The sequence below is a fragment of the Heterodontus francisci genome, chromosome 2 (assembly GCF_036365525.1).
Source record: "Heterodontus francisci isolate sHetFra1 chromosome 2, sHetFra1.hap1, whole genome shotgun sequence".
Classification (NCBI taxonomy): Eukaryota; Metazoa; Chordata; class Chondrichthyes; order Heterodontiformes; family Heterodontidae; genus Heterodontus; species Heterodontus francisci.
Genome location: NC_090372.1, coordinates 12,617,132 through 12,761,310, shown reverse-complemented (window position 1 = coordinate 12,761,310; position 144,179 = coordinate 12,617,132). Strand labels below are relative to the sequence as shown.

General features: G+C 41.8%; 3 protein-coding genes across 16 annotated transcripts in view; 2 read left to right on the top strand and 1 right to left on the bottom strand.

Moving 5' to 3' along the window:
• The window catches only part of rreb1a (ras responsive element binding protein 1a), a 262,748-nt gene extending 251,724 nt beyond the window's left edge, over positions 1-11,024 (top strand). For all 11 annotated transcript variants that reach the window (XM_068054447.1, XM_068054446.1, XM_068054448.1 and 8 more), the window contains one exon: positions 8,683-11,024. In XM_068054447.1, coding sequence (XP_067910548.1) covers positions 8,683-9,236 — 554 coding nt within the window. In that variant the 3' untranslated portion in view covers positions 9,237-11,024. The remainder of the gene's footprint in view (positions 1-8,682) is intronic.
• A 31,881-nt stretch (positions 11,025-42,905) lies between these two features.
• Positions 42,906-65,191, bottom strand: ssr1 (signal sequence receptor, alpha). 2 transcript variants are annotated; one of them, XM_068054442.1, is made up of 9 exons: positions 65,029-65,191; positions 57,430-57,548; positions 56,653-56,779; positions 54,137-54,264; positions 52,938-53,072; positions 52,766-52,842; positions 49,444-49,522; positions 48,239-48,332; positions 42,906-44,575 (listed from the first exon to the last, which is right to left on the bottom strand). In XM_068054442.1, the coding sequence occupies exons 1-9, from the start codon at positions 65,099-65,101 to the stop codon at positions 44,511-44,513; spliced, it is 897 nt and encodes a 298-aa protein (XP_067910543.1). In that variant the 5' UTR covers positions 65,102-65,191; the 3' UTR covers positions 42,906-44,510. The 2 variants fall into 2 exon arrangements, with proteins under 2 accessions (XP_067910543.1, XP_067910544.1); XM_068054443.1 differs by having other exon boundaries at positions 56,668-56,779; positions 65,029-65,190.
• A 252-nt stretch (positions 65,192-65,443) lies between these two features.
• nphp3 (nephronophthisis 3) lies at positions 65,444-142,178 on the top strand. 3 transcript variants are annotated; one of them, XM_068054435.1, is made up of 30 exons: positions 65,444-65,998; positions 70,825-71,196; positions 71,743-71,868; positions 76,244-76,394; positions 78,724-78,876; positions 80,130-80,263; positions 81,231-81,391; positions 88,846-89,002; positions 95,456-95,530; positions 95,700-95,879; positions 97,555-97,658; positions 98,323-98,437; positions 99,352-99,495; positions 100,547-100,644; positions 107,437-107,539; positions 116,226-116,308; positions 118,774-118,912; positions 120,166-120,330; positions 121,234-121,334; positions 121,866-121,988; positions 126,046-126,235; positions 128,654-128,895; positions 130,247-130,322; positions 132,438-132,565; positions 134,900-135,140; positions 136,985-137,110; positions 138,398-138,513; positions 139,750-139,926; positions 140,012-140,093; positions 141,793-142,178. In XM_068054435.1, exons 2-29 carry the CDS (start codon positions 70,876-70,878, stop codon positions 140,043-140,045), a joined length of 3,963 nt encoding a protein of 1,320 aa, XP_067910536.1. In that variant the 5' UTR covers positions 65,444-65,998; positions 70,825-70,875; the 3' UTR covers positions 140,046-140,093; positions 141,793-142,178. The 3 variants fall into 3 exon arrangements, with proteins under 3 accessions (XP_067910536.1, XP_067910535.1, XP_067910537.1); XM_068054434.1 differs by having other exon boundaries at positions 140,012-142,178; XM_068054436.1 differs by lacking the exon at positions 140,012-140,093 and having other exon boundaries at positions 65,445-65,998.
• The last annotated feature ends 2,001 nt before the right edge of the window (positions 142,179-144,179 follow it).

Below are 144,179 nucleotides of genomic sequence, written 5' to 3'. Positions count from 1 at the left end.
TCTTAATGTACTGATAAAACATCTTTGGGTTTTCCTTGATTTTACTTGCCAATATTTTTTCATGTTCTCTCTTTGCTTCCCAGTTTCCTTTTTTACTTCACCACAGCACTTCCTGTACTCCTCTAGGCTTTCTAAAGCGTTAAGTTTTTTGTGACTGTCGTAAGCTTTCTTTTTCTACTTTATCTTACCCTGTAAGCATCTAGATAACTAGGGGGCTCTAGATTTGGCAGTACACACTTTTTCCTTGTGAGGACATGTCTACACTTAGCCCGTAGAATCTCGCTTTTGAATGCCTCCCACTGGTTTGCCACTGATTTTCCTTCAAGTAACTTTATCCAGTCCACCTTTGCCAGATCACCTCTCAGCTTCATAAAATTTGTCTTCCCCCAATTTAGAACCTTTACTCCTGTTCTATCTTTGTCCTTTTCCATAATAATGCTAAATCTAACTTTATTATGGTCACTATCTCCAAAACGGTCACGCACTGCTACTTCACCCACTGCTACTTCACCCACTTGCCTGGCTTCATTTCCTAAGACTAAATCTAGAATTGCGCTCCCTCTCGTTGGGCTTGTTACGTGCTGGCTAAAAAAGTTCTCTTGAATGCAGTTCAAGAATTTTGTCCCCTCTGTGCCCTTCACACTGTTTGTATCCCAGTTGATATTGGGGTTGTTGAAATCCTCAACTATTATTGCCCTATAGTTTTTGCACTCAGAAATTTGCCTACATATTTGTTCTTCTATCTCCCTCTCACTATTTGGGGGTCTATAATACACACCTAGTAATGTGGCTGCCCCTTTTTTATTTCTGAGCTCAACCCATATGGCCTCATTTGATGATTCATTTAGAATACCATCCCTCCTCACAGCTGTAACTGATTCTTTAACCAATAATGCTGCACCCCCTTCTTTTTTATCCTCCTCTCTATCCTGCCTGAAAACTCTATATCCATGCATGTTGAGTTGTCATTTTTGCCTCTCTTTAAGCTAAGTTTCCGTTATAGCAGTGATATCAAGCTCCATCTGTGCCCTTTATTTACTATACTCCTTGCATTAAATAAATACCTTTTAACACTGCCAAATTCCTGTGCTGCATATTTTTTTAACTTTTGCTTCTTCCAGAGTCACTGCCTCATTTTCTGCCTCCCGTTCCCTGCTCTGAATTTGTCCTATCTGAAACTGCCCTTCGGTTCCCACCCCCCTGCCTATCTAGTTTAAACCATCCCCAACAGCACTAGCAAACTTTCCTGCAAGGATATTTGTCCTAGTCCTGTTCAGGTGTAGACCATCTGGCTCATACAGGTCCACCTTCCCCAGAACTGGTCCCAATGCTCCAGAAATCTGAAGGCCTCCCTCCTGCACCATCTCTCCAGCCACGCATTCATCTGGTATATTTTCTTATTTCTATACTTGCACGTGGTCTTGAGAGTAATCTGGAGATTACTACCTTTGAGGTGCTGCTTGCTAATCCCTTTCCTAACTCCCTAAACTCAGCCTGCAGGACCTCATCCCTTTTTCTTCCCATATTGTTGGTACCAATGTGGTCCACGACCTCTGGCTGTGCACCCTCACCCTCCAGAATGCTCTGTAGCCGCTTGATGATATCCATGACCCTTGCACCAGGGAGGCAACATACCATCCTGGAATCACATCTGCGACCACAGAAACGCCTGTCTGTTCCCTAAACTATAGAATCCCCTACTGTCATAGAATGATTAAGCATTGAAGGAGGCCATTCAGCTCATCATGTCTGTGCCAGCTCTTTGAAATAACTATCCAATTAGTCCTGCTCTCATGCTCTTACGCCATATCATGTATTTATCCAATTCTGTTTTGAAAGTTAGTATTGAATCGTCTTCCATCACCCTTTTAGGCAGCGCATTCCAGATCACAACAACTCGTTGCATAACTGTCATTTAAGAGCAGTTATGTTGTCACAATAAAAGATTGTTTAGAAGCCTACATACACAGCCTAGTACACCACACAGTGACAGAACATCCTTGCAAAAGTAGGTCAGTAATTGTTTTGTCGATTCATGTAAAGTTACATCACAAGATGTGATGAGTGGATGATCTGTGCTGAGGCTTGCTCGTCAGATATACCCTCTACTGTAATTCCACTTTCCAGCCCGTTGCCTTTTATGGAAATACAGAATCTAGGAGGTGCACCGTGAGTTGACAGACTCAACTCTTCTGGAGCAGAGTGGGGGAGAGGAGTGGCCAGTAGATGAAGCAAGCCTGCTGCTGACACTAAGGCTGCTGTTAACTGTGGGACTGCTGTGGTTCAGTGAATTGAACAAATCCCTCACACACTCTCACCACCTATTTTTCCACTATGGTGCAGTTTTCCTTTTCTGCCATAAACACAGTAAGAGGGAGGGAATTTGCAACCCGGAATGTCTGGCAAAAAAGGAGGAGCCTCATTGTAACAAATAGTGACCAAAGGTTGAAGCAGAATGAAAGGGAACTTCAATCTTGACGGTCCTCCAACCAAGTCAGACCAACATTTGGTTCAGAGCCGCAGGAGATAGACAAATTAGGTTTAATGTCTAATGTGCCGGAGCAAATGGTCCTGGGCTAATTTTCACTTCACTTCATTTGAAGCTGGGAAAATGAAAACGAGATGTCCTTCTTTCCTTATTGGCCCAAATGTTCCATGCAGCTAGAGAGCTTTTCAGGGGGTTAGGGGTTGTCGAGATTGTTTTCTTCTCTGGGTCGTTGGTTGTTTGCTAAATGTATGTCCCAAAACATTGAAACGTTTTGCAATCAGTATGAACACTCCCTCTGCCTCAAAGATCAAGATGGAGGTCAGTGGTGGTTCCCCCACTGGTGTCCTGACCATGTCAATGTGGCGGGGTTGTGTGGGGGGGCGGGGGCACAGAGAGAGACGGGAGATGCTGAGCAAGCACTACGTATTTCCCCTGCCGGAAGAGAGGAGAAATCAAACAAGTGAGTCACTGCCCCTGCAATCATGTGTGCATGGGGCCGATCTTTACTTGGGCAAATCAACGTCAACAGTAATGCCATCAAAATAGGGTCAGTGGACTTGCTGCCCTATTAACTCCTGCTAGCAGGGTCTTTAATGGGGCCTTCCTTTGAGTAGCTGGAGCTCCTGCCTGTTTGGGGCTGACTGTCGCCATGGAAATAAGGCCCCGGCCTAGAGGTGGCTCAAATCGCCTGCCAACAGCAATAGGTGGGTGGCCAGCGTGTTGTGCCAGTCAAATACACCTTCCCCACCCACCCCACCAAAAAAAATTAATATTTACCCCCACAGTCTCTTCCTTTCCAAAGTGGCTACAGTGATTTTTCATTTCATAAATGAGTTTTTAATCTGTCTTCATGGGCATTTCTGTCTGTCATCACTTTAGTTTGGTTACTCTTGACAAAGTATAGTCTGGCCAATTGGGGCGTTAGCATTTGCAGTGAAGTAAGGTGTCTTCACTGCTCTGATGTTGTCACTTGAATGTAAGGAGATACATGAGGGGGGGGGGGGTTTAAACGGGTCCAGTGGAAGTTCTGCCAATGTACGCAAGGAACACGGAACATCAGGACTCGGATTTCCCCAGATATACAACGGATAATTTTACGCATTTGAATTCATGCTTTGCCCACTCGGACCACAAGTCTGGAATTCCAGCCCCCCCCCCCATAGTCTTTCATCCATTTATTTTAGTGGGTGGAAAATCATGAGGCCCCAACTCGTACCAAGTCCTGTTCAGTTATCTCCCTTGTGCTCGCTGACCTACATTGCCTCCTGGTTAAGCAATGCCTCGAATTTAAAAATTCTCATCCTTGTTTTCAAATCCCTCACCCTTCCCTATCTCTGTAATCTCCTCCAGCCCCACATTTCCTCCCAGATATCTGCGCTCCTCTAATTCTGGCCTCTTGAGCATCCCTGATTTTAATGGTTCCACCATTGGTGGCCGTGCCTTCAGTTGCCTTGGGCCCTAAACTCTGGAATTCCCTCCTTACACCTCTCCGCCTCGCTTTCCTCCTTTAAGACACTCCATGAAACCTACTTCTTTGACCAAGCTTATGGTCACCTGATCTAATATCGCCTTACGCGTCTCGGTGTCATATTTTGTTTTATAATGCTCCTATGAAGCATCTTGGGATATTTCATTAGGTAAAAGGCGCTATATAAATACAAATTGTTGTTGATGACGGGTCACAAATTCATGGCATTAGCCCTTGCAGTCCTAATTCGTGTGCTGGTTATCAGGCAGACAGCCTTGGTTTAAGCTGCAATTGGATCAAAGGCTTGAGACAGGTTTCTGATGGGTTGGACATTCAGCTCTGTCTTCACGCCCGGCTGCTTAAAGCTGGTCTCTTCAGCTAGAAGTCTGTCAGTTCCGTTAGTTCACCTTTCACTGCTCAGATGGAAGTGACTGGAAGGCACAGTGAAGTGTGTCTTTGTCATGTGGAAGTCAAAGAGTTTTACAGCACAGAAAGAGGCCCTTTGGCCCAACGCGCCTGCGCCGACCATCAAGCACCCGTCCTAACTAATCCCATTTCCCCGCACTTGGCCGTAGCCTTGTACGTTATGGCGTTTCAAGTGCTCATCTAGATACTTGAATGTCGTGAGGGTTCCTGCCTCTACCATCCCTTCAGGCAGTGTGTTCCAGATTCCAACCACCCTCTGGGTGAAAAAAATTCCTCTTCAAACCCCCTCTAATCCTCCTGCCCCTTAACTTAAATCTATGCCCCCTAGTTATTGACCTCTCCGCCAAGGGAAAAAGTTTCTTCCTATCTATCCTATCAATGCCCCTCATAATTTTGTTTTGTTTTGTTCATTAAGGATGCAAGTTGTTTGAAGTAGTGCAAAGGAAAAGTGAAATTATTTTTGGGCTTTGAAAGAGACACGGGGTGGGGGAGGAGGGGGAATGATGTGTTACAATCCAGTAAAATCTCCGTGCTTATTGCCTTTTCTGTTTAATTTCAGCTCTTAATGAGTTGATTCTGATCTTATAGTTGGAGTGATACTGTTTTGTCAGAAGAGAGTTGAAGCTGAATTTTATGGGGCCTGCAAAAGTTGGAAAGGAGGTTGGAGGGTGTAAAATGGCGAGGGAAGGCGGGGGTTAGGGGGTGGCAGGTGAAGTATCCATCTACGTCTCACTGCCATGGGATTCTGCCAGCGACGGGGAAGGTGGAGGATGGTCGCCCTGCTCAGAAGTCAATTGTGCATGTTAAGTGGTCTGCCACCCCCCCACCCCCCCACCAACCCCTCGCCTCTGTCCCGGCAGCCATTTCATGGCCCAATCGCGCTCTTCAAAGTTTCCAAATTTGGTGCAGATTAAAGGCGGGAAAATGCGGGGACGTCTGGTCGCAATCGCTCCGTCAGGTGGCGGCAGACTTTGACCGGCGGTGATGCCACCCCCTCGCGCGGGCCTGACAGGCTCTGGCGACCCCCGACCCCACCTTTTGGAATAAGGAAGTGAATAAATAATTGAAAAAGAAAAAAAACGTCAAGGGTGTGGAAGGGAGGGGAAAGAGGACCACACAGATACTTCTTTCAAAAGAGATGGCCCAGGGATGATGGGCCAAAGGGTCAGTTTCACCGCTGGCGGTCATGCCATCAACCACCTTGTTCCTACATTAAGAAATCCCCCCCGCCCCCCCTTCCAAACTGCTTCACCTCTCCACCAGCCTCTCCTCCTTTAGGACCCTCGCTAAGACCTGCCTTTTGGGTCTGAACTTTCAAATTTCTGTCACTCCTTCCAATATCTCCTTTGGCTTGGAAACCATTTTTCTGAATGCGCTCCTGGGAAGCACCAAGCAATTTTTTTCTACATTAAAGGTGCTGTATAAGTGTGTGTCATGCCTATGTTCTAACACACTGTTCCCTCATGCCATTCAAAAATAAGGAGGCCTAGTCAAGAGGCTGATGTCCCACCCTGTAGTCTTTTTAGACTTTATATGAGCAATATGCGAGCCATTGTGATTGGTGGAAAAACACCTCCAGCTGACTGTATAGCTCAGTCCGTGATTCTGTTTTGTGGCTGTGAACATTAAGAGTTTTGGGACAGAGACACAAGAAGAGGTTTTTTTTAGTGTAGCACTTTTCACAAGCAAGTTAATCAGCAACTTGTGGCAACTCGCAGTTCTCAGGGTACCTTGTCCTCACCACAAGTTGCTGGCTAATTTGCACATTAATAACAGCGCCTCATCATTCAGACGCTGTTATTTTGGCCCAGTATTCATTAGAATTCAGTAATAGTCACCAGTGTTTCTACTGCAGACCACCGCCTCCGAAATGGCTGCTTCATGAAGAAAGCAAGGAGTGTATTATTGGAACATTTTTATAATATATCTTGCTAGAGTACTTGCTGTGTGCATTTTACATTATACAGTAAATTTCTGGACTGCACACTGCTGGGTTGGAGCCTCACCTACTGGGAGCACATATTGGGAAACTGTGAAAGCACAGCCCATACTTTTCCCTTCATTAACATTAATGGACAAGAAAAAACTATGTGCTGCACATGTGATTTCCTGCTGGTGTACTCCCAGGAGCCCATTGAGGAAAACTTTAGCCATACTTGCCTATAGAGTGTGTTATTATTGCCAGTTGTTAAATGTAATCCATAAGTACAGTTCCATGTGCAGAAGTAACTATTATTCAGGCCTCCAGACAATGAGGGCAGAATTTTGTGTTTTGGGTCGGGACCCCAAATTCAGAGTCAGATGGAGGCCTGGGACCCCACACTGTGTTGGGAACAGTCACCTAGCAGTAATTTTGCCTGAGTTGGCCAATCAAATTGGACACTCACTGTCCAATTAAGATGGTGGGCAGGCTCTTGAAGCTGGAGGGCCAATAGGAGGCCCTCCAGCACAGAAGGAGCTGCACTTTGCCATTGCAGGTAAGGGGGAGAGAGGGAGCCTCCATCTTGAGGTGCCCTCTCAGCAACTTTACAAAATATTCCATTTAAAAAAATGGCACAGCTGCCAGGCCACCATCATGGAGGGAAGCCCCATCCCCCATAGGACAGCCTCCGGCTACAGCTGTAACCAGGTAGGCAGGGAGGTGCTCACTGCTGGGTGTCTGGATGGCTGATCCCCTGGTCCGCCACCGGAGGCCGCCTCCAGGCAGCTGGCCTGTTCCCAACGCTGTGGACGCCCACAGGCCAACTGGAAAATTCCAGTTCATCTCTGATAATTGGCCTTTAACTTACCTTAATTGGCTACAGTCTGTGACCCGGGGGGGGTGCGGGATGGTGCTGGAAAACCAGCATGCCGGCCAGTGGCATGAAATTACGCATCTGCCTCCATTCTCGCCTCTGTATCCGGCTGAAAATTCTGCCCTGACTGTCAATAGGATGTTTGATCCCTGCAGTGCATCGCAGCTGCAGCCGATCCCCCTCTTCCATCCCATTCACACATGCTCACTTTCCAGCAGGGCTAATGGAATGAAGAGCAGGGGTGAGAGCCCGGGCTGACTTTTTTTAAAAATTCCTCTCCTGAGCCCAAGAGTGCTGACCCAATTATACTGACCCAGCACGGACAGGGCACAAACCTTGAACCTTCCGTTTTTGTACGGCTCGGATAGGCACTCCCTTAACAACTGAGCCATTTGAGGAGCTCTAACATTAAATCTTTAAATATATTGTGTTGAAGAGTTTCCTTCACTTCTAACATTGCTGATGAGTAGATGCTGCCAGTCAGCTGTAATCCATTCTAGTACCACATTAAAGGAGAATGTCAAATTCCCATTAATAGTCCCCCATGTGTTGATAAGGTTCTTGTATAAGAGCATGATTCTTTTTAACAATGTATTTTCATTGACTGTGTGAGTTACTAGATTAGTAACAGAGGGCTGTTTTTCCTCCACCCCTCTCTCTAAGTGCCTCATAACCAGAGGGTAGAGATTTAGGGTAAGAGGTAGGAGGTTTAGAGGGGAAATGCTTTCACCTAGAGGGTGGTGGAGATCTGGAACTCACTGCCTGAAAGGGTGGTAGAGGCAGAAACCCTCATAACATTTAAAAAGTACCTGGATATGCACAAAGTGCCATAACCTACAAGGCTATGGACCAAGAGTTGGAGAGTGGGATAGGCTGGATGGCTCCTTGTTGGCCGGTGTGGACATGATGGGCCGAAAGGCCTCCTTCTGAGCTGTAAATTTCTATGATTCTATTCTGTGTCCACCTGGCACTTCATTCAGAGGACTGCCTTACTAATGTCATGAGCTTACTGTGTGAGGGGACACGAGCTTCTGCCATTCTCTGGCACATGGTGTTAGTCTGTCAATGAAAACCCTCAAAAAGTTAAAGGGCAGGATTTTCCCTGTGGGCTTCAGGACCCTGTCATCGGGCTCAAATGGGGTCAGAAGCCCACACCGTGTGGGGAAACAGCCACTCGTCTGTGACTTTCCCTGAATTGGCCAATTAATGGCCTGGACGCTGGGTGGGCTCTCAAAGCTGGAGGGCCAACAGGAGGCCCTGCAGCTTGGAAGCAGCAGCCTACCATGGTAGCTGAGTGAGGGAGAGGGCGGTGGGGACCTGGACGCCGACTGCAAAGTCCCAGTCGGCCTCTGACAATAAGCCTTAATAGGCAGGTGGCACGAAATTCCGCGCCCGCCCCCATCGGGAGCTAAAAATCCAGTCCAAAGAGTGTTTTGCTACTTGTAACCATTGCCATAAGGTCACATTGGCTCAAAAAGTAAACGTTCCCATTGTTTTTATTTCAGGTGAGCGGCCCTACAAATGCTTGACCTGCGAGAGGACCTTCACCTTGAAGCATAGCCTCGTCCGACATCAGCGTATACACCAGAAAGGAGTCAAAGTGACCAAGAGACAGCGAGGCGAAAATGACGATGACTTGTCCAAGGGCGACGATGACAGCGAGAGCGAGGCTGACCAAATGGGATATGACCAGCTCTCGGACAACGAAAGCGAGACCGTCACCAGTCTCAGCCTCAGTAACGACTCCCCTCCGCCGCTGAGCCTGGCGGGGAGCCCTTTGACTGCCACAGCGAGCCAGTCTCCCATCCTGACAGGAAACAAAGCGGCAGACTCGGAGAACAACCTCCATCTGCCGGCTGCTGTTAATGGCGTGCGGCAAGGAACCTTCCTCATTCAGGGAAATGACCAAGAATCCATAAAAAGCTCGGAAAAGGTGCTTGCGGATTCCACGGGCTCCTCGGACATCATCCAAAACCTGCTGGGGATACGCAGTGGGTCGCCAATGAATCACGTCCTCAGCTCGGTGGAGTCTGCTCCGCGCCTGCTGGGAGTGGAGTAACGTAATTTAAAAGGAATAGGGTTTTGTTGCTTGCAAGCTGTGCCACAGTACTTTTGAATCGGACCCGCTTATATCCTCAAAGCACCAAGCAGGGCAAGGCTACTGCTGTGAATTATTCTAGTCCGTCTGCGTGCAGGCAGATTTTCTGGTTGGCTCTGGTGCTATGGAAAGCCTTAAGAAACACTGGACTAAGAGGAATCCAGTGCAATTCAACAAACTGCATATTGTATCTTCCAAGTGCCTTACGACATAGTTGCTGTGCATGTCACAGTTCTGTTCAAAAGTGCTCGAAAATCCTTTCAGAATAAATACATTACAGCATTATAACAACAAGAGCTAGCCTTTTTGAGAACAATCTTGGGAGAATCGAATTCCTTTGTGATGTGTTTTATTGTAAAGCTGATTTTAAAACAAAAATAAAATAAATAACACATAATGATGGGGCATCTTAATGCACTTGGTAGGCAGTGCTTGAACTCAAAATGAGGAACTACTGTACTAAGTCTTCCATAAAGGCCTTACAGTGATCAATCACACTGACAATCTTTGGGCAAGTTGTTCATCCATAATGTAACAAATATAGGGGCAAAATAGCAATTATAGCTTTTTTTTGTTTCTTTTGCAAAACAGATATGATTTTGTTCTTCATTTATGGGCGTGCGCAACAGTACAGTTCTTTTTTTTTTGTAATTTGGTCTTTTAAGATGTATTTTGATTAAGGTGGAATTTGTTGGCTACTGTCTGTGAAAAGCCAAGATGGCTTTCGCAAGAGCCCCCAACATTTTTATTGCGCATTGGGTTGTTTTGGCTAGAAACAAGAAAATGGGACTAAGAGGGTAAAGTTAATTAGGAGACAAGTTTTTTTTTTGTTCAAATCTTATATCAGTATGAAATTCAGTACAAAAAAAATTGCGATTTGTTTTTACAATTCTGCTCTGTATGGTTTAACATCCAGTATCCTGCAAGAGCAACCATTAATCAACTATATAATGCAGAACTGTAGCAAGGAAAAGTCTCCCAGCGTTAAGCCGGGCAATGTACTAGCAATAATCACTATTGATTTAAAGCTTTATTTAGTATTTGTCTGTACCAGCAATAGTAGTTTATATGGCCTTGCCACATTTTATTGATACTTCTATTAGTTTGTTTTGATGTCTGACTGAGGCGAATCTGTTTCACTTTCTTTTCAAAAACTGTGAAAAGGAGAAATTCATTTTGTGCTGAATTATGGGTGAATCTTAGATTAGATTGCATGTGTAACTAATTTGTCTATCAGTTATTTGTAATTCTGACTGTCTCTCAGGGCTTTTCATAAAGAAATTGCATCTACTAAATCCCTTACTAGTTCCAAAATTTCTTCCACTTTAAGGACTTGAAGCTGAGACGATTGAATCACTACATGAAGCACTTGACTGTGAAAGAAAACCTATAATTGGTTTACAGCTTGTTCAAAAAAGAAAAACAGTACTTTTCACTGCACCACGATTAAAAAGCTTTTTATTATCAGAGGTTTAGTGAATTATTGTCTATTTTCAAGAAGGAAAAACTTTAATGGGGGAAAATAAAAGGAAAAAAAAATGTAATGCATTAATCCAGAAAACATTGTTTAAAAATCCAGAATCCATATTTTTTTTTGTAAAGGGAACCTTTACTGCTGCTAAATGTTATGTATACATCTGGTTTATGCCACATGAACAGAGAATCACAGAGTTTTGGTACTTACTTCCAATGCAAAATTTAAAGCTGTTCTGTATCAAACCATCTAAGCAATAAAAATGTTATACTTGAGTTTTTTTTTTTGCTTTATCATTCTATTTGTTGCCTTTAGAAAGAAACAGAAATCGCTTTCACCTGCACTCACCCCTCACCTACCTTCCTGCTCTGATGCACAACCATGGTATAGTAACAGACCCATCCTAGTTGTGTGAGTAACTGAGATGGATTACTGCTTTTTAGCTAGCACAGTCAGAGTAAAGTTTATGGGCTAGAAATTTGTACCGAATGGTGACATAAAACAGGCGCTATGAGATCAGTCACCCATCTGATATTTAATTCCATTTTTTAATTGTACAGTAATTGAGTATTGAATTGTACCAGGTGGTGGGCATTAACTGGGGATTCACTTGTGCTCCTATTGATAGGAGCAGCTGAAAATGTGGTTGTTGGATTAGGAAATGCATGTTTGTAATATGTCTCTCTGTAAATAAAAACTTCTAAGTGTGAAGATTGGCTCCAGTTCTATCCTTCACCACCTGGCTTTCTGAAGTAGAACATCATTGGTTGCAATGGAACTGAATATCAGACGTTGCATACAATGGGCCAGCTGATTCAATACTGTGCTTTGTGCCACCACCCGGGATGAATTTCTAGCCCGAATTGTCCCTGCGTTCTGTCACAGACTTGGACCTGTGTAATGCAATGTGTTCAGACAGTTGCCACATGAACCACATGTTTCATTTTGTTGCACTTAGTTGGATCCTAGATGCATGGCACTGAATTAGTTAATGTGGATTTGGAGCTTCATAATATTCGTGTGGGAATAATGGACAGTCCTGCACCGGTGCAGGAGGCCCTTAGGCAGCTAGGGCCCCTCCAGGTCTCAGGCACCCAGAGGACAACCACCGAAGTCATCCCAGGCAAAGGGGCAGCCTGATCAGCAGCCTGCCTCCAGTCCAGCTGCTAGCGCAGAGGTTATACCGCGAAGGAGCATCCGCAAACATATGAAAAAGACACCTTGACACACATGGGTATTTATGGGTGAGACAGATATGTCATGTTTACCTTAATTAGATGTGTTTTTCTGCAAATCAGCAGCCTTTATTGTTTGAAAACCACATTCCACCATTGAGTGATTGTGACTCCTACAATCCCATCATAAGCCTTACAAGCATTGCCAATGTGACCACTGACATCATTAATATGCCAATGAGCATGATGTTTAATTGCACAAATGATGTCACATGGGCACTGGCTCAGTTTGTTGCTGCCATTCATGCTGGAGAGACAGATAGTGTGGAGGTGGAGGACTTCAGGCTACAAGCACGTTAGCAAGCATTTTATTTAAATTCATGGATAGTGAAAATGCGACATTATTAGTCTCTGCCTTGCCTCCATTGCCTTCTGTTCACCATGTCTGGCCTCCATCACTGTACTCTGATCTTCCATGCGTGCTTGTCTTTGTGTGCCCTCTGTGTCCTCTTCATCGGAGGATGTCTCAAGCTCTCATATTCATATTGCAAGCCCTCCCCCCTCTGTCGTGCGAGGTGTAGAATACAGCAGACCACAATAATGCGCGCAACCCTGTTATGTGCACACTGAAGGGCTCCACCAGATCTATCGAGGCAGCAGAAACATATCTTCGGCATATCAGTGGCCTGCTCGATGGTCACTTGGGTGGAGCCGTGGCAGGTGTTGTAATGCTCTTCCGGGTCATTGCTGGGGCTCCTTACTGGCATCAGAAGCCGTGTCCTCAATGGGTATCCCTTATCCCCAAGAATCCGCCTTGAAGGTGAGTGGGAGGAGTGAAAAGCAGTGGCACCTGGCACTGGTGAAATATGTACAAGTCATGGCAGCTTCCCGGGAAGTGGACACACACTTTCTGTGGTCACATACGAGTTGGACAATAATTGAATGAAACCCCTTCCTGTTTATGAAGGCAGCTGGTTGGTCCGTGGGAACCTTGATGGCCACATACGTGCAGTCGATCACACCTTGGAGCTGTGGGACTCCCACAGTGGACCCAAATCCAATGGCCCTCTCAGCCTGACTCTCAGGGTCTGTCCTGTAGCGCACATACTCGCCGGCCCTCCTGACCACAGCATTGGTCACCTTGATGCAGCAGTACACTGCAGATTGAGAGACCCCCACACATGTGGATCCCGGGAATGATCCAGAGGCATAAAAGTTGAGGGCCATGGTAATTTTGAGGACCATAGGCATAGGGTGACTACCAAAACCCATTGGTCGCAAATCATTGTTGATTGCCTCTCTGGAGAGCTGCAGTCTTCTCTGGCAGTTTCACTCAGACATCTGCAGGTACGTCAGCTGAGTTCTATAGACTCGCTGGCGTATCTGGACTCTGCCTTGGTGGCTGTTGCTGCTCGCATCTGGGAGATTTCTGTTCAGCTGTAGCTGCCTCCTGGGCCCGCCTCTGATGGAGACACCTCAGCACAGCAAGGGGATCCAGGAAAACAGGGTGAATCAGACCCATCTCTATCCTCCTTGGACCTTCGGCTTCCTTCAAAAGGTAAAGTTCACCTCTCTGGGCAAAGATTTGCGTTAATTTTGGTGTTGCAGGATTCCAGTATGGATTGATGTTGGTCTCTCAAGTTTTCAAAAAGTGCGAGCCATCATGGCCGTACCAAAACCATTTAAGTACCCTGTAGTGGACCCCCGACAAAACGCCTACACAGTTGCTGCGTTCGCCCCCTTGCCTCAATATCCAATTGCAGAGCTCCCCACCTCCCCTCGCACACACAATGCATCTGCGGATTGAGTTTAGCGGCAATGCCCGCTGTAAAAACCACTTCCCCTAGATGACAACGGTTAACTTACCCAACCTCTGGAGGCACCGAGGACTCTCGCCAGCTTTTCAAAGATGGGAAAGTGAAGGCACGTGAATGCCTCACGTCAGGCACAAGATTGCGAACGTCTGGTAGGATTGTGGTGAATTCGATACTAATGCATGCAAAACAGTATGTAACAGATTTAAATTATGATCCTGTCACATTGTGGCGGAAGTGCTGTCACAGAACTTCGCTGCCTCCGAGAAAATCGGGAACCAGCATTACAGCGTCGGGTTCTGTGATGGACAACTCTGCACAGATTCTCCAGCCCGCGCACCCACCCCTCCCCCCCCCCCCCCCCCCCCCCACCAAAAAACCTGCCTTCTAACAGACCATCAAATCCAGCCCATTATAGTCTTTAAGCAAGTGAAAGGTGGGGGAGGGTGGGAAAAAGAACAAAAGGGAAGCTCTGTGATAGGGTAGAAGGCAGGAGAGATTAAATGACAAAACATTTGGTGGTGCAGGGCCAAAGGGAGGGGTAATGGGACAAGTAAAAGAACAAAAGCTGTATCTGGAGGAAGTGTGAATGGCAGAATGATGAACAGCTGCCATCTGAAAGCAAAAACAAGAGAAAAATTAGAATAAAACCAAAACCAGCAAAGAAAAAGCAAACCAAATGGGGGCAGAGATAATGGTCTGAAATTGTTGAACGCAATGTTGAGTCCAGAAGGCTGTAAAGTGCCTAATGGAAAGATGAGGTACTGTTCCTCAAAAATAATAATAAATATATATATGTTTAATTGTACAATCATTTTTATGCATAAAAACACTTGTGTTACAGGACATCCATGGGATTTTTATTGCACTGGAGGGAGCCTCAGAAGCCAAAAAGTTGAGAACCTCTGAGCTAAATGCACATGAGGTGATTGTCCAGAGAATATGAGTAGAGCTGTGACCTTCTCCACAGGCAGAGCAAATCTGGTGACAGAGGGAACCTTCGGGTCATCTACCATTCGGCATATTTCAGTCATTGCCTCCCTAGTGATCCTCTTATCACCCTTCAGTTACATGGATCAATTGGAGAAGCTGGGCCTGTCCTCCTTGAAAGAAGAGAAGGTTGAAAGGAGATAAGATGGAGGTGTTGAAAATCATGAGCGGTCTGGACAGAGTATGTCGGGCGAAACTGTTCCCATTAGCTGAAGGGTCGAGAACCAGAGGACACCGATTTAAGGTGATTGGCAAAAGAACCAAAAGCGACATGAGGAAATACTTTCTTACGGAGCAAATGGTTTGGACCTGGAATGCACCGAGAGTGTGGTGGAGGCAGATTCAATCGTGACTTTTGAAGAGAAATTGGATAATTATCTGAAGAGAAAAGATTTATAGGGCTACGGGGAAAAGGCAGTAGGAGTGGGACTAGATGAGTTGTTCTTGCAGCGAACCGGCAGAGACACGATGGGACGAATGTACTCCTTCTGTGCTGTTACCATCCTATGGTTCTACAATGCTGCTCCCTTAATCCCATATATGACATTTGAGCCCTGTAACTAGCTTCACTTCCAGGAATCCTGCACGTTTGTGACCATTTCCTTCTTTAGAAAAGCAAAGTGATATCTTTATTTCACCATGGCCTTGCAAAGTCTCCACTTGTTTAGCACAACCCACATTATACTGTGTGAGTAAAATATAGTTACATAGCTGTCTTTCTGCAGTAGGGTTATCTTAAAAATCGGGTTTTGTTCACCCCCTCTCTTGAAAGCCTGGATTCATATAGACACCAGCTGCTCTCTAGTACCTAAGCCAAGCGACCACTTTTTTACATGAATCCACATGAGTGTGGACAAGCCATTCAACCTCAAGAAGCTCTGAATATGAGGGGCGTGAAAGCTGAGCTCAATCCTGCCCTCACCCGACATCCACACTTTTCCCACAGGAATCACTCGGCTGTAATCAGGAATAGGAACCTTGGCTGATCCAGATTAGGGAATTGCGGGAACAGTGTTAAAATTTGCTGCTAACACCAAATCATGGGATACAAGAAATAGTGACAAGGATTGTAAAGGACTGCAGAAGGACCTAAGTAGAGGAAGATGGAGGTCACATAGGTATTAGATAGAGTTCAATAGAGAAAAAGTAAGAGGGAGGAAACAAAACTAAAGAAAGAAAATAGCTTAAATTGTAAGATTTTAAGTGGAGTAGAGGAACGGAGAGAGCTTGCTACACAGGTCACCTAAGGTAATAGTGAAAGTAGATAAGGCCATAATTGGTTGTAAAAACAAGGCAGTAATGTAAAGGTTGTACAAGACATTGGGATTGCGGTTGGAGTACAGTTTTGGGCAACCTATTAAAAAGACAATAAAAGAGGTGCAGTTATAGATTCACTTGGTTGTTACCAGGGTTACAGTTATAAGAGACAACTTAAAAAGTTTGGCCTTTTTTAACTGAAGGTGAACATGTTAAGAGTTGATTTGGTGCAGGTCTTCAAAACAATGAAGCATATAGTGATAGTAATTCCACTGGTTGGTGCAATGATAACAGGAGGGCCTAGATTTATGATCACAACAAACATTAAGTGGAGATTTAAAATTTAATTCTTTACCTGGAAGACAGGTTGCATACCAAAGGAGCTGCTTCAACCATGGAAAGGAGAGCTGTTTGTTAAATATCTGGCCACATTCATTTTGCTTCATTAAAATTAAGCATAAACACTGACACAGCCCCGTGGGCAGAATGACCTGTTGCTGTGATGTAAATGTGTAGTGAGTGTAAACAGAGCATTAATGATAATCACTGCTCCCATTTTTCAGACAGGAGAGTCAGTAATAGTTCTGCTGCTGCTATTTACACCTCCTCTAGACCCATCATCTGTTTCATTATATGTCCCATCACCAGCACCCCACTTTTGCCTTGTGCCATTCATCCCATTTGTCATTTAATCTCTCCTGCCTTCCAACCCTATCACAGACCTTTCCTTTTGTTCTTTCCTCCCCTCTTTTCCTTCCTGAAAACCTATTACATCCCGTAACTTTTTCCAGTTCTGGCAAAAGGTCATCCACCTGAAACATTAACTCTGTTTCTCTCTCCACAAACATCGCCAGGCCTGCTGAGTGTTTCCAGCACATTTCTGTTTTTATTTCCAATTTCCAGCAACTGCAGTATTTTGCTTTTGTATTAATAGATAGATGTTCTCTGTGACATATTTATTAACCTAAATATTAGCTAAATAATACCCAATCTTTATTTTTCGTGTTATTCGCATTAGTTAATTAGAGGATTACAAACCATTACCAGCCATATTTACACCATAATTTGGCGTGCAGGTAGATTACTGTGAGAGAACAGGCAAGGAATTTGATTGTGGGGTAAAATTACAATCAATATATTTCCCTTCTAAACCTACAAGTAACTTCAGCCATAAGCAGAATGTCAGATAACAACTGAAAATGTTGGAAATGCAAAGCTGGTCAGTTAGAATCAAAAAAGGCAACAAAAAACATTTTGGGTGCAGACCCTTCAGATTTCCACAATGACAGTTTTTATTTCAGACTCCCAGCTGTTAGTCCTTTTAATCACAGCAGATGATTGGAAGAGGTTTACCCACCATAGGAAACTGACGTCAATCTCTCTGGAAATTCGCCTCGGACATGGTCCCAATTAAGAAATTCACTCTACATGTAGAGTACAGCTGTACTGCACACAGTGGGCTGAATTTTATGGACCCCCGAGGAACAGGAACGGAGGTGGGGAGGGAGGGGGCCCATAAAATTGCGTGGGAAGACATAGAGGATGGAGCGCCTTTTGCTTTCCTGACACCTTGGCATTTTAGTCTGGGGTGGGGAAAGCTATCGGTGGGGAAGACCAAAGACGGCCTTCCTGCCCAGAGGCCAATTAAGGTCCTTAAGTGACCAATTAAGTGGGGAGGTCGCTCAGTAAAACAAGTCCCTGGCGCTGGGCAGTTAATTGCCTGACGCCATTAAATAGAGCCAAGGAAGTGTCCAAAGGGCCGAGGTGGGCTTCCCCTTGCTTTCGGGCCTGCTGTCGGGACCTCCGCCAGCTCCATAAAATTCAGCCCGTAGAGTCATTACGGCACAGAAAGAGGCCATTTGGTCCATCGAGTCCCTGCTGCCTCTCTGTAGAGCAATCCATTGATTTGGGTGGTGTGAGACTGTTCTCTTGAATCTGTTTGGTGGTACCATTCCTGCATTTTGCTGTTGGACAAATAATAAAGAATAAAAGGAAAGACTTGTATTTATACAGCACCATTCATAATCTCAGGAGGTCCCAAAGTGCTTTCACAGTCACTGAAATGCAGCCAATGTAGGAAACACCAATGTGTGCACAGCAAGCTCCCACAAACAGCAAATTACCGGACAAGTTATGTTTCAGCAATTTTGGCTGAGGTATTGGCTAGAACTCCCCTCCTCTTCTTTGAAATAGTACTACAGGAACTTTTATGTCCTTCTGAGAGAGCAGCTTAACATCTCATTCAAATGCCAGTACCTCTGACAGTACAGCATTCCCTCAGTATTGTAAGTGGAGTGTAAGCCTGAAAAACAGTCTCACTTTTGTAACAATACGCACAGAATAAATACTGTCCTGTGAAATTCTATGATGCAGTGAATGGAAATGCCTTTACAGACAGGAAACAAATGACGTGGTGCAGCATGTTTGAGATGTTTGAGATGCACCGGAGTGTCAGCCTCGATTTGCGTGCTGGAGTCGTGGAATGGGACTTGAACCCACAACATTCTAACTCAGATGCAAGAGTCACAAAACTGACAGCACGTACAAAATAATGTTGATATCTTTACAAAGTGGACAATAACCTAGTATGTCTGAAGAGAAAAGAAAAAAAATTAATATAATTTAAATGTTAAAGCAATTAATTGGAAGTGAGGTATATTCTGTCACTTGTAAGAAATGGACTAGAAGAAGGTTACTCAAGGGAAAAGAAAGCCATTTCCTCCTTTCCAAGTGCTTGATTTGTGGCAGAAAAGCTTGGCAGTCAGTGCGATGTTCCCCAGTCGGTCTTGGAATCTGGAAATCTCTGCATCTAAAAATAGACACTGATGAAGGTAGTATTCACACACAACATTGGGCTGGTTTGCTGGTCAGGCGATGCTACTTTCAGCACTCTGCAGTCCCAGAGTAGGATTTCTAAACAACGTCCCAGAACTGCAGTTCTGTGAAAAGCAGCATCTGCAGCAAAGAAACAGGCCATTCGGCCCATCTATGCCAGTGTTTCTGCTTCACACATTTTTTTTTTTATTTCCAAAATATACTTTATTCATAAAAATCTGTAAAAATTACATTGCCAAACAGTTTCCAAACAGCACCAAAAAATACAAACATTGCAAGGGAGATCAGTTTCCTTCAATACTGTCATGAGTTTCTTCCCAACCCTTCCGTTTCACAATTGTCATGTCAATTACAGTTTTACATTTACAGCAATTGAGAATATTAACGATACTGTTCGAGGGGTTTCCCATGGATCCAGCCCCTCAGTCCAGCTTGGTGGGGGAACCTTACACTGTGGTCTTTCCCCATTGAGCCTTTGCTGCGGCTGCCCCAAGCTTTAGTGCGTCCCTCAGCACGTAGTCCTGGACCTTGGAATGTGCCAGTCTGCAACATTCGGTGGTGGACAACTCTTTGCGCTGGAAGACCAGCAAGTTTTGGGCAGACCAAAGGGCGTCTTTCACCGAATTGATAGTCCTCCAGCAGCAGTTGATGTTTGTCTCGGTGTGCGTCCCTGGGAACAGCCCGTAGAGCACAGACTCCTGTGTTACAGAGCTGCTTGGGATGAACCTTGACAAAAACCACTGCATCTCTTTCCACACCTGCTTTGCAAAGGCACATTCCAGGAGGAGGTGGGCAACCGTCTCTTCCCCACCACAGCCAACGCGGGGGCACTGTGCGGAGGGGGCGAGACTTCGGGTGTGCATGAAGGATCTGACGGGGAGGGCCCTTCTCACCACCAGCCAAGCTACGTCTTGGTGCTTGTTTGAAAGTTCTGGTGATGAGGCATTCCGCCAAATGACTTTGACGGTCTGCTCGGGGAACCATCCGACAGGATCCACCGTTTCCTTTTCCCGTAGGGCCTTGAGGACATTCCGTGCAGACCACTGCCTGATGGACCGGTGGTCAAAGGTGTTTTCCCGCAGAAACTGCTCCACGAAGGATAGGTGGTACGGCACCGCCCAACTGCACGGAGCGTTCCGCGGCAATGTGACCAGGCCCATCCTTCGCAACACCGGGGACAGATAGAACCTCAGCACGTAGTGACACTTGGAGTTTGCGTACTGGGGATCTACACACAGCTTGATGCAGCCGCACACGAAGGTGGTCATCAGGATGAGGGCCGCGTTGGGTACATTTTTCCCGCCCTTGTCCAGAGATTTGAACATCGTGTTTCTGCTTCACACATGCCTCCTCCCACTGTACTTCATCAAACCCCATCAACACATTGTCGCACTTCTCTCTTCCTCCTGTCTCCTTAACTACATTTAAGTATGATTGTGAACCTGTGAATCATTCTTTAGCTGTACAGCAAGCTAAAACAAACTGCCCTGGAGGGTCATGTCTGTACAACTGTAAACAATAAATCTGGCTCATTAGGATTCTCATCCCTCCTTAAACAGCCACCTCTGTAGAAAGGCTAGAGGGACCAGATACCAGGGAATTACTGTTGCCCATTGTTAGGTTATGCATTGTGCAATCAAGCAGACACATTTTAATTAATTGTAATAACCCTTTGGATTGATTTGCTAGGATCTCTGTACCAATTTATAATTTAAAAACATATATCATAGGTCTCAATCATCAGGTGATATTTTATGTTGATTTGTTCCGTCCCATTCTTGGCTTCCCTTTAAGCCCAGTGTCCCGCTTTCCTGCACTGCATTTCCGAGCGCCTTACTGGAACCCAGCAGTTGTATTATTTCTCTCTTTGGAGATGAATTCATCTCCTCACTAGTCTTGTTAAAATGCCCACATACAGATTCACACATATGCAACATGCATACATTTATACAGCTTCTCATCTATAGACAGTACACAAAACTATAACACATCCTGTATTCCAGTTCCACAATAGAGGCTTGCATTTATTTTGCAGCAAATCACCGCCCTCAAATAGTATTTCACACTGAATGAATTACTTTGACATGCAGTGACTGCTGTTTTCTAGGCAACCTTGGCAACTGTTTGTATAGAGCAAGGTCCTTAAACAGCACTGAGCTGTCTTTGGTGGGGAGAATGCTAGACAAACACAGGGAGAACTCTACTCTTCAAATAGCGATCTCTAATGCTCACAGGAAAATGCCAACATTTCCCTCTCTGTGAAGGCATGGGTTAGAATTTGCTGTCACATAACAGTGAGGCTAATGGCGCCATTACAGCAACTTCAGGTGAGGGGCAGAAGTGAGGCTAAATGCAAATACTCAAAAGCTGCTGTCTTCTTAGCTTTGCGAATACTGCATTGTGTTGTCCTTTGCACCATTGAAGTGCATTGAATGGTGTGAAGCTGCTGCAATTACATGGGAGAGATGGACTAAACTCGCCACAGGAAGTTAAGTCATGTCATTTCAAGACTAAACACCCTTTTACAATACGTTAAGTGCAGCACTGTGTCCCTGTTCACTCATGTGACTGGTCAAAATTGATGACCAATGCTTGGGAGCCAACAGTGTAAGTGTTTAACTCACACATGTTCTGTAGAAATAAGATTATTCTTTTTTTTTTAATTTACAAAATATACTTTATTCATAAAAATCTGTGAAAAATACATTGCAAAACAGTTTCAAAACAGCACCAAAAAATACAAACATTGCAAGGGAGATCAGTTTCCTTCAATACAATCATGAGTTGCTTCACAACCCTTCCATTTCACATTTGTCATGCCACAGTGGCGCAGTGGTTAACACCGCAACCACACAGCTCCAGCGACCCGGGTTCAATTCTGGGTACTGCCTGTGTGGAGTTTGCAAGTTGTGTCTGCATGGGTTTCCTCCAGGTGCTCCGGTTTCCTCCCACAGCCAAAAGACTTGCAGGTCGATTGGTAAATTGGCCATTATAAATTGCCCCGAGTATAGGTAGGTGATAGGGGAATATAGGGACAGGTGAGGATGTGGTAGGAATATGGGATTAGTGTAGGATTAGTATAAATGGGTGGTTAATGGTCGGCACAGACTCAGTGGGCCGAAGGGCCTGTTTCAGTGCTGTGTCTCTAAATCAAAAATCTAAATCAAATGAAAATTTTCCCGATACAGTTCGAGGGGTTTCTCATGGATCCAGCCTCTCAGTTCAGCTTGGTGGGGGGACCTTACACTGTGGTCTTTCCCCATTGAGCCTTTGCTGCGGCTGCCCCAAGCTTTAGTGCGTCCCTCAGCACGTAGTCCTGGACCTTGGAATGTGCCAGTCTGCAACATTCGGTGGTGGACAACTCTTTGCGCTGGAAGACCAGCAAGTTTTGGGCAGACCAAAGGGCGTCTTTCACCGAATTGATAGTCCTCCAGCAGCAGTTGATGTTTGTCTCAGTGTGCGTCCCTGGGAACAGCCCGTAGAGCACAGACTCCTGTGTTACCGAGCTGCTTGGGATGAACCTCGACAAAAACCACTGCATCTCTTTCCACAACTGCTTTGCAAAGACACATTCCAGGAGGAGGTGGGCAACCGTCTCTTCCCCACCACAGCCAACGCGGGGGCATTGCGTGGAGGGGGCGAGACTTCGGGCATGCAGGAAGGATCTGACGGGGAGGGCCTTTCTCACCACCAGCCAAGCTACATCTTGATGCTTGTTTGAAAGTTCTGGTGATGAGGCATTCCGCCAAATGACTTTGACGGTCTGCTCGGGGAACCATCCGACAGGATCCCTCGTCTCCTTTTCCCATAGGGCCTTGAGGACATTCCGTGCAGACCACTGCCTGATGGACCGGTGGTCAAAGGTGTTTTCCCGCAGAAACTGCTCCACGAAGGATAGGTGGTACGGCACGGTCCAACTGCATGGAGCGTTCCGTGGCAATGTGACCAGGCCCATCCTTCGCAACACCGGGGACAGATAGAACCTCAGCACGTAGTGACACTTGGAGTTTGCGTACTGGAGGTCTACACACAGCTTGATGCAGCCGCACACGAAGGTGGTCATCAGGATGAGGGCCACGTTGGGTTCATTCTTCCTGCCCTTATCCAGAGATTTGAACATCGTGTCCCTCTGGACCCGGTCCATTTTAGATCCCCAGATGAAGCAGAAAATGGCTCGGGTGACCGCCACAGCGCAGGAGTGGGGTATGGGCCAGACCTGCACCACGTACAGCAACAACGTGAGTGCCTCGCACCTGATGACCAGGTTCTTACCCACAATGGAGAGAGATCGCTGCCCCCACATGCTCAACTTTTGTTGTACCTTGGCTACTCGCTCCTCCCAGGTTTTGGTGCACGCCCCAGCCCTTCCGAACCATATCGCCAGCACCTTCAGGTAGTCTGACCTGACGGTGAAGGGGACAAAGGATTGGTCAACCCAGTTCCCAAAGAACATGGCCTCGCTCTTGCCGTGGTTAACTTTGGCTCCCGAGGCCAGTTCAAACTGGTCGCAGATGCACACAGACAGCGGATCCGAGCAGAAGACGGCGACGTTATCCATGTACAGGGAGGCAGGGAGGTAGATTATTCCCTCTAATTTTCACCCCGATCACCCTGTTTACAGGTCCATGGGTTCCGACATGCCTTTAGCATAATGCCTCAAGTGGCTACTCTTCATTGTGAAACTGGACAATGAACGTTGGCAGGATATTTGAAGATGGATGGAGGGGAAAAAGGAGCAGAGGAAGAGAAACCACAGCCAAACTGTTCTCACTTGCCATCCAGCAAAAATCCTGGTTACTTTGAAGGGGTGCTGAGACTAGTTGTAGTGATCCCACTGCCATCTCAGCTGTGATTAGTTAATTCAACACAGCATGGGAATTGAACCAGCAACCCTCCGGAGCACTCAGCAGGGAGCTCTTGTACAGAAACCATTTCTTAAGATTATGGTGCTCTATAAATGGAGGGATTAGCAACTCCCACTAAATTAAAGCCACAAAGATTTTACATAATATCAATACAGTGAGTGAACCCTAACCATATAAACATCATCTACAGCTGCCAAACTTTCTGCTTATACCACACAGGAGGTTTCATACTATTCATCATAATACATACTATAGGGCTCACAAGCCTCTGTGTTTAAAAAAGGGTCTCCTGCTTTCAGCCCTAATCGGCATGTTTGAACATAACAATTATATCCTCGGGTTAAGCCTCCAAATTACAGCAGTCTGCTGCAGAGTTGGCCACTGTCCTCCCAAAGAAAATTGTTCCGCTCAATTTAAGATCTCCAATGTGCTGTTGAACACATACCATTGCTCCTCTGCTCCTCATAAGTAATACTGCCTTTTCACTCTTTGTAGCCAACCCATCACAATCCAGCCCCTGAATAGGCATTAGACTAAAAAGCTCCTTAAATAGCATACAGAATAATTGATGGGACAAAAAGAATGGGGTTTGGTAGGAGTAGGAAATACAGCCCTACACATGGTCTTTCATTAATTCAGAACTTGTAGATACAGGTATTGGCAAAGGAAAAATCAGGGTTTGATGTGGGTCTGTAATTCATCTCAGCCACTCATTATTTTATAGTACACATTAGAATGTGTCTACATTGGGAGAACTTAACTTTTGTGTTGAAAGTTAAAACCCCAGCTTGGCTGCAGGAAAGATATCTACAGCTACCAGTCACCAGGAACCTGTGTGTGTGCCAGTTCTATAAATATGTAAAAATACAGCTGCCAAACCAGCAACAGCTCATTTCAAATACGGAGATCTGATCGGCTGGAAGGTTATAAACTCTGTTACGAGTGCACAGGACAACAATCTTGCTTATACTGTGTCTTTATTGAACTGCCTCATGATGGCTGCCTGCAGTGAGCGCCTCATGGCAGAAGTCACATGACTATGGCAAGCCAGGAGGCACATTAGTACAGTATTGCATTTCTATCCCAAACAGACTCTCAGTTGAGAATAATTACTATCAGAATGGTTTAAAGTATTAGCCGGAATGGGGGATGGGTGGCTTTCTACACTGCATTCGGTCAAATGAGGTTTAGGGACGGGAACGTAAAACAGTTTCAGGCATGTTTGGACAGCGCTGATGAGTCAGTTGTTTATTGGTCATTGCCAAGCTGGTGACAGGGCTTGCAAATTAAACATGTTAAATTTGAGACTCATTCTTCAAAACTCTTGGCTTAGGCCCAATATGGCAAGAAAGTAGATGTGGCGGCACCATACTAGTTCAAATAAATCATCTCATTTAAACCAGCACTGTCCATTTCACTTCTCATCTAAGGTGAGCAAGCACAATGACCCCAGTGTTCAACTGAAGGTGGCTTCCATTCTATGTGTTGGGGATGGGTTGGGGCTTGGCTGGGGGAAGGTGGTTGTGTGGAGTGAAATTGCGTGAGGGAAATGATCTCCCGTCAATGACTGAACTTTGAGAAGACTGAACATGGTGATTGCCGAGATTGTGACTTTGCCACAACAAAATCATATCCCTTTCTTTTATCTCAGCTCATCTGCTGCTGAAACCCTCATTCATGCCTTTGTTTCCTCTAGACTTGACAATTCAAATGCACTCCTGTTTGGTCTACCACATTCTAGTCTCTGCAAACTTGAGGTCATCCAAACTCTGCTGCCCATGTCTTAACTCGCACCAAGTCCCGTTCCCCCATCACCTCTGTGCTCACTGACCTTCATTGGCTCTCGGTCAAACAAGGTCTTGATTTTAACATTCTCATCCTCATTTTCAAATCCCTCCATGGCCTCGCCCCTCCCTAATCTCCTCCAGCACCACAGCCCTCCAAGATATCTGCACTCCTCTAATTCTGGCCTCTTGTGCACCCTTGATTTTAATTGCTCCACCATTGGTGGCCGCGCCTTCAGTTGCCTAGGCCCCAAGTTCTGGAATACCCTCCCTATGCCTCTCCGCCTCTCTACCTTGCTTTCCTCCTTTAAGACACTCCTTAAAATCTACTTCCTGACCAAGCTTTTGGCCATCTGACCTAATATCTCCTTATGTGGTTCGGTGTCATACTTTGCTTTATAATGCTCCTGTGAAGCACCTTGGGATGTTTTATTACGTTAAAGGTGAGAGACCAAGGCTAAGGGAGTAAACCCTAACAGAAAATCCGGAGCGGAACCCCGTAGGCGGTCATGTGTCACCTTTGGCATGTTTCCGGCAGTTCCTGCATCCATACTGGTGCCAAATGTCGTGTCCTGCACTCCTTTGGACCCCACCAGAAAGGCCGAGAGGGGGGTTTTGACGACTGGGCAACTCTCAACCTCCATAAATTTGCCCAGGCATGCGCCATGGAGAGGTCACTCCATAGTTGCCTCACTGCGACTGCACGGACCACTGACCACCTCCAGGCGCGTATCCATTGTCTCTCGAGATAAGGAGGCCCAAAAGAAAGAAAGAAAGAAGAATAAATATAAGTTGTTGTTGTTCTTCACATGTATAGCAAGTGTGGCAGAACATCCATGAGGATGATTCCTCAGGGGACCTCATTGCTTCTGAGGGTGCAACCAGGAACTAGTGCAGAAATCCCAACATTGGTGGATCCACTTGACAGTTAGTTGACCTTTCACCTGGTGACTCAGAGCTCACAAGTGAGCACGGACAGACGCTGGTGACAAGGACAGCTGTGAACAGTCCACATCCTGGGTGCGCACAATCTTCTCCAAGCTCTGCTCAGCTGGACACAGCTGCTGAATCCCAGGGGCTATTGTTGAGAAGGGAGAATGATAGAGGTGCATCAGAAACTTTGCCAGCTAACAACAGACATGCCACACACACGCTGTCCACAATAGTGGAGAGGATGGAGGAATCCAACTCGATCAGTAGTGGAGCAGGGAATCCGCCTCTGGGGAACTTCAAGATAGACTCTCAAATCAGTCCACGCAGGCAATGACCTTGGTCGTGCAGACGTTGAATGCCAACCTGTCTGCTGCCTTGAACAGGATGACAAATAACTTATAACACATCACTGATCTACCCCAAACTGGTTCGCAGCAGAGTGGTACGAGTGATGTGGCACTGGCCCAGGAGAGGGAGGATGGTGGAAGCGGACATGGAAGTGTGACCTCCGCTCTAAGTGCTCCCACAGTACCCGACGCACTGCCTAATCTGCTGATGGCCGAGTCTGCCCCTGCACAGGTATAGGTGGAGCAGTCTTTGACAGGTCCCTCAGGAGCTCCCAAACCCAGAGGGTGTCGGTCAAAAGCATCTCAACAATCAGGGCAGGGATGCGAACAGCCTGCCTCTACCTCTACTGAAGTCACACAGGATGAATCACATTGAAGCAATAAGAAGAGTAAGCTGAACAAATAGTGATTCACCAAGGGTATGCACAGGGGTGTTTGACAAAATGTTAGGTTTCCTTATTATAATAATGTCGTATAAAATTTATTGATTTGCACCACTTCCACATCTTGCCCATATTGCATCCTGAGTGCCAACTTGCCCTTCCACTGGTGGAATTTGAATTCAATTAATTAATAAAAATCTGGAATTGAAAGCCAACTTCAGTAGTGGTGCCATGAACCTAACATCGATTGTTGTAAAAGCCCATCCGGTTCACTAATGTCCTTTATGGGAAGGAAATCTGCTGTCCTTATTGGGTCTGGCCTACATGGGACTCCAGACCCACAGCAATGTGATTGACTCTTAACTGCCCTCTGAAATGGCCTAGCAAGTCACTCAGTTGTCAAGGGCAATTAGGGATGGGCAACAAATGCTGGTATTGCCAGCGATGCCCACATCCCATGAAAGAATAAAAAAACATCATGATGAATGTTAATGCACGACAGGACCTATTGAGTGGATATGCAATGGGTGGATGAGTGGGTAAGGACTGTTTGGTGAAAAGGGAGAGGCGTTTGGGGGATGTTGGTGCAGACAGAGCGCAGGATTTCATTTGTTATGTTTCCCATCTGGTGAACCTTTGCGATATTCGGGAATCCCTGGCAGTAATATAAGTGACTGGCCTGGCGATGGATACCCTATCTTCAACTTCATCCTCCTCCTCCTGTACATTCTCCTCAATTAAAAATGAGTAATGAGCCTCCACTGCAAACCTCTCACCTGTGTACGTTCTGATCACACTACACCACATTGTCGCTGCCATGGATGGTGGTGGTCTTCCTCTTCTGTGTTGTCCATCCCATCCTGATCTTGTCAATTTGAAATCCTCAAAGGCTGAAAGAAAGCTGTATCCACACAAGAAATCTCTGCCAAATGTTTGCCAGAAGGAACTGAGATACCAGCTGCAATTTATTTTATTTTAGAGATACAGCACTGAAACAGGCCCTTTGGCCCACCAAGTCTGTGCCGACCAACAACCACCCATTTATACTAATCCTACATTAATCCCATGTTCCCTACCACATCCCCACCATTTTCCTAACTACACTAGGGGCAATTTATAATGGCCAATTTATCTATCAACCTGCAAGTCTTTGGCTGTGGGAGGAAACCGGAGCATCCGGCAGAAACCCACGCAGTCGCAGGGAGAACTTGCAAACCCCGCACAGGCAGTACCCAGAACCGAACCCGGGTCGCTGGAACTGTGAGGCTGCGGTGCTAACCACTGTGCCACCCTAATAAGTAAGGTTTATTCAGCTGGGGGCAATAACAAGTTTTAAGACCCACCTGACCTGCTGCTGAAACTCGCCTCCAATTGCCTGGTAAGTTTCCTAAGCCTTGGGAAATCTGTGCTGCTCAAGTGAAATTGGGAGCCAAGTTCCTCCCATTCTACCTGAGGGTGCAGCCACAAACCAGCGCAGAAACTTGCATTTGGGTGGGTACACTTACACAGTTACAGTCATAGAGTTATACAGCACAGAAACATGCCCTCCGGCCCATCGTGTCCGTGCTGACCATCAAGCACCTATCTATTCTAATCCCATTTTCCAGCACTTGGCCCGTAGCCTTGTATGCTATGGTGTTTCAAGTGCTCATCTAAATACTTCTTAAATGTTGTGATGGTTCCTGCCTCTACCACCCCTTCAGGCAGTGTGTTCCAGATTCCAACCACCCTCTGGGTGAAAAAAGCTTTCCTCAAAACCCCTCTAAACCTCCTGTTCCTTACTTTAAATCTATGCTCCCTGGTTATTGACCTCTCCACTAAAGGAAAAAGTTTCTTGCTATCTATCCTATCAATGCCCCTCATAATTTTGTATACCTCAATCAGGTCTCCCCTTAGCCTTCTCTGCTCTAAGGAAAACAACCCTAGCCTATCCAGTCTCTCTTCATAGCTGAAATGCTCCATCCCAGGCAACACCCTGGTGAATCTCCTCTGCACCTTCTCCAGTGCAATCATATCCTTCCTATAGTGTGGTGACCAGAACTGTACACAATACTCCAGCTGTGGCCTAACTAGTGTTTTATACAACTCCATCATAACCTCCCCGCTCTTATATTCTATGCTTCGGTTCATAAAGGCAAGTATCCCACTTTGTGGGGGAATCGGGGATGGACCACGTCTGCGGGGGTGGCGTGTGCACATCTCCGAAGGGCGGGAGGGACGCATGCCCAGCATTGCCCTCATTCTGGTGGCTGCCCTTGTGTGCGGCTGTGCGGGCTGTGCATGAAACCTCGGTGCACACATGCCAAATGTCACGTGCTGAGGTTCTATCTGTCCCAGTGTTGTGAAGGATGGGTCTGGCCACATTGCAATGGAATGCGTCTTTCAATTGGACAATGCTGTACCACCTGTCCCTTGTAGAAACATTTGTGCAGAAAAACACTGTTGGCAGGTCCATCAGGCAGTGGTTCGTGCGTAAAGTCCTCGAGGCCCTGCGGGAAAAGGAGATGGTGGATCCTGTCAGATGGTTACTGGAGCAGAATGTCAAACTCATTTGACAGAATGCCTCATTGCCAGAACTTTCAAACAAGCACCAAGATGTGGCTTGGCTCGTGCTGAGAAGGGCCCTCCCTGTCAGATCCTTCCTGAACACCTGGAGCCTCAGCACCTCCACACGCCATCTTCACGCGGCTGCAATGGGGAAGAGACCATCATCCGCCTCCTTCTGGAATGTGCCTTTGTAAAGAAGGTCTAGAAAGAGATGTTTGGAATGAAAGCTACACTTTTCGGCCTATATTCACTGTTCTTGGGGAGGGTTTTAACCTCCAAAAAATGTCAAGGTTTTTGTCAAGGTTCATCTCGGGCAACTCCATAACACAGGTCCATGGCACCGTGGCTGGCTCTGCTGTTCAGAAGGGCGGGAAAAAGAGTGGAAGGGCTATAGTCATAGGGGATTCGATTGTAAGGGGAGTAGATAGGTGGTTCTGTGGTCGGAAACGAGACTCCCGAATGGTATGTTGCCTCCCAGGTGCACGGGTCAGGGATGTCTCAGATCGGCTGCAGAACATTCTAAAGGGGGAGGGTGAACAGCCAGTTGTCATTGTGCACATAGGCACTAATGATATAGGTAAAAAACGGGATGAGGTCCTACAAGCAGAGTTTAGGGAGTTAGGAGCCAAGTTAAAAAGTAGGACCTCAGAGGTAGTAATCTCAGGATTACTACCAGTGCCACGTGATAGTCAGAGTAAAAATGAAAGAATAGTCAGGATGAATGCGTGGCTTGAGAGATGGTGCAGGAAGGAGGGGTTCAGATTTTTGGGACATTGGGACCGGTTCTGGGGGAGGTGGGACTATTACAAATTGGACGGTCTACACCTGGGCCGGACTGGAACCAATGTCCTTGGAGGTGCTTTTGCTAAAGCTGTTGGGGAGGGTTTAAACTAATGTGGCAGGGGGATGGGAACCAATTGAGGTCAGTTGACAGTGAGGAGGTAGTAACAAAAGCCTGTAAGAAACTAGATAATGAAGTCAGTGTGACTAAGGGGAAGAGCAGGCAGGGAGCAGATGATGAATATAAAGGGACTGGTGGTCTGAGGTGCATTTGCTTTAATGCAAGAAGTGTAGTAGGTAAGGCAGATGAACTTAGGGCTTGGATTAGTACCTGGGAGTATGATGTTATTGCTATTACTGAGACTTGGTTGAGGGAAGGGCATGATTGGCAACTAAATATCCCAGGATATCGATGCTTCAGGCGGGATAGAGAGGGAGGTAAAAGGGGTGGAGGAGTTGCATTACTGGTCAAAGACGATATCACAGCTGTGCTGAAGGAGGGCACTATGGAGGACTCGAGCAGTGAGGCAATATGGACAGAACTCAGAAATAGGAAGGGTGCGGTAACAATGTTGGGGCTGTACTACAGGCCTCCCAACAGCGAGCGTGAGATAGAGGTACAAATATGTAAACAGATTATGGAAAGATGTAGGAGCAACAGGGTGGTGGTGATAGGAGATTTTAATTTTCCCAACATTGACTGGGATTCGCTTAATGTTAGAGGTCCAGATGGAGCAGAATTTGTAAGGAGCATCCAGGAGGGTTTTCTAGAGCAGTATGTAAATAGTCCAACTCGGGAAGGGGCCATACTGGACCTGGTGTTGGGGAATGAGCCCGGCCAGGTTGTTGAAGTTTCAGTAGGGGACTACTTTGGGAATAGTGATCACAATTCCGTAAGCTTTAAAATACTCATGGACAAAGACGAGAGTGGTCCTAAAGGAAGAGTGCTAAATTGGGGGAAGGCCAACTATACCAAAATTCGGCAGGAGCTGGGAAATGTAGATTGGGAGCAGCTGTTTGAAGGTAAATCCACATGTGATATGTGGGAGGCTTTTAAAGAGAGGTTGATTAGCGTGCAGGAGAGACATGTTCCTGTGAAAATGAGGGATAGAAATGGCAAGATTAGGGAACCATGGATGACAGGTGAAATTGTGAGACTAGCTAAGAGGAAAAAGGAAGCATACATAAGGTCTAGGCGGCTGATGTAAGACGAAGCTTTGAAAGAATATCGCGAATGTAGGACCAATCTGAAACGAGGAATTAAGAGGGCTAAAAGGGGTCATGAAATATCTTTAGCAAACAGGGTTAAGGAAAATCCCAAAGCCTTTTATTCATATATAAGGAGAAAGAGGGTATCTAGAGAAAGGATTGGCCCACTAAAGGACAAAGGAGGAATGTTATGCTTGGACTCAGAGAAAATGGGTGAGATTCTAAACGAGTACTTTGCATCGGTATTCACCGAGGAGAGGGACATGACGGATGTTGAGGTTAGGAACAGATGTTTGATTACTCTAGGTCAAGTCGGCATAAGGAGGGAGGAAGTGTTGGGTATTCTAAAGGGCATTAAGGTGGACAAGTCCCCAGGTCCGGATGGGATCTATCCCAGGTTACTGAGGGAAGTGAGAGAGGAAATAGCTGGGGCCTTAACAGATATCTTTGCAGCATCCTTAAACATGGGTGAGGTCCCGGAGGACTGGAGAATTGCTAATGTTGTCCCCTTGTTTAAGAAGGGTAGCAGGGATAATCCAGGTAATTATAGACCGGTGAGCCTGACGTCAGTGGTAGGGAAGCTGCTGGAGAAGATACTGAGGGATAGGATCTATTCCCATTTGGAAGAAAATGGGCTCATCAGTGATAGTCAACATGGTTTTGTGCAGGGAAGGTCATGTCTTACCAACTTAATAGAATTCTTTGAGGAAGTGACAAAGTTGATTGATGACGGAAGGGCTGTAGATGTCATATACATGGACTTCAGTAAGGCGTTTGATAAGGTTCCCCATGGCAGGCTGATGGAGAAAGTGAAGGCGCTTGGGGTCCAAGGTGTACTAGCTAGATGGATAAAGAACTGGCTGGGCAACAGGAGACAGAGAGTAGCAGTAGAAGGGAGTTTCTCAAAATGGAGACGTGTGACCAGTGGTGTTCCACAGGGATCCGTGCTGGGACCACTGTTGTTTGTGAAATACATTAATGATTTGGAGGAAAGTATAGGTGGACTGATTAGCAAATTTGCAGACGACACTAAGATTGGTGGAGTAGCAGATAGTGAAGGGGACTGTCAGAGAATACAGCAGAATATAGATAGATTGGAGAGTTGGGCAGAGAAATGGCAGATGGAGTTCAATCAGGGCAAATGCGAGGTGATGCATTTTGGAAGATCCAATTCAAGAGTGAACTATACAGTAAATGGAAAAGTCCTGGGGAAAATTGATGTCCAGAGAGATTTGGGTGTTCATGTCCACTGTTCCCTGAAGGTGGCAACGCAGGTAAATAGAGTGGTCAAGAAGGCATACGGCATGCTTTCCTTCATCGGACGGGGCATTGAGTACAAGAGTTGGCAGGTCATGTTACAGTTGTATAGGACTTTGGTTCGGCCACATTTGGAATACTGCGTACAGTTTTGGTCGCCACATTATCAAAAGGATGTGGATGCTTTGGAAAGGGTGCAGAGGAGGTTCACCAGGATGTTGCCTGGTATGGAGGGCGCTAGCTATGAAGAGAGGTTGAGTAGATTAGGATTATTTTCATTAGAAAGACGGAGGTTGAGGGGGGACCTGATTGAGGTGTACAAAATCATGAGAGGTATAGACAGGGTGGATAGCAAGAAGCTTTTTCCCAGAGTGGGGGTTTCAATTACTAGAGGACACGAGTTCAAAGTGAAAGGGGAAAAGTTTAGGGGGGATATGCGTGGAAAGTTCTTTACGCAGAGGGTGGTGGGCACCTGGAACACATTGCCAGCGGAGGTGGTAGATACGGGCACGATGGAGTCTTTTAAGATGTATCTAGACAGATACATGAATGGGCAGGAAGAAAAGAGATACAGAAGCTTAGAAAATAGGCGACAGGTTTAGATAGAGGATCTGGATCGGCGCAGGCTTGGAGGGCCGAAGGGCCTGTTCCTGTGCTGTAATTATCTTTGTTCTTTGTTCTTTTTTAGGACTCTGAACTCTACAGGCTATTCCCAGGGATGCACACCGAGGTATACATCAACTGCTGCTGGAGGACCATCAACATGGTGAAAGACTCTCTTTGGTCTGCCTGAAACTTTCCAGTGCAAGGAGCTGTCGACGACCGAATGTTGCAGACTGGCACATTCCACAGTCCAGGTCTACGTACTGAGGGGTGCACAAAAGCTTGGGGCAGCCGCCGCAAAGGCTCAATGGGGAAAGGCCACACTCTAAGGCCCTCCAGTCATAGTACACTGAGGGGCCGGAACCCGTGTGAAATCCCTCGGGCTGTACGCACCAGAAAACATCCGACATGAAACGATTATAAATATAACCTGTGTATGTGTAGTGAGGCACCTCGGAGTGCCACATCCCTGTATTGAAAAAAAATTTAACTGAATTGCTCTTTATGTAATGTACTTTTACAAATGTTATGAATCAAGTATATTTTTTGGAAAAAAAACTGTTAGTTGACCTTTCACCTGGTGAGCACAAACAGACACTGGTGACACAGCACAGGTGTGGAGGGTCTGCATCTGGAGGGGAGGAGGGTGTGGGGGAAGGGGGTAGCAATCCTCTCCAAGCTTTGCTTAACTGCACGCAGATGTTGAATGCCACCCAAATCTGTCTGTTAACCCCAGCTTTGGAGCTGGGAAACCCTTGCTCTAAAACAAAAGCAAAAACTTTTAACAGCCCCTCACCAACCCACTCATATCCTATACATTCTTGGAGGTTAAAACTCCTGCCCAAGAAGACTGGAAACAGGCAGAAAAGTGTAGCTTTCATTCCAAACATCACGCATGCTTTCATTCTGAAGATAATTATACTTAGCTTTGAGGGTGGTACTTGCTGTGCTCACAATGTATTGGCAGTGTTGTTTCTGCTAATGATTCCCTTTGACTGATGAGCTTCTCTTGCTGCCTATTCCTTGCGGTTAGATGAATTGCTTGGTTCCAAACTGGCAGTGGAGCCAAGTATTGCATAACTGCTTTGACATTGGGTAGGAAGTTTTTGGCCTTGGAATTCTGTGGGGGTGGGGTGGTAGTTTTCCTCACTTGCCGAAACTCCAGCAAGAAACCTGTAGCACCCACAGAGAAACAGCTGAAAGTGGCTGTTTTGCCAAGGGTTCAATCGATCTCCCACTGAGACTGGGCGAACCCTTGCAGAATTTCAGGGTCATTTATTTTTACTGTTAATTGCAGCTTGTTGATGATCGCTGTGGAAGGCCAAGTATGTCTGTTTCTTCTTCCTTCTCTTTCCCAAGTTGTCCCTTGAAGGCAGTGACCTATGCCTAACACAGCAGCACGTATCTGGTCCCTCCCCAATTTGACCATTCTTCATTTGAATGTGAGTGTTGGCCACAGGAGGAATCATAGCCTTGTATTACCTGACACACATGTGCTTACTTTCCAGCATGGTTCAAAAGAGACTGCTCAGGCACAGGAACTATGGACATTTGTACCCCTCCTTAGTCCAGGGACAATGCAGACTATCACGAGGGACAGTCTTTACAGTAGCTTGCACGCATTCAAAGACAATGCTATGCTACAAGCAGTTTTTCCAAGGGACTGAAAGTTGCATTGTGCACAGCCACCTCTAGTCGACACTCCCATTTTTAAAACAAATTAGATACACTTAACTCACATCCTATCTCCTCATGGAATTTCCCAAAGTCAGTCAAAGATATTTGCTTGCATTGTCTGATTAGCTTGCCAGAAAAGTCGATAGACATAAGGAATATTTGGTGTAGGCCTGAAGGGCAGCTTCAATTCCGAACTGCAACTGAGCTCGGTTCCATGGAATCAGATTTAATGACCGAGACCAACCAATCTTGTTTGACTCATTGATCATTTCACATTTTAATTTAAGTCAAGATCTGTTGCAAAGTTTGCCCAGCCCCTTTTAATTTCATCTATATGGGAAGATACTTAATTTAATCTATGCATACACTGGCAATAATTATTCACGGCTGGTGTGCAAGTTAGGAGAGTTGTTCCATGGACTAATTAAACCACATATGTACAGTCAACACCCAGCTCCTCCATTACTATCCCTGGTCATACCCTGTCACAATGGCAGGAGAGATTCACCAGATGGTGACACAATGGTAGTTGTGTGGACCTGGCCCTGTGACATTGACTCAGGATCCTATGAAATCTCATTGCTTCAGGGCAAATAAGGTCAAGGAAACCTCCTGCCAATTACCATTTACCAAACCACTCACCTGATGAATTACTACTCTTACAGCTGAACGCCACTTGGAGGAAGCATCAAGGGAAGCAAGGACACAGACTGTGCTCTGGGTTGGATACTTTGATGTTCACCAGGGGTAGCTCAGTAGTAACATCACTGACCAAGCCAGATGAGTTGTGAGGGACATAGCTTCAAGTATCCATTCATCATATGTAAACATAGACTACTTAACCAAGGTGCATAGCAGCTATTCTTGTCTTCACCAATCCCACAAATTTTAGCTGGAATTGCAGGGTAGAAATTAGGGTTGAAAACTGTGGTAAAGTTCTAACAAAACCTTTTTTATGGGTGCTACATACGGTTAATATATTTCCCTTTCACCTTTATCACCTGGGCTTGTTTGAATTAATTGGACAAAGGTCGCCTCTAACAGCAGCAAGGGTTTGATTTTTTTTTTTAGAGATACAGCACTGAAACAGGCCCTTCAGCCCACCGAGTCTGTGCCGACCATCAACCACCCATTTATACTAATCCTACACTAATTCCATATTCCTACCACATCCCCACCTGTCCCTATATTTCCCTACCACCTACCTATACTAGGAGCAATTTATAATGGCCAATTAACCTATCAACCAGCAAGTCTTTGGCATGTGGGAGGAAACCGGAGCACCCGGAGGAAACCCACGCAGACACAGGGAGAACTTGCAAACTCCACACAGGCAGTACCCAGAATTGAACCCGGGTCGCTGGAGCTGTGAGGCTGCGGTGCTAACCACTGCGCCACTGTGCCGCCCTAATTTGAAATGCAAGGTGAAATTACGCTGAGGGGAAACCACAGGACTGCACCTGTACATTTTCCCTACGTGTGTCCTTGACAGGTGAGGCTCCACGCCAAGACTGAGCAAGATTTGTCCTGAACTTTCTAGTGAGCAATACACTCTATCCTGGCAATTTCACTCAGTGGCCCACCATTGTGTATGACAGATGAAAGCTATGCAGAGGTGCAGTAAGGGCACCCACCCTCCTGATCAAGGATTAAGACTTGTCGCTGGCCTTGCACATGAAGTTTTATGCTGTTATCTAATCTCTAATAAATCTGAAAAGTATTACCATTCACTATTTAAAAAATAAACACCGTGAACAATTTTGCTTGCCAGAATATTATTGGACTCTTCAACGGAGGTTGGTTGCATTCCATTTAATAGCATTTCTTTCATTGCCATTGATATTAAACAGCATAAAAGTCCCCCATCATGTCCAGTCCTTGTGGTAAGCTGGGTTGAAGCAGAGGAGAAGGGGGACAAAAAGGGATAAATTGATATGGTTATGTTAAGCTGCTCTCAAGTGCCTCCAGAGAACAGATTATCTGCCTACAGATCATACTGCAGTAAATAAAAGCAAGCCAGGTGCCAAGGAGTATACAATTAATGGATGATAGAAGGCATGTTTTCCAAAAAGCTTGCGTAGATAAGATGATATAGGATTGATGATCATACTGGTTGGACAACTGGTTACAGATATGGTTATGCATCCTACAGAACACCATATTAAGACCATTGTTTTTCATCATCTTTATTCATGATTTCAATGAGGGCACTAGAGGAGCTATCTGCAAGTTTGCAGGTGACCAGCATAGGAGATATGGACCAAATCAGTAAATTGCAATACAATGTAGATAAGGGATTAGGCCCCTGTAAACGGAAGAACTTCTTTAATATAGTTAAGTGCAATGCTGTGCATTTGAAACAGGAAAGTCTTGGCATGTTTATACGATGCAGGTTACTGAACAAGACCAAGGAAGCAACATTAATGTTATTAATGGTGCACAATTAACAAGACCAGTGGGAAAACAAACTGATTTTTAAGTTATATTGCTAGGACAATACCATGTGGAACAAACTCACTAAACATAGGCTATACCAGGCTTTGGTAAAACTACACTGGAAGGATTGTGCCAGTTTTGATCTCTTCACAAGGTCTTGGAGAAGGTATGTAGAAGGGTAACCAAAATGACATCCAGTTTTAAGCTTCCTCAGTATTCAGGTTAGTATCAGGGTGTAGAGGTCATTTTCTTCACCGAAATGCAGGCTTAGAGGGGATATGATTGAGTTGTTTAAAACTGAGATTAGCTTTTGTTGACCGGTATTATTTTAGATGGAAATGCTGGCAGCATATAAAATTTCTTTTCTGTCATCGCCTTCAGTTAGCACCATGAATTAAACAAACAATCATTTGCACTGAAATCTGGCACACCCTTGCAGAGTTAAAACTCCACGGAAGGGCAACAAACCTCTGTGGAGTGGTACAGACGTCAATAGCAAAGGACTTGCACAACTTGGAAATGACCTTCAGGCACAAATTAGCTTAAAAATGAGTTACGTAGATTACATATAACATAATCTATAAACAAATTTGTTTTTTGGAATAGACTGCCATCTAGTGCAGTAAATGAAGGTCCAATTGGAATGTTTGCAATTCAACAGGAATACAAATGTATAAATGTCCAAACTAGATTTTGTTTCTAAGATTTAAAATTTCATTCAAAAATTCAAGACAGGTTAAATGTGCATTAAAATTAATTATTTGTTGTAATTTAACAGCCCAACTGAACTTGCATTTCTCATATCGATCATGAAAATCCATGTATTTTTTTCTCCATTGTGTGGTGCTCCTCTACTTTTCATTCCAAGCTTGGAGTGCACAGTAATGATTTTGTCAACTACTGCGGAGAAATGTGTTTTCATTGCACTGGAACTAACGTGCATGGATTCACAAGCACTGGTTGATCGTCAATGGCATGGGAAGGCCAAGTGTAGTCTACAGCTGGGATTAGAAGGTAGTGGAAATTTGAACCAGGGAGTCAGTCTTAGGTCAAGGTTTTCTGTGTCAGAAAGCCTTGGGTTCAAACCCTACTTGAGGAAACTTGAGCACGTAATCTAAGATGACACTTCAGTGCAGTACTAAAGGATGCATTGCTCTTAGTCAGTGGTACCCATCTTTCAGCTGAGATGTTAAACCTGCCCCACCTCTCAGGTGAAATGTAAAAGAACCCATGTCGTTTTTCAAAAACAAAAGTGGTTCTCCTGGATTAACTGGTAATTTATCTCATTGCTTTGCGCAAATTAGCTGTCAAATTTCTCTACATTACAACAGGAACAGCATTTCAACAGTACGCCACTGACTGGAAAATGCTTTGGGACACCCCCATCTATGTAAGATACTATATAAATTCAAGTTCTTTTAGGGTTGACAAATATATTTGCCCATTTTAAAGAGTCATATATATTGCCCTAAGATTTTATTTAATGTTTTTATTTTTGCTTTTGAGAAACAGAGGTGGTTGTACACAAGAGTTTCATTGTAGTATAACAGGTGAAAAACAATCTTGAAAGGTTGTGCCCTTCTGAACAGCAGCCTGAAACTTACTAAGTGCATTCACATCGCCAGTTCTCACACCAGATTATAAATAAGGCTGAGGTTGCAGTTTAATTAAGAGGACGGTTTGACTTTGTGGCCTTAAACACAAACTAGCCCTCAGACTAACTCAAACATTCATGCAGGTAGAATAATTATGCCCCAGTCATCAGTGACACATTACACCTCAAGAGCAGAATACTACGTTACATGGTATCTCATGTCCTTTTAAAACAGCACATTCCCTGAGAATGAGTAGCTCCACAGGAAATAGAATCTTATTAAACACCTGAAGGGTCACTGACCTGAAACGTTAACTCTGCTTCTCTCTCCACAGATGCTGCCAGACCCAAGTATTTCCAGCATTTCTTGTTTTTAATTTCAGATTTCCAGCATCCGCAGTATTTTGCTTTTACTTATTAAACACCTGTTGTCTTTACAACTTCATGTCATCACACTTGCTAAATTCCTTCACCCCTATCTCATTCTAAATTCTTACAATCATACTTATAACAGGCTTTGCTTGCGTACTCATCTTGAGTGCACCAGAAGTTCGCCTCAGGCCTATCAGGGATTTTGCCCATTGCAAGCAGGTGTCCAGGACATATGAAACCTGGTGGCCTCAGCGCACCACGTAGGAGGCGCGGACAAATGGGCAGGGGGTGCATGATTGAGGGGCCGCCCTGGCTTCCTCAACCACCCACAGGACATGAGACGCCCCCTTCCCCCCACGTGACCACCCTTGCCTCGGTGGGATGCGACCGATGATACCGGCGAGGCAAACCAAACTTGCCTGCAGTCCTGGCTCCATGTCCTCTGCTGGGCTGCAGTTCCAGCAGTGGACACCACTCCCGCTGGCGCTGCAGGGACTAAGAGCTGCCTCCCTCAAGCAGGTGGGAGTCCCACCTCAGAACAATTAAAGCCCTGGGACCCGTAAAATACGGGTCGGATCCCCCGGGCCGGGCGGAAGCGGTTTCGGCACTGACTTTTACATCGGTGGCCAGCTCCCGTCCGCCTGACGCAAAATCCAGCCCGCAATGTCTAGAATAAGGTTTTGAACTATATACATATGTATTTCCACAAATGAGTAAATTTAGCCATTGAATTGTATTTGTTTTATTGCCTTCATTAAAGTTTTTCATTGAGGATCTCAGTTTCTCTAAAAACCTGGATTTGGACTCCATTTTTCTACCCAGTCTGTGACTCCGAGCTGACATTGGATTGTGTAGTCTGAATATGTGATGTACACCTAATTGTTCAGGAGCTATTAGCTTATATTGAAACTTTTTTTTTAAAAAAAAAGCTAACCACACTCCAGACTTTAAAATCTTTATTCACACCCAATGCTCTGTTTGTGTTCTGTTGCATTAAGCTTTTAGTTGATCATTTAAAAAAAATTGGTACTTATTGCCTGTTAAGCTAGTGTCTGTCCTTACTGCAAGTTTTCTCAACTTAAAACAAAAAGTAGCATGCTGAAACTCCCAACTGAAGTTTTGTAATGACAGTAAGAAAGACTTGCATTTATATAGCACCTTTCACAACCTTTGGGTTATCCTAAGTGCTTTCTCGCCAATGAAAAATGTTTGAAGTGTAGGCACTGTTCTGACGTAGCAAATGCTACAACCAATTTGCACAAAGCAAGCTCCTGCACTGAAATGTGATAGTGATCAGATAATTTGGTTTCGTAAAGTTGATTTAAGGGGTAACTATTGGTCAGGACAGCAGAGATGACTACACTGTTCTTGAAAACAGTGCCATGGAATCTTTTACATCCAGCTGAGAGGGTAGATGGGACCTCAGTTCAATCTCTCACTAGAAGGACGAAGGAAGAGAACAGGATGGAGAGAATGAGAGCAGGAGGGGGAAGCTTACATCAAGCTAACAAGTTGCTCCCTACATTTTGCCTGAATTTGGCTAACAATGCAGATCATATCTGTAGTGTCTTGGTTTGCCCAGAGCTGCATTGTCACTTGAGAATAATCTGACTCATGAATCTTGCTAGAATAGCCAGAAAGGAGATGCTCTGATAGTTACTGCAGCTTGACTTCTTTCTTCTGTTCTTGTAACATCTTGATGACGGTTCCATTAATAGGCCTGTGGACCTTCTGCTTTCTGCAGCTTAGGTAGAACAGCTTATGCAGCCACTCTGCAAGAGTTCTACATCAATATTGTAAATCGTTCGAGAGATGCCATCAGGCAAATAGAGCTACTTTTCAATCCTCATAAAATTCCTCCAATTTTCAAGTAAAAGCATCACTAGTTTTATTTTTGATCCTTCATACAACTCATGGGTGCTAGCTGTCTGGATCAGAGTATCAATTTAAAAATACAGTAAACCTTTTAATAACCCATATTGTTATTTCCTTGTGATTCTAAAGCTTTAGGCAATTTTTCCTCCTCTGATAGGAAGCAACTTGTTTAAACTGTTCTTTCCTCAGTTCCAGATTCCTGCTCTCCACCATCAGTGGATCCTTCCACCCATTGGTTACATTTATTCTTCGTGACACCAGTTGGCCTTCCTCAGTACGAATCTGTTCACTTTCAAATAAGGACCTTCAAACAAGTAGAGAGCTATAACATTCGCCAAGGATATATATACACAAGTTTGTTTAGTTTTGTTTGCAGGTGGTAACGGGCCACCGTGGATTCAGTATCAATTTTATACAAAGTCCATCTCAAGCTAAAACTCAGCTACATTTGCCTGTGAGTCAGTAGATAACCAAGGATGGCCTACATGGAGATTTAACATTTTCAGCCATTATGATATTTTGACTTACTAGTTGATCAAACTTAGAAACATTTCAACACTAATGTAGAATAAAAAGGTTAAAATCCCCCAAGCATTAACAGTCAGAAGCCACAGGATAATCTACGCTGACAAAAGACTGGAAATGTATGGAGTAGATTTGTGTTTCCCATGATAACCTTCATGGTCCTCAAAGTGGTTTTGAATTAACAATCCAGTGCAATTGGAACACCTAGCTTTGGATGTATTCAAACATCAAGGCACAGGGATCTTAAAGGTAACAATGGTCCAATTTGTTTAGTGAAGTCTACTTTAATTTCAGCTATTCCTGGCATCCCATTCAGTAGGCAAGGCAACTTTACTTTCATGTAAAGGGCTGCAGTTTTAATATATTTTAAGTTGGTTGAAAGGACACAAAGCAACAAGGACAGAAAAATAGAGATGCATCAATACAGGTAGACCTTCGAAGCAAGATGATTAGCAGCTCAATGTAGATGAGGCAAAAGAATAGTTTGTGTGCAAGTTAAGAGTCATAGTATCCATTAGTAAATCTTCAAATTTACTAATGTTGTATTGCGTTCCTAAAATGGAACCAGTTTCATAGTCGATGACATTCTGCAGTCAACAGAATTACTTGCTGTGTTGAAATAGATATACCAGAACATTTTCATGCTCAGTCTAATTCCCTCCTCCCGCCCCACAGACATTACTGGCATATGATGAAGCAAGACTGAAGTGGTATGTACATTTTCATGCAATCTCCCTGGATTAGCTCCTCAGCACTAAAACTCAATTTACCACATGAAGTGAATCGTAAAAACACAGCTCACATACCTTAAGTAGAAATGAGAATCTAAAAATCAACAGTGTGAGAGATGAATTATAAACCTCCAAAAATCAAAGAAAAGTGAATGGATGAAACATCGTTATATGCAAATATCAGCATTAAATGGCTTCGCATTTTTAATTCTTCTGTGCCCTAGACAGACGGGAAAATGAAAGTTTCCAGCTGTAGATTATTTAAAATCATGATTACATCAAAAATGCTTTGCGATTTCAAAAAAAAACAAACAGCAGAGATCAGGTCACAAGGTTACAACCATAAAGAATGGGTGAATTGTAACTCACTGCATGGAAATGAAGATTAGTTACCATGACACCAATTCAAACAGCAGATACAACTTCCAGTAATAATACATGCAAGTTAATAGGCCAATTCAAAAGTTTTTTTTTTGTTGCTGGAGGAGGAACGAGGATAATACCTGTACAACCTACTGACTTGATATGCCAGGGGTGTAAATGAGGGTAATGCAAAAAAAAAAAAAAAATTACCTTTGACAAAACAAAAATAAAATGAATCTATTGAAGGCCAATGTAACATTGGAATATCGTGGGTGTTGAATTTCTCTCTGCTTGGTGAAGGTAAACTGAAAGTAAAAAATATATATATATACACACATACACATCACCCCCATTCACTCCTGTTCCCTTAAGCGAGAGTAGAAGGCAACTGAAAACAGGATTAAAAAGAGTCAAAGGAAAAAAAATAGTAACTCAGTTTGTTTACTTTAACATCTTCTCACCCCTTTTAAAAACAGCTTTTTACAGGTAATCTTTGAAGTTGTAAACATCTTAATGCCTACGCGAGTTTTTGAAACTCTGTCCAAGTATATTTTGCTGAATGGTCTCCAATCAATGAGGAAATAATCCATTTTGAAAGTTACCTTTGATTTCGCCACTCATGGCACACACAAACCAAATAAATTCATAAGTTCCAAGTTCATGTCAGAAACATACAATATTCTCATTTGGATAGTATCTGACTCGAGAAAACACACATCACAATATTTAGTTTCCTGAGAGACAGATGGCCACTCATACATTTTCACTCATTTCACTGTTCTATGATATTATAGACTTAAGTCTGTGCAATAGTTTCTTTTACCCAAACTATTAACTATACACACACTGGTTCACAGCATACACCCTAGAAGCATTCAGGAGTAGGATTAAAAAAAAAGGATGATGCAATGATTCCGTACATGTGCTGATATCATTTCAGATTTGAATCTGAAAATAGTGACATCCCAACATGTTCATATCAAATAGCTTGTGCAGGAAAAAACAAACTCAAAATTGCCCTTCTGTTCTGACATCTTAAGGGAAAGCAACAGGGCATAAGTTACCACATCAGAATTCAATTCCTTATACCCATTGCAAAAGTATACATAAGCCAAAAACAATTCTCGTAGAATCATTCACATTAAGTTGTCAAAATATTGACCAGCTGCAGTTTTTCCTTTTAAACAAAAGCTTAAAACATGTTGAAATGGTATAAAAAAAAAATCAGCAACTCTGTACAGCTAAGTACATTTTGATGAAAAGCTCTTGTCCAAAAAAAAAAATGTATTTTTAAATGGTTCTGCTGCTCAGTCCATTGATTTAATATGTTTAGATGGTATCTCTGCATTATCCCCTCTGTTGAACAAAAATGGACAGGATCAAACACTGGAGGTTAAAAACTGAGGTTACTACTCGTCAGCTCCCACAGTTCTCTTCGCTCGCTTACGGGGTGACCTCCTTGGGGAAGTTTTGTCTGTGGAGAAATGATGTTAATAATTAGAACAAACGGCTATAATTTCCAAAGAGTGGCTAGTGATCAAAATAAGTGAGATAAATATAAACCCAATTTGCAAAAATGCAATTTGTGACGGCTCAACAGGATAAACTCAATTTGGTTATTTTCCATCTATGACATTTCAAAATTTTTTTTTGATAAATTGGAGTGCAACTTTCAATTTTCTGCCTTGGTCCTCCCAGGCTATGCCAGTTTTAATAAGAGGATTGATGAATACAATCTGCTTTCTGCCTCCTGCCAATGATACTCCGAATCACAAGAAAAGAATGCAGCAGTGCAGCAATTCTTCTCTATCCTCCTAGGCCTGCAGAGCCACATCGTGGAAATCAAGAATTGAGAGGTATTTCATCAGCAGCTGATCAATGGAGAGTTTTAGGCAGAAAGACTATTTATCGAATGGGAATCAATTTCCAAATCAAAAGTCTGGAATCTCAGTCAGAGTTACCAAAAACAGTTTGAACAGTTTTTGTGAGTAACATAAAACTTTTCCATTCATTCAGCATCCCCCCATATTAAAATGGACTTCAGGTCACTGAAAGTTTCTAAATACAATTAGACAATATTTCAAAATAAACTTTTAGAAATATGACAAGTGAAAGACAAAAACCCGACTTTTATAACAACAACTTGTTAGTAGGAAATTGTCAAATGCCTACAGTCAAATGTCATGGACTTAGAACAAGCTTTTGGCTCCAGCATTTAATAGCTGGAAGATCTAGGCACATTTGATCAAAAAAAAAAATCATTCAATAGGTACAGAAATTTGACTGTCACAATTAAGGTTACAATACTGGATTGAAGTATTCAAAGATAGCATTTATTTAGTTCCATTTAGACTGGCTTTTAGTTTTGTGAAGGTTGGCCGCACTAAAAAATCAACAGAAATAAATGGAGGTAAAGGGCTCATTTTGTAACCATTGCCATGTCTAGAGACTCCACAAAACAGTCTTAAAAATTATGGCAGCCATATACTTTAAAAATTAAAACCATCCAACCCAAGGACAAAGGGGTTTTAAATATCTGTAGAATTTAATATATGATACCATATATAGTTTTGTTCAGCTTAATCTCTTTTTACTCTACAAAATTTTCCAATGCACTCATTAGAAACCTCAGCCATAAAAGACAGACTTACATTTATCGAGCGCCTTCCACAACCACCAGACGTCTCAAAATGCTTTACAGTCAGTGAAGTACATTTGAAGTGTGGTCACTGTTGTAATGTAGGAAATGCAGCAGCCAATTTGCGCACAGCAAGCTCCTACAAACAGCAATGTGATCATGACCAGATAATCTGCTTTGTGATGTTGGTTGAGGGATAATGGCCAGGACACTGGAGATAACTCCCTTGTCCCTCGTCAAAATAGTGCCATCGGTCTTTTACGTCCACCTCAGGGGTCAGATGGGGCCTTGATTTAATGCCTCATCTGAGCGATGGCACCTTCGACAGTGAAGCACTCCCTCAGGACTATACCGGAGCGTCAGCCTTGATCTTTGTGCTCAAATCCTGGAGTGGCACTTGAACTCAATGCTAGAGTCCTACCAACTGAGCCACGGCTGGCACATCAATGGCACCATCATTGGCTCTGCATGCTTTTCCCCTTAATTGTGCAATACAGAATATTTTCTACATTGTTTGCCTCCCTACTTCACAAAGTATTTGTGCCTGAAGACACTGAAAGTGGAGCCTGCACACATTAAAACAGAATCAATAACACCAATAAGTGATTTTCTAATGTGCATTTATACAAATGGCAGAGATCATGCTGAATAAAAGTATATACTGTACCACACAGAAAAGTGGCATGGCAGAAAAGTATACGACAAAAACCATTTACCTTTGATCATATCACCACCACTGGATCCCAAACCCTTTTATAATATTGTATCCAAAATTTCAACATGTACCCCACCCAAAAATCAAAACAAAAGCAGTATTCCAACCTCAATTTTGAGCTACTTTTAGTAAAATATGTGAACAATGGAAACATTTGATCTCACCTCGTCTACTCTGCACTGAAGGCACAAGAAAAGCAAAGCAAAAGATAGCAAATATATTAGAATCAATGTCTTAGAAACCATTTTTTGTTGAAATAAGAGATTCAGAAGTGCAGATTTGTACAAGAGCAGTAAGATGCAGGTTTCTCAATCAAACTTAACAGTAGAAATGCATCCACTCCAACATGCAGGAAGCTAATTTTAATGGCATTCGATTCACAATCGATCAGCGCACACCAGCAGAAAATGTCCAAAGCAGAAGTGATAGCACTATTATATTCAAACTGTTTTTTTAAAAAAGCTGCAGTTAGAGGACTGGTGGATGCACTTGGGATGCGACTGCGATACAATTCAAATTTAAGCTCTGTAAAACAGATGATGCTCTCCCTCATCATTGCACAAGATGCATGGAGTTCCTTTTCTCAGCAATATGCTGCTTTAAATGCATATATAAACTACAAGAGGGCAGTGAGAGCCAGTCTAAACCCTGAGGTTATTACTGCTTGGCAATTCAGATGGACAGTCAGCATGTACACTGGTTTATGCAAGTTTAATAATTTGCAATGTTTTAAATATCAAGCTGAGTTCTACCCATAAGATGGCCACCAACCTTTTACAAAAAAAAAGGTATTTTCAATGGTATTTATCAAAGCATGGTCAGTTATAACAAATGCTGTTTGAAAATCCATTCATTGCTAATGTTGTAGCTTGTTAAATCTTAAAGATACATGAATTAGACAAAAAAAAAGGGCAGTGCACTGATGACCTTGCACACCGTTAGTAGCAAGTCAATGAAACAATGTGCAAGAAATCTACTAATGACTGAATTTTTTTTTGCAAAGATCCTTAAAATTAAATGGTGCACATTTTTCACAAAGGGCAGTTCTACAAAAATAAAACAGGGGTAAAAGCTGCTGTGGAGTCACAACAGATTAATCTGCATTCAGCCACTAAAAGAGCTCACATTGATGCAACTAGAAGTTAAATCAGACAGAGCCAGGTACCCTTGATTAGCAGGGCCATTTGAACAAGCTGAAACACCAATTATCTGTACAAAACTCCCCCATCACTGATACAAATAGCCCACCAAAAAAAAAGCTGGTTGGTAATTCTGCAGTGCAGCTCAGGTTAAGCACCAAGGCTCCACTTGCACCCCCCACTCCCCACACAAAAAAAAACTCAGAAGGGGGATGATATATGTGCGATCTGAAACACTGTTTGCCCAAATTTCAAATTGGTGCAATCTCAGCACAGCCAAATGGTAAAACTAAACACAACTCATTTAAAGATTGTCAGCTTATGATAACATTTTTTACAAGTCACGCAGTTATATCAGTTCTCCATGCATCCAAATTCAATTCTATTCGGCAAAAGGTCTCTCATTAGATATCGCCTTCCATCAACCCAAGTGTTAAAATAAGTATTACACTTGGTCAGTGATAGGACTAGAGTCAGTCTATTATTTAGCGCTACCACCATTTTAAATTAAATTTTCAACACTGCATAAATCTAACTGCAAAACCAAACCAAACAAGGCCAGGCAAAGGAGGTTAGATGTAAATGCAACAACTGGAATTCTCTATTCCCACTTTCAGATCTTTTCTTAACCTGCAAGTTACTTACTGATTTGATTCAAGGTTTCTTGAGGAATCCAACTCATGTCGACATTATTGTGGTTAGATGTACCCATCTCTACTTTAGAAGTTGGTCGTCTTCGCTAATTAGGAAAGAAAAATATATAGGCTTAACAAAGTTTATCACGTGTTTAAAAAGACTTCTGTCGTCTATGCGGACATCTTAAGTTGGTTGATTTTACACAGGGTGAAAGCGAGGATACAACTTGAATTAGCATAGCATCTGAATGTAAATCATACCAAGCATGAGCCACTTATTTTAAAAGTGAATATTAACGCCCATTAAGATTCTGAGATTCTTCAGATCTAGTATTAAAACACTATGGCATTGTAAAGTGGCACAGAAGGTTGATACAAAGCAGTGTTTTGAAAGTACCGGGGTATAGGCTTTTCAATGTGGCCAGCTGAGACAGAGGGACGGAGTAGATGAAAAAAAAATCCAAGGCAATTGTGCCACTTCTGAATAGTGGGCTCAGCAGGAGGGTTGCGAGGGGCCTGGGTGCAATTTCACATTTATCCCAGTTAACTCAGACTAGAATAACAATTATACAGTGGGAGTGTATTTACTAGCATCTTCTGATTATTGCAGAAGGGAATCTGGATGAAGTTGTCAAGTATGCCGACTCCTACTTTATGGCCAAATTGCCAACCCCTTGCTGGATAACAGGTGAATGCCAACATTACAGAAACATTTTCTAAGTACATCAATGTTAAACTAATATGGAACAGCTTTTCATTTCAAAGACATTTGCATTAAATCTTTGCAAGTTCTAATAAAGTCAATCATAATAGGTCAACTTACTAATTTTGCTTTAAAAATTACGTTGCAGTATTACTTTGCTGCGTGATACCGATAACTTTTCCATAAAATCAAAGACAGAATTAGATTTGATACAAAAAAATTCTACATGGTCAAATTTAGTATTGAATTTTTAGGTTTTCTGTGGAAAAAGCATAGCACACCTATGCGGCAGTAACTGAAGTCACATGCCAAATACTGTAGTGTCAACATGCAAAAGATTATAATGTCATAGAACACTATTTTAAGTTTCAATACTTATCCCTCTGGAGAATAAACAAGGCTGGAGGCAAGAGTGCAGCCCAGCTTAGGTCAAACTGCAAATACCAATAAATTCATAATGGGATGGCCAAAATGAAATGCATCAGAATTTAAATCCAATGAACTTTTCATACCTTTCTGGATTCTAGGAGTTGGTGGATGCCAACTACAACAAGTAAACCAAGACCAGTCAGGAACATGTACAAGAAGATTCTAGAAATTGAAGAGTTAAATATTAAATTCTGTACTTGGATCGAATGCAGAATTTTAGTTTAGAAAAATGCATCAGTCTGATCAGAAAGAAAAAAAAATCCATACAACACAGTTTTGAGAGCTGTTTTCTACAGAAGAATCAGGAATGAAGTCCACACAGGGTGGTGGACTGGGGATCCACAATCATTGATTTTCTCATCTTACTGTTGCTCTTGCACATCTTTTATCAGTCAATAAGAGAAGCATTGACAAAGGCAGTCTATCCATAGCCAGGGGTGGGAGATTTTCAGTATACCCCACAAATAGCTTCTGTAATACTTTGGTTAAAAACACATGCTGCATTAACATGCCTACAACAGGCATATTTACATATATAATAGGTATCTACAGCTATGTATTTTATGTGTAAATAAGTTCAAACTGTGAGAAGTGTCATGCAAGTGTCACCCTCGAGTATTTTCACAGAATATAAATCAGTTTCATAAATAGTTAGGCGCCTAAACAGTGAATCGTGCACTAAAAATAGAGATTAATCTTCAAGTTAATACTTGAAGTTCCATTAGATTGGAAAATAGCCAATGTTACTCCTTTATTCAAAAAGGGGAGACAGAAAGCAGGAAATAACAGGCCAGTTAGCTTAACATCTGACATAGGGAAAATGACAGAAGCTATAATTAAAGCAGGGCACTTAGAAAATTCAAGGTAACCAAGCAGAGTCAATATGGTTTTGTGAAAGGGAAATCATGTTTAACCAATTTATTGGAGCTCTTTGAAGTAGTAACATGTGCTGTGGATGGACTGTACTTAGATTTCCAGAAGGCATTTGATAAGGTGCCACATCAAAGGTTATTGCGGTAAATAAAAGCTCATAATGTAGAGGGGTAACATATTGGCAAGGATAAAAGATTGGCTAGCTAACAGGAAACAGAGTAAGCATAAATGGGTCATTTTCTGGTTGGCAAGATGCAACGAGTGGTGCGCTACAGGGATCAGTGCTGGGACCTGAACGTTTTACAATTTATATAAATGACTTGGATGAAGGAACCAAAGGTATGGTTGCTAAATTTGCTGATGACACAAAGATAGGTAAGAAAGTAACTTGTGAAGAGGACATAAGGAGGCTACAAAAAGAGATATAGATAGGTTAAGTGAGTGGGCAAAGATCTGGCAAATGGAGTATAATGTGAGAAAATGAGAAATTATCCATTTTGGCAGGAAGAATAAAAAAGCATATTATCTAAATGGTGAGAGATTGCAGAGCTCTGAGATGCAGAGGAATTTGGGTGTCCTCGTGCATGAATTGCAAAACATTAGTATGCAGGTACGGCAAGTAATTAGGAAAGCTATTAGAATGTAATTGTTTATTGCAAGGGGAACGGAATACAAAAGCCAGGAGGTTATGCTTCAGTTGTACAGGGCATTGGTGAGATCACACTTGGAGTACTGTGTACAGCATTTCTCTCCTTATTTAAAGGAAGGATAAATGTGTTGGAAACAGTTCAGAGAAGGTTTACTAGATTAATACCTGGGATGGGCGGGTTGTCCTATTAGGAAAGGTTGGAGAGACTAGGCTTGTATCCACTAGGATTTAGAAGACTAAGAGGCGACTTAATTGAAACATACAAGATCCTGATGGGTCTTGACAGGATGGATGTGGAAAGGATGTTTCCTCTTGTGGGAGAATCCACAACTAGGGGGTCACTGTTTAAAAATAAGGGGTCGCCCAATTAAAACAGAGATGAGGAAAAATGTTTTCTCAGAGGGTCGAGAATCTTTGGAACTCTCTTCCTCAATAGGCAAGTCTTTGAATATTTTTAAGGCAGTAGTAGATAAATTCTTGATAAGCAAGGGAGTGAAAGGTTTTTGGGGGTAGGCAGGAATGTGGAATTGAGGAAACAATCAGATCAGCTATAATCTTGTTGAATGGCTGAGTAGGTTCGAGGGACCTACTCCTGCTTCTAATTTGCATGTTCATATGTAGAGACTGCATGCCTATATTATAAGCCACATTATTGAAACACATTGTGAATTATGGATAACTAATTACTGCCTGACAAGTAGCAGTAAGCTTAGATATCTGAAAGAATTATAAAGTATAAGGAAATAATCAGATGTCTGTAGAAAAAAAAAATGTGTTGACTGGTTTTAAATAACAAGTATGAATTTCATCCCTCAGTGCAGTGGGATAGACTTAATCTATAGCTTACTACTCATCAATTTCTATCGTGTAACTGGGCTAGAGCATATTTAAGATTGTCTAAACAAATTATATTATGGCAGAAGACTGGGGACAAGACTTTTAAGATTAGGTTGCGTGCAAGCTTTAAGATTAGGCAGACTTCTTCCTGTGCAGTGTATGAAATGTGATATAAAAATGTCTGGAAAAGATCAAAATGCAGTGAAACTATGGAATTATACAATACATTCCAAGCCGAATTCATTAATAGACTTCTTTGAGTAAATAAACTACAAAATATAGATATCAAATGGAAATAGACCATAGTTTCTAAAACAGTCAAGCACTTTCAAGTTGAATAGAGTGGGCATCTCCAATTATTCCATGGATTGGGATGATTTAACTGAAAACACATCTGCAGGTTGAGCATTCAGGCACATTGTTTAAAAGGCCAGTCTATACAAAGTCACACATTGTGAACAACAATTTTAGGAAAGGTATTTGCTCCCTAAAAAGAAAACAATTTTAGCTTCAAGGTAATGGTAATGTGTGAAAATGTAACTAACAAGTGTGGGTCTAATTGCAAATGGGCACAAGCAGATATGTAGCTGAGCAAAAAGGCACATACTTTCTTAGTTAGAATCAAAAAGCTATTCCATGCAAATGGAGATATCAAACATTAAACCCAGAAGGTAAACATGGATGAAGATGGGTTTGGCCCATATTAATAACTACATATTGGAAAACCTACTAGCCTCCCAAAACATTCAACTGCCTTTTAAATGGCTCCCAGGTCTTTTCCAATAACCTGCTCAAGTTGATTGCAGAAGACACTGGATTAATAAAGTTTGTTCACAAAATTGGAGCAGTGTTACAAAGCAAAAAAAGTGATAAATCCCTTCTCCAACAGTATTATTTAAACATAGTACTGTAATAATTAAAACCAATAAAAATTACAACACAAACCACTTTTAGCACTAGAAATAAAACATTCAACTTCATTCCAAAAATTCATCTACTATAATCCAGCTGCAGAAATGGGATAAATTAACCTCTTGAACACTTACGTTTCTCCATCCAACCCATCTTCCCGCTCAGTTATCGTAACGGTCTGGTTGAAAACAGCATCACGGAAGATATTGCCCTAAAACAGAACAGGAAAAGTTAACTATCCGTATAGAGCAACCAAATTATAGACAACCTCACGACGCCCAACTAGGTTGAGACAAAAGCACTTACACCGGCGTCCCTATAGTTGAGATTGATTACTAATCCAAATGGTCGGCCACCCATTGGTTCAGCAGGGATAAACGAGTACTCAAACGTAGCTTGACGCTGGGACTGCACCAATGTGTTCAGCTGTAGTGCTGTGAACTGCAAGAGAAAAGATGCACTTAGATGACTCTATTTAACTTTATTCTGTACTATGGATGAAAGGACATATTTTTGGTCAAGAGTGAATATGCACTAGGAAACTCAATGCTACAGGAGAGAATCAGCATTAGAATCACAGAATCGTTATAGTGCAGAAGGAGGCTATTCTGCCCATTGTGTTCGCATCAGCTCTCTGAAAGAGCAATTCCCTCAGTTCTATACCTCCACCTTCTCCCAGCAACCCTGCACATTCTTCCTTTTCGTATAACTGCCTAATTCCCTTTTGAATGCTTCAATTGAACCTGCCTCCACCACGTTCTCAGGCAGTGCATTCCAGATCTTAACCACTTGCTGCGCTAAAGTTTTTCCTCATGCCACTTCTGTTTCTCTTACCAAATACTTTAAATCTGCACCCTCTTGTTCTTGATCCTCACACGAGTGGGAACAGTTTCTCTCTATCTACTCTGTCCAGACCCCTCATGATTTTGAATACCTCTATGAAATCACCTCTCAGCCTTCTCTTCTCCAAGGACAACAGTCCTAACTTCTCCAATCTAACTTCATAACTGAAATTCCTCAACCCTGGAACCATTCTTGTCAATCTTTTCTGTACTTGTTCCAATGCCCTCATGTCTTTCCTAAAGTGTGGGGCCCAGTACTGGATGCAATACTCCAGCTGAGGCTGAACTTGTGTCTTATACAAGTACAACATAACTTCCTTGCTCTTGTACTCTATGTCACTATTAATAAAGCCCAGGATACTATTGCTTTATTAACTGCTCTCTCAACCTGTCCTGCCACCTTCAATGACTTATGCACATATACACCTATGTCCATCTGCAGAATTAAGAGGACAGAAAATTAAATGTTGTGCAACAAACTTAGAATACTGCTGAAATAAAGGGTTGAATGAAGTGCTATGGAACATGTTACATTCCACCTTAAACAACTACTGAAATGTACACAAGGTTACTTGACCAATCTGATTTTAAATAATTTATTTTAACAAATGTCAGATGCACTTAATTTAACACGGGCATTAAGACTTTAAAAAATATACTCACATTCTGAATGTAGAACTGATAGTCCTGAGGATAACGAAACGAGGCATCCAAAGATTCCACAACAAACTCTTCATTGCCCTTGTTGGTAAAACCAACTAAGAATTTCACAATGTTGTTAGCTGGGAAATCTAAAAGGACAGTTAAGAATGAACATTAAATAAAAATCTACACACAACACCCTTCCCTTTCTCCTCTCCAACAAATGTGAAGTGATCTCCAGTGAGGGAAGGGGCTTTAATTAATGCGGATCGGAGTCACGAATGGTGTTTTCCTTCCCATCTGTGACAGCACGGTGTACCTGATGGATTAGAATGCCAAGCAGCACTATAACAAAAATCATGTCCTTGAGGAAAGTGGATTTTCATGACACCAGGACATCCCAAAGCACTTTACAGCCAAGTACTTCAGAAGCACTTGCTTCTAATTTCCACACCTTCCTTGCCTTCACATTTCAATTCTTTTCCTCCTTTGACTTTGCTATCTCCATTTCTGGAGTGAGGCTGTCCGCCAACATCTACCATAACGCCACAGACTTCCACAGCTACCTTGGTTACACTTCCTGGAAGGATTCTATTCCATTCGCCCAGTTTCTGTCGCCATGTATCTGTTCAGACAATGCCATCTCCCATGTCAGTGCTTCTGATGCATCTTCCCTCTTACTCAACTGAGGATTCCCCTCCTCTGATGACAGTGTCCATTTCAATTTCTGCTGTTCTACCCTCACCTCTTCTCCCCAGAACGATAAGATCCATCTTGTCCTCATTTTCTAGCCCATTCAATACATCATCCTTCATCTCTAGCATAATGCCACCATAAACACATCTCCCCCATCTCTCTCCTCCCACTAGTCTGAGGGGATTGTTTTCTTCTTGTGGCATCCTGGTCCACTCTTCAATCACTTCAACACCCGCTCCCTTCTCCCTGCCCATTCCCAATCACAGAAGATGCAAGGGTTGCCCTTTCACCTCCTCCCTTATCATCCAGGGCCCCAAAGACTCCCACAAGGTAAAACAGCAATGAAAGGTCACAGACTTGAAATGTTAACACGGCTTCTCTCTCCACAGATGCTGCCAGACCTGCTGAGTATTTCCAGCACTTTGTTTTTATTTCAGATTTCCAGCATTCGCAGTATTTTACTTTTTATTAACAGCAATTTACTTGTACTTCTCTTATTTGCTGCTCACAATGCAGCCTCCTCTACATTAGGGTACCCACCTTGCTGAATACCTCCATTCAGTCCGCAAGCATGACCCTTAGCTTTTGGTTGTTTGCCACTAATTCACCATCTCATTCTGATCTTGGCCTCCAACAAAATTCAAGAGAAGGCAGGAACAGTACCTCATCTTTCAATCAGGCACTTCACAGCCTGTCGGCTTCAGCAGGGTTCAAGAACTTTAGGTCATAAACACTGCTCCTATTTTCCTCGGTCAGCAGATGCTGGTAATGCTTCTTCTGTAGACATTTACACCTCTTCGGGACATATCTTTTGTTTCTTTACTTGTCAATTACCACCCCCTTTTGCCTTACTGTCATGATAATCTCTTTTGTCATTTAATCACTGATGCCTTCCACCCAATCATAGAGCTTTCCCTTTGCTCTATCCTCCCCACACCTTCCCCTCCCCCATCCCCGCACTTGCTTGTAAACTGTTAAATTCATCTCCTTCCTGTTCAAATAAGTCACAAACCTGAAACGTTAATGAGTTCTCAGCACTGACGCTGCCTGACTAACTGAGCATTTCCATCATTTTATAAAAGTGCTTTTGAAGCGTAGGCACTGGTAGAATCTCAGAAATGTGGCAGCCAATTTGTGCACAAACAATAACCAAATAAAAGCAAAATATTGCGGATGCTGGAAATCTGAAACAAAATAACCAAATAATCTGCTTTAATTATGTTGATTGAGGTACAAACATCGGCTAGCACACCAGGAGAACTTGCTCTTCTTTGAATAATGCCAGGAGATCTTTTATGCCCATGTAAGAGGGCAGATAGGGCCTCAGTTGAATCTCTCATCCAAAGAACAGCATCTCTGACAGTGCAGCACTCCCTCAGTTGGAGTGCCAACCTGGATTTTGTGCTCGAGTCTCTGGAGAGGGACTTGAACCCACAACCGCCTGTCATAGAGGCGACTGTGCAATCGCTGAGCTACAGTTTCAGAGAAAGTGCATAGTGACATGGGATCCAAAGTGCTGGAGAACTCAATGACGCATTGCAAAAGACACTTGTAGAAAGTTGTAAATTAAGGCAAAGCTAAAAAGTCATTTTTCTATAAGAGATTTAGTGCAGCAAGTCACATTCCTAACCTCTAGCCAAGGAATATCGTACAAGCAAATAAGTGTTAACAGGGATGTTAAACAGACATTTAAATAAAAGCAGCAGGACAGTTAACTCAGTGCAACCAGTGTCGTGATGATGTTGCATTTGTAAAATGAACAGTACTTTTTAGTACAAAAGCTAAATACTACATTTTGGGGTTTGTAGATTACATGGCAAAATAATGTATTGTATGCTTACAATTATTTTCCCTACCTTCTCCTTTCACAAACAGAATAGTGGTATCAGCATTAGGAGAAGCTTTTGGTTCCCCAGACGTCAAATCGTCCTCTTCCTCCTCCTCTTCCTCTTCTTTTTCATCTTCCATCTATAGCGACAAACCAGATCACACTATCACAACGCAATAAAAAAATCTATCAAAACTTTGGCACAGATTAGTTGCAGCTTTTGAAATTGATCAAAGTGATCAACTCCCCCTGATACAAGAACATCCTCTAGTACCTGACAGGTTGTACTCAATATCAGTTAAAATATTAAAGACCAAAATGTCAAACATTAAAATCAGCATGCAATTATGCTATAATTCTATGTAATGTTGCCTTGTCCAATAGAATAACTTCACTTAAGTTGAAGCATTTTGAACTATGAACAAAAGCAAACATGTAAAACCTTAAATCAGAGGTTAAAACAGATCAGGTAAGTGTCATAACTGAAATTACAGAAGTGACAAAGAAACATTAGATACAACCACAAAGCAGCTTAATTTGGAGCTTCAAAACATCAATATCCATTGACACTTAAGGAAAACCTGTCCCCTAGAATGTTAAATATAAAACTACAATCCCCTGTGAAATAACACTGTACAGAATGCACTGTGAACTCAACAAAAATGCAATTCTACATCTTCAGACAGTACTGCACAAGAGGAATATTGTGGAAACTATTAAAATGTATGATTGAAAATGTTGGGAACATGTAGCCCTTGCATATTAGTTTGACCAGAACTGAAGAACTCACAATGTCTGTCGGCTCATCCTCTTCTATTTCCACTTCATCATCATCATCCTCCACTACAGAATCATCTACACCCTCCTCATCTTCTGTTGGGTCCTCTGCAGCAACTAAAGGCCCTGCAGCTATTGATACAAAAAAAAAAGCATAATTTAGTCATCTTCAAATATGATATTTTCTATTTAGAGACTGAAACTTGTCTTTTGTAGAGATGACCACCAGTGCGTAAGACATGTTTAAGTGGGCCATTTGGCAACATGGTGCTTATTTTCTCAGCACTGTGTAAATTGTTCGCGGAGATTTCTGTACATTTGTTTCTGTGCAGGTTTATTCTTGACCAATCCAAGCAATTACAGTACATTCCATCCCACATTTTGAAACAAGTATCTTGGTTGAGTCAGTTTCATTACTGTACCTGCTATGAATTAATTAGTAGTTGAATAATGCTCATTTTAGCTTGCAAATGAATTTACAAGAGTAAAATTAAAGGCAGACCGAAAGCATTTGGTCACTTCATTCACCTCCCCTAATTCCTGAACATCATTTCATTGCCCCTTTGGGATTCTGCTTAGTTCTTGGTAGTGACCAGATTGGGCACCCAATTGGCACATCAATGTGTTTTAGCACATGACCCAGAAAACAGGGAAGACTTTAAATTGATTCGGTTGCCAGGCAATTAAAGAAGCATGGTGGTTTGCAGAAGCCCAGGCTAGACTTATGTAACACAAGATTTAACATTGTAAAACTCACAGGGTTCCATTTAAAAACTGGACAAATGCATGCTGAATGTAGCTTAAGAGTCACATAGCAGCTTCAAACACAAAAATTAACAACTGCATAGGGGAACATTTCACCAAGGGATGGGCTTCAATGGAAAGAGAAGACAAGGTTGGATTAAATATAGACTGCGAGATCAGTTTTCCTTTATTTCTGTAGAAGTGAAACCAGCCAAGCTAACCAGTCTGCGAATCAGGTGGCAATTGGAATTTTTTTTAAAAAAAAAAGACACCAATTGAGAAAGTTATTGCTCAAACTTGCCTCATATTTAACAAGTCAGTGAACAGCTTTGCTTCCCTTCCAGAGACCAAGGGCAGCAAATTATTCAGCTGAAGCACAGTCCAAATATCACTCAAGTTGGAGAATCAAAATTTTTTTTTTAAAAAAAGGGTGGCACAGTGGTCAGCACCGCAGCCTCACAGCTCCAGCGACCCGGGTTCAATTCTGGGTAGTGCCTGTGTGGAGTTTGCAAGTTCTCCCTGTGTCTGCGTGGGTTTTCTCCGGGTGCTCCGGTTTCCTCCCACAAGCCAAAAAACTTGCAGGTTGGTAGGTAAATTGGCCATTATAAATTGCCCCTAGTATAGGTAGGTGGTGGGGATGTGGTAGGAATATGGGATTAGTATAAATGGGTGGTTGATGGTCGGCACAGACTCGGTGGGCTGAAGGGCCTGTTTCAGTGCTGTATCTCTAAACTAAACTAAAAGAATCATCCAAGAGTTATAATATCCTGCCAGAACAAGATTACAAAAACGTCTTGCACAAAGAATTTTGTAAAGTTTACCACTCGTCTAAAAATGAAATTATTTGTAGATCAAAAGAACATAACAGCCCTGATTTTGTGGTAGCAATGACAGTGAAACTGTCAGTCACCATCATTACTTCCCTCAAACTGGCAGTAGCTTCTGGAGTCTGCATATACGTGGCTTAATGTGGAAATCTGGAAGCTGATGCTCGTGATTCTACGCTTCTCCAGAGGGTGTTGAAGTCACCCCCACCCCAGCCGACAGCAATCAGTTAAAAAAGACACTGACAAAAACTTGTCCTTTTATCCTATAGTCTTATTGTAAAAACACCCTTGGAAGTTACATCTTGTTGAATGAGGTGTAACTAGGTTTTTAAGCAGCATACTAAGTTCATAATTACTGCAAAACAGCCTCACTAGCCCTGCAAAGCTAATTTTATATCTGCGGAATGTCAAATTTCACCACGATAAAAAAAAATCACTTCAATTTTTAAAAAAAGGTTTTTATTTCAGTTTTCACCTTAATCACGTATGTCCCAATCACTTATTTCACTCTTTGTAAGTTTTTAATTTAAAGTGAAAAATTCAGTGCATTTTACAACCTGGTTTTCTGTCTGAGAATGCTTCAATGTGATTGGTTGCTTACCCGCTTGAAGGCATCTCTTTTGCTAGACACCTGAAGATTCTCTTGACTTGGCACTAGAATCAAACAGATGTCAGGGAAAGGGGAAATTCACACCACACTATGGACAACTTTCCTCTAGGTCAGTGGCAAAAGCTTCGCAACTCACCAAGAAATCCAGGCCAACAAAGCATATACAACTGGACTATTCACATCCACCAAACCTTTTCCATTTACTAGTTTGTTCCAAGATGGACTCTGCTCAACTCTTTCAATCCTCCAGCGGGGGCAATTAACTACTGGCGTCACCTCCAAGATATTGCTTTGTAAAGTTTTTCCCACCATCCCAGCCAAGCAAAAGAGATGCCATACAATGCTGATCATTGACAGTCCACAAGCCATTTTCTCTGCATTGTCAGCAGCCAGAAACTGCTGTGGAATGCAGAAAATTCTCTTTACGGTCTGCAATCATGTTAAATAGATACTATCCATCCAGTTTTTAAATCAATGTAGCTTTTAAAAAAAATGCTAACAGTCGAAGGGGATCCAAATTATAGCCATATGTGGATCAGAGGCCCCCAGCAACTTGATCCTACTTGCACTTTTCCAGCTCATGAGAAACAGTTGGAAAGGGAAGTTCCTTAGTTCTATTGTCTAGTGGTGGATAAATCTTCAATCACATCAAGATATGTTAGTATCAGAAATGCAAGTCAACGGTAACACTGATATAAAGTTTATATGTAGCTCTTGAAGAGTTATGGTAAGCAAGTAATCAATCCACGAGGATTAAAAAGATTTAGAGACCAAATAAACAATATGTTCTCTTACCTCATTTTACTCAAGGATGACGCCCCCATAACTTACTCTCCAATAAAAAAAGTTCAGTTCCATGAGCCTCTAGTCACAATCTAGAGTCTCCATCTAGGAATTATTCCAACTGCTATCTTATTAACATTTTACAATGTAATGTTCCCATGAAGGGAAGGCAGGGTGCTTAAACTTGCACACCAGTATTTAAATATGGTCTCAGTGGTTGTACAGGTTCACATCCTTCAATTTTTGAATGTCTTCAAGCAAAATCTGAGCACCTGAATAAAATTTGACAACTGCAGCAAAAAAAAAAAATCACTGGATGCTTAGTAACTTAATAATCGCAACCATGCTAGATTTGCAAAAATAGCTTTCCTTGGGAAGAGATTTTCAAAAAAACAAGTCAGACATATGAAGAGGGGAAAACTGCAAATGTTATGATGTAGGTGCTTGGGGAGAAAGACCATTAAGCAAGCTAGGGTGACTGGTGCTCGTACTTTACCTTTCGTGAAATCCTGATCTTTGCTTGCAGCTTTCAGATCAAAATACACCAAAATGGGCCATCACGCCCATGAAATATGTTAACATTTGGGAAGGCACAGTGGAACAGCGCAACACAAGATGTCATGCTAAACAGCAACACTGTTTCCCATTCCTTCCCCATTTTATGCAGAATCTTGGTAGAGAGCACCAATATATCATTGCTGTTGGCTCTTGGCAGTGCACAAAATGTCCAAGTACTCAAAGGACATTCTAAGCGTTGCCTGTACTAGCATTTTAACTTCCAGTGAGCTTTCAACTCAGATTTTTGACCAAAGTTTCTCGAATTCAATTAACCATAAATCCACCTACAGAGGTTATGTATTTCAGGAGGCAAAACAGGAATACAAGTATAAATACCAATGCAAAGATGCTGAAAGGTGTTCATGAACATAGAGCCAGGAACTTAAATACACAACTCTTTAAAAATGTGAGGGCAAGTAGATAAAGGAAAAGTTAATAGGATGCGAAGTTTTAACAACAGGTCCTCAGTTCCCCCGCTCCCCCCCACCAAAATGTAAGAGCGTTGCATTAAAGAGCAAAGAAGTAATGATTAATATTTACAAGACAATGCTTAGATCAGAGTACTCTGTGCAGTTTTGGGACACCTCATTATAAAAAGCACATTAAAGTCAGAGAATGTAGATTCATTAACATATAAAGGATGAAAAACTGCATTTACGAGGAGACAGTTGAGATACTGGAACTATTTCTATACTACAGGAAAAGTCAAGCCATTTAATAAGAGGATTTTAATTTAAATTATGATGGGCTTTCATGCAGTGAACAGGGAAAGACAGTTTCTTCTGGTGGGGCTGTCAGTGACGAGGCGTTACCATTTTAAAATAGCTACGAAAGTGGGAAGAGTGGTTAGGATAAATGTATTTTTCTGTGAACTTTTTGAACGAGGAAGTCTTTGCCACAGGGAGCAGTTATGTTAGAGATTACTGCAGCATTTAAGGGTGGTTCTGGAGTAAAATGGATAAATAATTTAAAGCAGAGGCAGGTACAGAGGCAACTTCCAGAACATGCCAAAAATCAATGAAACCGACACCTTTGGACCTGGCGATGATGACGAAATCCAGTTTGATGATATTGGGGATGATGAGGACATTGATGATATCTAAAGTGGGATTGAATTTGGATTCTAACATTGTACCAAGATTCCTCTTGAATTGAATTACTTGTGAACCATAAGTAGGCTGTAGCATTAGTGTTGAATTGTTCTAGCAAAGAGCCAGCATTGACATGATGGGCCAAATGGCTTCCTTTGGTGCTGAAAACTTCCATGGTTCCCTCCATGTTCTCAGACCAGCGCCACGCAGCAGCTAAAGAGTATTCCAAACTTTTTTTTTTAAATCAAAAAGAGTGTGCTGAGTTTAAACATTTGTAATAAAAATTCAAAATACAGGAAATACAAAAAGTAGATCAACTAGCAGCTTCTCTAAAAATAGGCTGACACCTTAGTTACACATTCTTCATTAGAACTGAAGAATATACCATTATTATTTAATGACACAGACTGACCGCTTTGTATAACTGGAATTTTTATTTTCATTCCAGATTTCTGGATTCAGATTTTATTCTTTGTGGAACATTTGAATTTATGTTTAACAGTGCAATTGAAAATCTGTTGGAGACACTGATTTGCACCTCTAGAGATAACTTGCATTTATGCCACCGCTTTAATAAAAAGTACTTCAGAGGCTTGCGGATGCCAAGCCAGGTTGGTGAATGATTAGGAGGGTGACAAAGTTTGAACAGAGAGTTAAATTATGAGGAAGATTTTACAAAGGCGAGGTGGAGGGGTTGGGGAAGAAATTCCAGACAGTAGAGGCCAAGTGGACAGAAGCTAAAGGACAGGACAGCTCCCAGGAGAAATTCCAGAGAGGAGGATCCAGGCAGCTGAAGGCTCTGCCACAACTAAAGTGAAGGGAGTGAAATGCGAAAGGCTGAAGTCAGATGAATTTGGAGGGTGGGGAAGATTATATATAGATCTGGAAGAAATTGCAGAGACAATGGGGGGCACGGGCAAGATAGGATTTAAAGACAAAAACATAGGCTTTAAATCTGCAAGGATGGGGAGCCAATGTAGGTGACGCACAAATGGGACACTGCAGGGCAGGACATGTGAAGAGTTTACGCATGTCATTTTAAGGATGGGAGATCAGCAAATGCGGAATGGTCAAGCCTGGAGATGATAAAGGAATGTAAAAAGGTTTCAGCAGTGAAGAAGCTGAGGTGGGGCAGACGCAGGCAATGTAGCAGAGGTGACAGTAAAAAAATCTGTGTGATAGAGGGGACCTCAGATTTGAAACCCAGGTTAGCTGTCAACCAGGAAACAGATTACAAATGTTTTCATTAAACCTCAGACACTGACCGGGGAGGGGAAAGTAGTCAGTGGTTGGGGCTGAAGATGATGGCTTTGGTCCTCCCAACACTGAGCTGGAGCACGTTATGACGCATTCAAAATTGAATATGGAACAAGCAGTCTAAAGGCACAGAAGTGGTTGAGATGTAGGACTGACTGTCATTGCATATGTGTGGTACATGCCTGCAGATGTATCAATAGGGAGAAGCATGTAGGCGAGGAAGATGGCAAGGATACATCCTTGGGAATGTCAAGAGATGACAGTGTGGGGAAGGGAACAGAAAACATTGTTGGACACGCACTGGTTATATTTGTAGAGGCAAGAATGGAACAAAGCAAGCAACCCAAAGTGCTAGAAATACTCAGGAGGTCAGGCAGCACCAGTTCTGATGAAAGGTCATCGATCTGAAATGTTAAATCGCTTTCTCTCTCCACAGATGCCGCCAGACCTAATGAGTATTTCCAGCACTTTGTTTTTATTTCAGATTTCCAGCAACCACAGCATTTTGCTTTTATATAAGGTTCTAACTACTTTTGCAGACTTCTTGTACAGAAATAAAGTCGTAAAGTGATGAAAAGGCAATTCAAATAAGTTGAGAGAACTACTCACATTCAAAATACATTTAAAAAACTATGTTAAAGTTAGGTTTAATTAAACTAGAATATTGTTTCCTCCAAACATTACCATGGAGCTAAAAACAGAAAGTGTTGGAAATACTCAGCAGGTCTGGCAGCATCTGGAGAGAGAAGCAGTGTTAACGTTGAGTCTGATATGACTCCAATAAAGTCAGATACTCCTAAATAAGAGTCATATCTGATGCAAAACATCAACTGTTTCTCTCTCCACAGATGCTGCCAGACCTGAGTATTTCCAGCACTTTGTTTTTATTTCAGATTTCCAGCATCCACAGTATCTTGCTTTTATCATGGAGTTGCTCAGTAACACTGAAAGATCAGGCCATTCAAATAAAGCAAGAAAATGACAAATCTGTAGGACAGTATGTTGTATAACATATGGCTAAAATTTATTTGCTAACTAAATTAATAGGTTAAAATTTATTAAGATACACTACCCCTGTTGAAACTATATTCTGAGCTCTACAAATTTAACAGAAAATTATTCTGGAAAAGGGAAAATTAAAACTCAAAAATGCATAGATTTGACAGTTTGAGAACTCTTAGATTTGTAAAATAATTTTCGTTACATACAGATTTGTCTGGACTTTTAAAAGGAGCACAATTTAATTATTGATTTCAATTAAAACTTCCTTTTGAAAAAAAACTTTAAAGCCTAACACGATGCAGTTCAACGTCTGAAAAGTGAAAAAGCTTAATTAGAAACCATAGAAATTTAAACGCAAGAGCTTGCATCAGAGTAAATGCACGTTAAAGGGATCACTTTAAAAAAAGGAAAAAGTAACAGTGCTTGGTTGTACGGGATCAGTTCCTTACAGTAACACACACACAGAATACAGCCTGGGAGTGAATGTACTGACACGTCAGCTCTAGTCTGCCTGCGTTTGCAGAGGCTCGGCTCAGCTTCCAACCCCCCCATCCCCCCACCCCCACCACACAGCGTTAAAACCGGGCGTTGAACACCAATATAAAATCCTACAGCGGTGTTCCAGGTAGGACAATAAACTGAAGGTTAAAATTCAACGCCGCTAAATGACTGGCGGGTCACCGGCTACATCTGGGGAACATTAATGGGGTTTCGCTCCCACTCCACTCTAATTCTCTTACCGGGGCTTTGCTGGAACAGGCTGAGAGGAAAGGCCAGTAGCAACAAGAGGAGGAGGTTGTGGAACCTGCCCATGACACACTGTGAGAACTGCTTACTCTCAGTCCGTCTCCGTCCCGCTCCGAATGGCGTCGATCTCCATCCGGGGCCTGCGTCAAGCGTCGCGGGGTGAAAGGTCACGCCCTCGGAAGGGGGGGGTCAACGACGTTAAAAAGTGTTTTAAAAATATATATTTTATTTTGAGATGAGGAGGAGAAGGTGGGAGCAACCAAATAAACTCGGCAAAGAGAAACAATGGATATTTTTTATTGACTATGAAAGGTGTGGAAGAGGGACCGATCTCCCACCCACCCGATTACGATTGTGCAGTAGGTGGGCGGGGCTTCGAACGCTGCGGGATGACGTAAGGCACTGCCTGTTGCCGACGCGGTGACGCTTTCGGCGTAACCCGGGGCAGCGGGGAGAAGAAAATGGCGGCGACACTCTGGCGGGCGAATGAGACTGTGTTTGTCGCCCGTTCTAACATAAAACCCAGACCTAACACCCTTCTTCACCTCTCTAACTTTGGGATGGCCTTGTAGGCTGCTGAAGCCCTGGTTCTTTCCTGCCCCGGGCTCCACTAGGAGGCCTCCCTGCTTCCCCTCTCTGGGCCAAAGCTGCTGTACCCAGGTCACTCACTGACTCTTTGCAGACCTGCATAGACCTGTTCTGTTTCCAGCCCCTTTCTGCTTTTATCTCGCATCCCCTTCCCTTTGTAAGGCTGATTAATGGTTTGCCCAGTGCTGGTAATCCACTGGGTATTCCGCTCGCGGTTAGAGTTTAAAGTGCCTTTTGAATGTAATTCATCGCTTGCCTAGCTGCCAGCAGAGTGGTGGACATCCACATATTCTCCAAGGAAGTGCAAGGAGTCGCTGCTAATGACTGATAGTCTGTCCATACACGCTTCGACATACAGCAGTGTGGTTGCGCAGGGTAAGTCGGATCACATTCCCTCTATTGCCAGTCTTTGTCATGTTTGTGTTGCTACTGGCTGGCGCTTACTGATTGTATGGAACACAGCATCACAGTCTCAGGTTAAGGTGTTGACAATTTAGAACAGAGAGGATTGTGAATCTTTGGAATTCTCTACCCCAGATAGCTTTGGATGTTCAGTCGTTAAGTATATTCAAGTCAGATCAACAGATTTTTGGGTACGAAGGAAATTAAGGGGTATGGGAATAGTGTTGGAATGTAGTGTTCAGGTAGATCAGCCATGATCTTACTGAATGGTGGTGTAGGCTTGCAGGACCATATGACCACCTGCTTCTATTTCTTAAACTTCTCACAATGCCTCTTCTGCTTTTCTCTGCTCTCTGTCTCTTCTGTTTTGTTCTGACTTTTTCTTTCCTTTCAGGAGAGAAGTAGTGCCAAGGACTGAAGAATGAATTTTTCAGTGCTAGCTCTATCAGGCTTTCTTCTCAACTCTCCTACCACCTTTCCCTCTCGTCTTTAAACGTGTTGTCATCTTCCAAATCTGTGCTCATCTTTCTTTCAACTCCATGTTTGAGTCTCTTCTAATTATTAGCTTTCTGCCCTAGCCACAGCTCTGAATCAGCCTTAATCAAAGACACAAATTTGTGACCAGAGTGCACAATTCCCCCTCAAACCTCATGACTGCCCTGCAGCCTTTGACACCTTCAAACGTCCCATCTGGCTCCAATATTCCTCCTCCATTATCCAACAAAGTGGGACTGCCATCACGTGGTTGCACTCTTGCCTATACAGGCATAGCCAGAGAATCTCCTGTAATAACTTCTATTTGTTCCCCTGCCCCCAGGATCTATCCTTGGCTCCTCCTATTTCTCATACTAGCCCTCGAGGAAACCATCCAAGGATATTGCGTCAGTTTCCACATATACATTGATGAAACCCAGCTCTGCCCCTCTCAACCGCTCCACTGCCTCTTTATTATTAGCCTGCTTCTCTGACATCCAGACTTGAATGAGATGCAATTTCCTCCAATTGGGAGGTCCAAATCCATTGTCTTTGGCCCCCGCGACACACTGTATCACTCACCACCGATTTAAAATGTTCACTGCTATTTTTTAATATTGAAGTAATGTTACTTAAAGGATACTTATTTCCTTCTCTGTCTCTCACTTATGAAAGTTCATAAAATACAAAACCAAGGCTACAACTGGTATGTAAAGAGAACTGCATCTCTCACAGAACCTCTCTAGTTTAATAAAAACCCATGAGAGTTTTACCGCAGTGAAACTTTGAAATTTGTCCTGTAGCTTTTCTTCAAATAACTTTGCAAAGCAGAAGTGCTAGAAGCTAAAGAAAAGATTATTCAGTGTGGCCGACTAACGGTATAGATGCATACTGGGAAGGTAGGTATACTACACAGTCCAAATTGAGCTGGCAGTATTGCAATTTTGAGCAAAAATATCAACTCCAAGACCACAAGTATGGGAGGATGAGCTCTTTAAGTAAAGACTTAATGGAGATATTGAATTACACAAAAGAAAACTCAATTGATAAATGAATAATTTTAATGTGAAATATGTAATGTTTTAGAATACTTTAACCCTTAATTTTGGTATGAGAAGTTTGTTTTCTTTCAGTAAACATCTCGCCATCATTGATCAAACCCAGTGGCTGAATTGAATAATCAAAGTGATGAGTTTATCTGGGGATTTCAATTATAAATGTGGACATGGGAATTTCTAATAGGGAAAAATTGCCACACAATTTGTGGCAAAAAATGACAAATTCAGATGGTCCAAACAGGAAATGTTCATAGACATAGGGTTTTTAATACAGATATATATGATGCATACAATGGCAACTTGTATTTATATAATGTCCTTAACATAAAAAGTCTCAAGGTGCTTCTCAGGAGCATTATGAAACAAAATATGACTCTGGGCCACATAAGGAGTATTAGGTCAGATGACCAAAAGCTGTAGGTTTTGAGGAGTGTCTTAAAGGAGGAAGGTGCGATAGTGAGGAAGGAGGTGTAGGGAGGGTATTCCAGAGCTTGGGGCCAAGTCAACTGAAGGAGCGGTCACCAATGGTGGAGTGATTAAGAGGTCAGTATTAGATGAACACACACAATCGTGGAGGGTTGTGGGGTTGGAGGAGATTACAGAGTTAGGGAGAGGTGAGGCCATGGAGGGATTTGAAAATAAGGAAGAGAATTTTAAAATCAAGATGTTGCTTGATCGGGAGCCAGTGTAGGTCAGCGAGCACAGGGGTGATAGCTGAACGGGACTTGGTATGAGTTAAGACATGGGTAGCAGAGCTTTGGATTACTTCAGGTTTACGGAGGGTAGAATGTAGGAGACCAGGCCGGAGTGCATTGGAATAGTCAAATCTAGAGGTAACGAAGGTACGAATGAGGGTTTCAGCAGCAGATGAGTTGAGACCGGCAAAGTCAGGTGACGTTACAGGGGTGGAGAAAGGCGATCTTAGTGCTGGCGTGAATATGTGGTTGGAGGATCATCAAGGTGACACGCACGCACGTACGTATTAATCAACAGAGCAATGTTTAGCTGCTTCTCTCTAAATTATAAGGGTAATCTTGAAGGATGTTGCTTAAGCACTCAAAAAGAACAGATCAGAAGTATTCTTCAGAGGGAGGCAATGGTTTGTATCAAATCTGAGGTCATATTTCTTCAGTACCAAGGTTGGAGCTGCTCCATAACCTCCTTGAGGGTGCACAGAGGAGTTTTGATTTTCTGAAGGACTTTACTGTGGCTGGTCCAGAGTGAACAGCTTCTTATCAACCTGATCTGGAAATGTTTATCTTTAGTCAATAGTTGTTTAAGACTCGGGCATAATAGTGTTGTAGGTCGTCATAAAGTGTTGTACTTTTATGAGTTGGACAAGCTGCTGAGACACTAGTGAATGTTCACAATTCTGTTTGTTATAAAGAGAAGTTTGTATTGAACTCTTCCTGATGTGGCTTAATGAATAAATTATAGCAATGAAGGGTGACTGAAAAATATGGACAATTGTACAGATCTCCCCCTTTTTATGATCATCTGACAGTTCAAATAGAATACACTTCATGTGCTTGGCTGAAATGGCCTAGCAAGCCACCCAGAGGGCAATTAGGGATGGACAATAAATGCTGGGCTTGCCAGTGATGTTCACATCCCAAGTAAAACAAACTTTTTGCTTGTCTAGGGCTATGCGAACAAGAATTATAAACTTTTTAAAAAATTCAGCTGTTTACTATTTTGTGATACACAGTGCACAGGGGAAGTATTCCTCAGTGAGGACCTAAGAAGGATAACGATGCATTAGAGGGCGAGTCGTGGCTTCAATGGAAAAGTCAAAGTTAATGTGCAGCGTCGATCAAAATTAACTAGTACAGTATATTGTACAAATGTTGGATGTATAGTGTAAACCTAATCTAAATACAATTAAAATTCTTTGATAGTTCAAATTTATAGAATCATGGAATTCTACAGCATGGAAGGAGGCCATTTGGCCATCATACCTGTGCTAGTTCTCTGAAAGAGCAAACCACTAAGTCTCATTCCCTGTGCTTTCTTCATACACTTCAAAAATTTTTCTTCTTAGATTTTTAAACTAACGTAGATAAATATTCAATCATAGTTCATAGAATTCGCCCCAACTGGTGTTTATGCTTCATAAAAACCTTCTCCCACCTTACTTCTTCCCACTCTATTAGCATATCCTTCTATTCCTCTCTCTCGTACTTATCTAGCTTCCCCTTAAATGCCTCTATGCTGTTTGCCTCAACTACTCCATGTGGTAGCAAGTTCCACATTCTAACCACTCACTGGTTAAAGATGTTCTCCTGACTTCTTTATTGGATTTATTGGTGACTGTCTTATATGTATGGCCCCTAGTTTTGGACTCCCCCACAAGTGGAAACATTTACATCTACCCTATCAGAAACCTTCATAATTTTAAAGACCTCTACTAAATCAACCCTCAGTCTTCTCTCTTTTCTAGAGATAAGAGCCCAACTTGTTCAGTCTCTTTTGATAGTTAATGACCTCTCAGTTCTGGTATCATCCTTGTAAATATTGTTTGCACCTTTACTAGTGCCTCTATATCCTTCTGATAATGTGGAGACCAGGACTGTTCACAGTACTCCAAGTGTGGTCTAACCAAGATTCTATATAAGTTTAACATAACTTCCCTGTTTTTCAATTCTGTTCCTCTAGAAATGATACTGCTTTTACTACTGTTTCTGGTAGCATATGCCATGTGCTAATAACCCACTCCTAACTTCTCATTTCATTCTTTTGGCAATTTTAAATTTATGCTTTCCAATTATCAACTCATTGACTCATGGAAATTGTTTTTTCTCTCATTTATCTTATCAAAATTTCATAGCGTTGAACATTTTTATCATCCTCTTAACCTTTCTTAGAATGAAAAAGCTTCAATTTCTCTAATCTCCACTGACAGCTAAAGCCTCTCATCTCTGGTGAATGTTTTTTGCACCTTCTGCACGACCTTGGCCTCCTTCCTAAAGTAAGGTGTCTAAAACCTGGGTGCAATATTCTAACTGCGATGTAACAATTTTTTTCAGTATTTAGTCTGCTGTGTTATTTTCGTTGCTTAATTCAAACGAGTGGATAATTCAACTTTTATGTCAAGGGTAGATGGTTTCAAACGTTTGGAGCCTGAAATTTTCCTTTTAATAAGGTTCTTTGAGTTTTTGGCATAATTCAATGTCGGAGTTGTAAAATTACCAGCATATTAATTTCAACTATTTGAACCATTTTTTGTTGCAGTTGCTATCATGTTTACTTACAGTGTTTTATTTTCAGTTGTACCTGTGAAGAAACTATGGGCTAAACGTGTGCAAACCCATTGGCAAGATGGGAACGGCCTCCTCGCTGATTGGCCCAAATGAAGTAATTGAGGATACAGATGGTGGTGGAGGGGAAGCCTGTGAGATTCCAGTGGAAGTCAAACCCAAGGCCAGACTGTTGCGTAGCTCCTTTAGACGGGGTCCACGTGTAATTGGCGCAAGCTTTAAATCAACAGCGTCCGTTGACCTTGAATATGCTGCAGAATACGAGCGACTAAAGAAAGAATATGAAATCTTTCGTGTCAGTAAAAATAATGAGATTGCCTCCATGCAGAAAAAGGAAAGTAAGCTTGACAAAGAAAATAAAAGGCTGAGGGCAGAACTTCAGGTAAGAACTTAACTGATGAAAGGTTTCTCTCCACAAATGCTGCCTGGCCTGCTTGGTGTTTCCAACATTTCTGTTGATATTTCAGATTTCCAGCATCTGCAGTATTTTTTGCTTTTGTATTAAAGTACCTGCTGTAATTGGTTCAAATGCCCTTATGTCCCCAAATGATGATAAATCTGCATCTCAATCAATTTGTTAATCCTTTGTTTCGCTTGGAGAAGAAAATAATGATGGGACCTTTATAACAAATTAAATAGTTCCATGTACTTTTTTAAATCAAAAATGTCAATTTCATCCAGAACCACATAGAAGAAAAAAGAAATATGTTGCCAAACTGCATTGTATTAGGAGTTTACACATATTGCAGAAGGTTTTTAAAGATTTCTCGGTAATGACTTCCTGTGCACAGACTGGACACCAAACCTGGGATATTCCTGGTCTTCTATAGCTCTTCTGCTCACTAGATAAAATTGGTGAGGCCTCAGGGTGGTGTGGTGGTGGGTGCGCCGTTCAGTTGTTTAACCCATGTAATACTGTATCTTACAGGCACTCCAGAAAACCTACCAGAAGATACTTCGAGAAAAGGAAAGTGCCCTTGAGGCAAAATACCAGGCCATGGAGAGAGCTGCTACATTTGAGCATGACCGAGATAAAGTAAAAAGGCAGTTTAAGGTAAATGCAAATAACAAACACCAGGTCTTAAAGGAAATATTTGGAAATAAGAAAAGGTTTAAAAAAACTGGTTAGTGTCTCAATAGCACATGATTAAACATGAGTTCTGCAATGTGCAGCAAAACTAATGTTGTGGTGAATTTATACAGTTGCATTCGAAGGCAGCTGTTTAGGTCATGTTGTGGGTGTGATCTGCCCCAGATAGCCAGTCACCTGTTTTTAACACTCTGGCTGCCTGACTTTGTTTGGCTGCGTTTCTTCACTTTCGAGCATAGGCACCAGATGGAGTGCCATAAGGTAGCAATGTTTTCCATTAGCAGCAAAAACTGCCATTTCTAAAGCCAAGTTGGCCAATTTTAACTGTTGGAGCAACAGGTGTTGCCAGCCAGGGCTCAGTTGCTAACATTCTCACCTTGGAGTCACGAGGTTGTGTTCAAGTTACACTGCAGAAACTTAAGCACAAAAATCAAGGCTGAAACTCCAGTGCAGCAATGAGGGAGTTCTGTACTGTTGGAGGTGGCGTCTGTGGGATGAAACGGTAGGCTGCGGCCCTGTCTGCCCTCTTATGTGGCTGTAAAGATCACATGGCACTATTTTGAAGAAAAGCAGGGAATTATTCCTGGTGTCTTGGCCAATATTTACCCCTCAATCACCATCACAAAAAACAGATTTATCTGGTCATTATATTACTGTGTGTGGGAACATGCTGTGTGCAAGTTGGCTGCTGCTCTTCCTACATTATATATCATTATGATGAGTTCCTTTATTTGCATTTAAAAAGCCAACCCACGATGTAGCTCATTTTACCTTCCATTATATAAAATTCAGCATGTTAGATTATGGTTTCTATTTCAGTAAAAAAAAAGCTTTTACCTGTGAAATTGCTTTCCTTTATTCAGAGGATGTAAAACGTGCATCAAAGTGACACATGTACAAGATAAATTTACTATCATATCACTATGTTGCGGCATTTTCTTCACTTTTATTTATATACCCCCTCAAGAATCTAATGAAATCTGAAAATTATTGCCAAGTAGCCCTATTTGCAACAGACAATTTTTATTTTCTCAATCTTCATATGTAGTTAAAGATGCAATTTTGCCTTGCACATATCTAGGCTTCAATGTGCTTGATCATTGTGACATTTTAGAAGCTTTCTTACAACCTGAGTTTAAACCTAAATTGAGATTTTTTTATAGAGTCATACAGCACAGAAACAGGTCCTTCGGCCCATAGTGTTTGCCGGCCATCAAGCACCTAACTATTTTAGTCCCATTTTCCAGCACTTGGCCCTTAGCCTTGTATGCTATGGTGTTTCTAGTGCTCATCTAAATACTATTTAAATGTTGAGGGTTCCTGCCTCTACCACCTCTTCAGGCAGTGCGTTCCAGATTCCAATAGTGATCACAATTCCGTAAGTTTTAGAATACTCATGGACAAAGATGAGAGTGGTCCTAAAGGAAGAGTGCTAAATTGGGGGAAGGCCAACTATACCAAAATTGGGCAGGAGCTGGGGAATGTAGATTGGGAGCAGCTGTTTGAAGGTAAATCCACATTTGATATGTGGGAGGCTTTTAAAGAGAGGTTGATTAGCGTACAGGAGAGACATGTTCCTGTGAAAATGAGGGATAGAAATGGCAAGATTAGGGAACCATGGATGACAGGTGAAATTGTGAGACTAGCTAAGAGGAAAAAGGAAGCATACATAAGGTCTAGGCGGCTGAAGAAAGACGAAGCTTTGGAAGAATATCGGGAATGTAGGACCAATCTGAAACGAGGAATTAAGAGGGCTAAAAGGGGTCATTGAAATATCTTTAGCAAACAGGGTTAAGGAAAATCCCAAAGCCTTTTATTCATATATAAGGAGCAAGAGGGTAACTAGAGAAAGGATTGGCCCACTCAAGGACAAAGGAGGAAAGTTATGCGTGGAGTCAGAGAAAATGGGTGAGATTCTAAACGTGTACTTTGCATCGGTATTCACCGAGGAGAGGGACATGACAGATGTTGAGGTTAGGGATAGATGTTTGATTACTCTAGGTCAAGTCGGCATAAGGAGGGAGGAAGAGTTGGGTATTCTAAAAGGCATTAAGGTGGACAAGTCCCCAGGTCCGGATGGGATCTATCCCAGGTTACTGAGGGAAGCGAAAGAGGAAATAGCTGGGGCCTTAACAGATATCTTTGCAGCATCCTTAAACATGGGTGAGGTCCCGGAGGACTGGAAAATTGCTAATATTGTCCCCTTGTTTAAGAAGGGTAGCAGGGATAATCCAGGTAATTATAGACCGGTGAGCCTGACGTCAGTGGTAGGGAAGCTGTTGGAGAAGATACTGAGGGATAGGATCTATTCCCATCTGGAAGAAAATGGGCTTATCAGTGATAGGCAACATGGTTTTGTGCAGGGAAGGTCATGTCTTACCAACTTAATAGAATTCTTTGAGGAAGTGACAAAATTGATTGATGAGGGAAGGGCTGTAGATGTCATATACATGGACTTCAGTAAGGCGTTTGATAAGGTTCCCCATGGTAGGCTGATGGAGAAAGTGAAGTCGCATGGGATCCAGGGTGTACTAGCTAGATGGATAAAGAACTGGCTGGGCAACAGAAGACAGAGAGTAGCAGTGGAAGGGAGTTTCTCAAAATGGAGATGTGTGACCAGTGGTGTTCCACAGGGATCCGTGCTGGGACCACTGTTGTTTGTGATATACATTAATGATTTGGAGGAAAGTATAGGTGGTCTGATTAGCAAGTTTGCAGACGACACTAAGATTGGTGGAGTAGCAGATAGTGAAGGGGACTGTCAGAGAATACAGCAGAATATAAATAGATTGGAGAGTTGGGCAGAGAAATGGCAGATGGAGTTCAATCAGGATAAATGCGAGGTGATGCATTTTGGAAGATCCAATTCAAGAGTGAACTATACAATAAATGGAAAAGTCCTGGGGAAAATTGATGTACAGAGAGATTTGGGTGTTCAGGTCCATTGTTCCCTGAAGGTGGCAACGCAGGTAAATAGAGTGGTCAAGAAGGCATACGGCATGCTTTCCTTCATCGGACGGGGTATTGAGTACAAGAGTTGGCAGGTCATGTTACAGTTGTATAAGACTTTGGTTCGGCCACATTTGGAATACTGCGTGCAGTTCTGGTCGCCACATTACCAAAAGGATGTGGATTCTTTGGAGAGGGTGCAGAGGAGGTTCACCAGGATGTTGCCTGGTATGGAGGGCGCTAGCTATGAAGAGAGGTTGAGTAGATTAGGATTATTTTCATTAGAAAGGCGGAGGTTGAGGGGGGACCTGATTGAGGTGTACAAAATCATGAGAGGTATAGACAGGGTGGATAGCAAGAAGCTTTTTTCCAGAGTGGGGGATTCAAATACTAGGGGTCACGAGTTCAAAGTGAGAGGGGAAAAGTTTAGGGGGGATATGCGTGGAAAGTTCTTTACGCAGAGGGTGGTGGGTGCCTGGAACGCGTTGCCAGCGAAGGTGGTAGACGCGAACACGATAGCGTCTTTTAAGATGTATCTAGACAGATACATGAATGGGCAGGAAGCAAAGGGATACAGACCCTTAGAAAACAGGCAACATGTTTAGATAGAGGATCTGGATCGGCGCAGGCTTGGAGGGCCGAAGGGCCTGTTCCTGTGCTGTAATTTTCTTTGTTCTTTGTTCAACCACCCTCTGGGTGAAAATTCTTTTCCTCAAATCCCCTCTAAACCTCCTGCCCCTTACCTTAAATCAATGCCCCCTGGTTATTGATCCCTCTGCTAATGGAAAAAGTCTCTTCCTATCTAACCTATCAATGCCCCTCATAATTTTGTATACCTCAATCAGGTCCCCCCTCATCCTTCTCTGTTCTGAGGAAAACAACCCTAGCCTTTTCAGTCTCTCTTCATAGCTGAAATGCTCCAGCCCAGGCAACATCCTGGTGAGTCTCCTCTGCACCCTCTCCAGTGCAATTACATCCTTCCTATAGTATGATGCCCAGAACTGTACACAGTACTCCAGCTGTGGCCTAACTAGTGGTTTATACAACTCCATCATAAACCTCCCTGCTCTTAATTCTGTGCCTCGGCTAATAAAGGCAAGTATCCCACATGCCTTCCTAACCACCTTATCTACCTGTGCTGCTGCCTTCTGTGATCTATGGACAAGTACACCAAGGTCCCTCTGACACTCTGTACGTCCTAGGGTCCTACCATCCATTGTATATTCCTTTGCCTTTTACATTTTTTACACATTCATTCTTCCTTGTATTTTGTGATCTTTACTCGGGGAGGTAAGATTATTAAGCTCATGGACATTTTCATAACCTTTGATATTACTATGTTTATAAATCTCTCAGTATTAGCTGTAAATGTGGCACTGTTTTAATTCAGATTTTCAGGGAAACTAAGGAGAAGGAGATTCAGGACCTATTGCGAGCTAAACGTGAGTTAGAAGCTAAACTTCAGAGGCTGCAGGCTCAGGGGATTCAAGTGTTTGATCCAGCAGATTCTGACTCAGATGACAACCATACTGATGTCACAGGTAAGACTGTAATACACATGTTTAATCTCTCTGTACCTTCTTGTTTCCTTTACAGTGCACGTTTACAACTAGTACTGAAAGATTTATATACATTTTACCATTACCTTTATTTTACAGCATAGCAATATCAAAGATTGTGGAAATGTATGAATGTTATAAACTTTATTTTCTTCACTTTTGTCGCTCTGATATTGCTGACTGTATCACTCTGTTCCTGACTCTCACTCTGTAAGCCTGTCCTTTCCTCTGTCTGTGCATGCACACACACTCTCTGTCTCTCTGTACTCCTGTCTGGTTCTTACACATGTTCCTTCACTAATGTATTGAATTTTTATGTAATAGTTTTATTAAAGCTCACACGTCAGGATGGAAGCCCACATTTGCTGGTTGGGATTAAGGAGGACAGATTGTGTTGAAGCTGGTGCAGCATGTACAGATGGAAGAGAAACTTGTGGTTGGGTTGGCAGTTGATGCTGGGTCATGCACCATTCCAGGAAGAAGTGGGAAGGGCTGGTGTCTGTCCATGTGAATGTACACGGACATAGAGAAAAATAGCAGCTTTCTGCACATATGCACACTGAAACAACAGCTGAACTTACATTGATTTGCACAAAGTAAATCGAAACTTAAGGACATAACGTTGTCCCAGTGTGTATTTTTTTACCCAATCATTTAATAATCACTGCAAACGGTTATAATGGTGGATTTAAAATATTCCCATTCTTAACAGGTGAAACATTTGTAAAATATATCATTAATGTGCTCACTTTAATGTGCTGTGAACTTAATTTTTTGAACAAGAAATGCTGGAACCACTCAGCAGGTCTGGCAGCATCTGTGGAAAGAGAAGCAGAGTTAACGTTTCGGGTCAGTGACCCTTCTTCGGAACTAGCAAATATTAGAAGTGTCAAAGGTGAGAAGCAAGTGAGGCGGGGGTGGGGCAAGAGATAACAAAGGAGAAGGTGTAGATTGGACAAGGCCACATAGCTGACCAAAAGGCCATGGAGCAAAGGCAAACAATATGTTAATGGTGTGTTGAAAGACAAAGCATTAGTACAGATAGGGTGTTAACAGACTGAAGATTGAACAGCAAGTACAAACATGAAAAAAGAGAGATTTTTTTCCTGTTTGTACTTGCTGTTCAATCTTCAGTCCGTTAACACTCTATCTGTACTAATGCTTTGTCTTTCAACACACCATTAACATATTGTTTGCCTTTGCTCCATGACCTTTTGGTCAGCTATGTGGCCTTGTCCAATCTACACCTTCCCCTTTGTTATCTCTTGCCTCACCCCCGCCTCACTTGCTTATAACCTTTGACATTTCTAATATTTGCTAATTCCGAAGAAGGGTCACTGACCCGAAACATTAACTCTGCTTCTCTTTCCACAGATGCTGCCAGACCTGCTGAGTGGTTCCAGCATTTCTTGTTTTTATTTCAGATTTCCAGCATCCGCAGTATTTTGCTTTTATTAAAATTTTTTGAGATGGTTAAAGTGTTCATAAATGCCAGTATTTCTGTGCCTGACTTCCTCCTTTTTCTCTCTGTTATAATTAATTGGTATATATTCTACTTTGTTATTTCTGTCAGAGCTGTTCAGTATCATTTATAGCTGAGCTCTGAATTATGGTCTGGAGCATCTCCATGAATCCTTTGGCCAATGGTTCACCTTCCCATCTCATTTACTGCTTCTGGCTCCTTTCAAAATTTAAAGTCATAGAAGATTACATCTGCATGTTGTTAGAATTGTGTATTACCAGTTGCTTAAATTTTTGAAACGATATGCATTTCTGATGCGTGAGATTTTTTTAAAAACAATACTTTAGAAGGCTGAGATGTTCAGTTTTTGGATCAATTGTTAATTTTACATCTGAGATTGGTGAATAAAAGTCTATCAAAGATGTTAAGGGACATGGGGCAAAAGAGGATATATATGGAGTTAGGTCACAGACTGCTCATCTCAATGAATGGCAGAACATGCTCGAGGGGCTAAATGGCTTACTCTGTTCTTATGTTCCTATGATGGGTGAGGAAACGCTAAGTAGGTAGTTAGGCAGGAGTGCAGGGATTTAGAGAAGTACCTGCAAATATTTATTTGCAGGACTTAATGTGAAAGCCAAAATGACCTTGAGATAGGACTGCGCTGTGATTTAGGTATTAATTTATAAGCATTTCATTTTGGTCCTGCATGCATGACAGTAAACTAGTGACTCTGGGTGTGGCAGCATTATAAGTTTCTTTTTGATTCTGTTGAAATCAGACTTCATGTTTCAATTATTTTATTAGTTGTGCTTCCTTAAAGCTTGATGCCCTCTTTGAATCTTTCAGCTGCAGGCACTCAGTGTGAGTACTGGAGTGGTGGCGTCCTGGGAAGTGAGCCCTCTATGGGCAGTATGATACAACTTCAGCACACATTCCGAGGTCCAGAGTTTGCACAAAGTTCAATAGATGTAGAAGGACCTTTTGCCAATGTTAACCGAGGTATGCTATTAGATGCTTGTACTGAGATAATACCATTCATTTCTTAGCATTTAAATGTATTGGGCGACCATTTGCTGTGGCAGGCCATCTAGCAACATCTCCAAGCTTTTTAAAATCTTTGCCTGGGGAGACGCTGAAAATGTGAACTTTTAACAATGCAGCCGAGGGAAACTGGGCATCTGTGACCTGAGTGAACAGGGCAAACAACTGTGAATCACCTTAACCAATCTGATTGAAGCATTGTGAAGTAACAGTGTATGGACTGAGAAGATAGTGTAAATTAGAATGGGTGAATTCAATGTCAAATCAAGCACAGAAAGAGAAATAAAGCTTGCATTAAGAGACAGAAGGGAAAAGTGAAAAAAATTAACATTTTACATTAAAAAAAAATTCCAACAACAATTAAAAGCTGAAGGAAGGGGACTCCATACTCGTAATAGTTAATTTTCAGTGATAGACAGGCTAACTGGCAATAATTAGCACGGCATATTGATAAAAGGGTACTTAGACTGAAATGTACAAGATTTAACTTTCCGTGGTGAGTTTAATTTGTATAGTTTGTATCTACCATACAAATAAAGGAACTTCACAGCGTTCATTGCATTTCAATAACATGTCAGACAGCGAGATGGCATCTTCACGAAGTTAACGGTGGAGCGGTGCATTTCACAACAGCTTTTGTATTTCTGCGTTTAATCGAGCATCTACCCACGCCTGAAGTTGCTGTACCATTTACACTTAAATAGCAGAGATCAACACGAGCCTCACTGTTACATTGATAGCGAATTATGTACAAATTGCCTATATTCTGAGGTATTTGTTTATAAGTGTGCTGTGCTAGGTCAGGTAGGGTGTAGGTTCTCACCTGTATTTTCCACCTTTGGTGAGTTCCCAGTGTACACTAGCTCATCTGAAGAGTCACTGCGAAGGTGTAAAGGAGTTGATTTTTAAAGCTGCATAAGTTTGGAATTAAGTCAAAGCAAATCCCTGATTTGAGGGGAGATGGGAGAAAGCAGTTTCACCTGGGAAAGTGAATAGCTGAGAGTTTTAGCATGAGAGAAATTACAGTATGCCACTTCAGCATGACTTATTGATATTGCACATTAATCAAGAATGGAGCATAAGTTTTAATGTCTTTTATTTTTACACTTGTTTTATAATCATTCTTGAAAAGGATAAAGTGGATGAATAGTGGTCGTATGTATGAATCATGTTTAAGAGCTGATCTGTTTAATTCCGTTGACTTTTTCCAGACGACTGGGATGCTGCTGTAGCCAGCTTGCTGCAGGTCACACCATTTCTTCCTCAGACCCTTTGGTGCAATACAGTACGCTGTTATCTTATGAATACTGCAGACACACAGCCAGAAGTAGACTTTTTTCTCCGAGTAAGGCAACAATTATCTGCTTTTGGTTAAGTAACTTAATTGTAGATGTTCAGAGTAATGTCTTTGAGATTTTGAGAATTATAATCCTCTTTACTACATCATTAGATATAATTTTGTTTTCTTCAAATTACACTACTGATTGTGACCTGCCCATTATGTCCCCACACTGTTGTCTTTGTGTATACATATTATTTGATGAGATGTTAAACCGAGGCCTGTCTGCCCACTTGGGTGGGCGTAAAAGATCCAAAGGCTTTATTTCAAGAAGAATAGAGGAGTTAAAATGATGTCCTGGCCAGCATTTATCCTCAGCCAACACCTAAAACAGGTTGTTTGGCTATTTATGTCATTGCTAGTTGTGGGAGCTTGCTGTGCACAAATTGGCTGCCGTGTTTTCTTCATTACAGCAATGACTACACTTTTAAGGACGCTTCATTGGCTGAAAAATATTTTGGGATATCCTGAGGTGAAAGGTGTTATATACACATGAGCCTTGCTTTTTCTTTCTGTTGTATTTTGAGGAATGTAGTTTTTAGGGAGGGAAATTTGATGGAAAATCTAGAAGCCAAACCAGTTCTTCAGAGGGATGTAAACAACAGGCTTTAATGCTCTAATGCTTCCTCTGATGTAGAAATGTCTAGGAGACGTGCTGTATCTCCGTGCTGTATCGCTAAACTAAACTAAACCATTGGCAGGACTTCCATAGCATAAATAATGTAGCTTACCTGCCTTTGGAGTCATAGGACACCACTTCAGAAGGTGGTTTTTGTTGCATGCTTCCAGAGGCAAAGCAGTAACGGTGGCAAGAGTAAATGGCTGCAAGTTTTGTTCAGGGTGAGAGTCTTCCTCACTCGTAGATTAAATTCTGCAGTTTACAAATCCTCAAATGAATGCCATCAATTTTCTTGAAATATTTCTTGTTTGAAGTTATGATTTTATTATAATATGTGTTGTTGGTTGCTTCTAGGAGCACTTACCAAAGCTGCAATTTATGTGCGAGAATCTTGGGCACTTTTTTCTTATAGTACATTTCCCAGTGGAGAGTTCAAGTCAGTACTTATCAGAGAGGAGGCGAGAGATTGAGAAAAGCTCCTTGTGTCTTCTCCTTCTAGCTTCTACTTTGCCTAGGTAAGGAGATTTCAGCATGCATAACATAGGGTCGAAATTGTGATTGATACTGTTCTTACCTGGATGCTTAGTTTGCTCATATAAAATTCCTCGTGCTACTGTTAACACAGACATTAGCCCATTTATTTCAAGCTTTGACTTCTCTGTTAGAGTAATGCAGAGAGGAAATTTATATAAGCACATTCAATCTTTGTGTGAGAATACTACTAATTTTTGACTTCCTGTTATGTTTTGCCAACATTTTTACCTTTATAAATTCCAAGGTTTGCTTTTACGATGGATTTTGCCTGTGTAAACTCATCACTTTGTGATTACATAATCTGTCAGCTGGGTTCCTGCAAATTGCTCATAATGCTTTCTGAATTTTTCTTTTCATTGCAGTTTTTTCCTCTCAGAAACTGAAATTTCTAATGTCAAAAGTGAGCATTTAAACAAAAAATTTTTTAACTTACATATTTCACAAAAACAAAATTAAATATATCCGTTGATTTCTTTTGTCTTTTTTGATGCCTTCATTACAGTTTAAGTTGAAAGACTCTTCCTTTATCAAAAGCATGGGCAACTTGAGGCCAGTCTGTTTAACCTTGGTTGTGGGAAAGCTTTTAGAAACGATAATTCGGGACAAAATTAATAGTCACTTGGACAAATGTGCATTAGTTAAGGAAGGCAATCACAGGTTTATTAAGGACAAGTTATGATTAACTTGCTTGAGTTTTTTGATGAGGTAACAGGAAGGGTTGATGAAGGTCATGCAGTTGATGTGGTGTACATGGATTTCCAAAAGGCATTTGATAAAGTGCCACATAACAGGCTTGTCAGCAAAGTTAGAGCCCATGTTAGTAGCAGCATGGATAAAATTGGTTGCGTGACAGGAAACAGAAAGTAGTGGTGAATGGATGTCCTTTGGACTGGTGGAAGGTATATAGTGGGGTTCCCCAGGGCTCAATGTTGGGACTCCTGCTTTTCTTAATATATATTAATGACCTAGACTTAAGTGTACAGGGCACAATTTCAAAATTTGCAGATGGCACAAAACTTGGAAGTATTGTGAACTGTGAGGAGAATAGTGAGAAACTTCAAGAGCTTTCCCACCACCAAGGTTAAATTGACTGGCCTCAAGTTGCCCGTGCTAGTGAGAAATGCAGAGTTTTTCAACTTCAAGAGGACAGAGGCAGGTGTAATGGGCAGAGAAGTGGCAGATGAAATTTAATGCACAAAAGTGTGAAGTGATTCATTTTGATAGGAAGAATGAGGAGAGACAATATAAATGAATGGGTACAATTCTAAAGAGGGTGCAGGAGCACAGGGACCTGGGGATATATGTGCACAAATCATTGTGCAGGGCAGATTGAGAAAGTAGTTAATAAAGCATATGGGTTCCAGGGCTTCATAAATAGGGGCATAGTGTACTGAAACAAGGAAGATATGATAAACCTGTATAAAACACTGGTTTGACCTTAACTGGAGTATTGTGTCCAGTTCTGGGCACCCCACTTTAGGAACAATGTTAACGCGTTAGAAAGGGTACAGAAAAGATTCACGAGAATGGCTCCAGGGATGAGGAACTTAAGTTATGTGGATAGGTGGAGAAGCTGGGTCTGTTCTCCTTGGAGAAGAGAAGATTAAGAGGAGATTGGACAGAGGTGTTGAAAATCATGAGGGGTCTGGATAGAGTAGATCGGGAGAAACTGTTCTCAATGGCCGAAGGATCGAGAGCCAGAGGACACTGACTTAAGGTGATTGGAAAAGAAGCAACAAGAACAAAGAGAACAAAGATAATTACAGCACAGGAACAGGCCCTTCGGCCCTCCAAGCCTGCGCCGATCCAGATCCTCTCTCTAAACATGTCGCCTATTTTCTAAGGTTCTGTATCTCTTTTCTTCCTGCCCATTCATGTATCTGTCGAGATACATCTTAAAAGACTCCATCGTGCCCGCATCTACCACCTCCGCTGGCAATGCGTTCCAGGTGCCCACCACCCTCTGCGTAAAGAACTTTCCACGCATATCCCCCCTAAACATTTCCCCTTTCACTTTGAACTCGTGTCCTCTAGTAATTGAAACCCCCACTCTGGGAAAAAGCCTCTTGCTATCCACCCTGTCTATACCTCTCATGATTTTGTACACCTCAATCAGGTCCCCCCTCAACCTCCGTCTTTCTAATGAAAATAATCCTAATCTGCTCAACCTCTCTTCATAGCTAGCGCCTCCATACCAGGCAACATCCTGGTGAACCTCCTCTGCACCCTCTCCAAAGCATCCACATCCTTTTGATAATGTGGCGACCAGAACTGTACGCAGTATTCCAAATGTGGCCGAACCAAAGTCCTATACAACTGTAACATGACCTGCCAACTCTTGTACTCAATGCCCTGTCCGATGAAGGAAAGCATGCCGTATGCCTTCTTGACCATTTACCTGCGTTGCCACCTTCAGGGAACAGTGGACCTGAACACCCAAATCTCTCTGGACATCAATTTTCCCCAGGACTTTTCCATTTACTGTATAGTTCACTCTTGAATTGGATCTTCCAAAATGCATCACCTCGCATTTGCCCTGATTGAACTCCATCTGCCATTTCTCTGCCCAACTCTCCAATCTATCTATATTCTGCTGTATTCTCTGACAGTCCCCTTCACTATCTGCTACTCCACCAATCTTAGTGTCGTCTGCAAATTTGCTAATCAGTCCACCTATACTTTCCTCCAAATCATTAATGTATATCACAAACAACAGTGGTCCCAGCACGGATCCCTGTGGAACACCACTGGTCACACGTCTCCATTTTGAGAAACTCCCTTCTACTGCTACTCTCTGTCTCCTGTTGCCCAGCCAGTTCTTTATCCATCTAGCTAGTACACCTTGGACCCCAAGCGCCTTCACTTTCTCCATCAGCCTGCCATGGGGAACCTTATCAAACGCCTTACTGAAGTCCATGTATATGACATCGACAGCCCTTCCCTCATCAATCAACTTTGTCACTTCCTCAAAGAATTCTATTAAGTTGGTAAGACATGACCTTCCCTGCACAAAACCATGTTGCCTATCACTGATGAGCCCATTTTCCTACAAATGGGAATAGATCCTATCCCTCAGTATCTTCTCCAGCAGCTTCCCTACCACTGACGTCAGGCTCACCGGTCTATAATTACCTGGATTATCCCTGCTACCCTTCTTAAACAAGGGGACAACATTAGCAATTCTCCAGTCCTCCGGGACCTCACCCGTGTTTAAGGATGCTGCAAAGATATCTGTTAAGGCCCCAGCTATTTCCTCTCTCGCTTCCCTCAGTAACCTGGGATAGATCCCATCCGGACCTGGGGACTTGTCCACCTTAATGCCCTTTAGAATACCCAACACTTCCTCCCTCCTTATGCCGACTTGACCTAGAGTAATCAAACATCTGTTCCTAACCTCAACATCCGTCATGTCCCTCTCCTCGGTGAATACCGATGCAAAGTACTCGTTTAAAATCTCACCCATTTTCTCTGAGTCCAAGCATAACATTCCTCCTTTGTCCTTTAGTGGGCCAATCCTTTCTCTAGTTACCCTCTTTCTCCTTATATATGAATAAAAGGCTTTGGGATTTTCCTTAACCCTGTTTGCTAAAGATATTTCATGACCCCTTTTAGCCCTCTTAATTCCTCGTTTCAGATTGGTCCTACATTCCCGATATTCTTCCAAAGCTTCGTCTTTCTTCAGCCGCCTAGACCTTATGTATGCTTCCTTTTTCCTCTTAGCTAGTCTCACAATTTCACCTGTCATCCATGGTTCCCTAATCTTGCCATTTCTATCCCTCATTTTCACAGGAACATGTCTCTCCTGCACGCTAATCAACCTCTCTTTAAAAGCCTCCCACATATCACATGTGGATTTACCTTCAAACAGCTGCTCCCAATCTACATTCCCCAGCTCCTGCCGAATTTTGGTATAGTTGGCCTTCCCCCAATTTAGCACTCTTCCTTTAGGACCACTCTCGTCTTTGTCCATGAGTATTTTAAAGCTTACGGAATTGTGATCACTATTCCCAAAGTAGTCCCCTACTGAAACTTCAACAACCTGGCCGGGCTCATTCCCCAACACCATGTCCAGTATGGCCCCTTCCCGAGTTGGACTATTTACATACTGCTCTAGAAAACCCTCCTGGATGCTCCTTACAAATTCTGCTCCATCTGGACCTCTAACACTAAGCGAATCCCAGTCAATGTTGGGAAAATTAAAATCTCCTATCACCACCACCCTGTTGCTCCTACATCTTTCCATAATCTGTTTACATATTTGTACCTCTATCTCACGCTCGCTGTTGGGAGGCCTGTAGTACAGCCCCAACATTGTTACCGCACCCTTCCTATTTCTGAGTTCTGTCCATATTGCCTCACTGCTTGAGTCCTCCATAGTGCCCTCCTTCAGCACAGCTGTGATATCCTCTTTGACCAGTAATGCAACTCCTCCACCCCTTTTACCTCCCTCTCTATCCCGCCTGAAGCATCGATATCCTGGGATATTTAGTTGCCAATCATGCCCTTCCCTCAACCAAGTCTCAGTAATAGCAATAACATCATACTCCCAGGTACTAATCCAAGCCCTAAGTTCATCTGCCTTACCTACTACACTTCTTGCATTAAAACAAATGCACCTCAGACCACCAGTCCCTTTATATTCATCATCTGCTCCCTGCCTGCTCTTCCCCTTAGTCACACTGACTTCATTATCTAGTTCCTTACAGGCTTTTGTTACTACCTCCTTACTGTCAACTGACCTCAATTGGTTCCCATCCCCCTGCCACATTAGTTTAAACCCTCCCCAACAGCGTTAGCAAAAGCACCTCCAAGGACATTGGTTCCAGTCCGGCCCAGGTGTAGACCGTCCAATTTGTAATAGTCCCACCTCCCCCAGAACTGGTCCCAATGTCCCAAAAATCTGAACCCCTCCTTCCTGCACCATCTCTCAAGCCACGCATTCATCCTGACTATTCTTTCATTTTTACTCTGACTATCACGTGGCACTGGTAGTAATCCTGAGATACTACCTCTGAGGTCCTACTTTTTAACTTGGCTCCTAACTCCCTAAACTCTGCTTGTAGGACCTCATCCCGTTTTTTACCTATATCATTAGTGCCTATGTGCACAATGACAACTGGCTGTTCACCCTCCCCCTTTAGAATGTTCTGCAGCCGATCTGAGACGTCCCTGACCCGTGCACCTGGGAGGCAACATACCATTCGGGAGCCTCGTTTTCGACCACAGAACCGCCTATCTACTCCCCTTACAATCGAATCCCCTACGACTATAGCCCTTCCACTCTTTTTCCCGCCCTTCTGAACAGCAGAGCCAGCCACAGTGCCATGGACCTGGCTACTGCTGCCTTCCCCTGGTGAGCCATCTCCCTCAACAGTATCCAAAACGGTATACTTGTTTTGGAGGGAGATGACCGCAGGGGACTCCTGCGCTGCCTTCCTGCTCTTTCTCTGCTTTTTGGTCACCCATTCCCTTTCTCCCTCAGCAATCCTAATCTGCGGTGTGACCAATTCACTAAACGTGCTATCCACGACCTCCTCAGCATCGCGCATGCTCCAAAGTGAGTCCATCCGCAGCTCGAGAGCCATCATGCGGTCTAACAAGAGCTGCAGCTGGACACACTTCCTGCACGTGAAGGAGTCAGGGTCATCAGCCATGTCCCTGAGCTCCCACATTGAGCAAGAGGAGCATGATACGGGTCTGAGATCTCCTGCCATTTTTAATCTTAAGTTTAAACTTAGTTAAATGAAAAAGGAACGAAAAGTTTTTACCAATCACAATAAAACCAGAGAAATCGAAAAAGCCTTACCTTATAAACACCCCACCGAGTCCTTTTTTTTGGTTAGAGGAGGAGGGCGGGTGGGAGACACTACAAGTGTGGTGTCTCGGGTTCAGAAACCGCCCAAATATATAGTGTTTTACTTACCCAGCAGCCCCCTGGCCTCCGCCGAAAAACAAAAGGATTTTAAATTTACTTTCAAACTGACTTTCCCAGCTGCTCACTCGCTCACACTCTGCTCCCGAAAAAGCTGCTGCACTGAAAGGCAGTGACACGAGGAAAATCTTTTTTATGCAGTGAGTGGTTAGGATCTGGAATGCACTGCCTGAGAGTGTGGTAGAGGCAGATTCAATCAAGGCTTTTAGAAGAGAGGTGGATTCTTACCTGAAGAGAAAAAATTTGCATGATTACGGGGAAAAGGCAGGCGAGTGGGGACTAGGTAAGTTGCTCTTACAGACAGCCGCACGGACAGACGGGCCAAAAGGCCTCCTTCTGTGCTGTAACCATTCCATGATTCTGTGGTCTTAACCACACTTTTTAAAAATTATTTTGCTAGATGTGAGTGTCACTGGCAAGGCCTGCACTAATTGTCCTTGAGAAGGTGGTGGTGAGCTGCCTCCTTGAATAGAGTTGAGTGTCTTGCTTGGCCACTTCAGAGGCCAGTTAAGAGTCAGCCACATTGCTGTGGGTCTGGAGTCATATACAGGACGGAATGGGTAGATTTTCTTTCCTGACGAGCATTAAAGAACCAAATGGTTTCTTGTTTTATGATAAATCCAGTAGTTTCATGGTCACCAATACTGATAGTTTTTAATTCCAGATTTATTTAATTACCTGAATTTAAATTCCCCAACTACTGTGGTGGGATTTGAACTCATGCCTCTGGATCATTAGTCCAGGCCTCTGAATTATTAGTCCAGAAACATAACTACTATGCTACTGTACTTCATTATGCATTGGTGCATATCTATATTTATTTATCCCTATATATAGTCAAAGCAACAGTGTTTTGAATTTTTCAGAACATTTAGGGACTACTTTATTTAATGATGCCAGTCTCGTCGTGTAATAAAAATTTGAAAATGATGGTGTTTGTTATCTCATTTCTTGATGCAACCATTGCATATGGCAAGAACCAACGAAAAGGGAAAATATTTATCTAGTGATTAAGTTGACATAAGCCCACTTGTTTTTTATTTTGCAGTTTACAAAGTTGGGCCATAGTATTCAGTATTTTGTCATAAAATGCAGTAATATAGGGCAAACTGAACATTAAAGCACAGTGTAGTTTGTCCTGGGTAAAGAGTAGTTATTTTTCATTGTCCAACACCCTCCACAAAATGTGGGAGAAAGACAGAACTCGGGCTTACTTCGGTAAGTGGAAGATGTTCTCTTTCAAATTATGAGGAAACTCCAGGCCACAGATTACTTTACTTGTTAAATGAAATTTTTTACTGGTTTTACTGAAATTATAATGCACGCAAAGACATAACTGACTTCAAATGCTAATGTTTGTAAGAGTAATTCCACCTCATATATTTGAATTCAACCCACAAGGAGTATTCCAGGGTTATGGATACACAATGTGTAATTATGCTGAGACATCGTCATAATTACCTGCTCTCACATATAACCCAGCACTGTTGTGTTTAATGTAAGGTGTATGGAAGAGGACTGTGAAGAAAGTTTCCTGAAGAATGCTGAGTCCAGACCTTTGGTAATATACCACAGATTGGAGGAGAGCAGTAACAGTTCAGATATGGCACTCCAAATGATTGGCAGGGTGTCTGATGCAAACCATTCCCAAAAAGCAAAGGTAGTATGTGGAATTATTTGCACTAATTGAAGATTGTTCTTGTTGATTCTGCTTTGGCCTTTTTAACTTAACTATGGTGTTATTTTTAAGTCTCTTGCTACTGCTGTCAGCCACTATACACAACTGTAGGTTTGGATTTTTTTGGGTTTTAAAGATGAGGAACAATGGTGATAATTGTGTTAAATTGTCAACTAGGGTGGATTTTGATCTTGCAGTTTAACTAGAAAAAGTATCAACTTGGATGGCACTAGGCACTGTAATCAGTATCTGTGTCTCCAAACTAGGGCGAGGAAAAGTTCCTCTTCTATCCAGTAATCACTGAGAGTGGGAACCAGTATTCCCTCTGAGCTGTGTGGGAGCGTGGCAGCTCAGTAATCGGGAATGTCCCGGGTACAAGCAGGCTGCGCACAAGCAATGTTCCCTTTAAGATGTGTGCATTGTTGCTTGTTTTACGATAAACAAGTAGTTTCATGGTTGTCAATACTGATGTTAGCTTTTATTTCCATATTTATTTAATTACTTTAATTTAAATTCCCCAACTGCTGTGGTGGGATTTGAACTCATGCCTGTGGATTATTAGTCCAGAAACATAACCATTATGCTACGCCAATCTTAAAAGGGACTGCACAGTGCAACAAGCTGGACATGCACTACAAACAGAAGTTAGAGAGAAAATTGCTGGGGATATGTTGGGGTGCAGCTGTGATGCCCTCATGTGTCGCCCCATGATGAAATATCCAACTGATACTACATATGGGTTCATAAATGAAGGTATTGGAGATAGAGTGTCCATGGAGTTGCACCCCTTGGGCCACTGCCTCCACTAAAGAAGGGGTGAAAAGGAGGAAAAGAACCTTTGATTTGATCCATATAAGCTTTTAAATGAAGTGTGGGTAAAACTTGGGCAGAATTGTCTTATACATATACTGTCTGGTTTTCCATGTTGGTGGCTCATTTAGATGAGCTTCCTGCATAGAGAAGAAGCCTGGTGAACCGCAATAAAATGTAAATCACAGAATTGTTACAATGCAGATGGAGGCCATTCGGTCCATCGTGTCTGCACCGGCTCTCAGAATGTGCAATTCACCGAGTGCCACCCTCTTGCCTTCTCCCTGTAACCCTGCACATTCTTCCTTTTCAGATAACAGTTTAATTCCCTTTCGATAGCCTTGATTACACCTGCCTCCACCACACTCAGGCACTGCATTCCAGATCCTAACCACTCGTGTGAAAAAGTTTTTCCTCAGGTCACTTTTGCTTCTTTTGCCAATCACTTTAAATCTGTGCCCTCTCGTTCTCGATCCTTTCATGCATGGGAACAATTTTTCCCTATGTGCTCTGTCCAGATCCCTCATGATTTTGAATACCTTATCAAATCTTCTTTCCTCCAAGGAAAACAGTCCTAACTTCTCCAATCTATCTGCATAACTGAAGCTCCTCATCCTTGGAACCATTCTTTTGAATCTTTCCTGTACTCTCTCCAGTGCCTTCACATCTTTCCTAAAGTGTGATGCCCAGAATTGGACACAATACTCCAGCTGAGACCGAACTAGCATCTTAGGCAAGTTCAACATAACCTCCTTACTCCTGTACTCTGTGCCCCTATTAAAGTCCGGGATACTATATGCTTTATTAACCGCTCTCTCAACTTGTCCTGCCACCTTCAATGACTTATGCCAAGTGCTGGAAAATGGGATTGGAATAGATAAGTGCTTGATGGCCAGCACAGACACGATGGGCCAAAGGGCCTGTTTCTGTGCTGTATGACTCAATACATATATACCCCTGGGTCCCTCTGCTCTTACACGTCCTTTAGAGTTGTACCCTTTGTGTTATATTGTCTTTGCATGTTCTTCCTGCCAAAATGAATCACTTCACATTTCTCAGCATTGATCTTCATCTACCATTTGTCCGCCCATTCCACCAACTTGTCTAAGTGCTTTTGAAGTTCTACACTGCCCTCTTCACAGTTCATAATTGTTCTAAGTGTTGTATCATCTACAAATTTTGAAATTGTGCCCTGTACACCAAGGTCTAGGCCATTAATAAATATCAGGAAGAGGAAGTGTCCCAACACTGACCCCTAGGGAACTCCACTACAAACCTTCTTCCAGCACAAAAAAATCCATTAACCACTGCACTCTGTTTCCTGTCACTCAACCAGTTTCATATCCATCTTGCTGCTGTCCCTTTTATTCCATGAGTTATAAATTTGCTCACAGGTCTGTGGTGCAGCACTGTATCAAATGCCTTTTGGAAGCTCATGTACACCACATCAACAGCGTTGCTCTCATCAACCCTCTCTGTTACCTTTTCAAAAAACACTCCAAGTTAGTTAAACATGATTTTCCCTTAATGAATCCTGCTGTCTTTATTTATTTAACCCACATATGTCCATGTGACTGTTAATTTGGAGCTGAATTATTGTTTCTAGTTTCTTGTAAACTGTTATCTGTTGGCTTATCAGTAATTATAACAATATTTACTTTATAGAGCATTCTAAAATATTTTGGAAAAAGTGGATTTTTTTTAAAGTTGCAGGTTTGATTTGCAACCTAATTAAGGGCAAATACAAGAAATATTGTCTATGATCTGCATTTGCGTTAAGGTTGCATACAAGCAAACATATCAGGTTACAGGAATTAGAGAGGAAATAGAGAAACAATGGTTCAAAAATACTAATTGTGATGTTCAAAGAAACTGCAATATGATGAAATAGATTAAAGCAATTTGGTGCGTTAAATTAGTTTGATATTCTTTCACTGTCCTAAGATTCATAATGGAGCTTGAACTACAGCTGTGCTGCTAAAACAGGGGTCAGCAATATGTCTGTACACCAGTGTCCGTGGTAAAAATTTTGGGGTCCACGACTGGTCATTTCAGGGATGAGAAATTTCCCATTGGGCTTCTTCTTCCACACCAGTCTGTTTTAAAAAAAAAAAAAAAAATCATAGCTGTCAGTTTCACAGCTAACTGGTACTTGGAGCAGAGACAGCGCTTCCAATTCAGACAAGTTTGGAGTTTTCAGGCAGGTTCTGATTTTTTTCAAAAGCCCGTGGAAAACCCCGAACTTGTCCGAAGTTAAGTGCTCTCTCTGCTCTAAACACCCATCAGCTGTGAAAGTGACGGCTACATGGACCAATCACAAAGCTGCTGTGGGGAGAGTTCCTGCGCTTTGCAACTGGCGGGGACGGAGGGGGAGGGGTGAGAGAGGGGAAGAGAGAGCGAAAGAGGGGGGGAGGGAGAGAGTGAGGACAATGAAGGGGGGGGACAGGGATAGGCGGGGACGGAGAGAGCACACGGGTACAGAGAGAGGGGGGGGAGATGGGAGATGCAGAGGCGGGGAGAGTGGTGAGACAACAGAGAAGGGGGGGCGCAGAGAGGGAGGGACGGAGAGAGAGAGAGGAGGGAGAGAGAGCGATCAAAATCACTTTTGACAGATGGACATCTATCTTGAATACTCCACATCACTGCAACAAGTGTGTGGGCAAACATTGACTACTTGTGCAAGCAAAACAATGCCAGGTATCTCACTAAATCAGTGTCCAACATAGTGAAGAGAACGTAAGTCAATAAATTAGTCTTCTCATTTAAAGCTTCTTGACAAAAATGCACTTTTGTTGTTTGGATTAGTAAGATAAATTTTTTATGCCTTTACCTTTCCGAAATTCTCTCACCGGCCCCCTATGTAAGACAAAAGTTGTAATGTGGCCCCCACGCAAAAAGGTTGGACACCCTGCTTCAAGCCTTTAACCTTGTGTTTTAAAATAACTTAGCAGCTGGGTTATTTTAAAACACAAGGCTTGAAGGCTTGTGTTATGTAAACTCGTTTTAAAATGGCAAAAGTCACTTTGGATATGTCTCAGTTTCTGCGCTGTGGCATGCATTACTTTCACCTGGGACACAAGCTCAGTGACATGTTGAAAGTTGATGGACTTTTACTTCTATATAAAAGTCACAATTCCACTGCTATCCATTTGGAATTGCATTGTTCAAGATCTTGTATTGAGGAGAAAACAGGCAAGAAAATCCAAAGAATCTCCAGAGGTCAGCACTATAAGTTTCTCATGAATACAATTATATTGTGTAATGGGACTAAGTGATATTGGCAAAAACAGGATGCTGCGGACCCAAATACAATAGTTAGTAAATACAATGTAACAGACAGCTTTAATAAACCTTAATCAATGATGAACTATCTACGATTCCTGAACAAAAGCAATGCTGCATTTGCAGTTTTAAAAACTGTCGGGGAAAACATCGTAAAAATGTATTATGTTTCATTGACTATGTTGGAAACAGTCATTAATGGATTGGAATTGGATTAAAGAACAAGTTTTACAAGCATGTCAAAGATCAGTAACTGCAATGTGCATTATTTACTATCCAGTTTGAGGACAGATAACCTCAGTGGCCAATGTCATTTGAAAGTTGTCTGTATCATAGAATTCTTCTCTTCTTTGGCCTACTTGTCTCGAGAGACAATGGGTAAGCGCCTGGAGGTGGTCAATGGTGTGTGGAGCAGCGCCTGGAGTGGCTATAGAGGCCAATTCTAGAGTGACAGGCTCTTCCACGGGTGCTGCAGAAAAATTTGTTTGTCGGGGCCGTTACACAGTTGGCTCTCTCCTTGCGCCTCTGTCTTTTTTCCTGCCAACTGCTAAGTCTCTTCGACTCGCCACACTTTAGCCCCACCTTTATGGCTGCCCGCCAGCTCTGGCGAACGCTGGCAACTGACTCCCACGACTTGTGATCAATGTCACAGGACTTCATGTCGCGTAGAATTGCATTGTGTTAAAAGTGCACCTTTGCTAACAGTTAATAGATTTGGCTTGGATGTAAATTGGTTAGTCTGGGCACAATCTTACAGATAGTGACTAAACATTTTGTAACTGAATAATACTTGCAGTAGCAGCTGCTGAACTTTTTGCAGAAAAGCTTTTTGTTAATTATCTTGTCAGAGCTGAATCAGAATCGATGATGATAGACAGATATAGACATAAGTGAATTTAAGAGAATCGCTTTATTGGAGGAACTGAAGGTTGCTCTTTATTTGTAATTGTGATTATCTAATTTTGTCACTAGTTTTGGTGAACAAATGACATTTTGTCTGTGAGGGATGCTGTTGTTTCTGTATTTAAAATATAGGACCTGTTTTCACAGCCCTGTCAAGATGAATAAACTAGTCTTGGCTACCTACCGTTAATCTTGCTGTCCCTTCCTGTCCCACTCTGCTTTTCTGTTTTTATATGACTCTTCTGAAGTACTATCTGCTCATCCCTATAAAATTCTACTGATTTGGAAATTACTGCCCTTTTGTTGACTGCCCTGTCTTCAGATACATATTACAAGCAGGTGGAGAAGTTGCACAAACAGAGACCATCATGAGTTAAATTGTCTTGTGACAACAGCAGTGTGAGAAAGGGTCCGTCTTCCTATTGCTGATTTTTCTACTGCCTCACCTCAATGACTACAATAACAATCCTCTCCTTGAGTTTCATGGTTTATTGGAGGAATTTGCACTCCTGACACAGTGTAAATCCACCGAGGTCATCCAGGAGGTCCATTTACCACCCGGTGACATGGTGTAGCTAGCTCTATTCTGTCAACAAAAGTAATTCACATTGGCATTGCATACTATTTTGCTTGCTAGCTAGCTAATACAGTTGTGCTGCTCTACATTGATGTTTGTATACTTAGCTGCTTTATTTATAGGGAGAAATGTATTTTAAATCAGACTGTGTTTTGATGGCATTAGATTGGCTGTACACTTTATATCCAGCTTAAATACCCCCATTTCCATGGCTGAGTCAATAAGTTTGTCAAATATCCATGGTGCAACATGTCCCTTCATCTCCCTGTACTAAAACTTGGAGGAACTGGCTATTTGCACTACATTTAATTTTTATTGTCTAAAGTAACATTCAAACATTTGTGTTTTTGATGCAGCTTGGATGAATTTATGGTATGCATATACTTCTAAGTTTAATTATCCATTAATACAATTAAATATGCATGAATATACTGAAGGATTGACCATCTGGGAGTATTTTCATCTGTGAAAATTGTGAGCACATCTTTGGTTTTGCTGCTTATGTAGTTCTAGTTGTACGCAGCTTTCCTGAGACCTGACTGATTTCTGCATGCAGCATAATTCCAAAATGCAGTAATTTGCTGCCAAAATCTGCTCGCCAATTCCACAAAACTCTTACTAAAAACCGCAAGGGCTGGAAAATTTCAGCGGGTCAGACAGTGTCTGTTAAAAGGCCAACGGCATGAAGTATCAGCTGCTGTTGTCCCAGGGATGTTGCCTGACCCACAAAACTCAACCTTGCTTTGTAGCTTTTTATGAAGTTCTTTGTTGAAGCTTATTGAAAGTCTAAAAACACAATATTGTATGGGATTTTAACCATTTATTTATGAATTAAAATATCAAGATTCTCTTATCTTTTTTAGATTATTGAGCATGATGGAAGTGTGGAGGAGGGAGCAAAAAAAGTTTTTTCCCAAATAGAGAAGGTCGTTAAACAGGTGCTGTATAGATTGAAACCTATTGACTTAATGACAGCTGATTTTTCTTTATATATTGAAGTGCATAAGTCTGCTTTTCATTATCATTGGTCTTCCACAACAACAATGCTGATGGCAAGAAGGAGCAATCAGATCCTGTATATATTAAAATCTTTGTTTGTTGGTCTAGGAATTGCTGGGTTGGGAAAGCACAGATTTTGAAAACAAAGATTCTGGAATTGAGGATGATTCCACCAACTGGGAAGAGGAGGACTATGGAGATGCAATATGGGATATGCATGATGAACAGGAACAGTTAGTAGCTTTTCAGGCAGCTGTTGGATCAACCTGTGAACTGGGATTTGAGAAGGTATTTCTTTCTGCTCACGATAACTTAAAAAAAAAATTACATAGCCATCACAATGAAACGCAAAAGAGCTAGAAACATATTGGCAGCATATAAACCCTTATTTAAAATGGAATAAAAGTGAAGCTTGTGGTCATTAAAATGAGGGATCGCTCTGTAGGGAATTGGAATGATTTTCTCCCTTGCAGTATACAGATTAAACATAGCAAAGGATAGATGCAATGCGGTAGCTCGCTTTACATGGCTCCACATCTGTATCCTGTGAAGAGAATTCATTGTTAAACCAGTGTGATTTTCGAGTCTGTGCATTGTTAGAGTGGGATTACTCAAACTGAAAGTCACAGTCAGTTTGCTGTCTGTCAGGGATTGGGTTGAAACTGGGGCACGTTCACTTGGGCACTGTAACACATTTCCAAGAGAGAGAACCTTTGCGTGTTTTTATATAAAGATGAATTTGTACGTGTATCCATGTTGGCGAATTGATATATTTTCCCACTCATGGGCAATATCAATAACAAATGTGTTAATATATTGATCTGAAATTTTTGAATGTTAAATGAAGAAAATTGCAATTAAATAGATCCACAGAGAGTCTCAAAGTCCCAAAATGCTTCACATGCGTTGAGTGAACTTGAAATGCTCTAACTGGATTGTAGAGAAAAATGACTGCTATTTTGTACACAGTAAGATCCAACAAAAAGCAATGAGATGATTGACCAGTTAAGCCATACTTGATTGTGTTGGTTGAATAATTGGTTAATGTGTTAATTAAAATAGCAGACAAAAGAATTGCATAACGGACGCAATTAGCATTAATAGTATCATAGTGTGATTTCAACCCATGTAGCCTAGTGCTTGCTGGACTGAGTATAAAACGGAATAAAAACAAAAAATGCTGGAAATACTCAGCAGGTCTGGCAGAATCTGTGGAGAGAGAAGTAGAATTAACGTTTTCAAATATAAATTTGAATCTGAGATAGATTCAGTCATTACCTTGTCAAATAAAATCATCCTTTTCATTTTGGTTTGGTATCTTATCATGGCATTTCTAACATTGTTTCCTGAGCACCTTAGAAAACAATCGCATCTGTGCATAAAATGTATTTATTCTGCACAACTCCCCCAAAAAGCTGTCTAGATAGTCTATGCAATTATTTTTGTTGACATCTTGGAGATTGTCATTATTTATACACAATGAGGGACGATTTATTCTGTGCGCTATATCTAATAAATTATAAATTTGTTTGTAAAGAGTGGGTTTATTATTTCACGATACACAGCTCACAGTGAAAATCGTCCAATGTCGTCAACTGGTGGTTAATTCTCTAAATTTTGCTTATCCTTTTCTGTTGTTCATATACGCAAACATTGCCATTCAAATTAAAAATTATTTTCTGTAAATATTTAATGATGAATTACTAAAACCTGTAGAAAGGTAAAACACTTCTTACTTCACAGATTTTCAATGAAATAGCATTTTATCTTCCTGCAGAAATAATCCCATGGGCCTAAGGTTTAATGATGTGCAAATTGTTCATCTCCTGTATACATTGGTGTATATTTCCCCCCATTTGTAATAGTTTTCAAAAGCAAACAATAACTAAAGCACAGATGTATCAAATAAACTTCAGCCAGCATGAAACAATGCACTCTAATCTCTTTTGTAACCTGCTTTTAGTATTATGAACGGCTGAATGATTTGGTGACAGCTCCTGCACCTACACCTCCGCTTCTTGTGTCAGGCGGTCCAGGCTCTGGCAAATCTCTTTTGCTATCTAAATGGTACGTTCATATTTTAACGCTAATAAATTATTTCTATTTCCTTTATATCCTACAATCTGTCTTATATGCTCTAACCAGACGATTGTAAACATTATTTTACTTGGGGGTGGGGTGGGGGGGGGGGGGGGGGGAAAGGACACTAAATTGAAAATGAAAACTTTTCATGCATGACTAACTTTCAATTTATTTGAATCGATCAGTTTTTAAAAATTTCCGTGAAGCAAAACAAGTCTACAGTTCTGAACTAAAAACAGAAACTGCTACAAGTACTTGGCACGTCAGGCAGCATCTGTGGAGAGAGAAACAGAGTTAACATTTCAGGACGATGACCATTCATCAGAACTTCCAGCACTTTCTGTTATTGTTTCAGATTTCCAGCATCCACAGTATTTTGCTTCTGCGGTTCTGAACTTGTAGCTATAAGGAATAAATCAACAGTTTTTATATTCCATGTACTCTGAAAAGGTATAGTCCTATTGTGACCCTCAAAACCCAAAGATGAAGGTATCCTACCTGTTGTGTTCCCAATCTACAATTATTAAATAATACACAGGATTGCTATCTCCTTTACCTTTTTGTAATTTCAGGGCACATGAAAGGCACATGGGTTATAATATTGAACTTTGTGTTTTTCATTTATTTTTGTCGTTTTATGTTTTTATAGGATTGAACACCAGCAAAAGTGTTCCCCAAACACTTTAATTTTATATCACTTTGTGGGAAGACCCCTGTCTACCAGCTCTGAGCCAGCTCTAATAATTAAACGACTCACTGTAAAGGTAAATAATTGGATTCCTCTAATGTAACTCTGTGTGGTATTTAAGAAATGGAAGAAAATTGAAGAAATTTTATTAAAATTAGGCATTGATTAGAAATTTACTGCCTTTCCCTTGAACCTTGTGTAGTCATATTGTTTTGAATTAGCAGACAATTTGAGTTAAACAACTTTGAATTGAGTCTGCAGTCCAAATGAATGTGGAGTGGACATTGTAAAAGCCTTCATCAGAAATATTTTGTTACAAAACCAATGACTTCCTGAGCTTTGAGAACAGATTGTTTTACAATATTCTCTGTTCAAGACCTTTGTACCAGATTTATATAAATGTGACACTGTGTAGCCTGTATGTTTTTTGGCATTAACAACTTTTACATTTATCATTAGCTTATTAGAATAATCCCAGGTTTATTTGCTTTTGTAACTAAACTGTGAACCGCCCAATTTGTTAGGATTACAACAGTGTTCATTATTAGGGAAACTAATAGAAAAATGCCAGGTCATAGCTAGAAAGTTATTTACGGTGCTGAAAGTTTATTTAATATCCTCTCCTCCCCCAAGAAAGCAGTGTTTTCACATTTTTTGTCATATTACAAGTATTAAACAAAGAGTATTGCTTCTAAATGTAATACACATCCATGAGATGGTCTTGATTCTCAGAAGGATAAATTTTGCAAAGTTATGCTCTTGGCATGGCGCATGCTCCAGGGGCGTGCAGATCATGGAATCATGAACTTTCTGTTTTCCAGTAAATAATTTAATTGATCAGATTATCTGGGGCTCTGCAGATCAGGTGTGCTAAGCTCTATAGTAGATTTTCCTGTCTGTTCTCCTGTAGGGCAAGGCTATATGCCAGAATGAAGCCATGAGAAATTTAGCCCACAATAATGCACAAGTTATGTTCTTGTTCATTTCTAGCTGTTGCAGCATTCGTGGTCCATGTCTGCCCTAGCACTGGATCCAAATAAGTTACTGGAAGAGTTTCCTCGATGGCTGGAGAAACTATCTGCACGCCACCAAGGCAGCATCATTATTATCATCGACTCCATCGACCAGATTGAGGTATGAATGAGACTAGAAGTCCTCGAAATACTTCCAACCTTTTTTTTACACTTCAGCAATAGATAATTTGCGTTAGCTCTGTTTTGGCACTGTAATTTATTGATTTATTTAAAGATATGGGGCCAAGTTTTGCTGAAAAAATGATGTTGTCTGAATGATGCAAGGCATCATTGATGTGTAACTCAGCCAACAACTTGTGGCAAGGAAGAGACGCCCAGTGAATTGCAAATCACCACAAGTTGCTGATTGAATTGCACCACTTCATACAACCAAAAAATTTTGCGCTTGACCACCCCATGAATTTCATAAAGTTGCTGAATTTGCACATTAAATACCATTAGACATGCCACAGAAAGTTAAGTCTAGTAATTAATAGTATAAGTACCCTTTTTGCTGACGTGATAATTGTTGATGACTGCTGATCAACCCCTATTATTCAGAAAATAAACAGTTATAAGTGTGGAGTCTCGTTCCTTCAGGTTATGAATTGCTTTAGGTTTTAAAAAGGCCCTGTGTTTTTTCTTTTCCTTTCTGTACTTTTTTTTCCTCTCAATCCTATCGTTCTTTCCTGCTCTATTATTCTTTCTGTACCTGATTTGACATTGAATTCACCCACTCTAATTCTCCTTCCTTCTCAGTCCTTGCTCTGTTTATTTCTCAATCCTTAAACCTTATTGGTTAAATGTTAAAACCTAAACATGAACAAACAAGTCTAACTGGGTACAATGGCCTGCTTCAGCAAAATCTGCCCTATAATAGTTCTGTGTGTGTGGTCAGTGATCCTCGTAGTTCATTTTCAGTACATTATTACTTCAAAACAATAAATAATTCAAGATGTCACCCATGATTTATTTTCAGATTTTTGCGTTAATCTGCTTGGAATTTCTTGGTGTAGAATGTATCCTGCCTTAAAGTGGAATATAGCATTATTGACCGTTTTTTAACCAGACCAATCCTACAGTTAGGTTTGAACTAAGGATTATGCACTTGATGGATTATGAAACAGTGCTTTATCAATCGTAAAATCATTGTTCCATTTATGTACTTTTAGCAAGCTGAACAACACATGAAATGGCTGATTGATCCATTGCCTGTCAACGTAAGAGTAATTGTTTCTGTAAATGTGGAAACTTGCCCCCAAGCATGGAGGTTAGTAACTGAATGTTTTGTACAGTGAGTGTCTTTTTTTTAGAATTGAACTTTAGAACTTTGTAATACTTATTTTACTTAAATCCAGTAATTTAATCTCGATGCAAAACACTACTGTCTTTATTTTTGCTTTTTGTATTTGATTAGCTGTCTGTTCTCTGTGGGCTAGTTAACTTGTACTCGTTCACATTATGGAGATGACAAAAGCCTGGTAGCTCATGCTTCATCTCAGAGAACAAGAATAACCCCAGTTTCTTCCAATCTCTATCCTGTAGCCTCTATCCTCACTTCTGATATTAAATGTATAGATCTACTAGAGCTCTTTGTTTCTAAAGTTGAGGCCGCTAACACTCCTTACCCTGCTTAACTTCCATTCCCCACAATCCGTGCTTTTCTTCAGTGAAAACTACCATTCCTTCAACACTTGTCGCTTGTAACTTCCCCTCCTTGGTTGTATATTTGCAGATGTTGTCCACATTTTCCTATACTCCACTCCTTTCAAAAGTGCCAGCATTACACTTCCACCTAAAAAGCCCACCCTCAATTCCTGCGCACTGTCTAATTCCAGCTTGAGTTTTTTTCAGGTTCCTTGAATACATCGCTGTTGGTCTGCTGGGTAAAGTTGCAGAGCTGGAAGTTAGCAGTCTTGGTGATGATGAAAATATGAGATATGAAATTCATCTCAGGATCAAACCATGGTTGATGTTGAAAATAGTTTTCTTCAACCTGAATGAGTGACCAGGGTGGGTGAAATCAGTGGTCAGCGAATTGAGTCTATAATGAGGTCTGAATGATGGCTTTGATCTTCCTGATATTAAACTAACGGCTGTAACTCATTCAAGTGGGACAGCATGGAAGTGAACGTGTGATAGAGATGGATGTTAGCAGCAGATGTATGAAAGCTGACCCTGTGACTGCACATGTTTACACCTAGGCCAGGTGCAAAGATGAGCTTGTGGAGGATACTGAGGGTAGAGGTGATGGTTTTTGGTGGGGGTGGGGCAGACTGGGGGAAAATGAAATCTGAAATGTCTGAACAATACATGGGCTGTCGCACAGTGTTGAACAAAAGAGAATTGGTGGCTATCATGGTTAGCTATGTCAACTGCTGCAAAGAGGGACAAAATACCTCGGCCACAGTCATATGTAGCATGTCTGTGAATTTGGCTAAGACTATGTAATGCTGAATTGAGCAGGAACTTGGCTGGAAGGATTTGAATAAGGAATTTTTGAAAGATGAGCACAGAGCTAAGAGGTGATGACATGCTTAAGTAGCTTAGCAAGTTAGATTGTAGATGATAATAAAAGCAAAATACTGCGGATGCTGGAAATCTGAAATAAAAACAAGAAATGCTGGAACCACTCAGCAGGTCTGGCAGCATCTGTGGAAAGAGAAGCAGAGTTAACGTTTCGGGTCAGTGACCCTTCTTCAAAACTAGCAAATATTAGAAATGTCAAAGGTTATAAGCAAGTGAGGCGGGGGTGGGGCAAGAGATAACAAAGGAGAAGGTGTAGATTGGACAAGGCCACATAGCTGACCAAAAGGTCATGGAGCAAAGGCAAACAATATGTTAATGGTGTGTTGAAAGACAAAGCATTAGTACAGATAGGGTGTTAACAGACTGAAGATTGAACAGCAAGTACAAACATGAAAAAAAAGAGAATGGGTGGGTGTGGTTTTTCTGAGGGGGGGATGATGATGAAAGCTGCCATGGGAGGCAGGAGGGCTAGGTGAGTGATCAGGAATGGAGTGCAGTGGGAATAAAAGGAGCAAATGATGTTCCTTATGGAAATGATGAATTTGGAAAGGATGAGGGAGGAAATGGGGGGAGAAAACTGCAGAGTGATGTAAATCTGGAACTCTCTCCTGGAAAAGTCTGTTGAGGCTAGGTCAATTAGAATTTTTAAGGCTGTGATAGATTTTTGTGAAGTAAAGGTGTCAAGGAATCTGCATTAAAGATGGGTAAATAGAGTTGAGGTGCAGACCAGCCATTATCCAATTGAATGGAGGAATAGCTTCAAGAGATTGAATGGCCCACTCATGTTCCTATTCTGCTCTGCATGATTCAATTCCACATTGTGTCATGAATTCTCTAACTGAGCTATCAGAATTGTTTTTCACAGATGATTTTGTAAATGTTTCTCTGTGATTTTAATAAGGCCTCTTGAGAGGGAGATTTAAAGTAAAAACTCTTGAAAGTAGGTGAGCTCCCAGCAACAGTTTTTTAATGACACTGATGCGGTGGTTGAAGGCCACAGGCCATTGCTGGGGGCACTGCATTGAATCATTTAGATAGGTACCTTGAGAGTATCCAATACTTTTCTTCATCGTAATCAGATCACTTGCAGCTATAAACAAACTGTTTAACATGCAAAAACTACCAACATTTTGAAAACATAATTAGAAGGGGTGGCACAGTGGTTAGCACCGCAGCCTCACAGCTCCAGGGACCCGGGTTCGATTCTGGGTTCTGCCTGTGCGGAGTTTGCAAGTTCTCCCTGTGACCGCGTGGGTTTTCGCCGGGTACTCCGGTTTCCTCCCACAGCCAAAGATTTGCAGGTGGATAGGTAAATTGGCCATTGTAAATTGCCCCTAGTGTAGGTAGGTGGTAGGGAATATGGGATTACTGCAGGGTTAGTATAAATGGGTGGTTGTTGGTCGGCACAGACTCGGTGGGCTGTAGGGCCTGTTTCAGTGCTGTATCTCTAAATAAAAGCTCTGAAAAGTTGCTGATTTTTCAGATCTCTTCGACTTAAAGTAAATTTCTGTACTTGCCAAAACATCCATGAGTGAGTACTGTCTTCCCTTTGTTATAAGCTCAGCTTCCTCCTTTGTTTGCATAGGTTCCTGACAGTATGCCAGAACATAAAATGACAATATTTTATGTGGATTTTCTTTTGCCTGCAACACCCAGAAACATAAACGGGGCAAATAGGTTAAACATACGAATTAGGAGTAGGCCATTCGACCCCTCGAGCCTGCTCCACCATTCAGTAAGTTCATGGCTGAACTGATTACATTTCCACCTACCCCCCGATAACCTTCTACCTCCTTGCTTATCAGGAATCTATCTACCTCTGTCTTAAAAATATTCAATGACTCTGCTTCCACTGCCTTTTGAGGAAGAGAATTCCAAAGACTCACGACCCTCTGAGAGAAAAAAATTTCTCCTCATCTCTGTTTTAAATGGGCGACCCCTTATTTTTAAACAGGGACCCCTAGTTTGAGATTCTCCCACAAGGGGAAACATGTTTTCCACATCCACCCTGTCAAGACCCCTCAGGATCTTATATGTTTCAATCAAGTTGCCTCTTACTCTTCTAAATTCCAGTGGATACAAGCCTAGCCTGTCCAATCTTTCCTCGTAAGACAGGCCACCCATTCCAGGTATTAGTCTAGTAAACCTTCTCTGTACTTCCTCCAACACATTTGCATCCTTCCTTAAATAAGGAGACCAGTACTGTACACAGTACTCCAGATCCAGATGTGGTCCACAGAAAATAGTTGAGGCCAAAACATTGTATGTTTTCAAGAAGGGTATAGCTCTTGAGTTTAAAGGGATCAAAGGCTATGGGGAGAAAGCGGAACAGGTTACTAAGTTGGATGATCAGCCATGATCATAATGAATGGCGGAGCAGGCTCGAAGGGCCGAATGGCCGCCTCCTATTTTCTATGTTTCTGTGTTTACCAATGTCCTGTACAGCTGAAGCATAACCTCCCTACTTTTGTATTCAATTCCCCTCGCGATAAACAATAACATTCTATTAGCTTTCCTAATTATGTGCTGTACCTGCATAGTAACCTTTTGCGATTCATGCACTAGGACACCCAGATCCCTGTATCTCAGAGCTCTGCAATCTCTCACCATTTAGATAATATGCTTTTTTATTTTTCCTGCCAAAGCGGACAATTACACACTTTCCCACATTATACTCCATTTGCCAAATCTTTGCCCACTCACTTCTCTATATCCCTTTGTAGTCTCCTTATGTCTTATTCAGAAGTTATTTTACTACCTATCTTTGTGTCATTAAATAACACACATTCTCCATCCACTTTTTGCTCTTCCTGTTCCTGATTTGTTTAAGCAAGGATTGGTGATGCTCTCATGAACAGTAACTTAAAATAAATGAAAGTGACCAATTCTATGAATGTGCAATACTAGAGGTAATGGGGCTGGGGCAAGAAAGGGGATTATTTTTAAAATAAATTTGTATAACGGCTTTAAACAGCGTCTTTCTTTATATCCAGATGTAATCTATTACATTTTTTGACTTGATGAGGTTGTAATGCCTCCACTATACTGAGATCAGTGGTAACACTATAACAGCAGTATGTGTTATTCTTACCTGCACTAGAGGGGATGCTATAATCTTTCTCAGCCTGTTTGTCAGCCTCTCCTGCCCATTATTACTGTCATTTGCCTCATTCTTCGCCCATTCCAAGGCCTCAAACTAACTTTGAACAATGCCATGGGATGTTCAATCAGTATATTTAGCAAGGGAGATAGAACATGTCCAGGGAACTAAAGACCAGTCAGTATAACATTGATAGTAGAAAGAATAATGGAATCCCTACTCAAGGAGAAAATAGAAAAACATCCAGAAACCAAAAATAAAGAGTCATCAGCATGGATTTCAAAAGGGAAAGTCTTGCTTGGCCAACCTCATTGAATTATTTGAAGAGGTAACTGAGAGTAGATGAGGTTAGTGTAGTAGATGTAATATATCTAGATTTCCAAAAGGCCTTCAATAAGGTATCACATAATAGACTAATGAATAAGGCCAGAGCATGTGGAGGCATGTAGCATAATGGATTGCTAGCTGGCTGCAAGACTGAAAGCAGAGAGTAAGGGTTAAAGGTAGGTATTCAGAGTGGCAGAAGGTAGAAAATGGGGTCCCACAAGGATCAGTGCTAGAACCACTGTTGTTCACAATTTATATTCACGATTCAGACCTTGGGATCAAAAACACAATTTCTAAATTTGCAGATAACACCAAATTAGGAAGGATGGTCAATACTGAAGAGGACTGCAACAAATTACATTAAATAAATTAATAAACTTGCAATATGAGCATATAATTGGCAAATGAAGTTCAACATCAATAAATGTGAGGCATTCCATTTGGTAAGAAAAATGAGCATGTTACATTACTTGGAAAATAAGAAGCTAGATAGGGTAGAGAAGCAAAGGAATTTGGGAGTACAAATACACAAATCACTAAATGTAGCGACGTAGGTTAATAATGCCATAAAAGCAAACCATGCATTAGGGTTTATTCATAGAGAGATAGAATTGAGAAGTAGACAAGTTATGCTAAACTTGTATTGAATCTTTGTTAGGCCATACTTGGCATACAATGTACAGTTCTGGTTGCCGTATTGTAAATAAGGGTGAAGTTATTCACTTCGGTAGTAAAAACAGAAAGACAGAGTATTTCTTAAATGTTGAGAGGTTGGGGAGTGTTGATGTCCAAAGGGACCTGGGTGGTGGTGTTCATGAATCACTAAAAGCTAGCATGCAGGTGCAGCAAGCAATCAGGAAGGCAAATGGTATGTTGGCCTTCATCGTAAGGGGTTTTGAGTACAGGAGTAAAGAAGTCTTGCTACAATTGTATAGAGCGTTGGTGAGACTGCACCTGGAATATTGTGTACTGTTTTGGTTCTCCTCATCTAAGGAAGGATATACTTGCCATAGAGGGAATGTAACAGAGGTTTTCCAGACTAATCCCTGGGATGGTGGGATTGTTTTATGAGGAGGGATTGAGGAAACTGGGCCTGTATTCTCTAGAGTCTCGAAGATTGAGAGGCAATCTCATTGAAATGTACAAAATTCTTAGAAGGCATGACAGAGTGGATGTAGATAGGATGTTTCCCCGGCTGGTGACTCTAGAACCAGGGACATAGTCTCAGAATGAGGTAGGCCATTTAAGACTGAGATGAGGAGGGATTTCTTCACTCAGAGGGTTGTGAATCTTTGGAATTCTCTACCCCAGAGGGCCGTAGAAGCTCAATCATTGAACATGTTCAAGACAGAAATCGATAGATGCCTGGATACTAATGACATCAAGGGATATGGGGATAATGCAGGAAAGTGGTGTTGAGGTAGATGATCAGCCATGATCTAATTGAATGGTGGAGCAGGCTCGACGGCTGAATGGCCTACTGCTGCACCTATATTCCCTAAAAAGGATATAGAAGCACTGCAGAGGTACAAAGATGATTTCGAAGGATGATACCAGAACTGCGAGGTTATACCTATCAGGGAAGATGAACAGGCTAGGTCCCTTTTCTCTTGAAAAGAGATGGCTGAGGGGTGACCTAATAGAGATCTTTAAAGTTATGAAAGGTTTTCGTAGAGTCGACACAGAGGATGTTTCTATTTGTGGGGAAGGGCAAAACTAGAGGCAGTCAATATATGATGGTCACCAAGGAATTCAAATAAGGAATTTAGAAGAACCTTCTTTACCCAGAGAGTGGTAGCAATGTGGCACTCGCTACTAAAGGGAGTAGTTGTGAATAGTGTCGATGCATTTGAGGGGAAGCTAGATAAGCATGAGCGAGAAGGGTTATGCTGATAGTTAGATGAGGAAGACTGGGTGGAGGCTCGAGCGGAGTATAAATGCTGGCAGGGACTGGCTGGGTGAAATGGCCTGTTTCTTTGCTGTATATTCCATGTAATATATAAGGTGATTAAAAAAGATATGGTGAGAGAAAGTGATATTTATTATTTGTGCACCAGTTGGTGAATTAGAATAATTTAATCCACCTATTAATTTTGTTTCAATCAGGTTATGGCCAACACTACATCTTGATCCTCTGAGTCCAAAGGATGTCAAGACTCTGATCCATATGGAATGCTGCAATGTTGGTGTGAAACTAACTAGAGAGCAGGTTTGTATTCCAGTGCCTCATTTAACTAGTCAAAGTTTTGACTTGTGTCTAGAATGCTATTCCTTGCATCCCGAAGAGTAATGAAATAATCAACTTTATATCTGACTTCTGTTTAAACATTTCTATTGACATAAACTAAAGGTTTTACAAATTATAGTTAGAATTTATGATCTGTAAAATATAAACCTGGATTATTTGGTAAATCTGCAAACATCATCTTTCATTTTAAAGTGAAGAATGAAGAAATGCATTTCCAATAAATTGAATTCTTTCAACAGTGTTGCACACCGAATTGAGAGAGAACTGAAACCCCAGTTCCCTTCCCTTTACTGTCCATAATCAATGTGTTTCTGGCAAGAAAGATATGTGTGTTTCTTAACTCCTGAGTGCATGGCCAATTTGAAAAACCAGCAGCATGCTTTTCTTGGGTTTAAATAAAGAGGATTATTTTTATTCACACGTTCACCCCAAAAGTCTGGTGCTACGTCACTCACCATTCTCTCATACACATACTCACACTCTCGATCACTCGAGAAAGAAAGTTGTTAAAAAGGATAGTGCACTTATACAAATTACAAGCAAAGGAATAGTTCGTAAGTCACGTGATTTTGGCTCATTCTGGGGAAAAGGCATGTGTTGCGGGCCCGTTGAAGAAGGCATTTTCACTCCTGTAGTGTAGTTATTCCGTTTCAAATTCAGTTTGAGGGTGAGCAACTCGGGTCTCAAACCGGTGTCTTCAACTTAAACAAGGGCAATTACAGAGGTATGAAGAAAGAGGTGTCTAAAGCGGGCTGGGATGATAGTCTACAGGGGAAGTCGGTAGATGAGCAGTGGCAGACGTTTAAGCAGATATTTCATAATACACAACAAACATTTATTCCAGTCAGAAGGAAGGACTCAAAGAGAACGATAAACCACCTGTGGATAACAAAGGAAGTTAAGGAGAGTATCAAATCAAAAGCAAAAGCGTACAATGCGACGAAAATGAGTGGTAGGCCAGAGGATTGGGAAGTTTTTCATAACCAGCAGCGGATGACTAAGAAACTAATAAAGAAGGAGAAAGTTGATTTATGAGAGTAAATTGGCAAGAAATATAAAAATGAACAGTAAGAGCTTCTATGGCTATATTAAAAGGAAGAGAGTAGCTAAAGGAAGTGTGGGGCCCTTAGAGGATGAAAATGGGGATTAATAACAGGGAAATGGCAGATAATTTAAACCAATATTTTGCATCAGTCTTCACGTTGGAGGACACTATAAACATCCCAACAATAATAGATGAACAAGGCGTAAAAGGGAGGGAGGAACTTGTAACAATCTCTTATCACGAGGGAAAAGGTGCTTGACAAACTGATGGGACTAAAGGCAGACAAATCGCCAGGACTTGATGGCCTGCACCCAAGGGTTTTAAAAGAAGTGGCTGCAGAGATAGTGGAGGCATTGATCATAATATACCAAAACTCACTGGATTCTGGTAGGGTACCACTGGATTGGAAAACCGCTAATGTGACACCCCTATTCAAGAAAGGAGGAAGACGGAAAGCAGGAAACTATAGACCAGTTAACTTAACATTAGTCATTGGGAAAATGCTTGAGTCCATTATTAAGGAAGAAATAGCAGGACATTTAGAAAAACATAATGCAATCAAACAGAGTCAACATGGTTTCATGAAAGGGAAATCATGTTTGACAAATTTGTTAGAGTTCTTTGAGGATATAACAAGCAGAGTGGATAAAGGAACCAGTAGATGATGTGTATTTGGATTTTCAGAAGGCGTTCGATAAGGTGCTACATAAAAGGTTATTGCACAAAATAGGAGCTCAGGGTATTGGGGGTAATGTGGTGGCATGGATTGAGGATTGGCTAACACACAGAAGGCAAAGAGTCGGGATCAATGGGTCTTTTTCAGGTTGGAAAGCCGTAACTAGTGGGGTGCCACAAGGATCGGTCCTAGGGCCTCAACTATTTACTATCTACATTAATGACTTAGAGGAAGGGACAGAGTGTAATGTATCCAAATTTGCTGACGATACAAAAATAGGTGGGAAGACATGTTGTGATGAGGCCACAAAGAATCTGCAAAGGGATATAGATAAGTGAGTGGGCAAAAATTTGGCAGATGGTGTTCAATGTGGGAAAGTGTGAGATAATCCACTTTGGTTGGAAGAATAAAAAGTCAGATTACTATTCGTTAGCATGCAGGTGCAGCAAGTAATTAGGAAGGCGAATGGAATTTTGACCTTTATTGCTAGGGGGTTAGAGTTTAAAAATAGGGAAGTCCTGTTACAACTGTACAGGGTGTTGGTGAGGCCGCGCCTGGAGTATTGCGTACAGTTTTGGTCCCCGTATTTAATAAAGGATATACTAGCATTGGAGGCAGTTCAGAAAAGGTTCACTGGGCTGATTCCTGGGATGAAGGGGCTGTCTTATCAAGAGCAGCTAAACAGGTTAGGCCTTTAGTCATTGGAGTTTAGAAGAATGAGAGGTGATCTTATAGAAACATATAAGATTTTAAGGGGGCTCGACAGGGTAGATGTTGCGAAGATGTTTCCACTAGTGGGGGAATCTCGAACTAGGGGACATAATTACAGAATAAGGGGGCACACATTTAAAACTGAGATGCGAAGGAATTTCTTCTCTGAGGGTGGTGAATCTCTGGAATTCTCTGCCTCAGAATTGTGGAGGCTAGTTCAATAAATGTATTTAAGGAGGAGGTAGATAGATTTTTGAAATCTCGGGGAGTCGAGGTTTAGACAGAGCAGGCCTGAAAGAGAAGTTGAGGACTGGGACAAATCAGCCATGATCTTATTGAATGATGGGGCAGGCTTGAGGGGCTGAATGGCCTACTCCTGCTCCTATTTCTTATGTTCTTGTGTTAGGCGGATTTGCTAGCTGGAGTCGTATATCTGTCATTGCAGGATTCTCACGAAGAGGTAGATTTTCAGAAGGTCAAGAAGTTAGTTGTTTGTAGTCTCATTACTAGGAGGTCAGTTTTCTGTACTGGTGGATGTGAAAAGGAACAGGCTTGGAGACCTTAGGATGTTGTGGTCTCCAGTTTTAAGGCATGATGGTGTTCTGCCTTTGATTGCTGTCTCTCCAGCTGGTGGTTTGCAGACTGACTAGTTTTTCCCCGGTGCTTAGAGTAATAAGATCTGTTATCGGTGTTTAGTTTTGATCATGTGACCACTTGATCAATACTCCTATTGTCTACCCAAAATGATTTGTAGTTCGCAGCCATGGCTGCACAGTGGGGGATGGATGGAGGCCATTCACATATATGCTTATGAATTAGCTCATTTCTTACAGCTCTCTGTTGAGTTTCGAGCTTGGAGGCGTCTACGAGTCCATGCATTGTGAGTTTTGGGTAAGACCACAAACAATAGGAGGTGAGAACTCCATAAATGGTTTTGTCTTGGTATGCCCGTTCAAGGGAGGCACTCAACCCATACCTTTGGAACCTCCTCTCAGCAAGGGCAGACATCGACGATGCAATTCAGCATAACCTCCAGCATGCCAGCGCAGCTTTCGCTTGTCTGAGGGAAAGAGTGTTTGACGACGAAGACCTCACACCTGGTACCAATCTCATGGTCTGCAGGGCCACAGTGTTACCTGCCCTCTTGTATGTGTCAGAAACATGGACATTTTACAGTAGACGTGTCAAAACTCTGGAGAGATATCACCAGTGGTGCCTCCACAAGATCCTGCAAATTCAGTGGTAGGCCAGGCACTCCAATATCAGTGTCCTCTCTCAGGCCAATATCCCCAGTATTGAGACTGTCATGCTAGACCCCCACCTGCCAAGAATGAGGCATATTAATTTTGCCATCTGGTCATTACATTTCAAATTGTTGCTGAGAAGATGAGAAGGCCTGTTACAAGGGCTGCCAGACTTTTGGATGGAAGACATTTACATACCAATAGGGACAAGGGAGGTTACTTCCCTTATCCATTTAACCCACAATGGACTTTGAGCACCAGACATTGAAGGCAGCGAAGCGCATTTCAGGCTCTGCTAAGATGATGCAATCCACTGAGCCAAGACGTGGTCAGACCAGCTAGTGACATGATTAACCTGCTTAGTAACCTGGGTTTTTCTGATTGGTACAAACTGTTTGAACTCAGACTGCAGAATGCTCCTGTACTGAAGAAGACCTCTCCTGTCTATCTGCTCCCATCTCTTTCTCACGGAACTCCAAATCCACTGAAGACACACGAACTCCAAGAGAGAAGTCTCCGACAGTGAACAACGTTTAAGAAGAATACTGGGCCCCAACGAAAAGCAAGGTCTACCTACAAGCAAGGACTCTGCAGTGAGCTCGAAGAACTGTAACAGAAACCCTCTTTAGGTATTGTCTCAATCATTTGCACTTTATTTCTTCTCTTTTCTGTCTCTATCTGCATGCGTGTATCGCGTACACAGGCTAGAGTGGGCACGTTGTGTATCTGTAGGTGTTAACCGAATTATAGTTTAAGTTTAATAAATTTCAACCTTCTTTAAACCTAAGAAAACCTGTTGTGACTGTTTTTTTGCCTTATAATTGGAAAGCAGTGAACAAGGATTCACCAAGGGGGAGCTAAAAACCAGTGTGTTTAAAATTAAACCCAATTACGGTAAGACCAGGTGAAGGCTGAGAGGGAACCGTGGACACCTTTTTCACCTTGTCGTAACAGACACACTGGTCATGGGTAGTCAGTTATGTTGGACGGGCCACATCGTCCGCATGCCTGACACAAGACTCCCAAAACAAGCTTTCTACTCCGAACTCCATCACGGCAAGAGGCTACCATGAGGGCAGAGGAAACGCTACAAGGATGTCCTTAAAGCTGCCCTGAAAAAACATGACATCTTCACCCATTCGTGGGAATCTCTTGCCCGAGACTGCCTAAAATGGAGAAGCATCTGCGATGCTGCCAGCCAGTTCAAACAATGCCGACCGGCACAGGCAGTGACCAAGTGCAAACAGTGGAAGGAGAGTTTGGAATTTCGAGCATCCCATTCACTCAACTCACCAAACACCACCTGCACAACCTGTGGCAGAATGTGCGGATCCAGAATTGGGGTGCCTGTACTGCGCTGTAATGTTCTAATGTTCTAATGGACTATGCAGTCATCTAAGGACCCACAATCCTGGAGTGGAAGGAAGTCATCCTCATTCCTGAGGGGCTGCCTAAAAAGAGGGCACTCATGGCCATTCAATTGCAAAAATCACCTGACTCTCGGCAGCCATCTTATTGCAGCATTTTAATGTCCATTGTGGTTCATTTAAAAAAAAAAGAAAATTCAGTTGCAGAAGATTCTATGCTGAATACAGTCCATGTTTAAAGTTATGATTAGGACACGCCTTTACTGGGCATGACAGCAGCATTTGAAATGAAGAGACTTGAGCTGTGAGAGGCTTGTGGAATGTGAAAGACCAGGTCAGAGTAGCGTGGAGTTTAGCCTCAAAAGTGTATTTGGGCAGCATTTTTTTTTTCCTGTAATTAATACTTGTGTGAAGTTTAGCAAGCAGAGTTTGATATTTTGATAGTTTGAGAGAATTTGGTACTAGTGCGAATTCAGTCTTCACACATTTTAAAATTAGATGAACAGGAAAGGCAGTGTGGGGAATTCTCGCTGTGTGTGGAGTGTAATACAGGAGCTTCAGGGATCCTCCATATATCCAAGGGCAGCATATTTGCATCCTGTTGGAAAACTGAGTTTTTGGAGTCAAGAATCTGTGGCTGAAGAGCATTTGGCTAAACTCTGCCTCATTTGGGAGGATAAAAACAGTGACAGGCAGGAAAAAACTGGTTCACCAGGCCTGCTTCATATTCGTGATGGCTGGTACATCAGGACTATATACTTCGTACCCTCTCCGCAGTCATGTATTCCCCTCAGAGGGGCAAAAATAAAAGGGCCAATTAAGGGGGCAGATCCACTCCGACCTTTCTTGGGTGATCTAAACTAGTCAAGGAGATCACAAGTGCACACATTATCTATTCGTCTACTTACCGTATGATGCAATCTCTGCCCCATGTAAGAACCTGTCCAGCTCCCTCTTGAAGGCATGCAAGAGAGCCAGTACACGCTGCACCAGCCGTCAATGAATTCTAGAGGATCACTTCTTTCGGGGGAAGTGGTAAGACAGGGAGGGGGAAGAAGAAGTGCCTTAAATCTGGCCTGTTCCTACTTTTGTGCAGTTTAAACACGTTACCTGGTCCTTAAAATCTGTCAAACTGAAATAGTCTATCAATAGACATGCAGTCCCTTTCATTATTTCATGTACTTGTCAATCAGGTTATCTCTAAGTCTGTGCTGTTCTGAAGTTAATAGTCTGAGCTCTTTCAGCCTGTCTGAGTAACTAAGGTTTTTTTAAGCTAGGAATCGGTCTTGTAGCTCCCCTCTGAACCACTGAGTTGTTTCTGGATTGTATTCTCCAGAACGTGGTCACCCAAGCAGCAGTACTGGATAGTTTAGGACACAGCGATAGTGTAGAAAGTGAGAAGTGGGTGACCTATCTCTAGGGGCAGTAGAGGAAGACAGGACATCAGTAATGGAAACCCTTGAGTACATAGACCATGATTTTTACGGGTTTGGGGTGGGGCACGGGAAGGGCTTAGCAGGTAGTGCAGACGGAGGCCCTGCTGATCTTAGCGCCACAACCTCATTTAAATTACACTCCCCGGAGGCCTGCCTGACATCCAGTACCTGGCCGACTGGTGAGAGCAGGAAATTGGCTGCAGGATGCAGCAGCCGGGGACCTGCCATAAATACACGTTACTTTCTGGTGGAGGTGCTGAAGGCCATCACGACGAGCATGACAAATTTGCATAGGTAGCTTCTCTTACAAATGTAGACATCGGAATTTATATTGGGAACGTATCAAAATAAGAACAGAATGTATGACTTTAAAATAGGGAATAAATTACATCTGAGTGGTCTAGTCCAGTTATCCCGCAGTATCTAACCTTTCACTTGCAGGATACACTTGGTCTCGAATCCTCAGGCGCAGCCCCATGGGAGACTAGTTAGGTTGAAGAAAGGATGGAGAATTTTAAAAGTGTAGTGGGGAGGTGAAAAGGGATATATTTAATATTTTATATACCTTGATGATGTCTCCCTCCCTTCCCCTTTCAAAAATGCCTTATATTTTGAGTCTTGAGCTTTTCTAATCTTTCCTCATAGCTCACCACCACGAGGGATCAGTCTTTTTCCTCTTCTCTGTATCTTTTGCAGTACCTATATGTTCTTATTGTGATGTGGTGATAAAACTGATACCATACTCCAAATATGATCTGACAGTGCATTGCAACCCAATTCCTGCCTTTATTAACCTCTCTCTTCACTATCACTTCTGCGACATGCTGCTTATACATCTTCAGCTAGCCCTTGTCTTCATCTGTCTCTCCTACTCACTTCAACCCTTGTGAGCACATGAATTTGACTGTCCAATTCCACTGTGTTGTTCTTGAGCTCTGTGTTTACTCAGCTGTGGCTCGTGCTAGCACGCTCACCTCTGAGTCAGAGCTTGTGGGTTCAAGTCCCACTTCAGGACTTGAGCACAAATATCAAAGTTGACGCTCCAGTGCAGTACAGTGGGAATGTTGCAATGTTGGAGGTGTTTTTCAGATGAGGCATAAAACTAAGGCCCCGTCTGCCCCCTCAGGTGGATGCAAAAGATACCATGGCACTATTTTGAAAAAGAGCAGGGGAGTTATCCCTGATATCCTGGTCAATATTTATCCCTCAATCAATTCACAAAAACATCTGGTCATTACCACATTGCTATTTGTGGGAGGTTGTTGTGGACAAATTGGCTGCCACATTTCCTACATCAGAACAGTAACTACACTTCAGAAGTACTTCATAGGCTGTAAAGTGTTTTGAGACGTCCTGCGGGTGTGAAAGCGCTATATAAATCTTAGTCGTTCTCAACAATCTTCACAATAATAGTCCTGTCTGCAGCGCTTAATTCTTGACTATTGGAAACATGTGGCAGTATTCATTGACTATTGCTCACTTTCACCTTCCACATCATTGTGCAACAAAGAACTTGATCTAAAGCTATTGATAAACAACTGACAACTTTAAAGTGCCCTTTAAGCAACTTAGACCATATCTTAGTTTATTTAAAACTTGTTCCTTTCTCCGCTCCACTCTGAGTTTCTGCCTGGCTGCATAACAAACTGTTTCCACTCCAACGAACCACCACCATTTTTCCTGCTAACCTCAAACTGCTGCTCAGAATTCCAATTCTGGAGAGTTAATTAAATGGATAATTTCAAAGTCAAAATAGTTTGAAACTTATGTTTTTGTTAGAAATTTTTGCTTGGCATTTCCCAATTGCACAGCAAGTTTATCCAGAGTGTATGTGAGACATGAGGACCAAGTAGGTTCCAGGGTTGATCCCTGGTCTCTGTAGAGTTGACTGCTTTCAGTCAAAGCAGCATTGTAAGCTCTGCTCAATGCTGCAGTTTGTGGGAGCATTAATTGAGGATACACTTGGATTCGATGAAATGCCTGCTCTGCCCAAGTAACTGAATGACACTTGTGTCTAGGATTGCACATGGATAGTAGCACTTGGGTGATGTAGCCAAGGATAACTGGCCCCCAATGAAGCATATTTTTTGGGGAGGAGGGAATAAAATTGGTGAGGAAATGAAATGTTTGCTTACTTGCTTCGTTTGAATGTCATTAATGAAATGTAGGAGAAGAAGCTGGAAAAACATTGTAGATCTGCAACTACATGCAATGCACTATATGTTACGCTTCTGGGCAAAATGATCACAAGGTGAGACACTCATTTGTGTATTTACATTTTTTTTTGTGTTTGTCCTGCAAAGTGCTTTCAAATTTCACATTGTTCTTGCATGAGTGGGCGATTCTACCGCAGCCAATTTTAAATTGAGAAGTTATTCTAACTTTACATAGAATTTTGGTTAGGCCACGCATGAAATACTGTTGTCAATACTCCCGCAAGTGTGGAGGAAAAGTATTTAGTGGGACAGGAGAAGTTGCAAAAAAGACTTACTAGAATTTGGCCGGAACTGAGACGCTATACCTATCAAGAAATATTGAACAGGCTGGGGCTCCTTTTAAGAAAGAGAGGACAGAGGGGTGACCTGATAGAGCTCTTCAAGATTATGAAAGTGTTTGATAGAGTAGCTTTAGGGCAGATGTTTCCACTTGTGGACGAGACCAGAACTAGGGGCCATAAATGTATGATATTCAATAATAAATTCAAATGGCAATTCAGGAGAAACTTCTTCACCCGAAGTGTGGATAGAATGTGAAACTTGCTACCACAGGGAGTGGTTGAGGCGAACAGCAGAGATGCATTCAAGGGGAAGCTAGATAAACTCGAGGGAGAAGGGAATAGAAGGCTGTGCTTGGCTCTGAGGTTTGATGAAGAGTGGTGGGAGGAGGCTTGTGGAGCCAAATGCCCTGTTTCTGTGCTGTAAATACTTTGTAAATGCAGACAGGGCTCTCAGTTTTAACCTTAGTCATGTCTACCTTGTAACTCATCAATTTGAGCTTTGCTCGCTCTGTTTAGATGCAGTATGGACATAAAGGCCCTGTTTTTTTGGTCAGCCGTGAAGGAACGGTACTCACCGTTCATCATGCTTGCAGCTGCCCACAGACATTTTGAGGGCTTTTGAGCAGCAACCTACGCCTACTGGATACCCTTTTCAGCGCAGTTCCCTGTATAGATCTGTGCCGTCTGTGAGCAGGACAAGCAACAGCGTGTTTCCTCAACCATTCAGATTGAAGAGTCCTCACTGAGACATGTCGTCTAAGCCAGGAAGTATAAATTAGAATATATAATTAAATGTCCAGTCATATACAGAAAGCAAAATAAAGTAAGAGAAACAAAGAAAGAAAAAGAAAACCAAGATGTTTGTTTTCATTTTAATTTTTTTAAAAGTCTCCAGCATGAGTAAATCTGAAGGAATTAGTTTCCACACTTGTAAAAGTTAATTTTTGGTGCCAGAGATTGTTTGTTAGTTATTAAAATTTATTGTGCTGTTAAAAATTCACTTAGCCCCTGAATGCACAAGCCCTAACTTTCTCTGAAATATTTAGTGGGTTAGTATCACAAATTCACAAACATCTAATGCTGAGTCTTTTGGCGATGTGCCAATGCAGCCGAAGTTTGTGGAGGAGCAGGACACCTCAGACTGCAGCTTCCTGATAGCAGTGCAAAGTATATGGTTACTGGACTAATGATCCAGAGACATGAGTTCAAATCCCACCATGCAGCTGGGGAATTCAAATTCAATAAACTAAATAAATCTGGAATAAAAAGCTAGTATCAGTAAGGGTGACCATGAAACTACTGGATTGTTGTGAAACCTATCTGGTTCACTGCTGTCCTGTAGGGAGGGAAATCTGCTGACCTTACCTGCTCTGGCCTACACGTGACTCCAGACCCACAGTAATGTGGTTGATTCTTAACTGCCCTCTGAAATGGTCCAGCAAGCCACTCAGTTGTATTCAAGAAGGTGGCTCACCACCATCTTCTCAAAGGCAATTTGGGGTGGGCAGTAAGTGCTGGCCTTGCCAGTGATGCCCGCATCTTGTGAATCAATTAAAAAAAGACATTTCCATGTTTAGCTGCGCATGTGCAGACGCCAGAAGTTGCTGCCGATCTACTCCATATAATGGTGAGTGCTGGCGGCCTACAAGCATATGAATTAGGAGCGGAAGTAGGCCATTCGGCCCCTCTAGCCTGCTCTGCCATTCAATAAGATCATCGCTGATCTGTTTGTGTCTCGAATTCCACACTCCCATTTACCCCCGATAATCTTTGATTCCCTACCTCAACCTTAAAAATATTCAATGACCCCACCTTCACCACCTTCTGAGGCAGAGAGTTCCATAGTCTCACAACCCTCTGACAACCTCACTTAATGCAAAATCCAGGCAAATGTAATTCAGCAACCGTAACATTTTTGAAGTGTAGGTTATATTTATGTCCCCTCAATGTTTTGCTTTTGAGTGGCAGTCTCAACTTCCTATAATCGTACTCCTTCCATTGCTCAACTGCTACAGCTACTGGACCAAATTATAAATTTAGTATGAAATATTCAAGTAATTTGTCATGGATTTGTCAATGATTCATACAGATGCATTTGGTCAGTGGTCATACTATATCATCACACTCTGTGTAATTGCTGTAAATTCAGGAAAAGCTCAACATATATAAATGCTGAAATAGTGCTGATACTGAGCTTAACTGTGCTTATCTTTGTTTAGTATCAAAGGCCTGGGCTGCATAGACGATATTCTCCAGCAGTGTTTTCAGTGTCAGGATACAGTGTTTTTATATAGGCTTGTGCTACAATCTGTACAACAATCTCTGCCTACTGATGGGGACAGACAGCTGATGAGAGAGGTGAGGAAATATACAGGAATTTTTAGCAATAGTCAGCATATTAATTTTAATTCAGAGAATAGAATAGATGTAAAGTTAGATTGTTGCAAGCTTAAAAAATTAGCTACACAAAGAACAGGCAAGGTATCTTAGTATTAAATTAGAATATAAAAAATAAACCCCACATTGAAATAAAGAACAAACAAATTGAATATCTGAATAAAATAGTAATTTTTTTTCTTGAATTTATGGAGCTCCATAATAATGTATTATCAACAGTGCTGGGTATATTTTAACAACTGTGTAATCCTCATTTCAAGTATTTCAACAGAATGTTAATAGCTACAACACATAAGCAATGACATGCAAGCAATCGATAAAGATTTCTCTGAAATACACAATGTGCCACACTTCAGCTATGTTTTGACATAGTTTATTTCAGATGCAGTAGTCAGTCTACTGTTACAATTTCAGAGTCAGCATTCAAAAGAACACGATGGAGATCAATGTAAAAGGATGAAATGTAATTATCCCAAAAAACTGGTCTGTGTCTTAGGAGTCAGTTACTATGCAACATAGCCAGAAGCTTCCCAGGATACAAAAAGTAATTCTTTGGTTGGGAAACACATTGTGGTGCCCTAACCTAAGCCCAAATGCCTTGTGGCTAAATTTGCAATTTTGATATTTTCATAGTTTTGCTGACTCCACGGATTTTTAGTACTTACACCAGTTTAAAGTTACAATTTAGCTGCTTGAAAAGTGCAAATAGAGTGTTATTACGACTGTCAGAAACAAGCCATTCTAGTATCTTTTGTTCCCGATAATGAGTTTGGATTTTCTTTTAATCTTGTCCAGGTCAAAGTTGTACAGATCTGCTGTTCTGACATAGGATCGCCACATTTCCTGAAATTTGGGAAATTAACCCTGGGTTTCTTTAAAAAAAAGGGAAAATATGTTAAATTTGGAAATGTCGCAGGAGGAGAAGGAGAAGTGTGGATCTGATATATATTCCGAAAACCCAATTTCTCGCCATTAAAACATTGACATTATTTAAAACTGCTATGTATAGTATTCGCTTAGTTTGTTTAGGAAAACACAAACCATAAGTCATGATTGTTCTTTTGTGAGCATGAGGAAGTTGCACAGATTAAGAGTTTTAAAAAATTATATTAAACCAAACATTTTTTTAAACCAGATGGTTTTAAAAAGCCTTTTCTGTTCTAAATAAGTATGGGTATGTGTTCTCTAACATCTATCTTTCAAATCCTTTTCAGATTCTCTGCCTAGTCTATGTGAGTCATAATGGTGTGAGTGAAGGTGAACTGTTGGAGATTTGCCCACAACTTTCCTGGCCTGTGTTAGCTTCTCTTGTTCATAGCTTGCAGTGCACATATGTGATAACATACAGCTGTGGACTGCTGAAATTTCAGCACCTTCAGGTGAGAATAGTTACTTTGAAATTGCATTCTCCTACTACCTTTTCGTCAAGATTGAGGTGTGCAAGCACGCACTTGTAGCATTTTCATGGTTGTGTACAGCAGTGACAGGGCAGAATATACTTCTCATAATTAGGAAAACATCAAGCTCACAAAACCAACCACTAGGTTTCTGGCCACTCCCATATACAAGTGTTTTAATAGCTGAATAACTGGGAAATAAACAGAGCTACATTGTAGTAAATGCTACAAGTTATCAGCACCTGGAATAATCCTTTCGTTAGGAAAAAAATAATTTCAATTTATCTAGTGCTGTTCACAATCTTAGGATATCCCAAATATTTATTTTATTTTATTTGTTTTTTTAAAATTTAGGTTCAGCGCCAATAAAGTTATTGTTGTAATGTAGCAAAGCATGGCAGTCAGTTTGTACACAGCAAGATCCCACAAACAACAATGAGATAAATGACCAGTTAAACCATTTTTAGCTCGTGATGTTGGTTGCGGGGTAAATGTTGGTCACAGTCCCAGGAGAACCACCCCCACTATTCTTCGAATAGTTCCATGGGATATTTAATGAGGCAGAACCTCAGTTTAGCATTTAATCCAAAAGATGACCCCTCCAACAGTACAACACTCCCTCAATATTACACTCGATTCTCAGCCGAGTTTATGCGCTCAAGTCTCTGGAGTAGGGTTTGAACCCATGACCTGACTAGGAAGTGAGATTGCCACCACAGATCCAATGCTGATACCAAAGTGGTTCCTTTCCCTATGTGGTCACCTTGTTGTTTGAAGGTTATGCACTCCATATCTTGTCACTATAATAACCTACATTGTAGGTAAAGTTCATCATATATATAGTATTTAGTGTTTAATGTTTACAATCTTATGATTTGTTTGAAGGCTTGGGAAGCAGTGAGATTGGAATATATGGAGCAAGAAGAAAAGGATACTATCACAATACACAGAGAAAAACTTGTGCAATATTTTTCACAGAAAATAAGGTAATTATTTGCTGTACAAGTAATTAGTATATCTAGTATCTCAGGGCATCATTTATTTAAATATTTTCTTCCCCATTTAAAAAAAAAACCTTTCTCCTATCCTTAGGTCCTTCTAACAGAGAGGATAGGTAACCAACTTGGTTCCATGCCTCAACCACTGTTTGTTGTAACCAGATGCTAGAAGATGTAACATGTAGCCACTCGTGCTCTCAATTTTGCCCCTTGCAGAGAAACACTAAGCTTGGCTTAGCACACCACAACCCAATATCACAGTGCGAATGTAACCAACACCACATGTGGAACCACAGATATGAACCTCTGTGCACTAAATTGCTTTGTAACTATCCTGACTTGCTGTGATGAATACATATAATTAATATTATTATAAGTCTTGTAGGTAATAGATTGTCACTGAATGGATTGTTAAAACAGTTAATTAGTTGGTTCCATTCGGCGTTTGTTCAGTATATAAGCAACGTTATTTTTGATTGTATGGCACTTGTCATTCATGTCAAATCTGTGGTTTTTCAGTCAGGGCAGAGTAACCTGGCGTGATGCTGATGAACTTCCCTGGCTCTTTCAGCAACAGGGAGACAAACAGAAGCTGCACAACTGCCTACTGAACCTCTTTGTCTCGCAAAACCTATACAAGAGGTAGGAAACTGGACAACTCAGCTATTTTTCCTTTCTTTCAAAAAGCAGGATTCTTATTTTGGGGATCTCTTAAAACCAGGGTTGCAATATGAAGTCTTGATAGTTTGGACTCTTTGGAAGTGGGAACCAGTTTGGAAGCCCATCACAAGCGAGAACGTTTTGTTGATTTTAAAATTCTTGAGTTTAAAATCTACTGTGAAGTCTTAAGAATGAATGCAATAATGTAATCATGTGAAATTCCTTTGTCTATTTTAACACAGGTTTTAACCCATTTCATTTAAACTGGCTAATGCCTTTGTTAAAATTTCATATTCCTGTGTTTGTGACAAAAATGAAGCAATTCTGTCCTATGTTCTGATAGCAGTCCCTTTAATTCAGGGCACCGTACCTAAAGAATTTAACAAGACAGCTACACTCTCATAGCCTATATCAATAGTTGCAAAGTTTGTCATTTTTGTTTCATGAACAAAAAAACTTGAGAGTGGAACTATCACTATTTCAAATATATACAGACTTAGGGTGATTGGTTCAGTTATAGATGTTACAGCCTGCTATTTTTTCTAAAAGGTGTGGCAACTATGAAATTCTAACAGCCTCAACAACTGTTCAAAGGGCATAAAAAGGACCAAACAGCAAAGGGTCCTTTGAATGGGAATAAATCAAACTGCTTGAAATCTTCACAGCAAGATAAGATAAATGAGCTTGCTCCTGCAGTTAGTAAAGATAAAAAAGAACATTTATGTGGAAGTTATTGTGTATAAGTCATGACATGTTCTGCTCGAGCAGATTAGTAATAGAATTATAATAGATATATATGTTACATTCACTTATACATAATTTATTTAATAAATTTTCTTATTAGTTTAAACACTGAATGGGGTCTGATCATGATTATTGCTTAGTAAGAACTGAAGAGAGATCTTGTGGAGGCATAGGAACAAGACCAGTAGGTTAAAAATAATTAACGTAGAGGGTTTTTTGTTGAACCCAGACACACTACTGAAAGTTTGCCAAGATATTTAGGCTAAGAAAGATGCTCTTGATGGTATAGGGAGTTGGGACTCACCTATGAAAGTAATCCAGGATACAAGAGCCAAAAAATTTACAGTAAAGAGTAGAAAAGACACAAAAATGTTATGACGTTGACACAATTTTAAACAAGTATATTTAAAAAAACAACTGTGTCTAATTTTGGAGTCTTGCCTTATCTTGTAACTAACTGGAATTTGCACACATTGATTTTTAAGGTGTAATTATTACAAGTGATTAAACATTCACTGCAATAGTATCACTTATCCATTGCAGGTTTTATGAAAGTGGAATTTTGGTTTGTTATTAATAAAAATGTGAAGGTTTTTATGCTAACACCACATTTATCTTGGTATTTTGTCCGAGAACCCGGGCGGACTGAAGGAATGTTCAATCTAATTAACTTAAGCAAATTATTTTTCTACAAAGTTTCTGTACATCTAATCTAAAAAAGTGTCATGCAGGCTCCCACCTGCCAAGAATAAGGCACATATATCTTGCGACAAGGACATTAAATTTTAAAATTGTTGCTGGGAAGAAAAGAAGGCCTATTACAAGGGATTGCCTAGCAGACAGTGTTGGAACAGAGGAACCAGTCCCTGTCCCAATACTCAAGAGACCTGGTCAAACCAGTCGGTCATATGACCACCTGTTGGCCAACTAGGGGAGTTTTAAATTGGAGAAACAGAATTTGAATTAAGAAAGCTCTTTGCTCCTGGACTGAGAACATCTCTCTCCTGTCTGCTCCCATCTCTTTCTAACGGAACTGAAGACCCATTGAAGATGCATGAACCCCAAGAGAGAAAAGTCTCCTACAGTGAACAAAGTTTAAGAAGAATACTGGGCCCCAACGAAAAGCAAGATCTACCTACAAGCAAGGACTACAGCGAACTCAAAGCACAGTAACAAAAACCCCTCTTCAGAGATTGCCTTAAACCTCTCTACTTTATTTTTCTTCTCTTTTCTGTCTCTATTTTCATGTGCGTATCACTTATGTATGCTAGTGTGGGGCACGGCGTGTATCCGTAGGTGTTAACCGAATTAGAGTTTAAGTTTCAATAAATTTCTCTTTGCTTCTTTAAACCTAAGAAAGCCTGTTTATGCTCATTTCTTTGCCTTATAATTGGAAAGCAGTGAACAAGGATTCACCAAGAGGGAGTTCAAAATACAGTGTGTTTAATATTAAACACTGTTACAATAAGACCAGGTGAAGACAGTAAAAGACCCCTTGACACCTTTCTCACCTGGTCGTAACACTGGTCTTACTGTAACAGGATTTAATTTTTAAACAGTGTCTTGAGTCCAATTATAAGGCAAATAAATGAGCATACCAGGTTTTCTTAAGTTTAAAGAAGAAAAGTGAAATTTATTAAACTTACTTAAACTCTAATTTGGTTAACACCGACGGACATACGACGCACCCATGCTAGCATGCACACGTGAGACACACATGCAAATAGGGACAGAAAAGAGCAGAAGAAAAATAAAGTAGAGAGGTTTGAGGCAGTCTCTGAAGGGGGTTTCTTGTTACTGTATCTGTGTTTCCAGCTCGCCGTAGAGTTTTTGATTGTAGACAGCTCTTACTTGTCATTGGGGCCCAGTATTCTGAAACCTTGTTCACGTAGGAGACTTTTCTCTCTTTGAGTTTACGTGTCTTCAATAGTTCTTCTATTCTGAAGCTGGTGAGAACAAGATGAGAGCATACAGGAGAGAGATCTTTTCCAGTCCAGGAGCAAACAGTCTTCTGGGTTTTAACCCTGTGGCCAGTTCATATTCAAAAAACTCCAACAGTTAGTTAGCCATGTGACTAAACTGGCCCGACTACGTCTGTCTGTGTATTCGGCCATCTTAGTAGTTAACCTGGAATGCTTCAACATCTGGCAATCAAAAGTCCATTGTGGATTAAATTGAAGCAGGGAATAGCCCCTTTGTCCTTTGAAGTACTTGTCTGTTGATATGCTAATGTCTCTCTCCAGCCAAAGTCTCCAATTATTTTTTAAAGCAAGTTCTTTCTTCAACAACAGTCCAAAATCAATGTTCATGTGGTGAAATTAACTTTCCTCATTCTTGGCAGGTGGGGAGCTTGCCTGACACCAGGTGAAGACTGAAAGGGGATCCCTAGACACCTTTCTCACCTGGTCGTAACAAAAGAAAAATATAATTGTTTCGATTTAACACAATATGCTTTCTTGTTTTCCATTGCTATATAAATGGAGGCAAGTTAAATTCAATTCTGTGTACCTGTATATTTTTTGTAGGTCTGCCTGTTCAGAGGTTTCTGTGCAGTGAATACTGAATCTACAGGTTTAATTTTCTTGGTTCATTCATGTAATACCAAACAAATGTCCTAAATGGACTATCATTTCCAATTATACTTTTTCAACAAGAGACTGAACATTGGGAATAACAGCACTGAATAGATAATGGGACACACTTTATCAGTGTTGTCCATTACAAATTGCTGACTAGGCACAGTGCAGCTTTAGTGACATTGTTTTAGCCACATGCATTGATTTTAGTAGAAAACTCCTTACACCTACACGATATGGGTAAATATGCAACACATGTCTTCATATATTTGACAGAAATCTACCACCAGTTAAATAAACAAAGTGGAGCATTCACAATGATCAGCAAACGCACGTTCGCTCTTCAGCTTGCCATCTTACCAACAAGGGCGCAAAAAGATTAAAGTTCACATGCATATGTCATCTGATGACTGTTCATTACTCATTTTTTATTTGCTAATTAGAAATACAGTTTTTTGTTTAGTCATGTGTGGTTAGTGACTAAAGTAATGGACAACACTGCACAATGAATCAAACTTAAAACAATTCTAAGTTGCTTGTGCCAGTTCTAGGGGAAATAGTATGTGCACGTGTTAACATTGTGTAATTTTCTTAACCGTTAATGCTAATGAGATGTACCAGGCAGTTGCATCTTTTGTACTTCAGTTGGAAATGTTTTCCCATTAGCTTGCTGTGGTTGTCTTGTTCATCGTTTAAATAATCTTTGTGTTCTTTTGCAGGGGCCATTTTGCAGAGCTGCTTTGTTACTGGCAATACGTAGGAATGGATAAAAGTTCCATGGCCGCTGCTTACTTTGAATCTTTAAAGCAGTATGAAAAAAACTGTGAAGGAGAGGATATGATCACGCGATTGGCTGATCTCTATGAAACGCTAGGGCGCTTTTTGAAAGACTTGGGCCTACTGAGTCAGGTACTTACAATGAGTTGTGTCAAGGTTGTGAGGGGTTAAAAACTTAGTAGCCTCAAGGGCATGTTATGCTTACCATGGATCTAAGTTATAATTTTTTAAACTAAACACAGACTAATCCAAATGGGACTCTTAAATCAACCCTGTCTGAACTATAGGTATCACCAATAGCGAAAGCAGACTCTATGCAGACCTCCAATTAGATTCAAACACTGTAGTCAGTCAGGGGAGCAGAGTGATTTGAATTAGAGACGGTATAATAAAGTATATGGCCTGATGCAACTTTTGGAGAGCCAATTCCTGTCTTTGTGGAATGTGCATTTTGGCGTTCGCTGGCCTGTCTCTCAGATCCACATGGTCCTCATTACCGAAGAAGCTTCAGTGGCAAATTAGAAGTGTTCAAGAGAAATATGTTTCAAATATGGGAGCTCCCTTAATGGCTTAGTTGTACTGTGTTGTGTAGTTCCAAATCATACAAACCAGAAGGTCTCAAGTTCACCTCCCAGTTTGTGAAAAGTTAGTTTATTTCAGCTGAGGTAACAGTTGGGGTACAATGTATTTTTTGGTGCTGTTTGAAACTGTTTGGCAATGTAATTTTTGCAGATTTTTATGAATAAAGTATATTTTGGATATTAAAAAAAAACAGTTGGGGTACAACTAGTAGCCTGAGCATCCCTAGGCTAGGGACAAGTAAAACTCAAAGTCTCCGGCCGGAAATTTATGAGCACGCCGCAAATTGCGGCAGCATGCTCTGATCTCAGCGGTCTTCAGGCACAGATGCACCGTCGCTGAATCCCTGTGATATTTCACACGGGGGCTCATTTAAATGACCTGGAGGGGACACCCGCTCTGCCCCCGGCAACAACGTCCGGCGCCACCGCCATTTTTAAAAGGCTTCAAGTCCTTACTGGTAAGTGTAATATTTAAAGGTGCCGTTGCAATTAAAAGTGGAAATGAAATTTAAATGTAACTTTGAAACCCTTCTCCCACCCCCCCATTGAGTAAACAATAAATAAAATGACCTATGCCCCCCAAAAAAACACCTTTTGCTATGCCGAACATTCACCCCGCCCCCCCCCCCCCCCACCCAACTTCAGCACCTTTGACCCTTAACCCCTTCCCACTATCCCCACGGCCAATTGGAACAGTTTTTCCCCCTATGCGCTGATATTTTCACTCCTCTCCCTCCCCCCCCCCCCCCTCACCAGTATCACGCCTCGGAACCTGAATGGAGTTCCGAAGGTGTGGGGGTTCTGGTCGGCACAGGAATATCAGCATGGGGTGGCTGATGGGTCATGGTGAGTTGTTTTGCATTTATTTTAATTCATTTTAACATTTAAATGAAGGCCTCGCCACCGAGTGGTGGGGGTGCTGCACCGAGGCCTTGCCGCTGCTGGTAAAATGCGGCAGGATCTTCTCAGCATCAGAGGTCGGGGTGGGCCTCTCCTGGAAGAATTTTCCGGGCTCCCCCGCCATGACCCTCGATGCCGGAGACCTCTTAACGTTCTGGCCTCCATGTTCTGAATGAATAGTCAAAGTGATTTCTTCACAAAACCAGTATTTCTTATCACGCCATTTGCTAATATGAATGTCATTTTGACTGAATAAACTCTGTATTCTTACTGCTTCCTCCTACCCCCATCCCAACCATCCAATTCCATTAATCCACCTTGCTGCTTGTTCAGGCTGAACCAGACTATGCCCAACATCATTGCCCAATTTTACCCTGACCTGAGCTTTAAACCCCACCTCCAAGGCTGCCTATTTCCACTCCACCACATTGCTTGCCTCTGCTCCTACCTCCCTTTCACTGCTTCTCGATCTTTTATCCATACCCACATCACCTCCAGCAATTTACTTGCAAGCTCCTGCGTTTCAGTCTACATCAGTAATAAATGGTGCAATACTGTGGGTTTGACTGCATTATATCCCATAGTAAGTCCCCTTTCCATGTCAGCCCCTTCCTCACCAAACTCGATCAGCTCCATGGCCCTGCAATATAAAATTCACAAACCCTTGTCCTTATCTACGAGACTCAAAGTTCTTGTTCCTCTTTACCTCTCCCAACTTTGCTCCCATCGCTCCTCAGTATCTGCTTTGCCTCTGTAAACACTTTAGAACTTTTTTTATTACATTAATAATGCTGCATAAATGCCAGTAAAAAACAATGTTTCGTTACAGCAGCATTATAAGGTTTTTGGATTTTCTCCTGTTAAATTTGATGCGGTCCAAGTAAAACATTCACTTTAATGTTGTAATGCCAAAAGACAGCCTGCAATTCTAACCTGCCTGCTGTAAATATGGCCTTCCTTGTATGGTAAAGGAAACCTGGTAAATGTTAAAATCTTTCGACCTGCGTTATTAGCATGCCTAGGTCATAAGCAAAATATTTTAACTGTTGGCGACTTTTCTCATATATAGGCTGTTGCACCCTTGCAACGTTCTCTGGAGATCCGAGAGAGTGCGTTGGATCCGGATCACCCCAGTGTGGCTCAGTCCTTGCACCAGCTAGCTGGTGTGTATGTGCAGTGGAAGAAGTTTGGAAATGCAGAGCAGCTGTACAAGCAGGCACTCGAAATTAGTGAAAACGCCCATGGCTCGGTACATCCCAGGGTGGCTCAGGAGCTGGATGCTCTAGCAATGCTTTATCAAAAGCAAAATAAGTAAGTTCTTGAGTTAAGTTTGGTGCTAAAGGGCACCTTTTCAATTGCATTTTAAATTATAGATGTTACTGTGAGTAGTTTGCAGTTGTATTTTGCTGCTAAGAAGCTCAAAGTAATAATTATATTTCCAGAAGATTTAAATTTTTTGTAGAAATGTGTTACAACCAGGTGAGAAGGGGTCTAGGGGTTCCCTCTCAGCCTTTTCCTGGTTTAACCGTGACAGGGTTTAATTTTAGAAATGCAGTGTTTTTAATTCCCCCTCAGTGAATCCTTGTTCACTGCTCCAATTGTAAGGCAAAGAAATCAGATGCATTTCCTTAAATTTAAACAAGAAAGGTGGAGGTTTATTAATCTTAAACTCTAATCCAGTTAACGACTACGAATATGCGACGCGACCACGTTAGCATGCATATGCGATAAACACACGCAGCTAGAGACAGAAAAGGTATACAGGGGAAAGTTTGAGGCAATAGATGGGTTTCTGTTTTACTGTCCTTTGAGTTTGCTGTGGAGTCTTTGGTTTCTGGTAAGTTCGACAATTTGTTGGGGCAAAGTGCACGCTTCAGTTTGTTTCGAGGTCAGAGTCTTTTCTTGAGGTTTACATGTCTTCCGTGGGTATGGTGGCCTGGGAGAAAGTAAGAGAGAAAGAGCTTGTTCCAGCTTCAGTTCCTTTCTTTGTGGCACAATTCAAAAATTCCCCAGGTTGCCCAGCAGGTTAGTCATGTGACTAGCTCCTTATTTGGTACAGTCTGTCCTGTGAAGTTTGTGGATTTCAAAGCTCTCGATAGGAGTTGGGGGCGGCGGGGTGGTTTGGTGTAGTGCTGTCTCTTACTGACAAGATGTGGAGCCATTGTTAGAACAATCTCTGTTAATTGAATCAGTGAGCAATTCCTTTGTCTGTCCAAGCACTATCTCTTAGTATGCAAATGTTCTTCCAGCCAGGTGTCTGGTGATCTTCAAACCAGTCATTTCTTCCCTCCAGCCACAGTTTAAAATCAGTGTTCATATGATGAAATCAATATGCCTCATTCTTGGCAGGTGGGGGCCTGCATGACAAATGTTTGTTACCGAAGTCAAACTCTAACCTCTCCTCTATGCGTATTGCACTGTGTCATAATTTGAAAGCCTTCCCAATGATTAAAAGTCATTTATTCATAAATGTTGAATGCCTTTATTTATGCTTCAGTGGTGGTGTGGGATCTTGTACTGCTATGGGTAGACTTCCAATGTTTAATCTTTGCAGTACTATAAAGTATCTAAATGAGATTTTTGGTTTGCATTAAAATCCCTGAGACAGGGTAATGTTGGTTTTCTGCTGCTCAATTTTATACTTCCTGTTTCGTATTTTGAGGTATGAACAAGTGGAGCCATTAAGGAAACGGTCCATGAAGATCAGACAGAAGGTTTCCAGACAAAAAGGAAACATGGTAAGGGGTGAAAGATGTAATCAGTACACCTAAATTATTAGTGTGTGCTGTCTGTCCATAAAGGTCAGATGCAATGGTAGTGGTCAGGTGGCAGACTCGCTGATGTGGCAGATAGCTCTGACCTGGATAATGTTGAGTTTAAATGTTGTTTGGATAGTACAGCCACAAGAAGTGGCAAATATTCAACCATCAACATCCTGGGTGGGGGTTTACCATTGACTAGAAACGTAACTGGACCAGCGATATAAATACTGTGATTGCAAGAGCAGGTTAGAGGCTGGGAATTCTGCAGTGAGTAACTCACCTCCTGATGCCCCAAAGCTTGTCTGCCATCACAAGGCACAAGTCAGGTGTGTGATGGAACACTCTTCACTTGTCTCTGGATGAGTGCAACTCCAACAACACACTCGAAGAAGCTTGACACCGTCCAAGACAAAACAGCCCGCTTGATCAGCACCCATTCACTACCTTACACATTCACTCCCTCCACCACTGGCACACAGTGACAGCAGTGTGTACCATATACAGGATGCGGTGCAGCAATTTGCCAAGGCACCTTCAACAGCAGTTTCGAAACTCACGACCTCTAGAACCTAGAAGAACAAGGGCAGCAGACCCTTAGGAGGGGAGTGGTGGCATAGTGGTAATGTCACTGGACTAGTAATCCAGAGGCCCAGGCTAATGCTTTGGGGGCATGGGTTTGCATCCCACCATGGGAGCTGGTGAGCTATGAATTCAATTAATAAATCTGGAATTAAAAGGCTAATCTAATGGTGACCATGAAATCATTGTCAATTGTTGTAAAAAAAACCCATCTGGTTCACTAATGTCCTTTAGGGAAGCAAAATTGCCATCCTTATCTGATCTGGCCTACATGTGACTCCAGACCCACAGCAATGTGGTTGACTCTTTAATGCCCTCTGAAATGGTCTAGCCAGCGATGCCCGCATCCCTTGAACGAATAAAAAAAAAACGTATCCAGACTTGGAATATATCGCCGTTTCTTCACTGTCACTGGATCAAAATCCTGGAACTCCGTTCCTAACATCACTGTGGGTGTACCTACACCACATGGACTGCAGCAGTTCAAGGAGGCGGCTCACCGCCACTTTCCCAAGAACAATTAGAGATAGGCAATAAATGCTGGCCTTGCCAGTGATGCCTACATCCCATGAACGAAAAAAACATTCTCCTGACTTGAGCCCTGTAGATGGTAGAGAGGCTTGAGAAATCAGGAGGTGAACTATTGATCATAGAGCATCCTGCCTCTGTCTGCCCTTCTAGGCATGATGATGTTGATACTGCTGTTCCAGTTAGGCTTATGATCGGTGATGGCACTGGGGGTGGATTTGGTAGTAATGGTGCCGTGAAAGATCAGATGGCTAGGCTTTCTCTTGTTTGAGGTGGTCGTTAACTCACACTTTTGTATTTTGGTCCTGCTGTTAGCTGGCATGGGCTGAACGCTATACAATCATCATAGAGCAGCCCCACTTATGACCTTATGATGGGAGGTTATTGAAGCAGCTCAAAATGGTTGGTCCAAGGGTGCTGCTGTGATGACTGCTCTCCAACAACCGCAACTATCTTACTTTGTGCTAGATGTGGCTTCAACCACTGGAAGGGTTTCTCTGTTTTCAGCTCCACTGATCTCAATTTTCTTGGGGTTCTTGATGCCACATTTGGTCAAATGCTGCCTTGGTCTCAAGGGCAGCTGCTCTTATCTGTTCTCCGGCATTCAGCTCGTGTTAAGGCTGTGATGAGGTCTGGAGCCAAGCAGTTCTAGTGGAACCTGAACCAAACATTAGTGAGCAGGGTTTTGGTGAGTAGGTTCTGCTTACTGGTACAATTATTGACGGGAAATCTGATAAAGCAATAATTTGACTTGGATTTATCTTTTTTTTATCGGTCATATCTGGGCATTTCTCCACATTGCTCATTCAAAATGCTACAGTCCATGTTCTCACCCACATAAAGTCCCACTGTCATCCCTCTCCTCTCCATGCCCGAGCAAGCTAACCTTGAGGTAGTATTGAGGTAGTAATGCATTATTGCGACATTTAAACAATGAGTGGTCTGTTATATTAATATTGATATAATGCTGGATTTACTCTTCAGCATGGTTTTGCTGTTCTTCGCCGCCGAGTTCTGCAGTTGGAGGAGCTTAGCCTTGGAACTGAGTCAGCGGACACTGCTCGGATACTGAATGAGCTGGGGGTTCTCTACTATCTTCAAAACAACATTGAGTAAGTCGATGTAATTAACATATGATAAGGAGAACCAACGAATGTTCATTTCAGTGTTGATCATCTACTTAATAAATATCAGAATAAATGTTCGGCCTTGGTTATTTTAAGATCAAACTTCTTCTGAGTTCCTTTATATCACTGTGGCTTGCTAATAAAAGATCTAAAACTGTAGACACATTCTGTTCTCATGCTTGGCTGAGTGATGATATTCATTAGTGTTTTACTACCATTAGGTGGGTAGAGCCCTTTCCTATCCTGAGTGGTGTGAAACAGGGCTGTGTTCTCGCACCCACACTTTTTGGGATTTTCTTCTCCCTGCTGCTTTCACATGCGTTCAAATCCTCTGAAGAAGGAATTTTCCTCCACACAAGATCAGGGGGCAGGTTGTTCAACCTTGCCCGTCTAAGAGCGAAGTCCAAAGTACGGAAAGTCCTCATCAGAGAACTCCTCTTTGCTGACGATGCTGCTTTAACATCTCACACTGAAGAATGCCTGCAGAGTCTCATCGACAGGTTTGCGTCTGCCTGCAATGAATTTGGCCTAACCATCAGCCTCAAGAAAACGAACATCATGGGGCAGGATGTCAGAAATGCTCCATCCATCAATATTGGCGACCACGCTCTGGAAGTGGTTCAAGAGTTCACCTACCTAGGCTCAACTATCACCAGTAACCTGTCTCTAGATGCAGAAATCAACAAGCGCATGGGTAAGGCTTCCACTGCTATGTTCAGACTGGCCAAGAGAGTGTGGGAAAATGGCGCACTGACACGGAACACAAAAGTCCGAGTGTATCAGGCCTGTGTCCTCAGTACCTTGCTCTACGGCAGCGAGGCCTGGACAACGTATGCCAGCCAAGAGCGACGTCTCAATTCATTCCATCTTCGCTGCCTTCGGAGAATACTTGGCATCAGGTGGCAGGACTATATCTCCAACACAGAAGTCCTTGAAGCGGCCAACATCCCCAGCTTATACACACTACTGAGTCAGCGGCGCTTGAGATGGCTTGGCCATGTGAGCCGCATGGAAGATGGCAGGATCCCCAAAGACACATTGTACAGCGAGCTCGCCACTGGTATCAGACCCACCGGCCGTCCATGTCTCCGTTATAAAGACGTCTGCAAACGCGACATGAAATCGTGTGACATTGATCACAAGTCGTGGGAGTCAGTTGCCAGCATTCGCCAGAGCTGGCGGGCAGCCATAAAGACAGGGCTAAATTGTGGCGAGTCGAAGAGACTTAGTAGTTGGCAGGAAAAAAGACAGAGGCGCAAGGGGAGAGCCAACTGTGCAACAGCCCCAACAAACAAATTTCTCTGCAGCACCTGTGGAAGAGCCTGTCACTCCAGAATTGGCCTTTATAGCCACTCCAGGCGCTGCTTCACAAACCACTGACCACCTCCAGGCGCGTATCCATTGTCTCTCGAGATAAGGAGGCCCAAAAGAAGGTGGGTAGAAGTGTTGTATCTGCTTGCAGGACAGTTTCGAAATGCAGATTCCAATTCTTGCTGCCTCCTCAACTTAGTGCAGCAGTGTGACCACCTGTCAGTACTGCTCACGAAAAGACCTGAACTGTGACTTCTAAACTTCCCCTCGTGCTCTAGAAGTCTGATGATATGTACTTTTAGTTTGGAACCAAGCATTGTTCCCCTGTGCACAATCTTATTTATAAATTGGTAAAAGAAACAAAAAGCACCACATGCAGATTTTATTCAAAACGTATTGAAACCTTGCGCATCTCCATGCCTCTAGCTGTCTAGGCCCTAAGCTCTGGAATTCCCTCCCTGAACCTCTCTGCTTCTGAACTCTTTTAAGATGCGCCTCTGCGACCAGCTTGTCTTAATATTTCCTTATGTGGCTCAGTGTCAAATTTTATTGTTAATTGCTCCTGTGATGGGTATTGGAATGCTATATGAATGCAAGTTGCAGTCATTGAATAGACTATTACTATGAAATTTGCTGCCTAAAAGTGATTTCTTCATACTGTTTTGGAACCGAGATGCTATAGGGTGCAGGAATCACACATCAAGTGCTCTGATCTGAGAGTTTCCACGGAGCTATGATGCATTCTGCTGAGTGATTGCCAAAGCTTTGTGAAAACAAAGAAAAAGGCCACTCACTTGATTGTACACGCCACTTTCTACCTTCAAATAACGATCTGTATCCCATACAATTAAACTGAAGAAAATGGGAGTGAAATTGCTAAGCTGTTGTACTTCTTTAAATCGGATCAAAAATGCAAGCACGTTACCATCCTAGAGTCCTGAGTTAATATGTCAGAAATACTGTTACAGGCCTTGGAGGATTTATTTTTTTTTCTCAAATTCAACGTAGGACGGCAGAAATTTTCTTGAAACGTTCATTGGAAATGAGGGAGCAGACTCTTGGTTGTGACCACCCTGACTGTGCACAGTCCTTGAATAACCTGGCAGCTTTGTACAATGAGAAGAATGAGCATGAGAAAGCTGAGGAGCTGTACGAGAGGGCACTGGACATTCGCCGTATGGCCCTGGCGCCTGATCATCCCTCTGTGGCTTACACCGTGAAACATCTGGCAGTGTTGTACAAAAAGAGAGTGAGTCTGCCAAAATGGTGTTTGCATTGTAATACTGTTTTTATTTTAAAACACCTGCTCTGTTTCCCACAGTTAAGGCAACTGATTTTGCCCAGCACAGCATCCCATGACGTATCCTGCAAATAGTGGAATTGACTTTTAAAATACTATAAATTTAAAGAAAACTGCAGCACAAATGCCCGTTCCTGAGTGAGAACGAATCACTTCCCCTAGCCATATTTGTATTTTTGAATACTGTTTAAACTGATGGCAAGACTAGTTTTCTACATCAGTTAGAATAGAAATGAACCTGATTCAAGAATGAATGAATATTGGGTGTATTGTGCCACAGGAGGTCCGAAAACTAAAGAGCATCATTATTTCCCAGTGATAGTAAACATGTATTATTTTATAATTTAACATTTATAGAGGCTATCTTCTAAATGAAAATGACCAAAATAACTGAGATATATTCTCGGAACATAGGAGCAGGAGGAGGCTATTTAGCCCCTTTTAACCTGTTCCACAGTTCAGTGAGTTCATGGCTGATCTGTCACCGAACTCTGTACACCCATCTTTGCTCCATATCCTTTAACAAACTTATCAATCTCAGTTTTAAATTAAACAATTGGCCTAGCATCAATTGCCATTGCGGAAGACAGTTCCAAACTTCTGCCACCCTTTGGGTGTAAAAGTGTTCGCTAACTTCACTCCTGAAAACTCTGGCTCTAATTTTTAGACTATGTTCCCTAGTCCTAGACACCCCAACCAGTGGAAATAATTTTTCTTAATTTTATCCTCACAGTTCCCCTGAAAATTTTGAAACCTTTGATCAAATCACCCCTTAATTTTCAAAGTTCTGGGGACTACAACCCTGGTTTGTGTTTCTGTAGGTTTCATTGCACTGCACTTTAAATAATGCACAAATTTTTACATACAGAATGCTAATTCGCCTACAATTTTGCTTCAGCAATGCAAAATAATTCTCTTATACTTCCTTTTAAATCACCTAACAGCATCACTGGCACCTAGTCTTTTTAAATTAATGAATGTCCCTGCACCTACAGTGCTGGATATAAAAATACCCTGACACAAGTTACTGCTGTTGTTACTACATCCTGTCCCATTAGGGCTAAAGTGTAATTAAATTTCAGCTTGGCTCATCGATAGCAATCTTGTTTCTGAGTCAGGTCAAAGGCTCAGGACTCACTGCAGGAGATGGGCACATAATCAGTGCAGTACTGAAGGGGTGCTGCATTGTCGGAGGTGCCAATTTTTGGATCAAGCACATGTCTGCCTGTTCAGATGGCCATAAGAGGGGACAGGACTTTTCATGTCCTGGCCAACATTTATCCCTCAACCAGCATGTGTCAAAAACACTTTAATCATTCATCTCATTGCTGTTTGTACGACTAATTTGTGCAAATTGTATGCTGTGGTAGGCTACATAACAATGACTACACTTCAAAAGTAATCAAATTGTCTTTGAAGCACTTTGGGAGATCCTGAGGATGTGATGGGGACTGTATACAAGTTATTTCTTTGAAGTTTGAGTGGAAATGTGACATTTGGATAAGTGAACATCTGAGATTTTAATGGAATTTTACAGTATAAAATCTGTAACTTTATTAAAACAATATTTAATATTCCTTTGTATATGGAAGAGCAGATGGATTTATGTTGTAGGTTGTGATATTTATTTCCAAATGATCAGGGTTTCAAGAAACAAAAATTAGAATAAATAACTATTCATCTTCTAACCCATAAACAGTAAAAGGCATGAAACATTTCTTTTAAAGTCATAACATTTTGCCATGAATGCTGAAAATGTTTTCTATCATATTAGTCCTTGTTTGAATTTACAGGGAAAATTGGACAAGGCCGTTCCTTTATGTCAACTGGCAGTTGAAATTCGTCAGAAATCCTTTGGCCCAAAGCACCCAAGTGTGGCAACTGCCCTGGTGAATCTGGCTGTGCTGTACTGTCAGTTGGTATGTTTACTGTTGGCCTCACTATATATGGCTATTACTGCCATATCTCCTCTTTATTACGTTGTTATAAAGCTTAGAACTGTTTGCAGTATTTTAGGTAAAGCTTAAGAAAGTTGAACAGCAAAAGTGGATTTCCGGTAACTTGTTAATACAGGCAGTTTTGAATTGCAGTGGCACCTGTTGAATGCAAACTCAACTGAACTTGAGTACATTATTGTGAGGAGCAAGACGCTAAACTTTGGGGCCACATTTTTCAAGGTGGGGAAGAGAGAGAACATCAGGGGGATAAAAGCTGAACATTAATGATTGGGAAAGTAACCAGCCTAGGCCAAGTAATAAGGGATAACATGAGTTCATGCCTTGCCATGAGTATATATCTGGAATTTGAACATGCATCTCCACAATTTTACAATTGTTACAATAAGGAAGTAATGTGTCAAATGATTAGAGGGAGGGGTTGACAGTTTTTCTACAATTAAATAAGATGAATTTCAGATCACAGTTTTATATCTATAGAGGCACATTGCTAAAGAAATGATAAATTTGTAAAAGAAATGAGTTTAGGTCAGATTGGAGTAGTGCAGGATGTCTGAGCATCCCATTATAGCATGGACATTAGAGCTATGGAAAGGTTCACTAGCATGGTACCAGAAATAAGAGGTTATAGTTGTGAAGAAAAGCTCGGTAAAAGGGGATCTAATAGAAGTTTTCAAAATTATGACAATTTTTTCATTCTTGGGATGTTGGTACCATTGGCAAGGCTGGCATTTATTGCTCTCCCTGATTGGCCTGAGGCGGTTGTGATATAACTTGAGTGGTTTGGTAGGCCACTTTAAAGGGCAGTTAAGAGTCAACAATGTTGGTATGGGATTGGAGCAGATTTTCATGTGAAAGACAGCATCTCAGACCATGCCGTACCCTCTGGGCACATGCCTCTGGGTACTGCATGTGCTCAAGTCAATAGTGGCTATTGAGCTGGTGACCTAACTCAGGTGCAAGAGTCAAGCTGACTAGGATGGCTCTTACCATTTGCTGTAAATTGAGTAGTCCTTGTGACAACGTAAACGTTTGAGAACATATCATGTGCCAATGGATGATTTGCCAAGAGTGAAAGGTTACGTGTATGGAATAAAGAGCGTAGCGGAGTAAAATACATTGTTCGTTTACATGATATACTAACAATTGCATAAATTGTGAACTATTTTCATGCCAAGGCTAGCTTTAAGCTCATGATGAAATAATTTATTACAACAGTGAATAATCCATAAATATGTTTGCGTTCCACAGAAAAAGCACACTGAAGCTTTACCTCTATATGAACGTGCTCTGAAGATCTATGAGGACAGCCTGGGTCGTTGTCATCCCAGAGTAGGAGAGACACTAAAGAATTTAGCAGTGCTGAGGTAAGGATGACAGCTGCACTGAGCTCGGTCTTTAGTTGTCATTCAGCAGCAGAAATGTATCTCAGCAATGTTTGCTTTTGAATGATGACTGTACCCCTGGTCACTGGTGTGCTGTATACACTTGGTATGTCACTAAGCTACCTTTCAAGTGCTTAAAACATGTGGTATGATGCAATTTGTTGAAACATCAGTGTTTTACAGAAGACCCAGTTAGCTACAACTACTACAAACGGTGGCAACACTGGGCCTTCTGTTTATGTTTGTGGGATTTGCAAAGCTTGACTAGTTTGCGAGGGCACACAAGAAGGAAGCTGGTGGGTCAGAAAGGGGGACAATATTGAGTAAACTGTGCTGTATGTCATGCCCGATTAAAATCAGGAGCAACATACATGCAAGTATGCAGGAGCACAGATCATTGAACCACTCTGTGAAGGAGGGTCGTGTGAGTAATGGAGAAGCATACAAAATTCTTACAGGGCTCAACAGGGTAGATGCAGGAAGGATGTTTCCCCTGGCTGTGGGTTCTAGAACCAGGGGACACAGTCTCAATAAGAAGTAGACTGAAATGAGGAGGAATTTCTTCACTCTGTAAGATGGTGAATCTTTGGAATTCTCTACCCCAGAGGGCTGTGGACACTCAGTTATTGAGTATATTCAAGACAGAGATCGATAAATTTCTAGATGTTAAAGGTATCAAGGGATATGGGGAAAGTGTGGAAAAATGGCATAGAGGTAGATGATCAGCCATGACCTGGTTGAATGGCGGAGCAGGCTCAAGGGGCCAAATGGCCTACTCCTCCTATTTCCTATGTTCCTAATGAGGAACAAGAGCGAGACAGATAGAAACCGGGAACATTGCAACTGTAAGTTATGATGTGCGTTTTCTATCGATTAGAAATACTACCAAAAAAGCTATTTAAAAAAAAAAACACCTAATCTGCTTTAGATATTCACATAATTTTGAGGTTTTTAAATTAGGTAAATTTAAATTACGATTGGACACTCTGGGAAAATTATGAGTGTGAACTGGTGACCTGCCAAGTTGGGATACAGTGTGTTCTAGTAATAAGGTACCATCCTTTAAGATGAACGATGTGAGTTAGAGAATTTTGCAAAATTAAGTTGGTTCAGTTTGATATTTGCAACACTGAAGTGTGCAAAATGAGTGATTTTCAGATATCCTTTCATGTTAGTGTGCTAGAGTTCAAGACTGATATCTTGCAATTTATTTTACAGTTATGAGGAGGCCAATTTTGAAAAGGCTGCTGAGCTGTACAAGAGAGCAATGGATATTAAGGAAGCTGAGGCTTCAATGGTTGGCGGAAAAGCTCTTTCAAGGCATTCATCCACTGGAGACACCTTCAGTTTAAGAAATACTCTGGCTCCTAATCCCTACCTAGACTTGGGATACAGGTGACTTGCAATTCAAAATGGACAGCAGAAGCTGTAGCTGTGAAACATATCAGGACAAAGTGTCATTTTTATTTTTTTTTTACAGTTGCCTTGAGCACAATATGCTACATCAAGCCTAAAACAGAATTATATGAAAGTTTAAAATGGAAATCATCCAACAAACTGAAGTAATTATGTTATTTGTTCTGTGTAACAAGAAGAAATGTATCGGAATGAAAAATTAGGGTCAAGCACTAATGCTTTTGGCACATTGAAGGAAGATTAAAGTCCTTTCAGCCAGTAACTGGGATCACATTACCCGACTAGTGTTCTGAATTAGCAGAACACACTTGTAAATGAAGAATTTATCACTGAACAAGAACACTGCTTATAAAAAGAAACAAGGCTCCCTCTGTGCGCCTTTTGAAGTTTATACCAGTGCTGATATTGTATATCAGTGTTTTTAATATTGAATATAAATTTGTCTTTAAAGGTTTTACAGACTTGTATAGAGCAACATGAAATACCCTTCTTTCTTTGAAAGGAAAACAAAATTTTTGAAGGAAATTTCAACTTTTTCCTTCCAAAAAAAATCCTGAGATCTCCTTGAAGTAGGAATGGATCTTGATGTATATTTTTATGCTTGAATTGTTGTTGGAGCAAGTACTTTATATTCTTGGAATAGTGAATCAATACTGAGGGGAAACATTGCTAGTTTCAGCAGCATGCTCAGTACCTCAGAATATTAAATATAGCAGTTAAACATCTTGTTCTCACCCCTCTCGCTGCTGAAACTCTCATTCATCCCTTTGCCACTTCATTCTACTTTTCCAATGCACTCCTCCCAAATTCAATCCACCATTAACCTCAACTCATCCAAAACTCCCCTGCCCACATCTTTCCCACAAAATATCCTGTTTACCTATCACTGCTATCCTTATTGACCTCCATTGGTTTGCAGTCTTTCATCACATTGACTTCAAAATGCTCTGTCTTGGCTTCAGATCAGTTCATAGCCTCAAAAATGAATTTTTGAAAATTCATTCTCTGAATTTGTGTATTACTTGCATCTGTAATTGCCCTTGAGAAGCTGATGGTGCATCTTCTTGAGCCACTGCAGTCCGTATGGTAGTGGTGCACCCACAGTGCTGTTAGATAGGGAACGAGGATTTTGACCAAGTGCTGATGAGGGAAGATCAGAATAAGATGAATCTTGACCACATAGGGATCACACAAGAACCATTTCATCAGAGTGCCAGCATCACACATCAGTGAGAATGATGAGTAAAAACTTCTACCTGCCCCAGTGTAAATTTAAAAAGTGCAAAGAACAGCTTAAAAACTAGGTACAGTGGCATGGATGTCATTATTTCAGTCCACTTTCTAACCCGTAAATTCACAGCAATGGTTGCTAATATCTTGATTTACAACAATAACCCAGGGTCCATAAAATGAAATGCTTGAAATTGTGCACAATTATTCCTCCTTTGTTTACTAATTAACATTCCAAATTATTGCAATAACCAGCCTGGATTCACCTCTCAAGTCAGAATACTGTATTTAACATTACAGAAACATGATAAATTAAAAGTTTAGTACAGACAATAAAGACAAATCATTACACCTTCATAAGGCTATATTTACAAGGACAGAACTGCATAGGGAGGTGTGAATAATTAAGAAAGTGAGCTGACCATTGTGCAGCTCACAGAACTCCTGGTTAGATATGCACCAGCATCTTTTAAAAGCATCCTTCAGACCTACCTCTGAGAACAGTCTACTTCCCCTTTTGATTTGATCTGATCTCTGTGAAGTGATTTGGAACATTTTGTTACATTCATATAAGGCTTTATAATATAAGATATTGTCCTTTAATCTTTTATACAGAAATTTGTGCTAAAATTTAAATGTATCGTGCAAGTCCTGCGACAGCTTGGATTTTGACCCACATATCTTTGCTGTGTTACTGGATTTTCCCTTCAAAGAAAACCTGAGGCCGTACAAAGGGGAAAATAGGAACAGATCTCTTCAAATTTTTACAAGTATTTGGATTTTTGTATAGATGTAATGTTATCCTACATTGAGAAATCAGCTATTAAATCCTAAAAATACTGAAGTATTGTAAGTGAATATGCAATAAAAAATTGGAATTGTTTACCATCCTTGTAGCATGTATTGCAAAGTGATGAAACTTGCTAGCATTTATAATGGTGCCGAAATTGTAGATGCAATCCATCTGATGCAACTGGATAAATTAAAATTCATCCAAACTACCTGACTATTGTAGTAAATTAAGTACCTAAATGGTATTGTTGATGCGGAGACCCTTTTCCACTTCACCCAATCTTTATAAGTACTGTATAAAGCCTGTCCAGTCCTCAGTTGCCAAGAATAGTTGAGGCTGAGTTTCAAAAGTAGGATATCAGACAGCCAACAGGACTAGAATTGAATGAATACAGAAAACAAAAAATGGAAATACACTGCAGGTTAAGCTGTATCTGTGGAAAAACAGAAGTCAGTCAACAGTTCAGGTCCAAGACCATTCCTCAGGCCTGCTTTGAATGACTCCTGTTTCTCTACAGCCCTGCTGAGTAATTCCAACTTATTCTGTTTCAGATTTTCAGCAGCTGCAGCGTTTTGCTTTTTATCTGTAATTTGCAGTAATAAGTAGTCTGAGGTGATTAAATACACGACAGGACACAATAATGGTTCTTGTGGTAATGTCATCTTGAGGACAGAAAAACCAGTGAGGATAGATGAATATTCTGTAACCTACATGGAAATCAAGGGAGATTGATGCAAAACCTTCCTCCAAGAACTTAAATAGGTGGTGTAGAATTTTAATGGAAGTTCTCCCAATCCCCCAATGTAATTGTAGCAAAATCTTCAGATGGCACAAATAGTTATTGACACTGTTGATGTTGAATTTATAGTGAGATCAAGAGAACCCCCATGGAAATTATCTGCTAGGAGCAAGCTTGATGGAAAAAATGATTATCTTTCATTCCACTGTCTTATGTGGTTATGAACAATGAATCTAGAGCTACAACAATTTTCAGTTCTCATTTGCCAGCTGTACAGCCACTTACTGCCAAATTATCAGGAGTTGAATTTGAACCAAGCTCCCGTATGTGAAAAGGCAGTGTCAACCAGTGCTCTAACTTTTTCAAACTCAAAACAGTATCACTGCATATATGCATAACAAAACGACCACATCTGTGTCTATACGCGCGCAGTGATGCTTTCAATTTCACAGAAAACTTAAGGTACGTGTACAATGCTAGTTTTGTACACCTACCTACTAAAACATGGGCTGCAGAAATGTTTGCATTAAAATCATCTTAGTAACATTGTTCAAATATTTCAAACAATTAATTACTTTTGAAGAATTTAAACAAACATGGAAAATAACTGTGCTAAAGTGGAATGAATACCAATATTTTAGGTGCTGGAAACCAAAGGAAAATCCAGTGTGGACCTTGGCCACCATTTGCCCAGCTGATTCAATTTGTAGACAGGTATTTAAATGGATGCTTAACAATTCCACCTGAGACAGGCAAAACACTATTTAAACATGAAAATACAGCTCCTACTTTGCAGACACAAATTTCACAGAAATGGGCAATGCATACTAGTCCTGGTTTATCCAGGGGTAGAGAGGCTGAATCAGCTGTCCAGGAGAGCTAAATTTATACTTTTTATTCCCCTTCAGTTTATGCAGAGGTAACAAGAGCATTCATGTGCTTCTTTCAGTCCCACAAAAATCCTCCGGCTTGCTATCAGCTCAATCTCACCTTCCCCAACACCCCTCTTTCCTTGCGCCACTCACCCAAAAAAAGGTCCTACCTTCTTGCCTGGTCAGTACAGGAGCCAGCCCATTTACCAGGCCGCTGCAACAGATCATTCATTTCTCACCCCGCAGCTTGGTAAAGTTTAAATGAGGCTCGAACGAGATGGAGGTCAAAGCCTTCTGCCTATGACGCTGGGAGAAAACATTGGTTCATTGCCAGTGCTTGTTTTGAGCCTGTCTCAAATCTCCCTCAATCTCAAACACCAATTAAATTAATCCAACACGTGATTAAAATTCAGTTTTTTGAGGTCACAGGATGCACTTGCCTTCAAAGTGTAAAACAGCAACAACTAGCTTTTAGGTTAATCTGCGAGTTTTAGCTTTTAATTACAGCGGATACAACTTGTTTCACAGTGGCAAATTAGCTGCAGTGTTGAGCACTGGATGCGGTTGTGATTTCAATTTGTCACCTTTCATTATTATT

Coding starts and splice junctions, on each gene's coding strand:
- ssr1 (XM_068054442.1), bottom strand. CDS start 65,101: ATGGGCAGGTTCCACAACCTCCTCCTCTTGTTGCTACTGGCCTTTCCT. Junction 56,780..57,429: donor AGGATGAGCCGACAGACATT/GTGAGTTCTTCA, acceptor TTGTCGCTATAG/ATGGAAGATGAAAAAGAAGA. Junction 44,576..48,238: donor AGAAACCTTGAATCAAATCA/GTAAGTAACTTG, acceptor ATTTCTCCACAG/ACAAAACTTCCCCAAGGAGG.
- nphp3 (XM_068054435.1), top strand. CDS start 70,876: ATGGGAACGGCCTCCTCGCTGATTGGCCCAAATGAAGTAATTGAGGAT. Junction 76,395..78,723: donor CAACCATACTGATGTCACAG/GTAAGACTGTAA, acceptor TGAATCTTTCAG/CTGCAGGCACTCAGTGTGAG. Junction 89,003..95,455: donor ACCATTCCCAAAAAGCAAAG/GTAGTATGTGGA, acceptor TATCTTTTTTAG/ATTATTGAGCATGATGGAAG.